This window comes from Phalaenopsis equestris, unplaced genomic scaffold (assembly GCF_001263595.1).
Source record: "Phalaenopsis equestris unplaced genomic scaffold, ASM126359v1 Scaffold000094, whole genome shotgun sequence".
Taxonomy (NCBI): domain Eukaryota; kingdom Viridiplantae; phylum Streptophyta; class Magnoliopsida; order Asparagales; family Orchidaceae; genus Phalaenopsis; species Phalaenopsis equestris.
In genome coordinates this window covers 5,131,382-5,263,469 of record NW_018164536.1, presented here as the reverse complement: position 1 = coordinate 5,263,469, position 132,088 = coordinate 5,131,382, and the positions used below count along the sequence as shown (strand labels likewise).

The 132,088-nt window shown below is 34.3% G+C and overlaps 3 protein-coding genes across 6 annotated transcripts in view; 2 read left to right on the top strand and 1 right to left on the bottom strand.

The window, feature by feature from the left end:
- Positions 1–30,258: 30,258 nt before the first annotated feature.
- LOC110020133 (protein GAMETE EXPRESSED 3) lies at positions 30,259–80,752 on the bottom strand. 2 transcript variants are annotated; one of them, XM_020718122.1, is made up of 11 exons: positions 80,264–80,752; positions 48,087–48,219; positions 34,055–34,236; positions 33,091–33,420; positions 32,440–32,686; positions 32,052–32,333; positions 31,888–31,975; positions 31,663–31,724; positions 31,533–31,592; positions 31,325–31,467; positions 30,259–31,122 (listed from the first exon to the last, which is right to left on the bottom strand). In XM_020718122.1, exons 2-11 carry the CDS (start codon positions 48,184–48,186, stop codon positions 30,550–30,552), a joined length of 2,067 nt encoding a protein of 688 aa, XP_020573781.1. In that variant the 5' UTR covers positions 48,187–48,219; positions 80,264–80,752; the 3' UTR covers positions 30,259–30,549. The 2 variants fall into 2 exon arrangements, with proteins under 2 accessions (XP_020573781.1, XP_020573783.1); XM_020718124.1 differs by having other exon boundaries at positions 31,692–31,724; positions 31,889–31,975.
- Positions 80,753–112,428: 31,676 nt separating this feature from the next.
- LOC110020291 (transcription factor MYB86-like) lies at positions 112,429–114,505 on the top strand. Of its 2 annotated transcripts, XM_020718344.1 has the most exons (3): positions 112,429–112,730; positions 112,806–112,935; positions 113,576–114,505. In XM_020718344.1, the coding sequence occupies exons 1-3, from the start codon at positions 112,601–112,603 to the stop codon at positions 114,273–114,275; spliced, it is 960 nt and encodes a 319-aa protein (XP_020574003.1). In that variant the 5' UTR covers positions 112,429–112,600; the 3' UTR covers positions 114,276–114,505. The 2 variants fall into 2 exon arrangements, with proteins under 2 accessions (XP_020574003.1, XP_020574002.1); XM_020718343.1 differs by having other exon boundaries at positions 112,429–112,935.
- Positions 114,506–127,010: 12,505 nt separating this feature from the next.
- The window catches only part of LOC110020351 (DNA polymerase eta), a 17,845-nt gene continuing 12,767 nt past the window's right edge, over positions 127,011–132,088 (top strand). Inside the window, exons 1-5 of one of the 2 annotated variants that reach the window (XM_020718419.1) lie at positions 127,011–127,172; positions 129,853–129,973; positions 130,052–130,163; positions 130,289–130,456; positions 130,682–130,843. In XM_020718419.1, the coding sequence (XP_020574078.1) occupies positions 127,097–127,172; positions 129,853–129,973; positions 130,052–130,163; positions 130,289–130,456; positions 130,682–130,843 (639 nt within the window). In that variant the 5' untranslated portion in view covers positions 127,011–127,096. Of the gene's footprint in view, positions 127,173–129,852; positions 129,974–130,043; positions 130,164–130,288; positions 130,457–130,681; positions 130,844–132,088 lie in introns of those variants that run through there. The other variant, XM_020718420.1, reaches the window with a different exon arrangement.

Genomic DNA, 132,088 nt, shown 5'->3' with positions numbered 1-132,088 from the left:
TACCTCTTCTAATTTTCTAAGACTAGTCAATAGGAAAGTCCTATGGCTAGACCTAGGCTACTAAAGAAGTTTTCTAGACCTCAACCAAAAGTGAGGTCAACAGAGATAAAGTGGCGAATAAAGGTAATAGTTGGGTGGTAAATGTGGGAGTTTTGGTAGCGTGCATAGGAGTCGGGCTTTTTGTTTTGAGAAAATCCTTGAAGAAATTATTAGGATTGAAGTTGTTTTGAGAAAAAAATTAAAGGAGGCATCAGATGCTGAGGAGATGCTCTGCGCCGCTGAAGACGAGCTCCTAATCGGCCTCTGCGTTGGCTCCCATACCATCTCCTCCTCATCTCTTGATCACAATCTCGCTCGCCGCTTCGATGCCCTCAAATCTCCTAGCCGGACTCCTCAGCCCTCGGAAAAAATTTCTTGAATTGTTGATATCAAGCACTGAAATAATCTCAAAAAGTAGCTCTATGTTATAATTCGGAGGTTAAGTTAATGCTGCTAACTTGACTCCTTTATTTCACTTTCTTGAGAGATGTAGCATCCTTTGTATATCCAAATGTGTAAGCATTTCCAATATCAATTAATATTTATCACTTATTTTTTCTCCAATTTTTATTCTTGTGTTGCACTATTTGCGTTTCATTTCGATTGAATTTTAAAGTTTAACTTCCCTTAAATAACTCATTTGAAATCCTCCTTTTGATGCACCATTTGCGTTTCATTTGAAATCCTCCTTTTGAACTTTATTAGTAAGGTTTAACTTCCCCACGTAAAATTAGCCAAGACCTGAGATTATCTAATTGTTTATTTTTTAACTTAATTTATAATTTAAGCTATCTAAAATTAATAACTTATTATTATAAATATTGTATTTGAATATTCCAACTCACCAGAATTATCATCGGCCTCAAAATTTAATTTTGTGTGCTTTATCGGATTCCTAATCACAAATGATTGTGCATGCAACCAAATATAATAAATCGATGAATTAAAAAAATTTTTGGCTAAAACATTTTCTAACTTCAGACCAATATTACTGTAAAATTCTTCCTTTTCAATTAAAATTATCCATAATTAGAATTCTTTCGAAGGTTAATTGATCAAGTTTCAGAAAAAAATTAAGAAAGAGAAAACTACTAATCCAATCTTTCTACTAAATAATTCTCATTCCTTTTCAACACAGCTAAATTGATGTAAATAAGAAAAATTAAAGATTTGGTATGAGATGCGTACATATAGTTTAGTAAGTTTCAAAAAAAAAAAAAAGTTGATTCATCGAGTTGAAATTCTTAGTTGAATGGGTGAAAGTTGCTCTAAAAAATAGCCCGCATAAAGTGGAATGTTGGACTCATTTGTCTAGCTGTGTCATAATGTATACTAGTTCGCTAGGATGCCAACGCCAATTAAAAACTTTCACATATAAAGAAAGTTTAACCTTATTAGGGATAAACTCATAAATTCTATTATCTCAATTTTAAATCTCTCTCTCTATCTCTCTAAGCAGTTTTCTTTAAATAAATCTTGAGAGATGTCATCATAAAGTCCAAAAAAAGATATTTCAAGAGAAAAAATATATAAATTTGTGGCAAAAAAAAAAAAAAAAAATTTTGGAAAAAAAAAAAAAGGCAAAAAAAAAAAAAAAAAATTTTGGTTGTCTTTTCGATTGAATTTTAAAGTTTAACTTCCCTTAAATAACTTATTACAGCTCATTTGAAATCCTCCATTTGATGCACTATTTGCGTTTCATTTGAGATTATCTAATTGTTTATTTTTAATTTAATTTATAATTTAAGCTATCTAAAATTAATAACTTATTATTATAAATATTGTATTTGAATATTCCAACTCACAAATGATAGTGCACGTAATAAGATATAATAAACCGATGAAGTAAAAAAAAAATTAAGAAAAATAAACAGAAGAATTTTGAAGAAGAATCGAGCTAGATAATGTTTCGTTCACAAAATACAAACACATAATATTTTCTTCGTGACCTCTACAAGAAAGAGTTATGCGCATAAATTTTTTTTTGGCTAAGACATTTTCTAACTGCAGACCAATATCAGTGTAAAATTCTTCCTTCTCAATGAAAATTATCCATAATTAGAATTCTTTCGAAGGTTGATTGATCAAATTTTAGAAAAAATTAAGAAAAAAAAAACTACTAATCCAATCTTTCTACTAAATAATTTTCATTCCTTTTCAACATGGCTAAATTGATATAAATAAAAAAAATTAAAGGTTTGGTATTAGATACGTAATTATAATTTAGTAATTTTCAAAAAAAAAAAAACTTGATCCATCTAGTTGAAATCCTTAGTTGAATGGGCGAAAGTTGCTATAAAAAATAACTCGCATAAAGTAGAATGCTAGACTTATTTTTCTAGATGTGTCATAATATATATTAGTTCGCTAGGATACCAATGTCAATTAAAAACTTTCACATATAAAGAAAGTTTAACCTTATTAGGGATAAACTCATAAATTCTATTATCTCAATTTTATATCTCTCCCTCTATCTCTCTAAGCAGTTTTCTTTAAATAAATCATGAGAGATGTCATCATAAAGTCCAAAAAAAAATATTTCAAGAGAAAAAAAAAATAAATTTGTGGCAAAAAAAAAAAAAAACAAAAGAAATCATTTGTCTAGTTTTTTCAATGGATCACATTTCTCTTCAACTACAATCTTTCAAGCTCAATTTTGCCAAACCTCCCAATTGATGGGCTCCTTGTTAGAAAATCATGCTTGAACTTTATGACACAAACTCTAAAGATACATAATAGCCATGATATTTAAATTCTTGATTTTTATATATCTATAATAAAGTAATACGTACCTGTATTCATGATGATAAAATTTTATCTTAAGAAATTTGATCTTGAAGAGAAAAAGTTTCTCTCTAATCTCTTGAAACTTTCTGTACATTCTGATAGAGTATAATAAAGTAATACGTACCTGTATTCATGATGATAAAATTTTATCTTAAGAAATTTGATCTTGAAGAGAAAGAGTTTCTCTCTAATCTCTTGAAACCTTTTGATCACATTTCTGATAGAAGGAAATGCACGTGGTGTGTTAGGAAGAGAGATGATCCATTCTCTAAATCATGCTCTATTTAACCACCATCCATAAAAAGGGATTACAAACCAATATGATTTATGATAATTTAATAAATTAATTGATTTATTATTATTAAAATCAATGACATAAGTCAGTAACCCTTATTCATTTAAGGGATTACATGAGTTATAAAATTAATATAATAAATTATCAGAAGTTATCACGTAATTTATGAGTTAAGATAATTAATAACTTAATTTATCCTGAGTTACAAAAATAAATATCATAAGTTGTGACTTAAGTTATGAGTTAAGAAAATTAATAACTTAAGTTGTCAAAATAAATGTCATGAGTTGTCATAAGTTATGACATACGTTATAACATAAGTTATGAGTTAAGAAAATAAATAAAAATTAATAATTTAAATTATAAAAATAAATATCATGAGTTGTCATAAGTTATGACATAAGTTATGACATAAGTTATGAAAATAAATAACTTAAGTTATCAAAATAAATATCAAAAGTTGTCATAATTTATGACATAAGTTATGAGTTAAGAAAATAAATAAATTAAGTTATCAAAATAAATCTCATAAGTTATTAAAATAAATGTGAGCCATAAATAAAAATATAACACTCGTCTCTCACACAAATTAACGTTGGTCTACATTCCTAGAAAAGATGAAACATTACTAAAAATTAATGGCGTCAACATCCCTACCAAAAAGCAGGCTCACATCGTTCTTCGCCATGTCCTATTGACAGGAATTGGCGACGGATTGACACAGTATTTGAAAGTAAAGATCGAGTTTGTGCTGACAACGATCTTTGTTTTGAGGTTTGGATCCGTGGAGACAAAAATCTACAAGAGATTTTTTGACGAGTTGCGAGATGACAACTTAAGTGCAAGGAAATTGACATGGCAGAATGAGCAGAGGTAAGTGCAGTTACAAAACAAGGATTTATTATGAGAGAGCCGGTAAAACCAAGGAAGAAGCGATTTTATCCAAGGTTGCTTGTAATAATTGAAGAAGATGAGGCGAAGGAAAAAAAAATAAAGAAGACGAGAAGGAAGAATTTTATGGTTCGGATTATATTAAGGTAAAAATGAATGAACAACGAGATAGTGCGGCGAAGAAAGGTAATAGTTGGGTGGTAAATGGGGGAGCTTTGGTGGCATACATAGGAGTTGGGCTATTTGTTTTGAGGAATTCTTTGATGAAATTAGTAGAATTGAAGTTGCTTTGAGGAAAAAAATATAAGAGGCATCAGATGTGGAGGAGATGCTCTGCGCCGCCAAAGACGAGCTCGTAACGGGCTTCCACGTTCGATGCCCTGAAAGCACGTCGCCTTCATCCTCCAATGGCGATCCAGCCTATTCGAACTCCTCAGCCCTCGGAATCACAATCCAAAGGCTTATAAACTAAAGATCAGATACATGATGATGCCATGAATGATGATCATGAAGACACCGATGTTAAGGAGTTGGAAGCAGGGGTTGAGGAGAAGAAGAAGAGGGATAAGGGTAAAGTGATGCATGGTAAGTGAAAAGTTCGCCAATTGTTTGTTCAAATGCTACTTTCTCCTCTGCATGTATGCTTGTTTCACTTTGAAGGTTTATGATTCAGTTGTCTGCAACGCAACCTAGTGTAGAGTCAGGTCTGCGTATAACTTGTAAGGGAAAAATTTTCTTGAATTGTTGATATAAAACATTGAATTGATTTCGAAAGTAGTTCCATGTTATAATTCGGAAGTTTAGTTAGTGCTGCATACTTATAAAAACAAGTAGTTTATATATTATAATTTGGTTTATTCCTCTATTTCCTTTTTTGAGAGAAGTAGCATCCTTTGTATATGAATATGTGTAAGCATTTCTAATATCAATTAAACATTAATATTTATTTTTCCTTAGTTATTATTCTTTTGTTGCACTATTTATTTTTCATTTGCCATCCAATTTAATTTAGCACATTTTTCAAATTTTTGTTTGTCTTTTAATTGAAATATAAACAGAGCAATCAACAATTTTTTCTTGGAATTATAATATTTGAAAATAGTACAATATATGAAATATGTAAGAACATATTTATACATAATTTTGAGTGTATTGCATCTTATGTTCAAGAAAATTTCATCCCACTTCTCTTCATATGATAGAGAAAAATGTAAGAAAAATAAATTTATAGTTTATGTAAATTTTTAAATTTTTATTTTTATTTTAATTAGAGTTACATTGTTTATTATGCATTGATTATGCTTCAATATAGTCTAGTAATTTTCAAAAAAAAAAAAAAAAAAACTTGATCCATCTAATTAAATATTTAATTGAATGAGCGAAAGTTGCTCAAAAAAATAATCCACATAAAGTGCAACGCTACACCAATTTCTCTAGCCGTGTCATAATGTATACTAGTTTTCTAGGATGTCAATGCCAATTAAAGCTTCCACATATAAAAAAAGTTTCAATTTATAAGGGATAAACTCATAAATTATGTTATCTCAACCTTAAATCTCTCCTTTTATCCCTCTAAGTAGTTTGCTATAAATAAATCATATGGGATGTGATCATGAACTCAAAAAAGAGGATATTTCAAGGGAAAAAAACAAATTAGGGGTAAAAAATAACAAAAGAAATCAATTGTCGAGTTTTCCAAAGGATCACATTTCTCTTCAACTACACTCTTATAGGCTCAATTTTACCAAACCTCTCAATCGAGGAGGTCGTCTCCCACACAAAGTAACGTTGGTGTACATTCCTAGAAAAGATGAAACTTCACTAAAAATTAATGGCGTCAACATCCCTACCAACAAGCAGGCTCGCATCGTTCTTTACCGCGTCAGATCGACAAGAATTGGTGACGAATTAGAGGCAGTGTTTGAAAGTACAAATCGAGTTTGTGCTGACAATGATATTTGCTTTGAGGTTTGGATTCATGAAGAGAAAAAACTACAAGGGATTTTTCGAAGTGGTGCGAGATGACAACTTAAGTACAAGGAAATTGACTTGGCGAAATGGGCAGAGGTAAGTGTCGCTACAAAACAATGATTTATTATGAGAGAGATGGTGAAACTGAGGAGAAAACGATTACATCCAAAGTTACCTGTAATAATTGAAGAAGATGAGGCGAAGGAACAAAAACAAAGAAGACGAGATTGAAAGATTTTATAGTTCGGGTTATGTTAAGAAAAAAAAATGAATGAACAGGGAGATAGAGCGACGAAGAAAGGTAATAGTTGAGTGGTAAATGTGGGGGTTTTTGTGGCATGCATATGTGTTGGAGTCTTTGTTTTGAGGACTGCTTTGAAGAAATTACTAGGATTGAAATTGTTTTGTATATATATATATATATATATATATACATATAGGTTGATTCCTCTATTTCTCTTTTTTTGAGAGAAGTAACTTACTTCGTATCTATGTGAGCATTTCTAAATGATTCCTCTATTTCTCTTTTTTTGAGAGAAGTAATTTACTTCGTATCTATGTAAGCATTTCTAAAATCAATTAATATTTATCATTTTTTTTCCTTTTTTCCTCCAGTTTTTATTCTATTGTTGCATTATTTACTCTTCATCTATCATTCGATTTAATTTAGCACGTCTTTCAAATTATATGATGTGGTGTGATTGAAATATAGACAAAGTAATCGACTATTTTTCTTCGAAATCTAAAGTTTGGAAATATTACAATATATGAAATATGTAAGAACATATTAATATTCCTGTTTATACATAATTTTGTGTGCATTGCATCTTATGTTCAACTAATTCTCATCCACTTCTCTTCCTATGAAAGAGAAAAAAAGATAAAAATAAATTTACAGTATAACTAAATTTTTAAAAAAATATTTTATATTTCAATTAGAGTTAATCTCTTTTAAACGTATTTTTGTGCATTAAATATAAGAAAATTGCTAAAATTCGAAGCATCTTATTTGGGCAAAACAAACTAATTTTCTTAATTATTTTCATAATGCTTTTTTTTCCCACTCATAACTCCAAGGAAATATTTATGTGCTGCATATTGGAAAAGAGAGGGTGAATAATGTAGTTTACTAACTTAAATAATATATATTACAAAGATTTTTAAGGCTATAAGTTGGATAATATTGCGTCACGTTTTAACAAAATTATCTTGGTACTAAGAAAGATGATAATTAAATAAATTTATTTATTTGTGTTTGAAATTAAATTCTAAATTAACATAAACAAACAGATGCTAAATTAGCTGAATATATATGTTCAAAAAGCCAGCAAAAAAATCAGCACTTCCAAAGAGATCAGCACAAAACCAGCAACATAGAGAGAAGCAGGGCAGTCGGACAGTCTCCAAGGATGAAAATTTCCCCCACAGCAGTCGCAACAAACGCAATGAAAGTTCACCAACCAGTCCAGCAATATTAGAAACCTCAAACCCAAGGGGCTCAGCTATCAACAAATACTTCTGAATAGCTTTTGCAGAAAACATTCGTAGATCCATCTCCAAGCAGCAGTAGTCCATCATAAGCAAATATACACAATTGTTAGAGAAAAAAGGTCTCAGTATTTTGCATAAATGCAATCCGTAAACTACATTTAAGAAACAGTAAACAAATATGAAAATGTGTAACATTTTATTATGAAATGACACATATTTATAGACATACGAGTATGAGAATTACAATTATAGATTCACCCCCTAATCATTAGCTTCTAAGGGGACTCCTTGGTAAAGTACATGAAAAATAAAATAAGATATAAAATAAGATTGTTTGACTGATAATATGTTTAGAGATCGTTTAGCCTAGTCGTTCGTAAGTAATCGATCGACGATGGTGCCAATACTCGGTCGAATGCCTTAAGTTATGTCAAAAATCTGGGTTGTCTTCGAATGATCTCCAAATCTTTAGGTTGCTGGCCGATCAGATGATTCCATGTGGGGTCGATTGGTCGATCCTCCGCCAATCGTCCGCTCCTCTTTGATTGTGGCATTTTTGGAGATCGATGTTGTATTATTAGCCGGCCGCTTGATCTTCCAACGATCGTCCTTTGTTTTGGCTGTTGGATTTCTTTAAGATTCATGCCATCGTATTTTGAGTATATATATTTTGTTCCCCGATTTCCCTACTTCTCAAAAACTGTGTAGCATATAAGAACATTTTTATTTATATAAAAATGTAAGTACAAAATTGAATCCAAAATTAATTGTCGAGCGTTTGTTGTTGTTAGAGCTAAATTCATAGACAAACCCTACATAACAATTGTGTGACATAAACTTTAAATGTTCTAAGTTTCTAACATGTATAACATAAATTTTAAAAGGGTTAAGCCTTAAATTCATAGATACATGCGAAATCAGTACATAGTTCGATCCTATACAATTTTGATATGACCACACGCGTGTAATTTTTTTGCTTAAGACTTAACTACAGATAGGAAATTCTACTCCCATTTCTTATGTATTTACATATCTAGCACCTAAACTTGAAGTTATTGCAAACATACAACCTTACATATCCATCAAAAGTTGTACTAAAATGTAAAGTTTAAGTGTTAGATATATAAATACATAGGAATTTAGTGTTATGTATATAAATCTTTTTTAAACAAATATTTTGAGATTCTACATTTAAGCATAGACAACATCCATCATATTTAAACAACAGGGTTTAGGGTTTACCTTAAAAACAAGTGAACATAAAAAACTTTAAAGCCACCAAAGAGGAAGAAAGGAAGAAAGGAAGACTTTCATTACCAACACTTCTATGAAGCGAATCAAATAAGACAACCACAAAAAACAGAGAGACAAAACAAATGAATATAAAATGAAAAAGAAAGAAAAACCAACAATCAAACCACAAAATTACAGGCTGAAAGGATAACTAACCAGAGCTCAGAACTTGTAGGAAAACATTAAAATTTCACTTTAGATTTGAGTATATAAAAATATATTCAAAACTTGTTGAATTTTAATGAAGGTTATGATTCATCGCAGCTCAAAAACCCAATCTCAACAACCAATGAATATGAAGGAAGAAATATAAGCTTATGAACAGATAATTAACCATAAAAAACACCGATTAGCTCAAACAACAAACCAAATGAGAGCAGAAACACCAAAATTCACTATGAAAAATTCAGTCCGACATGAAGAAAGTATATCGAAGGTTACTCAATCCTAGAAAACATCACATTAGCCAAAATATCCACAAAATATACATCACTAAAAGAGAACAACATCTTACTCAAGCCAAAATAAGACCATACCATGATCTATTAATGAATAAATTTGGCTAAAAAGCATAAGTGATCGAAGAATATTTATGGATAAAAGATCATGTCTAAGTGTATACGAAACACAATTAAATGAGAATGATCATTGTGTTAATGATATACTTTATCAAAATGATAGGACTAACAAAAAAAATGTCTATGTTGAACCCTATTTTGTCCATGAATCACACCCAATGAATAGAGCGTAAGATAGAAGGAGAGAGATATGCACGGTAATAAACAATAATCTGATTTGTTGATTAGTCTTTTCTCATAAAATGATTCCCCTATTTATAGATGAGGGGTTGCAATATGTAAAATTAAATGTTTGCCCCCATTTTAATGGGGATTTTACAAATTATTTTATATATTTTACATGTAGGAGCCTACAATTCAGCCATCCTTTGACTCAATAAACCAGAATCAACGGTCCTTGGTTTGGTAAGACATACTCATCCTACTATGCTCAATCGTGGTTTTTGGCTGGCCTTTGATGGACTTCAAGTCAACAAAACTTGGCTTTATTGGTTTGGCTTTACCGATCGACTATTCCAGCATATTGGTCGATTATTGATCTCTTGATAAGAAGCTATTGTTCGTAGAATAATATTGGGCTATCAGATAAAGATTGAATAATCGTAAGTCGATAGATAGCTAATTCCTTGATGAGAGAGTTCATCGAGATGTTCGTGGATTATGTTATCACCAATTCTTGGCCCATGTTAAGGAATCTCAGGGGCACCCATGAAATGGTTGACGATACTTAATCCTTCCCTTGAGCCGGGTTGCAGCGATAAGCAGATCAATGCCTCTGCTCGACTTGAGTGGCCTTAGTACTAAGTTCAGGCAGCCTACATCCAGTCGACCTCCAACTCCAGTTCATAGGGTTTCATCTGGTCAAGCAGGTCCTTTGGTCCCTCGCTAATGGGCCCTCATTAACTACACTTTTCTGTCTTCTAGTCCATTGGATCTTCTCGAGATTCATAATGGCGCATTCCTCTAAGAAATGGAAGGCAATTAAATTGACAGATGAAGTGGGGCTATTTGACTCGCTTCAAGTTCTTTGGTGGGGGAAGAATCGAGCAGAAGATGAAAGTAGGTTAGGCAATCTGATTGTCGACCTGTTAATCCAACCTTCTGTCATGGTCCGTGACTAGCTGAATGAACTGATTGCGTAAGGAGCCATAGGAGTTCAGTTGCCTGATGTACAAGAAGCTGCAGATGCTCTATCACCGACCTGAGGGTGGGTGAGGGAAGCTGCAGATGCTCTATCACCGACCTGAGGGTGGGTGAGGACTTCGAACCCCCCACTGTCACCTTGTGTGAGCAGTTTAGCACTAAAGTGGTATGAGGTGGATCAACTCCTTAGTATGAGGAGACTCAATTTTGCAGGTTAGGTTAAAATTGTCTTCACCTCTGCTTATATTATCTTTTGATGTAGATGAGGTAATACAAAATGATGAATCACCTGTGGTGGGTGTTGGCCAGGGTCCCGTCCAAAGACAGGTTGAGGCAACCTTTGCACCAGCACGAAGTAAGGAGAATATGGTTGACCCATTGAGCAGCTCTTCTGTGACGCACGACAAGGCTACCAACGGATGCAAGATGTCTCCAGAATTGGAGGCTCATTGTGTGGTCGAGATGGATGACACCTTCACTCGGATGGCTAGGATGTAGAGAGAGGAGATACAAAAGCAACGAGATTAGTTGACTGCCCTTTGGGTGAAGCTTACAGATGTTCGTGAGACCTATTCGATGCTCCAAATCCAAACAAAGGTGAACCACGTAGATAGGTTTACGATTGGGAAAGAGGCGTTGTATAAGAGGCTGCTTCGATGAGGACTTGTCTTGGCCGAAGCAGTAGATGAATCACATGCAAATATTTTCTCTCCAAATAAATTTGAAATTTAATATTTTTTAACTAAAATTTCATTTCTATTATTATCTTTCATTTTTAATCTTGTGTTGATGTGATGCGCATGTATAAAATCGAGGCGCAGCTTTCTGACTATTTTGCTCCCTCTATTAGCCTACATATAAGGGTTGAGGGCCGGTTTGGCGTCACGCCCTCTGATTTTATTTTACTTCTTTTATCTCGATTTTTTGCTCCATTTTCCTTCATTTTGATGGCTCCAAATACTCATTTTAGCTTTTCGGGTTTTTCTGAACGACCGATAGGTTGGTTCTGTCAGCAGGGGAGGCGACTCTGATGCAAGATAACTGCAACTTTGGCTCTAACATGCAGGTCTGGGTCATTGGAGAATATGAAGAAGGTGACAATGTTATTCAAAGGGGATCTCTTTGTCTACTGAGATCAATTTAGATGGGATTTGCAGCTGCTATTTTGTGATGAACTACATGCAATTTTCAATCATTACGGAGTCATTCCCACATACATGACACATCACTCCATAGTTGCTATAATGAAATAGATAGTTTATTGTGATCGAATGAGGATCTCGTGGTCATTGGAGCTCTTCACTTATGTGAGTTCATTTAGGGCCGACCCAAACACTTATAATCAATTTAGTTTGTGTCGTAGTTCATTCATTACTGGCCTTGAGGAGGTTCTTGAAATCATTTAAAGCGTCTTTCAATTTATTATGAATTTTTATGCATTTTATTTTACTCATTTGAAGTTAAAGTGCATCCTTGAAATCTTCCATTCGAACTTTATTAAAGCTCATCCACTTAAAATAAAGTTTAGCTTCCCCACGTACAATTAGCTAAGACCTGACATTATTTAATTGTTTAATTTTCAAATTAATTTATAATTTAAGTCATCAAAAATTAATAACTTATTATTATAAATAATGTATTTGATTATTCCAACTCACCAGAATTGTCATCGGTCTCAAAATTTAATTTGGTGGGTTTCATGAGATTCCTAGTCACAAATGATAGTGCACCTAATAAGATATAATAAATCGATGAATTATATATATATATATATATATAGTAAGGGTTTGGTATTAGATATGTAAATACTTGAAAGTTTTATGATAAACATGTAAATCTTCCTTATTTTAGTAATTTAAAAAAAAAACAAAATAAAAATAAGAATAAAGCTTGAACTTTCTAGTTAAAATTTTGAATTGAATGGACCAAACTTACTCCAAAATATAGGCCTCATGAAGTGGAATGCTGGCAAAAGTTATTCTAGTCGTCATTATGTTTACTAGTTTGCTAGGATGTCAATGCTAATTAAAAACTTCCACATATAAAAAAAATTTCAAGTTATTAGGGATAAACTCAAAAGTTCTCTTATCTCAACCTTAAATCTCTCCCTCTATCCCTCTCTAAGCAACTTTCTCTAAATAAATCGTGAGAGATGTTATCATAAACTCCAAAAAAAGGATACTTCAAAAGAAAAAAAACAAATTAGGGGTAAAAAATTGACAAAATAAATAGGTTATCGAGTTTTCGGGTGAATCAAATTTTTCTTCAACTACAATCTTTTAGGTTCAATTTAGCCAAACCTCCAAATCAACGAGCTCGTCTCCCACACAAAGTAACTTTGGTCTACATTCCTATAAACGATGAAACTTCACTGAAAATTAATGACGTCAACATTTTTACCAAAAAGCAGGCTCGCATCGTTCTTCGCCGCGTCCGATCGACAAGAGTTGGTGACGAATTAGCGGCAATGTTTGAAAGTACATATCAAGTTTGTGTTTGCAACAATCTTTGCTTTGAGGTTTGGATCCGTGGAGAGAAAAAGCTCTAAGGGATTTTTTGACGAGGTGCGAGATGACAACTTAAGTGCAAGGAAATTGATATGGTGGAATGGGCTGAGGTAAGTGTAGTTACAAAGCAAGGATTATTATGAGAGAGCCGAGCCGGTAAAACCGAGGAGGAAGCGATTTTATCCAAAGTTGTCTATAATAATTGAGGAAGATGAGACAGAGGAAATAAATAAAGAAGAAGATAAGCAAAAATTTTAAGGTTCGGGTCATGTTAAGGAAAAAAATGAATGAACAAGGAGATAGAACGGTAAAGAAAGGCAATAGTTGGCTGGTAAATGTGGGAGCTTTGGTGGCGTGCATAGGAGTTGGGCTATTTCTTTTTAGGAATTCCTTAAAGAAATTTATAGAATTGAAGTTGTTTTGAGAAAAAAGTTATATATATATATATATATATATATATAGTATATATATATATAATTAGGTTGACTCATCTTTTTCTCTTTTTTGGGAGAAGTAACACTCTGTATATCCATATATTTAAGCATTTCTAATATCAATTAATATTTATCATTTATTTTTTTATCCAGTTATAATTCTATTTTTGCCCTACTTACTTTTCATTTCTCTTCCAATTTAATTTAACACGCCTTTCAAATTTTCGGTTGTTGTCTTATTGAAATATAGACAAAACAATCAGTTATTTTTGCTCGGAGTTATAATGTTTGGAAATAGTACAATATATGACATATGTAAGAACATATTTATACATAATTTTTGAATGCATTACATCTTATGTTCAAAAAATTCTCATCCCACTTATCTTCATATCATAGAGACAAAATAAGAAAAATAGATTTATAGTTTAACTAAATTTTTAAAAATTTGTTTTATATTTTAATTAGAGATAATCTCTTTTAAATATGCCTTTTGCCAATAAAATTAAGAAAATTGCTAAAATTAAATAAATTTATTTGTGCTTGAAATTAAATTCTAAAATAACATAAGATATATAAATAAAATACTTTAAGCTGATTTTTACTCATCATAATTGATGATTTAACAATATCATTATATTATGATTATCTCTTAACCCAAATCATTAAGTCCAAGCCACAACATACAATGCTTGTTTAAATATTTGACTAAGATCATGCAACAAATTTCTACACGACCGTTGATATAAAGCAGCTTCTTGTTGGTTGTTGAGTCCAACCGGTAGCGGCGCGGGTGCAACCATCGGCACCAACTTTCATCATTTCCTTTCGCAACTTTTTTACAATTATAAATCCACAATCTCCTTCTCCTACATCCAGTGCGTGGAGCAACACTCATGCCGACGCCGCGAGCGAGGCCGGAGCCCGCGCTGTGGACGCCAACGGCGACGCCTGCGAGGCCGCTTCTGCCATTTGCGACGGCTTTAGGACACCGCGATTACTATGCTCAGCGGCAGGCGTTTCTTCGGAGCTACACGCTGTCGGCGAGGGAGTCACTCGGCCGGCGGCTGCGGCGGCGGTGGATGGAGGTGGTGGAAAGGCGCTCTGGAGCGCTGTTGGGTGGGTGCTGCATGTGCTATCCGTGAGGAAGAGGGAGATTATAAGCGCGTTTAGGTGGCGGATGTCTGGTCACGTTGCGCTGAACAGAGACAAGAGAAATCCTGCCTGAGATTTCTCGTGCTCCTGTGGAGTCTAAGGATTCGTTTGGAGCAGCTTCTACTTATTTAGATAATTTTTTTATCTGAAAACGTGGGCCGTGAGGTTCAACCCGTGTTTTATATTTAGTGTAAAAAATCAACTGTATTTTCAGATAAGCTGTTCAAACGTATTTTCCAAACGATGAAGACACATTTTCAAAATGCTCAGAATTTATAAAAAAATAATAAATATAGTCTTATATTTATATTTTTATAAATTCTGAGATTAAAATAATCTTATTGAATTAGTGGAAGCTATTTTGGCACTAGTTTAATGTATAAAGGTTATGAACGTAAATATCAATATATAAATAATTGGTGAAGTAATTTTTGTTGATTAAGGGTCTGTTTGAGGCAGCTGTAACATATTGAATAATCGCTGATAAGCTGATTAAAAATAATCAACTGATAAGCTAGGTGCGGTGGATATTACAAATTTTTATTTTTTTAGAAAAGTCAGACTACTGCCAGGAAGCTGTCACCGCACCTAGATAGGTCGGGTGTGAAAATGCTGTTTTCTGTGTTTTCAAAACACATAAGCTGTCAAAACGCAGTTTACCCAAACAGGTTAGGTGTGTTTTCAAAACATCACCGCACCAAATAAACTGTCCCAAACAGACCCTAAGTTAACTTTTCATTAAGATAACCAATTTAGTCATACATATGTCATATTTTATTATTTTCTACTGGGCTGTTAGATTTTGCAATATATATTAATGCCGATGCATTAATTAGGGGATTTGGTATGGAAGTGTATGTACTTTATAAATATATATAGGTTGAATATTTAATACTGATTACTCCTGAAAAACGAAGATAAAATAACTCTTAGAAGAATCGGAGTTTTTCTATAAGAAAAGATTATGGGGATTTTGTCAAGGTTTTGATCAGCCGGCTCTGCTCGAGGTTTGTTGGCCGGATCTATGTGCTTATATGACGGTATGTTTGTTGTAGAATCAAAGATGTTTGTTTTGTCCTATGCACTTTTGCAGGAAAAATTATTCCATACTGACCGTCCATCAATTTTTTTTTTAAATAAATAAAAATGGGGCTCACCAAAATACATATTTGCCCTGAAGAACGATGTAGATCGGGCAGCTTATGCATTTCTGCGTGAAATACATGTTTGCCCTGATGAACAATGTAGATCGAGCAGCGTATGCATTTTTGCATACGTTGTCCGTCTCTCTAGTCCATCTCGCCTAAAGACTCTTTAGTTTTGTATATATTTTGATTGCTATTAAGTTAATCAGATCAATTCATTTTAAAACAAATATTTATTTGGATATATAAATATAAATAAGTTAAATTTTTTGAAGTAATATGTTTGTATATGTTGAATCCCATGTTATTCTTGTATGACTCCCTGACAATTGAGCCAGTAAAATAAGAGGGAATGTGAGTTATAGAAAGAGTGAAACAGAAGAAAAATGATTGTATTAACTCTTCTAATAATTGTCGGATGGGAGAAGAAAAAAACCCCCCTCCAATATTAACTATCACTTCTTACATAGGGGTAAATTTGCAATATAATTTATGAAAGCTATACTTTAGAAAAAAAAAAAAAAAAGAACGACCAGTTGCTATTATACAAGCCTCCAACCATCCTTAATGTGCCTAACAATTCAAATATCACCTCCTTAAGGCTAACTGTGTCAGAGGAAATTTGGGTCTTATACCATGGATGCCAACCAACAGGCTGGGGTACGCGACACTGTAAGCTATACATATATATATATATATATAGGGATTTTTTATTGTTTGGATCCGTCATTGGCTACTAGGGCATATAAATTAGATTATCTCTTGTATCTTTTGTTTTGTTGATGTCGTCTTTTGCCACTTAGAATTCTATTATGTACTTTCAGTTGTCATATATGTTGTTTAATCGCTCTATTTGGCCATGAGCGAGTTCTCTAGAATAGATGTTATGGGGAAGTTATTAAAAGAGAATATTCTTGTGAAGGCTATTTTTCTATAGGAATGCATGTGAACGAATATAGGGGCGGAATGCGGGTGACTGAATACTAGCAGTCAAATGTAGGGGGCCAAGCACAAGGGGTTCAAATATAGGGGGCAGAATGTTGGGTGTTGAGCATAGGTGGTCAATTGTTGGTTCTTGATTCGGGAGATTTTGGTTAGACTTTTTTGATTTACTTATTCTCTTATCTCTTTGAAAAAAAACAAAGAAAATAATAAAAGAGTGATAAATATGAAATTATATAGTGCTCATTTTTATAAAATAAGTGCATATTCTATGGTCAAAAGAATGAATCTATTTGATGTGATATTTTATCAAAATACAAGTCCAGACTATCCAAGTAATGTAGAGTGGTATTTTCTTTATGTGCTAGCTATTCATGTGGTCGGAGGATCTTAGCTAAAGGGAATCATCTTGGAGACACTTTGGCTATACTAACGGGATTCTATCCTTGAGGCATTCTGGCTCATATTTAGGGAGCAGTCTCACATAATACTAGCTCATATTTCTTATTGTAAATAATTTTTTTTCTTTTTATGCAACATATTGATTGTTCCCTCATGATATAACAAGATTACAAAAGAATTCAGGTGGTTTCATTAAATTTGAACTATCCTTCACTTGGGGTCCATAGCTCTCATATATAAAGCAATCAACATAATTTTTCAATTTTACTTTGGCCGACCTCTAGTTGTATTCAATCCTTAGGTTAAGTGACTTCATCCTTTATTTGACTAAGTTGTATTTTGAAAAGGGTTTTCCAAAGTCATCCCTAGCATTCAACTATTGAGCAGAGTAGGGTCAAAAAACTTTAGAAGATTTTTTTTTTTACTCTTAGAAAACTTGCTCATAAGGGGCAAGTTCCCCCAAGTGCCATTGACAAGCTCATTTTATATAACTAGTGATGTATGCATTACTCTTTATATACACATTTAAGAGGTCAACAAAAGTACAAATGAAAAGAAATAAAACGAACATAAGAAAGAGTGCTCAAGAGATTTTCCTCATCGTCCAAGGTTTTCTTATTGCTTAACTCCATTCCATTCCTCTTCTCTTGGACAAATTGTTTCCCTGAAGAAGTTTTTGGAAGAACTCTTTTCAAAAAGAAATTTTTTTGGATGAATTTAGGTGGTTGACTGAAGGGGTTGAATGCAGGTGATCGAATGAGAGTACTCGAATGCATGAGGTCAAAAGAAGGGGGCCACATTTAGGGGGCCAAATGCAAGTGATCAAATAAGGGGCCAGATGCAGATGATTGAGGGTCCGTTTGGCGTTGTGGATTAGCTGTGGGGCGTTTTCAAAACGTCGACATAGGTGTTTGTTTTCTTCGTCTTCACTGCGTTGCAGGATAAGCTGATTTTCTTTTGTATTACACGCCCCCCGCGAGTTTATCCTCGTGTCCCACATTCAGAGAAAATTGTTTACGACTCTACCCTCCCTTGTTTGCACGCCCTGTGTTATTCACGGTGTTATTCGAGGTGCTATTAGTGGTGTTATTCAAAGAATTATCAGCGTGGCCGCGCGTCCGTTGATTCTCGGTGTTATTTGTGGTAGTTTTCAGGCATTATTGTGGTGTCATTCACGGTATTATTGGCGCCTTTTGTCAGTCGTTTATTCACAGTATTCTTGCAGTGTTCTTTGACATATTATTCAAGTGTTATTCGTGCGGTTTATAAAAAACATTAATTTTAAATTAATGAATGTTAAATCTTAACTTATAAACATACTTAAAATGTATATAATATTAAGAATTTAATAATATAGTTTTAATACATTTATATATAACTTAATTTATTTAATATTGTGTTAATTTATATACAATAACAATTAATTTTAAAGTTATACATATATTGTAGTTAATTTAAAATATATAAATGTTAAAGATAAAGTTAAAATTATAATGATTAAATTAATGTTTATAATTAGTGTTTTTATATTTATTCTGTTAACTTAAACAAAATTAAAATTATACATTTAGAATTTATAAATAAAATATTTCAACATAATACACTAATAGTTATAGATATATAGTTAAAACAATTGTATATTTATTTGGAAATTATTTAATAAGTATTATCTAAATTTTATAACATGTTTATGTATTAATTTAGTATAATAAATAATTTAACAAAAAATTATTATAATAATGTTAACTAAATAACATTATAAATATAGTTAAATTATATCTTAAAATAAATTAAATTTAAGATATAGTTATAGTATAAAATACACTTAATTTATAATAATACATATATAATTGTAATGATTTAATATTTATAACTAATTAACATATATTTACTATACAATAAAATTTAATAAATACAATTATTAAATTATTAATAATACTAATATTCAATAACTATTTAGTACTAAATCTATAAATAAAACATAATAGTTATACTATATTTGTATTTATAACTTCCTAAACTATTAATTATAAAGTAGTTTAAAATTTATATATAAAAATAATTTATGTATTATTAATATTAAGTTTAAATTTGTACTATTATAACAAATATTGAGTACACTAAAAAATTAATAACAAATATTAGCAAATTTATTATTGTTATGACTGTTCTGTCGTAAACAATATTACTACACAGGGGCAGAATGTTCATTTATCCAGAAGTAACTATGAATTAGTTGTTTCCAAATGCACAAACCAAATAGATAATCAATTTATCCAGACCAGCTCCTGATCAACAGCTTATTTGAATCGATGCTTATCAACATATTATCAATAATATGCAGCAGCCCTAAACAGACCCTGAATGAAGAAGGCCCAATGTAGGGGGTTTAATGAACGTGTTTGGTTATTATCCTAAATGAGTTCTTATGCACATATATTGTGAGTTACCTATTTATTACTTAGTTTTGCTACTTGTTTAAGTCTTCTCATTTGTGACTTGATTCATACTCATGGCACCTTCAAGGGTGTTGAATCTGGCTTTACCCTTGAATTGCACCCAAATTACATCAGAAAAGCTGGAAACCACAATAGTTGCTACCATCTTCACAGATCCCCTCCCACGGGGCTTCTCCAGTCACCGATCTGGTATCCCAATCTCTCCAGCTTCATAACGAGCCCCAAGCTACTCCTTGAAAGGATAACACTCCTCAAGGAAATGCCCCAATTGTTTATGATAAGGTTAGTAATTTGGCTCTATCGTCTTCTCCACCTCGTGAGGTCTCCTCGACGGCGGGAGCTGCATCCAATGCTTAAGTTGGTTCTTGCGCATCTTCCGAAGACAATCATTCCTAAAAAAATATGCCTTGGATTTCTTCTGCTCAAGAGACTGGGATTTTCACTTTTGAGAAGGCGGGCAAGCTTACTCGATAGACATGACAGACTTTTTCTGCTTCCTATGGGATATCAAACGAGCTACACTCTCTTCTTTCCTCGAAGGACCCACAATGGGCTTTTTGCCTTTGACTTTCTCAGTATTTTTACAGGCCAATGCGTCTGTTGTATCATGCAGACTAGCTGACTTTTCAATCAAAGCCTCAAAAGTCTTGATCGAACTCATCTTCAATAAGACCGAAATAAGGCCTTTTATCTTACCCATGAGGAATGCGACTCCATGTTGTTCCTGCAACTGTGGCTCACACTGAAAACTCAAATTGCACCACTGAATAACAAACTCTAACAAGGGCTCAGTAGGACCATATTGATCTAACAATAAATCACTCATAGCGACTTGGTGGTGCGCTCCTACAAAGCATTTCACAAACGTGTCCTCCAATTAAGTGAAGGTCTTGAACGAGTCATTGAGCAGATCGACATACCATTCAAAAGCAAACTTTGCTAAATTGGTAACAAAGAGAAGGAGCAGAAGTGCATCATTGTTGTCGATATTATAACAAAGTGCTCTGAACTGGACTATGTGTTGGCGAGGATTTTCAAAGCCCTTAAACCTTTTGAACAATGGGTTAAAAAATCCTGGAGGGTATGAAATATATTCATATGCCTCATTATAAGTCTATTCTATCGCACTGAGCTGCCAATGCAGATTTAACCTTGACATTGATCAGGGGCTATAGGTGCAAGTCAGACGGGATGAACTAATGTTGAGCAACATCAAAGAAAGTGACATGAATATGTCGGGAAGGTGTTAGAGGCATGATAAGAGTGGTAAGGTGTGCATCACTCTGAGTATGGGGAGAAACAACGTCGAACCCTACCCTCCTGCCTTGCAACGCCGGTATCTTGGCAACAAGGAGGGCAATCTAAGCCTACAAATGAGCAATCATATCATCTTTTCTCCGATCCCCTTAATTAACCACGAGGCCACCATGGACTTCAATAATCTCATTATGGTCATCCTCTACAAAATTAGGGGCTTGGACCTCAATATTCAAGCTCTATGCTTGAGTGGTCATGGTCATGACCCGATTGGTGGCCATCTCAAAATCATGGAGTTCCTCACCGAGGAGATCATCCTCCTCAAGAAAATCCTCCAGAAAAACTGAGAGGTCTCCAAATAAATTGTCTAGAATATCAGAAGAGTCCCTGGATAAGTTATCCTTAAGATCGTTCTCAGGTTCTACTATTGGGCCAACCCATAATGGCTCTGAGACACAATATATTGGAGGGATGACCCCTTCCAGGATTGACTCAAGAGCCTCCACAATCGGAGCTAGAGCCTCAACATAAGAGAAGGTGGGGACCTTTCGGACCCATTGCCCCTAGGTCGGTCGGGATGATATCCCTCCCTCAAATACTTGTTTTGATACAAGTAATGGGAACGTGTTTTGGAACTCCCTGCATCAATAATAAAAGTTTTGGCTCTGCCTTTAATTAAAGAAGAAGACGAAGAGAAAACATAAGCAATAACATTTCTCTTTTTATTCATATTAAAAATAGGTACATCAGATGCAGGCCACGCTGTTACAACAGTGGGCCTAACAATAGCAGGAACAAACTACGACACATTGGAATTGAGCTCTACACAGGAGGTTCCTAACAACTTCCCAGCAGGCTCAACTGCCTGCACAAAGGAGGGTGAACATCCCAGCTGAGCAGTGGGAGATGCTACAGTGGCTTTGTGTGGGGGAAGTGGAGAAGCTCTCTTACGACCAGCTCGGATGTCTCAGAGATCGAGCGAGGAACTTTTTTTCAGAAATGGACCCTTTTCCCCTCAGAGAGGAGACAAGCCCCACAATTGTTTTATAAAGAAGGCTTGTGGTAGCATTATCAATCTGAACAACATGCCTAAGGTAGTCTGCACTAGCACAAGGAGGGGGAGCCCTCCTATCAATCCTAATGGGGATGTAATCCTCACAACCAAAGAGTACAACAAAAGGACTCTCATCCAGAGGAATCTGAGACTTTGCCCGAATCTGAATTAAAACAACAAGAGTAGAAACTTGCTCTTGATCTTTTAGCAACCTGTTTTGAGTCCTCCAGGCCCTCTTGCCCAACTTAAAAGTAGGATCAACCTCAGAAGGTTTTAGGACAATACAGTCTGGGACCACAACACGAGAAATGACAACAGTAGTAATGTTGTCAGAAGAATGACCAGCTAGAGACAGGGAGATCTGCGAAAACACTAATGTAATATTCTTATGATTATAGACCCAATTATTTATGCAATATTCTCTACAAAATTATTTCCAATAAAATTAAACTTTTGATGTATGATATTATTCATGATGCTCAAGCTCGGTTTATGTCTAATAAGAATGCTACAGAAAACAATATTCTTAATACCTTCAACACTTCCAACTCTACATTCTATTATAAAATTGACACTAAAAAAGCATTTGACACAATCAATAAAAATTTTTGGATGTAGTAGAAAGACTTCCACGCTTATTTCATTTCCCAAACAAAAGCTTGCATATCTAATCTTAACTTCTTTATTTACATCAATTGAGCTCTTGACCACTATTTTCCATGTCTTATCGATCTCAAAAAGGGTCCTTGCTCTCTTGTGTATCACCATGAATGAGTTTTCTAGCCTAATTGAACATTATATTGCTAGTGGTGACTATATTGTTCTTCCCCTTGGGCATAGTCCTACAATCTCCCACTTTTTGTATGATGATGATGTCATTATTTTTGGAAAAACAATCCACAACAATATCTCTTGCCTCAAGGGCATTTTTAATAAATTTTATGCAGCTTACAATCTAGTATTTAATTTGACCAAAAGTATTGTGACCTTTTCCAAAAAAATCTTCATAACTCTTTGGATATTCAGTAATATTCTTGGATTTTGTGGCTCTTTCCTAAATTTTACTTCGAATTTTTTATTTTAGTTCATGGAAGTAAACTTTTCTCTTACCAACCTTTGATTGATAACATTAGAAACATCTTGACTGGTTGGAAAGCCAAAAACCTCTTTCTAGCTGAGAGATATCAATTTATCAAATTCTCCATTTGGGATTTAATTTATATTAGGTTAGGGATATATTATTACCCAAAGATTGCATTAAGATGACCCCTTTTTAGTGTTCTAAATTTCTTTTACATGATTCTACTACTAATAAAAAAAATGCATAGTATTTCTTGAGACACTGTTTACAAACCTAGACATCATGGGGGTTTAGGCCTTAGATCCATTCAAACCTTTTCCCTTGGTTTTATGATCAAGCTTACTCTCAAATTGCAAATGATAATTATTATATTACTAGATGGCTTAAAGGTACCAATATCTCTCTTTGAAATTTCCAAGGCAATCTAGTATATTCATCTTAAGAAATTATCAAAAAAAATGTTATGGATAACAAAAACATATTCTCCTTTTCATTTGAAGATGATAATAACATTAGTTTCCTTTAGGATCCATGGATCAATGATAAGAGTCTTAGAGATTTGTTTGAACGTCAGAGACTTAGGGTCTACTTGGGGTGGCGACCACTCTTTAATAAGGTGGTTGTAAAATTTTGGTGGAAAAAATGACTTCTCTGTTTTTTATATATATATATATATATATATATATATATATTAAAAATCAAACAACTTTCTTATAGAAGCACACTTTAACAAGTCAAGATGAAAAAAAGTAACTTCATGACATTGAAATTTCTAGAATGCATCAAGGAAGTAGTTTACCAATTAGATTTGTGATAGCAGTCTGAAATGTAGATTACTGATCCTTCTAATTAGAGGTATATTATTTAGCTCAGAACTCACAAGTTATCCTTGGCCTTAATGACATTTTAACCCACAACTGTTCATACAACCTGCTATGGAGGAACCATGATAATCCATCAATTAAAATTATATGTGAATCCCTTCGTCAAAATTTTCTTACTCTTAACTGAGAATTTATTATTTGGCATATAATTTATTCTCTCAAATATTCCATGTAATCTTGGTTTAGTAGTTCACAGTGTATTAAAGTTGCATATCTCCTTACTCCTAAAAATGTTCTTATTTTGCCCCTGTTTTCTTTATCGTACTGAGAATGAGTCATTAAATCATATTTTCTTTAACTATTCTTTCTCGAATGCTATTCTAAAAGGGTGATTACCTTGGGCATCTATCTTTTTTTTTTATCCCAACATTACTTAAAATTTTGGGGCATATTTTTGCAATGGGAGCTATCTCTAAAACTAGGAAAAGTTTCTACCTACTCACCTTGCATTGCATTATTTACTTTATTTGGAAGAAACGAAATGGTAAAAGATTTCGTGTGCAAATTAAAAACATTCCTTCAATTGTTTATGGCATTAGAAGAGCAATTAGAGAAGAATTCTATGAATAGAAAAAAAAAAGATTGGGTTGTCATTGCTAATCAATATTTTAGAGGTGTTTCTACATTCGATTGCATCTCATTTCGTGTTGCAACCTAGTCTTCCTCGATTAATTTCTCCTACTATCTTCATAATCACAATATGGTTTGGCATATATGGTTGTAGGGTGTTTACTCACTATTTTTTTTATTAAGACTTTGATACATCTTACAGCTTATATTTGAAAGAGAATGATTTATTAATCAAAACATTTACTCCCTTGATCTTGACATCTACTTTTGGACTAAACATGAAAGCTACTTAGTAGGTGACAATGGCAATGATGAATTCTAAAGTTAGGAACAACTTATTTGGCTATATTGTTATTGGATTGCAAGTTACTTGAGGATATTCTTTGTTGCTGAGATATTCCACAACGCTCCCAGCATAAGAATATAATTCTATTTTGCTCTTTTTTTTTTGGTCCACTTAGCAAAAGTTGAACCAATGATGGCTCCTAGGATCTTTTTGTACAAATATTTTGTTTCTCTTTTGCCCTACTGAGCCTTTATAGTTTTATAATTTGATTCTTATTAGTAGAATATCATAATATTAATATGCATATTTCTGTATTAACTGCTTTGATTTGCTTTTATTTACTTTCTTTTTTCCCTTTATTCTGTTTTGATTTCTTTCCTTACTAGTAAATCTTGTAATTGGTGTTTATACCCCTCTTTACATTAATAAACATTACATTGGGCTCTATTCTAACATGGTATCAAAGCCATGACCCTAACCTAGTTGTAAGGCTCTCCTTTTAGCCTGCTAGGTTTGGTTCCAGCCACCAGAAATTCTGCTCTCCTTACAGTTGGCTAGGTATGTTCTCCTCTAATCAAGTTGGCCAAGTTTTTGCCTCCAAGTTCTTGAGCAACTACCCTGAGGTTCCTAAGCAACCTGATCAAATTTGGCTTGGTTCTTGCCTCTAAAGAAGGACCCGTCTTTAGTTTCAGTTTTTCCCAGCTGCCCAGATCATCCCTATCTAGGTCTGGTCAACCTCCCACTTGACCAATGCCTCTCCAAAATATGTGATCTAATCGTTGGAACCTTCTTCCAGCCGACCAAAAGATCTCTTCCAGCATAACTCCCTTCCCGAGGCCATATACCTTCCCTCCAACAGTCGGAACCTTACGATGTCTTAATAAGCTATCATCTCGTTTGGCTCAATCGAAACCATGACAGACTCCTCCAACATTAAGCCATCATGAGGTGTTCTTGATTCCACCGAAGGATCAATTCCAACTTTCATTGCTCTGTAGAACAGAGGACATGAAAATAGCATGAACTTCTTGATCCCAACTCATAAGCTAAACAACGGTAACTTTCTCTAAAGGTCTCACTCTGTATATTTGTTTAATAAAAGTGTGAGAAATTCGGCCATCTCACTCGTATGATTCATGAACCTCCAAAGACTGGCTCAGCGTATAAAGTTTGTGAAGTGGGGAATTTCATGGTCATGTCATGTTGATCAACACCATGGAGACTTTGATTGGCCGATCATATATGTTCCTTCCTTTCACTTGTATCCTCTAGATGACAGTCTGTGATACCTACTCTGATATAGGGAATTCCAACAAACTCTATGAGGAGTCTAAGAAAATCCGTGAGGCAAAACAAGGATCCATGATAGTGACTTAGTACTATAATGATCTAGTTGCATTATGGATGGAATGCGACATATATTATGACTATATTTAGGAATCTCAGACCAACCTGCTTCTTTTTCAAAAAATTGAAGAAAAGGACTGCATGTTCAACATTATGGCAGGCCTTAACAAAAACCTCGATAAAGTCTGAGGCCATAGCCTGGACCCTCTTTGTTTTATCTGTGCTGGTTTCACTGAGATTTGTTGTGAAGAGAGTCGGAGACTTGTCATGTTTGGTACTTCCACTATGTCTGTCAAAACATGCGTCTTGGTCTTTAATAGTGCTCAACGCAAGGCTGGTAACCCCACTCATGATTTCTGTCACAAACCCAACCACACTAGTGATAAGTGTTGGAAGCTCCACTGGAAATATGCATCCAAACCTTCGGCCAAATCTTCCGCCACTAAGAGTCTCGTTATGACATATGGATTCAACATGGTACAACCTATCTAGAGAAATATAGAATCCTCAAAAACTCGTAAAATTCAAATGGGTCACTTAATAAAACTACTTGGATCTAGTCCGCTCTCTTCCAGCTCATCGACCTCCCACGCTTATCAAGATATCAATCCTATGACACTCATTTCTTTTATCCCTTGTAGTCCATGGATCATTGATTCAGGTGTCACTGACCACATGACTAGAAGCTCTCAAGCCTTCTCAGTATAGTATCCTTACTCAGGGAAAGATATTATTAAATTGTCGATGGGTCTCAAAGTTCCATCACTGGTAAATGATCTGTTGTTTTAACTGTAGGTCTAACTCTAGAATCTGTGTTACATATATTTCTGTTGAAGTGTAACATTTTATTTATTAGTAAGTTAACATATGACATTAACTGTATTGCTCATTTTTCTTCTGATGTCTATATCTTTTAGGATCGTCGTTCAGGGAAGATAATTAGAACTGCTAAGCGAGTAGGCAGACTCTACTTCTTTCAAGAGAAAAGCACAGAGAACAAAGACCCTCCACCCAGCAGTTGCAGTTTATCTCAGTCCACTGAAATTCTTATTATGTTATTATATTGTTGTTTGGGTCATCCTAGCTTATGACATCTAAAATAATTGTATCCATTGATTTTTACTAATTAAAATCCTTCTAATTTTAAATGTGAAACATGTCAGTCAGCTAAACAACATCGTGTTTCATATCCACCCCACAATTGCACACCTTTTGTTTTTTCTTTCTTATTCACAGTGACTTATGGGGATCATCTCGCACTCCTAGCTACACCTATAAATAGTGATTCCTTACTTTGATTGATGGCTACACTCAGATGACGTGGGTCAATATTTTAAATGATAACTTTGAAGCTATTGTTGCTTTCAAAAGCTTATACACCTTCATTTTCACCCAATTCAAAACTCTTATTCAAGTTCTTCGGACTGACAATAGTATTGAATTTTTTAACTTTATATTAAGAGAATTCTTGATAAGTAAGGACATTCTCCATCATAGCTCGTGCACCAAAACTCCTAAAAAAATGGGGTATCTAGAGGAAAAAATGGCATCTCCTCGACATTACTCGCTCCATTATGTCTCACTCTAATGTCGTGAAATATTTATGGAATGTGTTATCCTTACTGTCACATATCTCATCAATAAAGTTCCCTTAAAGATTCATAACTTCCATACCCCTATAATCGTCTTGAGATCGTGCTTTCTTAACAATAGGGTCTTCTCCACTTTAGATCCCAAAATTTTGAATGCACAACCTTTATTTGAAGCATGACCCCAACTCGGAGTAAACTTAATCTCAAGTCCATAAAATATGTTTTTCTCAGATACTCTGCCACTCAAAAGGGGTATCAATGTCTTGACCCTACCACAAATAAGGTCTATGTGAGTGTTAATGTCCCCTTTTTTTAAAGTATTCCTAATTTTTTAACTCGACCTCCAGTGAGGGTGAGCTAGAGTTCATAGACACTATTTCGTACCCTACTCCTGAGGATGTTACCCCACCATCACCTACTATTAAGGAACCCTCTGTTTCTTTGGTTCCACCCACTTTTCCTACAATTAAGGAGCCATTTGTCCCTCTTGTTCCATTAGCACATCCTCCGACTCTCTTTGCCTACACTCAACACACTCGTTCTAATGCACTTTGGAGCTCGTTAACCCCTTGTTGAACATTGAATCCCCTATAGACAACATCCCCAACACAGCCTCACTCCAAATGAGGAAGTTAGTTCCTCCAGTTAGGTACACAATCAAACATGCTCTCTATCTCATGACAAACTATGTCTCTCTCAGCAAATTGTCGCCAACCTACAAAGCATTTGCTACGGTCCTGAGCAATCATCAGCTTCCATCTACCATTGAGGCTCTCTTAGCAAACCCAACCTGGAAAGCCGTCATCATGGAGGAGATGAATGCCCTTCAGTGGAACCATACTTGGGATATTTTTAATCTTCCCTCAGGGCAAGAAAGCAGTGCGATGTCGATAGATTTTTAGCATCAAGTTTAAATACGATGGATCCTTTGACCTCAACAAGGTACGATTGGTCGTTAAATGGTATTCACAAACCTACGAAGTTCACTATGAAGAGAAATTTTCTTTAGTTGCTAAAAAAACACAATTCGGGTCGTCTTGTCCCTTGCAGTGAATATGAATTGACCCTTATTCCAGCTTGATATCAAGAATGCGTTCCTAAATGACCATCTTACAAAAGAGGTGTACATGACTCTTCCTCCAAACTTTGCATCGTAGGGGCAATTATGTAGACTGTGAAAAACCCTCTATGGATTAAACAAGCCATCACGGGCATGGTTCGAGAAATTCACGAAGGTGATGGTGGTTCATGGATTCACTCAGACTCAATCGAACCACACTTTCTTCCGACATTCCTCCAAGGACTAGGTGGCTATCCTTATCGTTCATGTTGATGATATTGTTCTCACAAGTAATAATCTACGAGCATTGGAGTCTCTGAAAGACATTCTTATTGCTTCCTTTGAAATTAAGGACTTGGGATCTCTCTGCTACTTCGTAGGCATGGAAGCTTGGTCAACTCAGGGTATTTGCCTCTAGCGAAAATAAGTTATTGACCTTTTGACAGAGAAAAATCTTCTTCTGTCCAAATCAGTAGTTGTCCCGATGGACACTAATGAAAAACTTCTTGATGTTCCCAATGCAGTTCCTGTAAACAAGGTATCCACCAGATTCTCCACTTTTTAAAAGATACACTGGCCTCAGGTTTGTTTTTTTCCCCACCAAGCTATCCACCAGATTCTTTACTTTTTAAAAGGTACGTCGACCTCAGGTTTGTTTTTTTCCCAACACACCTCCCATTCTATTGCAGTTTACACAGACGCGGATTGGGTTGAGTTCGTCCATGATCGATGATCTACCTCGGGGTACTGCTCATTTGTGTGGGGAAACTTAGTCATGTTTAAAAGGAAGAAACAGTCTATAGTTCCTCGGAGCAGTGCGAAAGCCGAATTTCAATCTATAACCCTGAGAATTTATGAATATCTCTGGTTATGCACCATGCTTCGAGAATTACGTATGATAGTCTCGCTTCTCTACAATTGTTCTATGATAGAAAGGTTGTTATTAGCATTCCTCAAAACCCGGTTGAGCAAGTTTGCATCAAGCATGTCGAGGTTGACCGTCACTTCATTAAGGCAAAACTCGAGTCTGGGGAAATGTATGTTTCATTTGTGTCATCTAGTGGTCAGCTGGCAGATTTTCTCATAAAGAACCTTACTCAACTAATGTTCGATGATTTTAGATTCAAGTAAAATATGACTAACATCTATGCTTCAACTTGAAGGACACAATTATAATATAAATATATTAATATGCATATTTATGTATTAATTGCTTCTATTTGCTTTCCTTTTTCCCTTTATTCTATTTTTATTTCTTTCCTTACTAGTAGATCCTGTAATGTGTATTTATACCACTCTTTGCATCAATAAACCTTACGTTGGGATCTATTCTAACACTTATCAATGGAAATATTGGAACTGACCCTTAAATTTCCCAAAAAAAAAAAATCATCCTTAATTTATTGCCTAGGTCGAGGGCAAAAAAGTCCTTAGATAATCAATGACAGGAATTGGCTGCCTTGTGAGACAGCCATGGACCATCAAAAGACTGATCTTGTATGAGAGCTTGGAAAATATATTCTCACCAGACCCGAACATAAAATAATATAGCAACATTTAAACCAACAAAATAATAATAATAACGAACCCATCTTTTTACAGACTTGACCACTTCATTCAAAAAACAAAAAACATACATATGAAAATTTCTATCACCGCTTGTGAACTTTTCTATATTGCTTGAACTGTCACAGTACATGTGCACATTCAAGGGCTAGACTTAGCACGATCATAATACTTCTTTTTCACTTGGGATAAAATTTAGCACCACAACATATTCTAGTAACAGATTTAACTGTAAAACGCAGGTAAATAATAAAATTTTAAACTGAAGTTAGAACACATACCAGATAAAATAAAAATAAGAATAGTGAATGCTTCCCATTTTAGTTAGTTGAAGATAGCGTCTTCTTTAGCCACAATTTCCTCCTTGCCAAGCCCTCACTTCCCCATCCATCAATCCAATGCTTAGAAATCATAGGATTCATGGAAAACCTTGTGCTAGACGTAGATGAAGCCGATCCCTCCCCACTTTCATTTTCAGAATCCAAATTACTTGTGGAGGAAGAACTTGCAACAACAACAGCTTTGCCCTTCTCCTCTTGTTCAGTTTCTCGCCAGCTCAACCTACTTCCTCTTCCACTGCTATCATCACTGTCGCTTCCACTTTCAGTTGAACTCAGTGTGTTAAACATAGTTACACTCTCTTTCGTTGTGCTGTGGAATGAATGGCTCTTCTCCTTGCCATCACATAATGGCAAAATGGATCCTTGGCGCGAAATGACATTGTCCCGGCCCAAGCTATAAGAGGATGATAGCTTTCGTTCAATTCCTTCCTTTGCCTTAACCATCTCTCCCAATTGCTCCAGGGTTTGATGGACATCGATGTCTTCCACCGCCCTTTGCTCTATCTTCGAGATCATCCTTCCAAGTGTTCTCCGTTTATGGTGTAAAGATCTCTGAAATTCAAGCCAAAATTCAAAGAAGGGATTTTGGATCTCAACAAAGTCCTCTTGAAACGCTCGGCGAAGAAAGAAACTAAGGAAATGTTAATTACAGCCATTTGATGTAAAAGTTCAATGAAAATAACAGTTATATAATGATTCAAACAGTGAGTCCAGAAATCTAAGCTATGCTGAAATGTTCGATCCTTGAACTTACTCTTTTGTCAAGGAACCTCACAAGGCCATGATCTTGCAGCTTTTTCTTCCTCCAAAATATGAAGCAGAAGCGGACAGAGAAAGCTAGCAGCACTAAGACAGCAAGCTGAAAGAAGATGAAAGGCAGGATTGCTTCCTCATTGCCTGGGACAATGGTGAAGTTAGTTTTCGACTAAACCATTTAAAGAATATGCTGCACTCTCATTTACCTATGTAAATCTTATCAAACTTGGGCTTTGATTGTGCGCACATCCAAGCAATTTTCTGGTCTGGTGAAAAGTTAAAGGTGTCGTAAATAAAATGAACATAAATAAAAAAGAAATGTAGAGTGTGAGTTACTGAATGCGTTAATGATCACAGAATTATACTCATGGTGTGGCATGGCAAAGACTTGCCCGTTCCTGCATCAAAGACGATTAATAATTATTCAATTTCTGTCAAATATGAGTTTGAAATGCCCTATTTTACGTATCAATTAACATTTTTAGAATTTTAAAAGAGAAAAGGGTTGGCTATTGAATAAATCTAGAAGCTTAAATTAAAGGGAAAAGATGTAAAACTCAACTTGAAGAAGATAGGAAAGCAAGAAAGATCCTCTCATCCACTGTAAAATAGCGTAAATCACTACTGGAGAGTAAATTAGTCAGTTCGCCTGAAAACCAATGCAGATAAGATGGTATCAAATTCACACAAATATAATAAGAAAATAAAAGTAGCAGCAACGTTACGATAATTTCCAGTCCAATAAACAGTTCCTGTCGCCGGAATCAAATTTGTAAGCACAAGGCCCGTTGGATTCATTGCCGAAATGTAGGTATAGTTTCCAATATCATGGTTTGACTTTGCTGTCACCTTTGTTTGCAGTACATAGATAGCAAATCCTGAGCAATCTAGAACTGGACTAGCTTGGATGACTGAACCTATTGCAGTTGCCTTAAGAAGCTTCTTAACTTCACCAGTAGGTGAGAAGGAATACAAATAACCATCCAGTGAACCAATAGATAGCCAACCTTACAAGTTATTTGGATAAAAATTCAGAAATTTTTGACTTTTTAAATAAAACCAAATCAATAAGATCATAAATTTCACTTTTGAAAATACTCAATGGTTAGTTACCATTTGAATCCACCACTGGCAAGCTCTGTTCTGTACTCAGAGGGCCAAAACTCCATTGCCATGAAATATCTCCAGTGTAAACATCAAGTGCAATGGCTGAAGCCTTTCTAGGAAATATCACGTAAAGAAGACCATTATTTCCAGGTATAACTGTCATAAACTTGTCAATGGAGCTGAAATCTTGGACCCATCTATAGTGGTGACTCCGCATATATATGGAATAAAGCTGCCCCTCGGTGTTGAAGATCTGCTAGTACACAAGATCGGAACTCGTTCAACCGCATCTGTGATTATAATTACTGAAATACTGGACCCTTAATTTTATGATAGTGGAGAAACATACACACAATATTTGCATTGATTGTGTATTCAAGCAAAAGAACGTAAGTTACAGTGCAAGTTTATGGCTTGTAGAAGATGTAATCATTTAAAATTATGATTCAGGAATCTACTTTATTGCATTACCTGGAAGAATTAAAATAGCAAAAAATTCTATAAAATATGAAATTAACTGTTTCCAGGTATAATTGTCGTTGATTGATTCAAGAGCTTTAAATAGTTTAACTTTGCTTTGACAAGATGAAATGTTCAAAGAATTAATCAAAAAGTAGACATGCTAAAGAAAGAAAATTGAGGCAGAAAGAGACTTACATAGAGGGTTCCCTCGCATTGATCAACAACAGGTGCTGAACTAAAATAACAATCCCTCGAGTTTTCTTTGCAACCGTGACGGTAACCAAACTGATAGAGAACAGGGCCAGCGCTCCACAATAACTCCCCACGAAATGAGAGTGCAAAGAGTCCCCGATTCTTAACAGTCACAAATATACATGCGTACAATATGCTTAATGAAAAACCAATAATCTCTCCTGATCCTCCAATTGTTGAATTTGGCCCAAAAAATACTTCCGATGTCGGCTTTGAGGTGCCAATATTTGAAGGTGTGATCTTCAAAATCCTGTCCTCGGCAATCAAATAGATCTGAACAGAACAGAAATTAATGTAAGTCAGATAATTTTAAACATTGCAATCATGTCAAAATCGCTGCGCCAAACAAATAAAAAGAGGCGTCATAATTTTGATAATTGAAAATATAGCACATATTATTTCAAGTGGATGATGCTCCCACCAATGCAGGGTTAGAGGATGGGTTGACATACATAGCCTTGCACTTACGTGAGAGTATGCTTGATTGTTAAGAGTGTAGCTCCCAATGTTGGATGCAGAGTCATTTTATCCTCACAATTACTCTACATTTTATAAATTAAGGAACTATTTGGTTGAAAGTATTAAAGGTGTCCAATGAAATGAGGATACAAATTTGTTTTTTTTTTCAGGTGCTTGATGTGAAATAAAATGAATGTAAATAACCACTAGAATGAATAATACATTTCATTTGTTTTACTTTGTACTTTTAAAATAAATGCATTTTAAATACATCGAACCAAATAGCCCTCCCCATGCTCTCTAATCTCCATGAGTGACTGTGCAACATTTCTACTATTAATCCTAGAAGCATGGCCAAAAAATTGTATTAGTTTTAAAAAGAGATGGTATGGTATGATATGATAAATGCTCATTCAAAACGCTATTATTAGTGAGCACGAGTAACTACCTTTCCTCTATCATCAATAATGGGAGAAATATCCGCACTTGATGAATAACCCAGAGGAATAATCCAGACAACAGTACCATTGCTGTCAAATAATAATATGTTCTTCCCAGAGCATGCATATATTCTTCCATCATCAGTAAGAAGAGGCTTAGATAGCCTAGCAGCAACCTTGAAACTAGATCCTTCAACCAAAAAAAAAAAAAAAAGGAATATAAATCCATGCATTTTAATAGCGATATAGGAAGATATGAACTTAAATATTCATACAGGAAAAAATGAGTGAAACTTCTGCATACAACAATTAAGAGATTAAGGAAATACAATATTCACTGAAAAGCATAGTGTGAACTAAAAAAATCTCGCATGATGTAAGATTCTTATGTAATTCATAAGATGGAAGAGTTTGATTTTTCTTAGCTTTCAAAAAAAAAATATGCATACAAAATTAACCAGAAAATAGTTTTGAATAATCTCAAGCTATGACACATGCTTGTTGTACTATTGAGTCACCAAGCTTTTAGATGGTTGTGATGAGTAATACCTTCCTTGCTAATTGTTATGATGCCTACGGTTCTTCATTAGAACGCAAAAGCATCGTATGAAGGAGCACCAGAAAGTGCAAAAGAACCATGTTAGATCTAAATATAAGTGTGCGAGCTATTCATACGACACGCGAAAGAGAATGTCCGGTCCATGCATTTTTGCATCACAGTCACTAAAGACACATGGAATGCTAAAAAGTCCTGTCTAGCCCATAGATAATTGTAAGGAATTTTTCTAATTCCTTTCAAAAATAGAGAATCAATCAAATAAATTGAACAAGTTCGTTTTTTATATATTTATGTATATAAAAAAAAAAGCATCAGCATGAATCTTAAATGGATCAAGCAGTTCGAAGGAACACCCCTATTCTCAATTGGAATTTCACACGAAGGATCATTAGGCGGCCAACCAACTCAGCACATTCATTCAAACAATTGATAATCCCATCGAACGTAAACAATCGATGGAATCGGCCGACCGACATAATAGGTCAGAGTTTAGGAAACCGATAGCTAGAAATAAAAATCAAGAGTCTTACCATATATTATATCCAATGGTCACGACTATTCATGAAAGTTGGGTTCATTCAGTTATTTCTATTAGAGAAGTAGTTATATTAACCACCCGAGAATAGGAAAAAGATAAGAAATACCCTCTAATCGATGAGGGAAGGAGAATAATCATGTAATTGTAAACCTAAGACACCTATGATTATAAATAGGGGCTATTTTATGAATATACACACTCGTTTCTCTGAGATTAATATTATCTCGTTGTATCACTTTTCTTTCCAGCTCTATCTCTCCAGGCATGTCTACTCTAAGATAATTTGGGATTTAATATCCTAAAAGATAGTACGGTGAACGTGGACATGCCCGAGAAAAGAAACAGAGCACTACAAGTAGAGACTAGCCGAAGAGAAACTGCTACAATGGAATCTAAGTGGGAATTTATACAATATTAAATTCAGCAACAAATGCAGGAGTTACAGAACCAAACGACTGGCCAATTTAATGCCCTCAATTGCGAGATCAACCGCCTCTCCTCGAAGTGGAGTCTCACGAAACCAACCTCATGGGGTTCAACCTCGAGAGGAATCACCAGTTTCTAACAGTCGGAGAGCAATTCTAGCAACCGAAGAACTAGAAAAGTCCCTATACAAAGATGTTGGGTCTACAATAATGGAGAGGATCCAGCCGGCACAGGATGAAGCATCCCGAGCACCATTCCCAAATGGTCCGTTCTCCCGATAGATTCAAGAAGCCGAGCCACCAATGAAATTCCAACCTCCACAATTGGACTCCTATAAAGGGAAGAGTGATTCGATCGATCACGTGGCTGCATTTGAGTCAGCGATTGGAATGTTGTAGATCAATGACGCTATGAAGTGTTGTTCGTTTCTAACCACATTGAAAGAGACGGCTTTTAATTGGTTCAATAACTATCACCAAAAGTGAAAACTTATTTTACTGAGTTCAAAAAGGTATTTGTGGCCCACTTCGCCAGCGTCTAAAAGCCAAAGAAGAAATCTAGGCTCTACTACAACTCAAGCAGATGAGAACGAAAGCCTTCGTTCTTACATCACCTGCTTTCAAAGTAAATGCTAGAAATACAGGACTTGCAACTAGGGTTGTCAAAAAACTCGTTGTTCGAGAACAACTCGTGTTCGGCTCGTTCTTTAAGTAAACGAGCCGAACACGAACATCTCTTTATTCGCTCGTGTTCGGATCGTTTTAGCTCGAAATAAAAAAATTATATAATTATTTATATAATAATATATTACATATATTATTTATATAATAATATATTATATATATTTATATTTATGTTTAAATCGTAACTTTTCTTGTGATAATGTGGTTATGCGTCTTGTTTTGCATATATTTGATCTAGGTTCGAATCCAACACTCTACATCTATTTTTTCAGTTTAATTTTAACGAGTCAATTTCGAGTCGAACACGAGCAAAACACAAACACACTGTGCACGAGCCGGTTTCGAACACGAACCGATTTCGAACACGAGCAATTTCGAACGAGCCGAACACGAGCCAAGCTTGAGCTCGCTTAAGCTCGACTCGTTTACAGCCCTACTTGCAACCGGTAATCGCACAAACAACTTTGACAAAAAAGGTGAGAGAAGCTCGCTTCAAGTTCGATTTGGGTTTGTGTGAGCCCAAAGCTTTGGTTGAACTATTAGAAATAACCAACAATTATATCGCTGAAGAGGAGTATGTTATTGATTCTTCTGAACCAAAATCAGTAACATCCGATCGTCATTCAAAGAAAAGGGTTGCTCAAGGCAAAAGGTGGAAGGCGAAAGGCAATCAGAGATCTTCTGGTCATTCTAATTATGAGAAGGTTTGGACACCCAAAGATGACCAGAGTGGAGCTAACGATCGGAGAGGTCAGGCTCGATACTCTAACCAAAGACCGCCTCAAAACTATGAGCAGTCACACTTGTACCGAGAGATGCAAGGAATGACTCCCCTTAGAGTCTCAATGGCTTAATTGGTGGAGGGCATCCAGAACAAGAAGTATTTCAAGAAGTCAACACCAATGAGGATCAGAGCTTCCCTCCGGAACCCCAACAAATACTGTAAGTATCATCGGGATCAAGGCCACGATACTGAAGAGCACCGACATCTTACAAATCTAGTGAAAGATTTGATTCCTGCCAGAAAGCTGAAGAAGTTCGTTGTCATGGGAGCACATACTTAACGACAAGGAAAAACACCGATGGAGGAGGTGTTAGACAATCATGTTCGAGCGAATTTCATACACATTGCTGGGATCATTCCTACTATTGGAGGGGGGTATTATCCCATTAGAACAATTTGAAAAGGTTCTAATTGGGGAAGTATTCTCCATAGGCTCCACCCAAAAGCACAGTCATCCACTCATCATCTTTATCGATTCATATTTGCCACCGAAAGGAAGTCTGCATAACGATGTCATCGTTGTCATTGTGTTTATTAACAACAACTAGGTAGGTAGTACTCTTGTCGACAATGGGAGTTCTATCAATATTCTGTTCAAGACGGTGTTCAATAAGATCAAACTAAAACCGACCGGTTGTCTACACCGGCCAATGCACTATTCGGCTTTTCTGGCTAGCGGAAAGAAACCCTGGGCATTATTGCCCTATGTCTCCTAGGGCGAGCAGAAGAAACAATTCAAAAGTACAATACTTTTTGGTGGTTGAATCACCGCTAACATACAATACCATTTTCAGTCAACCATTGCAAAATAGTTATCAAGTGGTAGTTTTGACTTAGCACATAGTCGTCAAATTTCCAGTCGGTGAGACTGTCATCAAGGTACAAAGAAATTTAGAGCAATCCTGAAAAATGTCATCTCCAATAGGTTATCAGCGTGGAGCAGGATCCACTCGATATAGAAATTTGAAGAGAAGGGGGTCTCGATACAAGTGAGACCATCCTGGAGATACCGACATCAACCAAAGACCCCAATAAGTTTTTCCTAATAAGTGGTCGTTTTGATGCAAGATACATGTGCATGTTGATCTAAACTCTTTGCGAACATCAAGACATTTTGCTTGGACAACAGCGGAAACGCCCGGGATACCAATTAATGTGGTGTGCCACCACTTGAGTAACAACTCATCTGCCAAATTGGTGCAGCAGAAAATCTAGTAGCCCGCCAGAACCTTGGCAGGACCAATCGCCAAAGAAGTGACAAAGCTGAAGGTCAGTTACATCAGAGAGGTCTAGCATTCAACTTGGGTCTCCAATGTGGCGATGGTTCAAAAATCAAACGACAAATGGAGAATGGGTGGATTTCAGAAATCTCAACAACGTTTGCTAGAACGACAGCTCGATGTGGCGACCAGTTATTCAGTAATAAGTTTTCTCGATGCATTATCTGGCTACAACCAGATTAAAATCCATCCAGACGATGTCGAAAAAACTTATCTTATTACTTGTGAATGTGTGTTTTGTTTTAATGTAATGTCTTTTGGGCTTAATAATGTTGGAGCTACATAACAGCGACTTATGAATGTAATATTTTCAAATCATAAAGAGAAAAAGGTTGAAGTGTATATTGATGATGTGTTAATTAAAAATCAGCTGAAAGAACAATACATTAATGACTTAAAAGAAAGATTTTCAACTCTTGGAAAATATAAAATGAGATTAAACCCACTAAAATGCACTTTCAGGGCTTCGACCAGAAAGTTCCTCGATTATCTTTTAACCCCCGAATGTATAATATAAAATTTAAAAAAAGAAAAAGCATTGATGGATATTTCATCCCCTCGAAATGCAAAGGAAGTTCAGAACTTGACTGGCCAAATAACTGGACTCTGTCTTTTTATTTTGAAATCGAGCGATAAATGTGCAGCTTTCTTTAGAGCATTAAGGAAAAAAAGCGTTTCAAATGGTTTGATGAATGCGAGCAGGCATTCTAGGGTCTGAAGAAATCTTTGGCATCTTCATCGCTTCTTCAAAAGCCAAAACCGAAAGAAGAACTCAACCTATATTTGGGAGTCGAACTAGAGGCAGTTAGCTTAGTGCTCGTTAGAGAGGAACAAAGGAAGCAATATCTAGTTACTACATAAGCTGAGTCCTTAGAGGCGCTGAAATCAGGTATCCTGTGATAGAAAAACTAACTTTTGCTTTGATTGTTTTGGCTCGCAGGATTCGACATTACTTTCTGATGCACCCGATACGGACCATCCTCTGAAGTTCGTTCTCACACAACTAAAACATTCTGGTCGGCTCCTAAAATGGGTCATGAAACTGAGTTTCACATTTCCTACGTACCTCGGACGACAATCAAAGCACAAGCGATCATTATACTTCCTGGTGGATTTTTCTGAGACAGTCGAATTGAACAAAGGAAACACAAATGACGACCAGGTATGGACCCTACATATTGATGAAGATTCTAAACAATCAAATGCAAGGCTAGGATTGGCTCACAGCAGCCCAATCGAAGAACACCTCTATTGTTCAATTGCATTGGAGTTCAAAGTTACTAAAAACAAAACGGAGTATGAAGCTCTGGTCGCGGGACTGCGCCTAGCATATGAGATAGGTGCTCGAAGTTTTCTTGTGAAATGAGATTCAATATTTGATCGTGAACCAAGTAAATGGAGAATTTGAAGCCAAAGATGAGATGATGGCCAAATATCTCAGTAAAGTGAAACAAGAAATCAAGAAGTATACCAACTTTAGGATCTAGCACATCGGTCGAGAAGAAATTAGGTAGCCAACATTCTATCTAAGCGCATTAGCTTAGGAGGAGTGCCACAACGACTTATCCATTCAGCAATTGAAGAATCTGAGGCTATGAAAGTGAGTACTGAAAGTAACAAAAATGGATGGATCCATATGTCCAATACTTTGGTAAAGGGATATGCTCAAAAGAAATCACAGATCCAAGGCGTAACGTGCATTCCGGCGCTGAAATCAGGTATCCTGTGATAGAAAAACTAACTTTTGTTTTGATTGTTTTGGCTCGCAGGATCCGACATTACTTTCTAATGCACCCGATACGGACCATCCTCTGAAGTTCGTTCTCACACAACTAAAACATTCTGGTCGGCTCCTAAAATGGGTCATGAAACTGAGTTTGACATTTCCTACGTACCTTGGACGACAATCAAAGCACAAGCGATCATTATACTTCCTGTTGGATTTTTTCGAGGCAGTCGAATTGAACGGAGGAAACACAAATGAAGACCAGATATGGACCCTACACATTGATGAAGATTCTAAACAATCAAATGCAAGGCTAGGATTGGCTCACAGCAGCCCAATCGAAGAACACCTCTATTGTTCAATTGCATTGGAGTTCAAAGTTACTAAAAACAAAACGGAGTATGAAGCTCTGGTCGCGGGACTGCGCCTAGCATATGAGATAGGTGCTCGAAGTTTTCTTGTGAAATGAGATTCAATATTGATCGTGAACCAAGTAAATGGAGAATTTGAAGCCAAAGATGAGATGATGGCCAAATATCTCAGTAAAGTGAAACAAGAAATCAAGAAGTATACCAACTTTAGGATCTAGCACATCGGTCGAGAAGAAATTAGGTAGCCAACATTCTATCTAAGCGCATTAGCTTAGGAGGAGTGCCACAACGACTTATCCATTCAGCAATTGAAGAATCTGAGGCTATGAAAGTGAGTACTGAAAGTAACAAAAATGGATGGATCCATATGTCCAATACTTTGGTAAAGGGATATGCTCAGAAGAAATCACAGATCCAAAGCGTAACGCGCATTCCGGAGAATGTGGAGTCATTCAGGAGACAAGACCCTAGTGTATCGTATTCAATGACAATATTACTTTTCGCTCACGCTCTTGAAAGATGCCAAAGAATTCTCAACGACATGCGAACAATGTCAGAAAAATGCTCTTTTGCATTACAAACTCGCTCTCAAGCTCCAACCAATCACCAGTCCCTGGCCATTCGCCACATGGGAATTGAATATTCTTGGGAAATTTCCGCCGTAAAAAAGCCAATTAAACTTTCTACTAGTTGCGGTAGATTATTGTTCTAAATGGGTTGAAGCAAAGCTGCTTACCCGGATCACTGCAGAAGTGGTCCGAAATTTTATCTAGACGGACATCATCAGTTGGTATGATTTACTGCTCGTTATCATTACCGACAACAAAGCACAATTCGCTGGCCCAAAAGTGAAAGATTTTTTGTGCTAGTCAAGGAATCGATCTGAAATTTGCCTCAATTCAACACCCAGGAACCAACCAATAAAATGATTTTGAACCTATTAAAAAAAAATTGAAGGGGCAAAAAGAAATTGAGCGGACCTATTACCATCTGTCCTTTGGGTCATCTGAACAGCACCTTCAACAGCGATCGATCAAACGCCTTTTATGTTGACACATGGAATGGAGGCAGTGTTGTTGGTTGAATACAACCATCATAGCCAGAGAGTTGTCACCGCCTCTGCATTCGACAAAGAAAACCTTGTCGAATGAAGAGAAGCCAATTATGTAAAGATTTTTACTTGCTCTCGATTGGCAGAGGAAACAAACAAACTCAGTCCTTCGACAAGACGAAGTTAAAAGACGTATTGCCCGGTATTTTAACAAACATGTTCGAGAAAAAATCTTTGCCTCTGGAGGTTTAGTTTTGAAGGTCGATTCAACAGCTCGCGGTCAGGCGGTCGACAAACTGGATCAGACTTAGAGTGGACCTTACATCATTAGCCAACAAGCCTCTCATGGAGCTTGCAAATTAAAAACTTAAACCTGACAAGAACTCCTCTGGATGTAGAGTGGAGATGATCTAAAGATTTTTTTTCCTCATAAAAAATTTTTATGTGTCAACATCTTATTGTTCAAAGAAATGTTGTTTCTAAACGTTTGTGAGTTCAAATTTTTAATATAAGATTTAATTTGGATTAATTTTGTATAAATCTATCTGAATAGCACTCGGAAAACATGAGAAGTTTCAACGCTTCGGAGAACTCAGAATGAGCAAACGATTCTCCTGCGGGGCAAGCGAAAGGCTCTCTTACAAGACGAGTGAAAATCTCTCCTACGAGACGAGTTGAAGAATCTCCTACGGGACGAGCGAAAGACTCTCCTACGGGATGAGCGGAAGACTCTCCTACGAGACGAGCAAAATTCTCTCATACAGGACGAGCAAAATTCTCTCCCGGGATGAGCGAAATACCATCCTAATGGATGAACAAAAGATTATCCTAAGAAAATACCGAAAGTCCCTCCTTATAGATAAATAAGTGGTTGACAAAATACATGTGCATAAGAAGCAATGTAAGGAAAATACAATGGGGAATAATTAGATTGGAAGTAAAAAAAAAAAAAAGATGATCTATCCCAAGTGCAGGGGATGAGGCAGTTGTTGAGCCGTCTTCTTCCTTTTTAGATTCTTTTTCTTCTCTCCTTCTCCGGCCTCTTTTATGGGTGTTCCTTTCCTTAAGGTTGGAGTAACTACAAGAGCTATAAATTCCTTCAGATTAGCATATTTTGGGTCAACAAGCCCACGCTCAATAAATTTGTCAGTGGAAAATGTCATGCCTCCACAAAATTGACTAGAAATTTCGACAACATTTTTTTCTTGAGTTATTGACTTTGCTTAGGCCGCTTTTAGCTCCTCATTTTTTTTTCATCGAGAATGCCAACTTTTCCTTAAAATCCAGCTCGTCATTTTTTCTCCCGTCAAGGAAAAGTCAGAGCTGACCCTCGACAAATTTTCTTTCGTCAAGGAGGCCAACTTTTCCTTAAAATCCAGCTTCTCATTTTTTCTCCCGTCAAGGGAAAGTCGGAGCTGACCCTCCACAATTTTCTTGCCCCGCTTCTCTTCTTTCAGTACTCTTTCCTTAGCTTTGGCAAGGGATCATTCAGACTCAGAAAAGGCCAAGGATTAGAGTTGGGCAACTTCCATATCCATCAATTGGTATCGAGCAAAATGTTGTTGGAGCCTCTCATGATCGAGCGTCTTTAGAGCTTCATTAAATCTGCTCAACCACATGACTTCATAGAGCAGCACGGAAACATTATCGACCTCTGGAGTATTATGGAACCAGTCATTTGTTGAGTCGACCATGAAATACGGATGATCGGTACTGATAAAAAATTTTTCAGCCCCATCGTGTGTCAAATGCCGATCAAAAGGCACACATTTTCTTTTCAAAGGAGGTGGAGAATCATAAACTTCCAATGGAGCTTTTCCTTTTTTTTCTCTTCACCAGAGCGACGTGATTTTTTGTTGGCAAGAGGAAGAGGAACTAACTTTGGAGCAGGTTTAGTTTTATTCACGGACGAAAGCTCGGATAGGTCAATAAGAGAGTGGTGGTTGGCTTCAGCCATTGCAGACACATCAAGATATGAGGAGTCAGGAGGATGAAGATCGGTCGATTGCGACGAGGATGGATATGTGTTGGTCAGTGACTGAACGTTTGATTTTCCCACTTCATTTCAAGAAGCCTCGCCTTTAGAAGCACTCAATCTCAGCATAGATGACGTTCAGATTGCCTCAACTGCATCCGTTAGAAAATTTTGAGGGTCTCGTGCAACAGTAGTGGTTTCCCCAGTTGACACATTTTATATCACAACAATCGTTCAAGTTTTAGAGAAAATAAAGTTTGCACCTGTAGTATCTGTGCCAGCTACAACCACCTTCCCCGATTTCTCATTGATTTGCCCCCTCTTGGAAAAGGGCAAGCTTACCTCTCGGTTTTCTCTTGGAGGCTTTCTCCTCCGCTTCCTTCACATGGATAGTCTCTTTGACATCCGAGGTCATCCATTGATCCTCTGTCAACCGGCAAAACTTATTTGATCGAACGATTAGATTCACAATTTTCTGGTTAATGTACTGAGGAATGGACAAAAGCTGCCTCTCGATTTTCTCTCGTCAACAATCAGATGCTTCAAAAGCGTCTTGGTTCTGCTCACTGGCACATCCTGGAGGATGACGCTGATTCCCCAGCCGCTAGAACAAGATCTGACCAAAGACTGCTTTCTCCATTCCTTTATTTTGTTCTCCAATCCCAAAAGTTGGTGTCCTTTACCGGCGGAGAATTGGGAAAAACCATCCTTGAACAAAAAATAGTAGTAAAACAATTCAATCGACCACGGTATGCCCGAATGGTGGCAAAAGACGACAAACGTCAAGATTGCGAGATCAAGTTTGGCACAACTTGAGCAAGAATTACTCTGTATCAATTGAAAACACCCTTAGCTCAGTACAAAGAGGGAGCCTCAGATCACATCGGAATCAGTCTCGGCAGAATACCAAATCGTCTCCAAACCTGCTTGTTACCCAATCAGAACCCCTAAAAGCTCGAAGCTTCACACCCAAAATTCTTTTGGAGCAAGTTGTGTTTTGGATCCATCTTAAATTACCTCCTAGCTTATCGGATCCGAAGTGTTTCCATAAGGTTGCTCCAAAACACGAGGTTATCGGATCAACCTTATGGAAACACTACAACTTGGCACAAGCGGCAACATCGTAAATTACCTCCTAGCTTATCGGATCAACCTGTGGAAACACTTCCTCAATGATCAGAGCAGAATCCGCGGGAGGAGTTGGAAGCCCTTGACCTTTCTCCACTCTAGATACTTTTTCTAATTAATCGGCTTCGGGGCAAGCGGAAGATACAACTTGATCGTTCAAATCGATTGCATGTTCCTTGCATTGTTTCTTCCTAACAACCACCATCTTCTCAGTTTTTTTTTTTGCTCACAAGAAGAGGAAGAGGCTGACGTAGAAGCTGGGATTCTTCGAGCGCCATTAGGAGTGCATCGTCATCAAAATGATCCAAAGCTCTCGTGTCAAACATGATGACATTTGAAACCCAATATCAAAGTGAGGAGGGAAGACACAACTGACCCTATTTATATAGATTTTATGGACACAAAAATCTTGAAAGTAATCAACATGCTTTGATGAAATTTAATTAATTATTTTCTTGTCCTTATTGTAGTTAGCAAGTGCAAGAAAATCGGAGAATTAATATGTATTCAAGAAATGTGTCAACATGAATCTTAAAGGGAGCAAGGCGTCCGAAATACGACTATTATCGATCGAAAGTCCACACAGAGGATCATCAAGCGGTCGGCCAACTCAGCATACTCATCCAAATGATCGATAATCCAATCGAACATAAATGGTCAGTGGAATTGGCCGAGCAACAACATCAGCCGACCGACAAAATCGGTTAGACTTAGTCGACCGATAGTTACAACAAAAAAATCTGGTCTTACTATGCATTATATCCACTGGTCAAAACTGCTCATGAAAGTTACATCCATTCAGTTATCTCTATTAGAGATTAAGTTATAGTAACCATTCGAGAATAGGAAAAAGACAAGAAATAGTCTCTAACATATGAGAGGAGAATAATCATGTAATTGTAAACCTAAGCCACCTATGATTATAAAAAGAGGCTATTTTATGAATAAGAGATTACACATTCGTTTCTTTGAAATTAATATTGTTGTGTTTTCTCACTTTTCTTTTGGACTCTATCTCTCGAAGAGTTTCTACTCTAAGACAGTTTGGGATTTAACATTATGATAAGTTGTTTAGTAATTAATATACTATTCCAAAAAAGTATTCTTAAGAGATTATGGATATAACATTATCATTTCATCAAATTTCAGTTGAATAATGGCTATCCTTGGGAATGTAAGGGCTGCTTGAGAGAAAACGATGGGCCACTGGTAGACAACATTGAATGTATCTCAATTTGATGTTATGAATATACCACATCCTATGCAATGTCGCAAGTGCAAAAGTGGTGATGGATAAAAGTTTTAATGATGGAATTTAAGTGAACAATTTGAAAACGTTCACGCAGCTTGACTGAATGTATCAAAAGCAAAATATTACTAAAAAATGATGAAGTTTCAAAGGGATTGTGGTCTCAAAAAGTTTGGATCTTCATGAATGACATATGTAGAAAAAGGCACCTTGCTACTGCAAAAAGAGACCGTAGGCACTCACAGTGGGCAAACCCAATTTCTACTAGCAACAAAAACTCTGTTGCCACCAAATCAAGATTCATTCCGCATGTGTGGCTTATGGTTTCATAAGAGGGAGAAGTAGCTAGGTCAGACTAGGCAAATCAACTCACTTCAAACCAATAAATTTGGTTGGTTTAAGGCCATTTTAGCCCATCTCAATTGGTTTGAGCAACGACAATTTCTATATGACACAGTGAATCTAGTTTATGGGTTGTCTCATTATTCTGAGTTTGTCCAGTCTCAAAATTCATCCACACCAAACCAAATTGGGCACTAGTTTATTCTTTTAAATTTCCTCATAAAGTAATTCCCATGTCAAAAATTTTGCTTAATCAGATAAGGTATTTACCAACCAACATTTGCTTCTTATTTTTCAGCAGTTTTGCCAATAAGTATAGGAGTATCTTTGCATTGCAGGCAGAAATTTTTTACTCGAGGACAAAAAAAGTTATGGTTCGAGTAACACTTCATCAATAGTAGCCACACCTTAGACATTAACAAGTACATCCCTTAGAGATTAAAGACTTAGTCATTTTTTTAACTAAATTGCAAAAATTAATTGTTCATTAGATTTGCTCGGATTTTATATTTTTAAATAATCAAGGCCCAAAATTAAACCTTGAGTCGAGCAGTAATGAACAACAATCCGAACATGCTAAATTGAGCCAAAATCAGGTTAACAAGACCATAAATTATCTTAGACCTAGAATTGGGTTAAACAATAGGCTCGCCACCCAGGCAACATATTAAGAACACATATCACCTCGTGCTCCTAGGATGGCATCATTAATGAGGCAACACTTGATAGGTGTCTTATCTTAAAGCATGGGATCTAATACCTCATGATGATAACATGAAAATAAAATAATGTAAGAAAAGCATCAAGTGTTGGACAAACAAGCAGGTGCCCTAGGAAACAATTGATCAACTTTACGCATAATTACCAAAGTTCAAGAGAAGTAGTTAATGAATATGAGAGGATAAATTCAACAGAAAGAAGGAAGAGATAAAGAAATTTCAATCTAAAAATTTAGAAGAGAGCATGGATGATGAAAATGTGGAGTTGATAATAATGAATATGGATCTCTAATAAAATCGAAACACAAAAATCAATCAAATAATTTGATTCAAATTTATTTTACTTCCTTTCCATGCTTGAAATTTTGGCTCAAACTGGTTGAATGTCGATCAAGTTAACTCAAAATGAGAATACATGGAATTGTATATAATATGTATATTTATACGGTTTAAGTAAAAATTAAATTCAAATTTAGATAAACTCTGGTTATTTCAACTAAGTCAGCTTGTTGAGTGGAGCTGGAATAAAAAATTTATTTTTAAATCAGCCAAAATCATTTGAACTTCACACATTATTAGCCTTAGTGTGAGGATTAGATTATCCCTAGGCTAACATGTCAGAAGTAGAGATTGTTTAACCATGTTTGCTCATAAAAATCAATTTAGCAAGATTATTGAACTTGGAATGTAATGAAACTTAATATCTCAATTATTTTTCAAAATAATTTAATAGGATGATTAGTATTTTATTCTTTTCCAAGGAATTTATGATAATTATAACAAATAAATAACCAATATAATTATTTTTTATGAGTTCTCCTTTTAACTTAGGTAAATGTCATTGCCGGTGCCTAGCGCTTGGAGTATTTGGCATTCATATTGCTTCAAAGTATAAGGAAAATTTTCAACATTAATTTTTCCACTCTAAGGATTGTGTGTGCATATTTCTAGAGCTAAAATTGCATGAAGTTCTCATGTTTGACTGACCGTAGAAATCCATTCTAATATATAAAAAAATTTAAAAGAACATGGCTAATAGTTTCAGAAAAAAGTTCGATAAGCTTTAAGCTAAGTTAAAAAAAATACAAAACCAACACAATTTAAAAAAATCAACTTTCAAACTAGCCCGTGATATTAATCCAATACCCGATAAGCAATAATTGCCTCACCAAACTACTAAATTAAGGAATATAAAATGGAGGACCATACCACGATAACTACTCAAAAATTTCTTCAAATCCAGAGATTGTGAAAAGGCTCCTGTCATTATCAGTAGCAAGACTAAACATCTGATTGCCATTATGAACATGGAGTAAAGAGAATCACATCACGCCAATTGGGCCTGAAATAAAAATAACAGTGAAATGATAGAATAGCTTGAGTAGATAAATTTCTATAAATTCAATCAATATGATTTTTTTTAATAATAATTATTCATCAAAAATAAAAATTAGAGCATCTAGATCCAATAGCATTTATTAAACTATCCAACAAAATAAAAAAAAACTGAAATAATGCAATAACTCATCTAAGGATAAATGACTATCAAATCAATTAAATAACTTATAAGCTTAGGAGTACTAGGATTAAATAACTTATAACTCATCTAAGAATTAAATAACTTATAAACCCTTGTGAGGCGTGTATTTCTCTAGTCGTCCTCCCTCTTCCTATGTTTTTTTTTATTAAATCATGTAAATATGTCAAACACCTAGATTTATTAAATCTAAGATTTAAGGGAAAACGGTAGGAAAATCAAATTTACTAAATCTGGGATTAAATGTTATCATTCTGGCCATTTGGCATAATTTAAGTTAAATCCAACTTTAGGGATTATTTGGTAGACTACCACCATATCTTTGGATCCATCTTTCACCTATCACTAAGGACCCTTGATCACCAAATTCATCTAAATATCCAAAGAACGTAGCTAACTCCACATTTATCTGTCATCTCTCCTCATCATTGGGAAAATAACACTTTAAACAAAACTTTCTTATATTTGAAATTTCCAAATCTCTTTGAGGGGAAAAAATTTGAGGATTCTCCTCAAGTCATTTCTTGAATATCTTCTAAGAATGTAAAAAAATAAAAAAATAAAAAATAGAATTAGGTGATTAAAAATTTATGAATAAAAGTAACGAGAAAGCGGTAATATAAAATTTATCTTGAATTTAAATAATGAGTTTAGCAATGCAAATGTATTGCTTTTGCTCCACCTATCTTCCAGAATTTTACGAACAATACTCTAGATACTTGAGTCTTCATCATTCTCTTCCTTTCATAATTAAATATTTCTTCTTTCACTTTTCATAACATTATATTTGACACCTCAAAAATCAAATACAACTGTGGCATATTTGTATCTATAGCTCAGCGCATGTGATAAATAAGATCAATAAAATTTTGAATATATTCAATTTTATCCCGCCATAAATCATAAGTATTTTCTCATTCACATATCTTATCTTTCCCACATCATCCTTGCAATAACATGATCTTCTTTCACTAATACCACCATTAGTTGAAGTGTATTTTTAATTTGTTTGAATCTCTTAACATCACAATAAGCAAAGCAAATCTAGTTTCAGCAACAATAATCATATTCAAATCGGAGAAATCATTGAATATAGAAAACCACATGGAATAATTCATTATAATTTTTTTATCAAAATAGCATCTCGAACAATCATTGTGATCCAATGACATTCATTGTATGTGATCTCATTTGCTTCAGTATTTTTTGTTGCACCTATTAGTTAAGGCGATTAAAGAAATGAACAATGCAAAGTGTCCAAAAAAATACATGGATAAATTTGCTCAACAAGCAGATCAACCGCCCTACAAACTGGAGCATTATCAGTAATTACTTAAACAATATTTGAAGGACTAAACATTACTATCACATCTTTAATAAAATTGGAAATGAAGAATTTATCTTTATATCATCCCTCTTAATTTACAGCTTTAATAAACAATGGAGAACTTTTTGATACTATCATAAAATAGATAAATGGCCTTCCTTATGGATCAGCCTAGTTATCACATATTAAATTAACTCCTTTATCTTTCCATTTATCTTTTGTTGATTCAAATAATTTCACAATATTAAATGTCTCTCTCTACAATAACTTTGATTGGGTGGAATATAACCTGCAAGTTTATTATTTCATGCAAAAGTAAAATTATTCTTATATGTAGATTTCTTGCAAGGTTAAAAGGATTTTGAGCGAAACCTTGAGAGGGAGGGACATCAACAAGAGTTTCGAGCAAGAGAGGGAATGGGAGATGGTTTTGTGGCTTCAATTTAATTTTACCTAATTTTTTTAATTATTTAATAACTAATTATCAATTAATATGTTATCAAATTAATCATAATTATATAAAGTTATATATTTATTTAATCATTAATTAGCAAAATAAATTATATATTAAATTTAATCATTTTAATAGATTTTAATAATTATTAATTAATTTAACAAATAACTAATTAGTTATTAATTAATGGATGCACAACTATTACTTAGCATAATTAGTTTAATAAATTATTATTAATAAATAATTAATTTAATAAATATTTAAATATTGATTAGTATAATTATACATAAAAAAAATTTAATCAAACATAATTATATAAAATAATTATATTGCCGTTTGGAAATCATATAATAGTTTATGAGACATGCTTATGAAATGTAGGATTTATGTTTTTGAAAGACATACTTTTAAGACTTCTAACCACCAAAATCCTACTAAAGTTGTCAAGCAGTTTCTCTAGATTTATCATAATTTATTTACTAACATACCAAATAGTTTTCCAGATTTAAGCCCCTCAAGATTTGATAAATTTGAAATTACAGGACTTACTAAATCTTATCTAAACTAAATCTTACCTTGAACCAAACAAACCCTTAAAGTCGTTGCTAAACAGCCCCTAAGGAGAAGAACATAAAAAAGGGCCTTTGCCACAACTAATGCTTAATAAAATGTCTTCTCTATCTTCAAAACAAAATAAGAGCAGACATTCGAAAACAACATAAGAAACAAAAAATAATGAATATCATATATATCCCTCAACAGTCGCCCTTTTTTTGGCCCAAAAAGTCGCAAAATTCCAATCTCAGAGAGAAATTGAATACAAAAACAAACTAGAATAAAAAATTGGAAAGAGAAGTGATATTGTTATGTTAAAGATGAGATTTTTGTTGACCAACTCAAAGGCAAGACCATCGTGTATTTTGGTGCACAAAACAAGAACTAAAACCATCACTGCTACGCCGAGTACGTGTGGCACACGAGTAACGATATTGTCACAAGTTAGATCAATCTCACTCAGGGGTGGAACCGTCTTACGAGGGGGAAGAGAGGAGTGATGGGTGACTGTTTTGTGTAATGCAGCTGATTGGGAAAGAACAAAGGCTTTCAACTTGTACTGCGGCTTCTATTTGTGAGACGAATGATTAAGGGTCTTAGGAGGTGAGATTATAAGGTTATATTAAAATAATTTTTATGAGTTGGACTAGTGGGGGTAACAAACGCAACCTATTATTCTTGAAGATAAGACTCTACTTAAAATAATGCACAAAAAAGAACTCTGCAAATGAAACCTATTAGCTAAAATATAAACAATAAAGTATAAATAAAATAAAAAACAGGCATGATTATTATATTTTAACAATTATAAATATCGCACAAAAATAGTCTATAACTTAAAAAGACAATATTATCAAACACGCAAATAGTTTAATGTTGCATATTATATAACAGAGTTAAAAAATAGATAAATAATAATCAATACATTCAAATGCTAAAACCTTACTTGCATCCATACCATATTTATACATCTAGATATGATTTATTATCATTTGCTTAAAACATTTTATATTTATATATCTATAGATCTATCAAGACACAAAACAAAATGAAGATTTTCAACCAAGAAGAATTCAATGACGGTCAAAGTGTTTCATTCTGTGGACCTATCACCAATCTATTAATAAAATGTATTAATTATATTTATATCCATCATGCATGTAAGAATCAATTCCATGAGTTCTAAAGAATGATCATAGTATATAACAAAGGTTCAATTATCCATATGCTTAAAGTTGGCTACATATCAAATGAGTCTCTGATTTTTATGAGCAAGATTTTTTTTTTTAATTTGTATGAGCAAGAATTATTTCACATTAATTAATGCAGTGCACATAAATATCATAAGAAATTGACATGATAAAGCTAATTAAAGGTCTCATCATATCAATATGAACATGTAAAACAAAAAAAAATGATAATACATATTACACAATATAAGTTAGCAAATAATGAGCCTAAAATAAGTGTTCAAAAAGGAACCCTAAACAGAGAAGGGCATATTTATCCCTTAACAAGTAAATAGTTACATAAAATATGTTGAATAAAATCTTATGAATTGCTCATAACTCCCTAAATTCCATGTCATGAACATAATTTACTGCACCCTTATATTGAAATATTCAAATCAGGCATACTCTTAAGTCATTACGTATCAAAAACTAAATGATGATAGTTTAGAGGTATTGAGAATACAGCATGAGCTTAAGAAATATTAAAGGAAGCTGGAGTTTTCATATGCAATTTCTAGAGAGGAAATACAAAAAGTAGAAGATAATTAAATATGGAAGAAGGTTTAAGATATTACATTGATTCATATAAGAACGACTTCAAGCCAATTATATTGGTTTTCCCATGATACAATCTCATCAATGAATGAAATTGGGATTGAAAAGTTCCCTCTCTTCTAAGTAGCTTTACAAACTTGGGGAATCAATTAATGACATGTGACCACTTACAAAAATAATTCAAGAAAGTGATAGCAGCGCTAAAATGAAATAAAACCTGATATCCCCTATGGATACTTCCTATTCACAGGGAAATCTTCCCGTCATATGGGTTGCCTCTAGTGTTCATGTTGTGGATGTCTATAGCAGCGCAACACCTCTATTTTTGTTTGCAATTCTCATAGTCGTATCAATTCCATCCTATAGTTTTGAAAGTGATCTTGCCCTCAACATCAAAATTAGGATATGCAGAGTGAAGTTCTTCATTAATCCATGTGAAAATTTCTAAAGGTAGGTCATTCCATTGTATGAAAAATAGTCATTGCAAATGACTTGCCATGACTGTGGATGGATTGAAAATGGAAAACTCGGTGATTAAGACAAAAGCATCATGCAATAGCAAATTGCAATGAAATTTGGTGATCCTCATGTGAGGTTTAAGTAATGAGACGTGAAAAAAAGATGCATATAAGGGGAGGATGGAAGATATAACTTATAAACCATCAAGCCAATTTGTTCTAAGATTGGGAATGGTCCAAAGTACTGCTTATTTATCTTATAAGTTTTGTTTTGTGTGTAAGGGGAGTCTGTATGGTTGTAATTTAACAAGAACCGAAGTGCCATTCAGCTCTAAATCACAATGGTGCTTGTCAGTGTAGGATTCATGCTTTCATGGGAATGACAAAGATGATCATGGACAATGACTTAATCACATTGTTTGATCCAGCCATCAACTGTCCAGATGCGACCTACTTATTGGTATATTGGTGAAGGAAGGCAACTGCATAAAATATGAAATGGCAGCAATCAAATGCAAAAGTGGAAAGACATAATATGAATGTACTCAGCCCATGGAAGGAATTTTGTCCAAATGGTGTGGTTGTCCATTGCATAGAAGTGCCAGTGATAGTCAAGGCGGGATTGTTCACCTCAATTTGCCAATCTATTTTGGAATTTGGTGACCATCTCTTTGAACAAGTTTGCCAAAAGTGACACATGAGCATATTGCCTCTGTTGAAGAATATAGTTTGTGGTATTCCATGAAGATGACAAATTTCTATGATGAAAGTTGTGGCCATAGTGCTTGTAGTTAATTGAGACTAATGAGGAAGGGAATGTGCATATTTTGTTAAGAAGCCAACCATAAAAATAATATTAGCCTCCTCATTGGATGGTGGCAGTAGTTGGAGGACGCTGGTCAATGCCAACGGTTGATATTTTGTAACCTGACATTTAGACAACTTCGGATAAATTGATAGACATCTTCAATTTAGTGAAGCTGATGTTTTGTACAAGCCAAATTTTACATCAACCACAATAAAATTAAAGGATTGAAGCAGTTCTAATTTTAATAGGGAAGAAGCAGCTAAAAGCATCCAGCCGTTTGTATATTAGTCCATCTTGAATATGATAATATAGGCAAGTGCTAGGTGGATTCTATTTAACGTCAAAATTCTTATAGCTTAGGAATGGTTGCAATCTCGAACCTCAATTCTTATGAAACTGTTGAAATGAGAGCTATGTTGAATATCAAAAAGCAGGTGGGCAGTGGAATTTGGCTAAATCTCTAGAAGTTGAGATCAACAAGTAGTCCTATCGCGGAGTAATTGTGAGAACTCGAGTGCTGATTGATTGGAGGTTAAGTTATTGTAAATACAATGTCCCGTAGCAACATTAACTATAGTGACTATGGAGAAATTTTAAGTTTCAATTTTGATTTAAGAATCAAAATTTTGATGGGTCGTTTCAGATAATTTTGCCATTTTGATATTTCATTTGCCACTAATTTAATCGGGAGTGTGCGTTTAAATTTAAATTCAAAAAATAAGTAAAAAAATACAAGTAATTTTTTTTTTGAAATATTTTTAAATGAAAATTAAAAATTGAATTACTTGGCACACATATTGAAATCAAATTGAATAGAATAATATACGTATATACATATAAGGTTCCAAAAGAAGTCCCTTGGAGAGTTAAAGAAAAGAAATGTGTTAATACGACTTATATTCAAGTCATTAAAGATATGTATACTAGAGTTGATACTTGTGTTCTAACAAAAGAACAATTGACCAAGTATTTTCCTATTTTTGTTGGATTACATCTTTTTGTTGGATTACATCAGAGAGATTACATCAGAGATCGACTTTAAGCTAATATCTTTTTGCTTTAGTTATAGATGCTCTTACTGGACGTTTACAGAAGAATATACCTTGGTGCATGTTTTTCACTGATGATATCCTTCTTGTGAATAAGACTAGAGAAAGAGTTCAAGAAAAACAAGAATTATGAAGGTCTACATTGGAGCCTAAAGGACTTCATTTGAGTAGATCTACAACTGAAAACATATTATGCAATTTTAGTGTGATTGGCTCTAGTGACAAAGTTATAACTATAGGAGAACAAATCACTAAAAGGTGCGGACGTTAGATATCTCTGGTCTATTGTTCAAAGTGATGGTGATACAGAAGGGGATGCTTTATGGCTCAGAATGTTGGCCTTTAAAAGAGAAGCATGCTTAGGTGGAGGCTTAACACTTAGAGACAAAATGAGAAACAAATCTGAAAGGTTTAATGTAGCTCCAGTGGCAAACAAGATCAAAGAAAGTCATCTTCGATTGTTTGGTTACATTAAACGCCAAGTATCTGATGATCTAGTTAGAAGAGTAGATGTTTTAGATTTGACTTATATTAAGAAATGCAGAGGTATACCTAAAAAAAACTTGGGCATATTGTATAAAAAATGATCTTAATATGACACTCAATAGGACACGATTGAGAAGGATTCATGCAGCCGACCCTGCTTAGTGGGTTAAAGGCTTGTGTGTGTGTGTGTGTGCGCGTGTGTGTGCTTTAAATGAGTTACTTGGATCAAGTTTTAGTCTATTTTTAATGGCACTTTTCCCATCTAAATTTTTAATTTTTAAGCTATTTTTACTCAAATTTTAGAAATTCATTAAACTAAATAAATTTATTTTATCAATGTGTAGGGAAATTATATTTTTATGAGTTTCATGTGCAAGATGAGAAAAAAAAGCAATCACAATCGTCTTAGTTGCATTCATTACACAAAACATATGTAGGTTGAAGCATATGTGAAACCAGTCCTAATGCGTAGGGCTCTAGACCCAATATCTAGGTGTCCAATCCTTGTTTAGGCTCCAGTTTAATAAAATTTAAAAGTTTCGTCTACCATAAGATCATGGTTGGGCAACAACTAAAATTTAAGTTTTTTTGGTGCCACATATTACAAACTTTGGCGAGAAATTTGTAAGCTTTGGGGAGAATGTGGACTCTCCATAATATTTGTTGAGGAGACGTTAAGAAACAAAAATTTTTATCATTGTAGTATGGGGAAGAATCCAAATATAAAAGCTCTCCTCAGTGAAATATGAGGAGAGATCTAGAAACTAAATTACCTCATGGTCGGTGTGGAGAATCTAGATATAAAGACTCTTATTAATGTATACGGAGGAAATTTTAGAGATAAAAGCTCTTCTCAATATAATATAAGCAGAAGTCCAAAAATAATGATCGCCTTTAATGTAGTATAAGAAAACATCAAAAAAAAAGTTTCTCCTCAATAAAGTGTAAACAAAATCTATAGATAAAAATTATCCTCAATGTAGTGTGAGAAGTCTAAAAAAATTTCTCCTTAAGTGTATTACGTGGAGAATTTAAATGTAAAAACTCTTCTCAATGTAGTGTGCAGAGAAGTTTAAAGATAATGATTCTCTTCAATATAGTATGAGGAGAATCCAATGATAAACACACTCCTCATTATAGTTTGAGAAAAAGTCCAAGAGAATATTCTTCTCAATCTGGTGTGAAGAGAAATTCGATAATGTTGACTCTTCTCAATAAAGTTTGAAGAAAAATTCAAAAGATGTTGACTCTCCTTAATGTAGTGTGAAGAAAAATTCAAAGAAAACTCCACAATTTATTTAGAGAAAAAATCCATAAGAAGATTCTAATTAATGTGGTGTGAGGAAAATATAAAGATTGCAAATGTCTTTAATATAATGGGAGGAGAGGTTCAAAGATGAGAAATTCCCTCAATATAGTGTGACGAGACGTCGGAATAAAAATTCTCTTCAATTTAATGTGAGGGGCCATCCAGAAACGAAGATAAAAATTCTTTTAGCATGGTGTGAAGAGACATTCAAAGAAGGGAAAAGGCCAAGGAAAGCTCCTCAATATGGTGAGGTTCATAAAGATAAAATGAATATACTTACAACATGATCTTATGGGATCAAGCAAGTTCAAACATTTGTACAAGATAGTGGAGATGTCAAAAATAAAACATACAACTTGATCGCATGTGTTCAATAAATCTCAATCTATCTTCTCAATATCGCAAAAATGATAAAAGCTTAGACTTGAATCATGCCAAAGGTAAGAATGATAGCTAATCACATATGATGTTTGCAAATGAAAAATTCGATCAAATATAAATAAATGAGAAATGTAGACACCTTAAATTTTAGATGGAACTAGCTTGATAGTGGAATATGTGCCTAAGTCATCCATCCTATAATAAATCCAAAACTATATGCAAACTCATTATATATCATGATATGATATAAACATCAGCAAGTCAAGTGACTAACATGTCATGTATATATCCAACAAGATGAGCCCATACGCTCCATCACTAATTTTACTAGACTTATAAACTATGTTTTTATTTCATATATGTTTAACCTATAAGAGAGTGATGTGTGATCTAAGGTACTAATTGCAAATCCAAGTAATATTAGTCACAAAAATTAACATAGTAATCAACATTAAGCAACAAACCTATCATATGAGTATAAATTCTAATCATTTTTACTTCTATGTTTCACTGTCGTAGGATTACTTACAAAACAACTGTCAACATAATATAACAAAATTATAGGTCTAATCAAGTTAAGACTAGAGTCTCACATATACAGACCTACATTATTATAATCATCATGCAATACTACACAATAAATTGAGTTTTATAATATGTAAAAGAGTACCTTGCCATCTAACCAAAAATATACAGATATATATATAATCAAATTTAGGGAATAATATCAAGTAAATAGAGCTTATTAATTGCCTTAGATGCATATATGTATTATATGGAGATATGACAATGACATGCATTTGAAAACTGCAATTTTATTTTATTACTATATTTCTTATTAAATCAACATTTGATGCATCGTCTTTTTGTGATCGCAAGAAGAAAGATGATAAATTCAATTTTAATTATATGTAATTATTTCAGTATTTCACATCACTGAAATCAAACTTTAAAATTGATTTGGACTATTCAATATTAAATGTATAATTCTTATTTCTTATTCATTATATGTTTTTTTATAGCACTATCATTGCCAAGTACAAGCCCCGAATGTGAAAAATGGAGAGTTGCGTTAAATAGTTGACAGCCAGCATAAAATTTGTCGAAAAATTATGACATGAATTCATTTGATCATTGTGTAAATATTAGGGCGCCCGCTGGAAGCGACACACTGTATGACCTAAATACAGTGAAAAAGTGTGCAAGCATCACTACAACGACGTCCGGGTGTAGTGTCAAATAAGCAAGAGTTTCCACATTACGGACAGAAACGGGTAAAGAAGTTAGTCCATGAAACTAATATTAGGATAGGATCTTGGAATATAGGCACTCTCACTGGTAAATTAATGAAATTAGTTGATATCATGATTCATAGAAAGATAAATATTTTATGTAATGAAGAAACTAAATGTGTTGGAGAAGAGGCTAAGGAGATTGATAACTTAGGTTTTAAAGTTTGGTATTCAGGTAAGAGTCACATTAGAAATGGTGTATGTGTAATTATAGATAAGAGTTTAAAAGATAACGATGTAAAAATTAATAGAATTATGGCCCTTAAGATTATTGTTAATATTAAGATTTTTAATATGATAAGTGTTTATGCTCCTCAAGTAAGCTTAGACATAGGTTCTAAAGATAAATTCTGAAATGACTTAGAAAATTTAATACGATTTATACCTCTTGAAGAAAGAATTTTTATTGGAGGAGAATTAAATGGATATGTTGGTAAAAAGGTGAAAGATTTTAGAAATATTCATGATAGCTACGGTTTTGGAGTGATTAATGAAGAAGGTAGAGTCATATCAGATTTTGTTTTAGCGTATGATTTTGTTATTGCTAATACTTTACTCAAGCAAAGAGATAAGCATATTAGTACTTATAAAAATTGATATATTAAAACACAAATTAATTATTTTCTTATGACAAAAAGAGATCGTCGAGAATGTAAAAATTGTAAGGTCATTCCAAGTGAAGATTTAAGTACTCAACATCGATTATTTGTTCTATATTTCAAGATGAAAAGTTGTAAAATAAAGAATAATAGGGATCATCGTCGTTGAATTAGATTTAAGTACCTAAAAGACGTAAACAAAAATATTTTTATGAGTAAAATTTAAGATTTTGAAATTTGAGATGTTCATGAAGAAGCAAATTATATGTGGGATAAAGTAATAAATACTATTAAACAAGTGACAAAAGATGTAGTTGGAGAATCAAAAAAAAAAGTTTCTGTAAAATAAAATAATTGGTGGTAGTATAATAATGTAAAAGAATAGATAAAATATAAGTTATGTTATAAATATTGGTTTAAATGTAAGAGTTTAGAGAACTGAGAAAAATATCAAACGACCCGTAGGGAGTCTAAGAGAACAATCTGCGACATTAAAAATTCTGTTTTGAGTTATCTTTATAATAGACTAGATAAGAAGGAGAGTGAAAAATATATATATAAACTAACCAAACAAAGAGAAAAGAAAATTATAAATTGAACTACACTAATGTGTATTAAAGATGAAAAGTAAAAATTATTCTTAGAAAAAAATATTCAATACAGATGGGTGAGTTATTTTGATAAAATTTTTAATTAATCTTCTAAAAATACGATCGACCTTAGTGATCTTAATATTGTCAATAACAATAAAATATTTTATTTTTATCTTCGCATTAGTAAAAAAGAAATTGATGAGGCTTTAAAGAAAATAAAGGGTGGAAAGCCTGTAGGAAGAGTGGAAAGTCTGTAGGAAGGGTGGAAAGCCTGTAGGACCTGATGATATCTCAGTTGAAGTATAGAAATATATAGGAGATTTGGAAGTTTCTTGGCTTGCTAAACTCTTTAATATTATTTTAAACACTAAAAAAATGTCAGAGGAGTGGAGGAAGAGGATTTTGGTCCCCTTTTTTAAAAATAAAGAGGATTTGCAAGAGTGTGCAAATTAATGAGGAATTAAGTTGATGTGTCATACTTTAAAATCATGTACTTTTGTGTCATACTTTAAAATCATGGGAGAGGGTAATTGAACATAGGTTAAGACGTATTACAAAGATTTCTCATAATTAATTTGGATTTATCCCGGGCAGATCTACCATGGAAGTTATACATTTATTGAGAGGTTTGATGGAGAAGTTCAAAGATATTGAGGATCTACATATGATTTTTACTAATTTAGAAAAAACTTACGATAAGGTTCAAATAGATATCCTTTTGAGAGTTCTTGTGAAGAAAAATGTTGATATGACTTGTATTCAAGTCATTAAAAATATGTATACTAGAGCAGTTACTTGTGTTCGAACAGGAGGATTGACAAAATATTTTTTATTTCTGCTGGAATATATCAGGGATTAGCTTTAAGCCCATATCCTGTTGCTTTAGTTATAGATGCTCTTGCTAGACATTTACAGGAGGATCTACCTTGGTGTATGATTTTTGCTAATAATATCCTTCTCGTGGATAAAACGAGAGAGAAAGCTCAAGAAAAACTTGAATTATGGAGATCTACATTGGAGTCTAAAGACCTTCGTTTCAGTAGAACTAAAACTAATTACATTGAATGTAATTTTAGTACTAGCAGCTCTAGTAACAAAATATAACTATGGGTGATCAAATTATTAAAAAGGTGTGAATGCTTTAGATATCTCGGGTCTATTGTTCAAAGTGATAGTGATATATATGGGGATGTTATTAGTAGAATTCAAGTTGGTTGATTGAAGTGGAGGAATGCTTCGAGTCTATTGTGTGATAGAAAAGAATGGCTTAGACTGAAAGGAAAATTTTATAAAATGGTGGTGAGACCAAGTGAGACCTGAATGCTCTATGGCGTTGAAAGTTGGCCTTTAAAAGACAAGCATAAAACTAGTTTAAGTGTTGTCAAGATGAGAATGATTAGGTGGATGAGTGGCTTTACACTTAGAGACAAAATGCGAAATGAATATATCCGTGATAGAGTTGGTGTAGCTCCAGTGACGGACAGAATTAGAGAGAGCCGTCTTAGATGTTTTGGTCACATTAAACATCGACCATCTAATTATCTGATTAGGAGAGTAGATGTTTTAGATTCAACTTATGTTAAGAAAGGCAAAGGTATACCTAGGAAAACATGGGCATATTATATAAAAAATGATCTTGATTTATTGGAATTAAATGAAAATATGACACTGTCGGCACTAAAAAGTTGAGGAGTTGCCAGTTGGAAGCTGTCGATCGTCGGAATCGAAATCCCGTCGCCCGCTTCGGACATTTAATTTACATATATATACTTAGAAAAAAAATGAAATCAAACTAATCTTATATCTTTTATAATTTAAATAAAAGAGCACTACACCTGAAGTCATGTATCTATCCCAAAAGATAAACACAAGACTTAAGGGTGAAACTCGATCAAATAAACTAAAAAATATATGACATTTGTTTGGTCTGCGAAACAATTTTATTTATAAGACAGCAAGTTCTCCTATTTAATATGAAAAATTAAATAGAGTTTATATTAAGTTGGGTTCGGAAAAGTTTCCTATAAAGGCAAGCCCTTACATTAATTACATCTTCTATGACCAAAGTCACCTAAGAAAACTCTCGATAGAAATCAGGGGATATTGTCTTCAAGGAATTCAACATGATAGGACTTTTCAACGAGATCGGACAAAGAAGCGTGAAAGGGGAGTGACTCAAATTTAGAACATTTTATGGAATCCAAAGGAAAAGAGACTAGGGGTGTCATAGATCCGGATGAGAAATTTGGTGACATCCCAAGCTATCCTACTGTTTGCTTCAATTTCGAAGAGAAATTATTCAAGTGTTTCATCATGCCAATTTTATTAGTTATGGCTTACATTTATGTGAAACGTTCACACAAATGACCTGAAAGATATGAAGATTTAAGCCGTAACGAACGACAATCTCGAAATCGTAAGACGAGTTAGGACTTATATTGTATAGCATAACCATACAAAGGCCAAAAGATAAGTTGAGGATTTATGTTGCATAAACAAACAACCTCAAAGACCTATGAATTATTATTTAATTCTAAGGAGTGGTTTAACTGGTATAGGCATGTTTTGCTGTTGAAGATGATCGTGCTGCTCGCAATGCTAGTTCCAAGCTCCTCGTCGTAACACCTTCGAGTTCGATGTTAATTTTAAGTGTACATGCAACTGTTGAGTCAACGATCTGCTGTCGAGTATCTCCTATAAAATCAACTATTAGTCTCCTACTCTAAGGTATAGTATGTAAAAGAAACAGTAGCAGGTATAGCAAAGGAAAACAGTAACAGCACAGTATGTATAAGAACAATAAAGCATGCAGTATAAACAAGCAGTAGAATGTACAGTAGAGAAAAACGATAACGTGTGTTGTAAAGTCAAACGCTGTAAATGTAAAACAAAACTGTATATCTAAGTGATCCGCTACTCCTTTTAAGTGTGATTGATGTAGCAGGTATAAGTGTAGCGACGGAATTTAAGAAACGAACTAGCATGCATTGTATAAGTAAAAGTGAGCAACAAGAGAAACACCACTTGTAAAACTCGAGAAGAACGACAAATGACAACTCAAAGAAAGTCATCGAAAACACGGGAAAGTCCCGAAAAAAAAAACCACGAGTGTTTCACCAAAAGTCCCAATAAAATTGCACGAAAAACCCGAAGAGAGAAAACCGCAAACACTCGGGTTGGAGCTAGCCTCAGATTCTATTTATATATATATATACTCAAGGGACGTCGAAGGCTACTATCAGTCACCTGAATGTATAAAGTCCGCCACTTAACTAGAAGGGTGTCCTACTAAACACAACTTAGAAAGGTGCTCCTTAGCCCGATACCGGTAATCGACAAGTGGACAATCGAGTTACAATACATTTAAAATTTATATTTCAGCATGCACATGGATTTCAAGCATACAAAAGGAAGTTGTATTAATTTTGTGATAAAAATACTTTTATAAATATTGTATATGCTTTTATAATGGTTGTTCTTATTAGTTTTGAAAGTTATGATTGTTCACGAGTCCATCACACCGTCAGGCGTAGGACCGCCAACAACTTAAGAAGGTACGGATCCCACATTAGCTTTGTGTCGGTGAATGATATTATCATCTTACAGTTCTTCGGGTCTCTGGATTGGGTCCTGATGTCATAGGATGAAATATCATTTCGCTCTACCACTAGTGTGTCTTTGTCATCACCGTCTTAAGCCCCAAAACAAAAGCGACCTACTTACGACCTTGTTTGATGGTTTCATATATAGCAAACGGCTATATATACGCACTTATGTATCAGACATAAGCATCGAAAATCTAAACCAAGAAGTAAGGAAAACAAACTGAAAAATAAGTAATGAGAAAGAAAGAAAACTAATCCACCTCCAAAACCGATTCAGGAGAGAAGAGTCAAAATGGCAGGAGGGTTGGCCTAAAACATCCGACTGGAGGGACTCTTTCAAACAGATAAAGAGGTGGGGCACACTCCCCCAGGCTAACCATGAAACATCCCCAAAAGACACAAATTAGAAACTTCCAAATCGATCACAAATTTTGCCAAATATCAAAAGATCCTTCCTCTTTTTCTTTTCTCTCCTTTTCTTTTATTGCAATCAATTCGGCCCGCAGAATTGGGCCCCGAAATATTTCCAAAAACCTAACAAATTATTCCTCGAAAGGGGCATTCAAACTCTTTCAGATAATCAAGAATTAAAATATTTCATTTCGCGATCATCAGAACATTCAATTCCAACTCAAGTTCAAAGTTTATAATGAAATATGAATCCAATATCATTTACAAATCCCAAATAGGTGCTCGCGGCCAGGGCGACAAGGAACCACCAAACCAAGGGATCACAACAGAGAAGCTCACGGTCAGGGGCAGCAACACAGGCAAAGCCACCAGCCAACAACACAAAAGGAACCACCACGGGGAGGCTCACGTCCAGGGACATCAAGCAGAAAGCCACCAGCCCGCAACACAAAGAGAGTCACAACAGGTAGATCAAGGCCGGGGGTAGCCAACAAAAAACCACCAGCCCCAGCAACTTCAAAACTCTCGAAGAAATCAACCTCTTAAAGTATTAAAACAGGCTCCAACATGTATTCAAACAAGAACAACAGCCTAAGGAGCAAAACCGAACTTGGCTAGCGGCCAAAACCAAGCCACCATAAGGCCAGCCACCACAAGGCCAAAATCGAGCCACTACAAGGCCAAAACCGCAGCCCGAAATCTCGCCAAAACAAGGCCGAACTGCAGCCCAAAAACTGCAACACTATATGTAGCAAAAATAACTCCAAAAATTCACGAGACTGCAACACAAAATCACAGCAAAGCTACTCTAAAAAAAAATCAGTCCACAAAACACCCCCAAAGTAGCATTTAGAATGGTACCAAGGTCAAAACTGAAGCTAATTCAGCCCACCAAAACTTGTTTTTTTCTTCTTTTTTTTTAAATGTTCCAAATAGCTTGTCAAAATCAGCCCGTATGACCTCAAATTTTCATGAATATAAACATGTGAAAGATCTCCAAAAATATACATATAAACAATGAGATGAATTGCAGCCCTACATCACTTCTTGGGTGTTAGAAATGTAAATACATAAGAGATGGGTGGTATAAATGTAAAGGAGCAAAGCTTGTGTTGGATATATAGACATATAAAGATTGGGTGGAATGTTTGTAAATGCTCCAATAGGTATAGAACAAGTACGGGCTAGCAAAACTCCTAATTAAGATGCCTATCTCAATCCTCATTAAACTGAAACTCAGTCACACATTCCTGCATATGTCTATCCCCAAATCAAAGGACAACATCCGTCAAGAAACAGCAAGGGTTCAAAAAAAAAAAAAAAAAGCAAGAATTAGCAGTAAATCCTTGCCAATGTTAGAAATGGAGGAAACCCAAGGCACTCATACAAATATATAGAGGGATCGATTCAAGGATATATGCAACATTCCCGAATTACCATCTTAAAGCATTCTATACATAAAATTGTGGGACAAAAGCATGTGCTTGACATAAAGAGAACCATCAATTTTAATTCCAGCAAGCAAAGAATAAATCTAGCCATAATTCCGACTCATTTTAACATGACACTTCACTAGCAAGATATCAATATCATCAACTGAGCTCTTTCACAAAAAAAAAACAAATACCATTCAAGAATCGATGCCATGCCTGCAATGCATTTCATAAATTCAAATGAAGAATATTATACTGTACAATTTTGCAACAAGCTCCACAGAAGAAAGGAAACATCAATCTCCTTCAAAATTTTCCATGAGAAGCAGAATCAAACGAAGCATAAATCCCAATAACACTAAAAAAATTTTCAGTCACGGATTCCAACTGCAGATATTTGCTATTAACTCGATACTACCAAGCTCAACAACCAGAACAGTCTTTCAATCTATTGAAGAAGGTGAAGAGAAGTTTTTTTTTTTTTTTTACCTCCAAATGCCTGCTAGAAAAGGGAAGGGAAAAGAAAGCCTCGAGACAGAAATTCAGCGAGAAGTAAACTCCACAAAATTTCAGTAGCACCTCCCCTTCTGAAAATTTCAGCCAACCCCAAATCCCTCCCCAAGAGGAATTTTTATTCGATACGTGTACCGCATGAACTCCTACATGCGGTACAAAATAAAAAATCTCCACGTGAAATTCGCTACCACGTGGATTTTCACCTTAAAAAATGTCAATTTTTTACGCCCGAGCCGACCCGATACTCCTTTTTCCGAAAATTTAATGCATAAGGCCCTTTCACGGTTTTCCTCCACTTTAATTTCGCACTTTAGGGTTTGGAGCTGCCAAAAAGGATTGCTCTGTCGACGAAGAGAACGACAACCACTTCCAGATATGTGCGAGTTTAGCCTCGTTGAGAATATTTTCGACGAAGACAACGAGAATGACATCCAAATCTGAGGTATATCGTAGGTTTAATAAGTTTTATTTTTTAATTTTATGGATACTTCTGCCATTTGTCTGGGTTTATCAAAGGTTTAATAAGTTGATTTAATAGTATTACTTTAGTTTATTATCTGAGGTATAGGTCTAATATATTATTGCTTGTGTTTAATAATTTGTTTCTGTGAGTGTATCGGAGTTTATTTTAGTGGTTTTTATTTTATTCGAAGTTGTCATTGTAACTGTTTATGTTATACTTGCATTTAGGCCGAGGTAATGGTTTATAGTGTAACCACGGTATTATCTTGGCAATATTCTCGTGTAATTTTTGTTAATAAGGAATGTTGGTGTTATTGTGGGGTTATTGTGATATTATTATGATTTTATTGTTGTGTTGTTGTACTGTTGAAGAAAATTTTTACTGCGGCTTTATTGTTTTATTGTTGTGTGATTATGGTGTTATTGTCTTTATTGTCTTTGCGGTATTATCTCTGCGGTATTATCTCTGCAGTATTCTCGTGTTATTTTTTTAACGAGGGATGTTGGTGTTATTATGGGGTTATTGTGGTATTGTTATGGTTTTATTGTTGTGTTATTATACTATTGAAGAAAATTTTATTGATGCGGCTATATGGTTTTATTATCCTGTGATTATGGTGTTATTGTGATTATGGTGTTATTGTATTATCCTGTGATTATGGTGTTATTGTCTTTCCTTTTGGTGTTATTGTGGGGTAATGGTTTATAGTGTTACCGCGGTACTATCTTTGCAGTATTCTCGTGTTATTTTTTTTAAACGATGGATGTTGGTGTTATTGTAGGGTTATTGTGGTATTATTATGATTTTATTATTGTGATATTGTATTGTTGAAGAGAGTTTTATTATTGCGGCATTATGGTTTTATTATCATGTGATTATGTTGTTATTGTCTTTGCTGTTTTAGTAGACGCATTTATTTTACTATTGTCTTATTTGTTTTTCTATAACTTAAATCATTGAATGCAGGAAAGGAAGAAGATGGGCAAACAAGCCAAGTACTGTTCTTTGAACGATTTGACACAAAGTTGTGAGCAATGTAATATTCATTTTAGTTGATGGAAAGTTTCTTGATTTCTCGGAGGCAATGAGATGGAGTTATTTTGTGATTCATATAATCTTGATTGATAAGCAGTCCAAAAATCATTTGCATCAATGATCAAAGGTTAATTGAGAGGAAGTTTTAGGCAGTTCCCACATCTAAAGGTGATTGAGTTATATAATCTGATGTCAACGCTGAAGATGTGATTTGTGTCAAATAAGTCGTAATGGGTTTGCTAAATTGTGGAAACAAAATAAAATGTAATTGTAAGTTTTGATGTTCTGGACTTCTTAAGTCTGATGTGAATGGTGTTCCGTCAGGTGAACCAGTTGGAACACCATTCACATGAGACTTAAGAAGTGCAGAACAACATAATTTGCAATAACATTTTATTCTATTTCCACATTTTAGCTAACCCATTACGACTTACTTGATACAAATCACATCATCACCATTGTCATAAGATTATATAAATCAGTCAATTATTGATGTGCGAACAGCCTGAAATTTCCTCTCAATGAACCTTTGACCATAGATGGGAATGATTTTTCGACTACTTAACAAACAGAGTTGGAGCTAAATCTACATGCCAACGGTCTGGCCTCCTCTTTGCCACATACTATGTATTAAACGGTGGTTATTGTTATATGTATCGTTATGCTTATTCGGCTTGCTGTAATATTGTGGTATTATTAGTGAATTATTCGAGTATTATTTATCTATTATTCATTATATAGTATATTATTTTATTGTAGAATGATTGGTGTATTATTAACTTATCTGTTTATTAACATCGAGGTGATGTATTATTATATTATTAGGGTTGTGTTATGGGATTATTCGAGTCTTATTGTGGTGGTATTAATGTGATTACCTCCGCGGTAAATTTTTTTGTGCCCTGCGGTGTTACTGTGGTTTTATTGTTGTTTTATTATGTTTTAATTTAGTGGAGTATCAGTATGGTTATATTATGGTAACATTTGAGGGTTTTTTGAAATTTTAATATTTTTATATCACGTGGGACCCGGCTGTACTCCCGCCCGATACTTCCCGAATTAATTGAAAGAACAGAATACGAAACGTCTATCGAAAAAGAACTTCGGAAGAAAACCGATAGGCGCACCACCTCTTTTGTCATTCGCCATTTGTTTAGGATTTCGAGTCTTCGTTCGCCGGTCGAAGTACATTCCTAAGTTCACCGCTAGAGTACAGTTGATCAAGATGGAAACCGAGCCTTCTAAGATGGAAATCAAAGAGAACCCGACGACAGTGGAAGGCGGAGGACAGGAAGAGCCATTGGGCCATTGGCAATGGAAACCGAAGATGAGCCTTCAAGAATGCAGTCCAAGAAAAAAAACTGTGATCGTAAGAAGAAGGTTGTTGAAGAGGGTTCCGCAAGGTAATATTTTTTTTCTTGGTTGTTTTTTCTTCTTCTAAATGCAGTTCTTCGAAATGCATTTCTAAATAATACCGTGATAAAATGTAGTTATTTTAAATAGTGATTATTAGGATTTCTTGGTTGTTTTTTCATTTTCTAATACTATGATTCTTCAAGGTAATAGTGATTATTACGGTGATAAAATGTAGTTCCTTTAATAAAAATGTTGTTTTCGTATACAAAACTTGACTTATACTAAATAATAAAGTCAAATAAAACCCTAATAATGTCATAAAGTCAAACAAAAACCGTAATAATCTCAAAAAGTCAAATAATACCGTGAACAATAACCATAATAATTCCGTAATAATACCGTAGTTTTACGTTAATAATATCACCGAAACATAACCACAATATTACCGTAAAAGTACCTTAGTACTACATGAACAATACCATCAAAATATTACCACAATATTACCGTAATAACACAATAATACAACCACACCGGAATAACATCTAATATTTGTTGCATTGTTTTATTTTTTTATAGGTTTGTGAACCCACAATCAATGAGCTGTAGATGTCGACCATCTGTGGTTAGAGAAGTGCTGGTTAAGGTGAGACATTCAATATCCGAGGATACCAGAAACGAGCTCAAGGCAATGAATGTTGTACAGTTTTTTGACCTCCCTTCATATCCGCAAGAGAATATCTTGACACTTCAGATCTTGCAATGTTGGCAGCAAGATAAAATGGTTTTCAAAATTGGAGGAAAAGAGTTGCGGTTGTTGTCCGATGAAGTTGCTCTGCTAACTGGCATGCCAAATAGAGGTGCAGTGTCAAAGTGGAGCAAACGTTCGTCTTGTGGCGTGGATGCCCAGCAGATGAGGAACAATCTTTTGGACTTCGCAAGAGGGGGGTCTTCTGCCCCTTTTGCCAAATTATTTATAAAATTTTTTTTATCTAATCTATTTTTCTGCTCGAGCAATTTTAGTGTACCCGAAGGACTTAACAACTTTGGGGAGAACATAGAGACATTTGCCTCATTTAATTAGTCGGCTGCGCTCTGTGATTTTCTTATAGAGCAAATCAATGCAGTGGCCATCAAATTATTGAGGAACAAGCAGATTGGATACATAAATTGGTTTCTTTATTTGCTTACGGTCAGCATATTGTAGAATCTGAACATCGTTAATGTTTATTAATTATCTTTTATGCTCAATATTATGTATCTTTTATGCAGCTCTGGTTTTTTTAGCATACATCTGTGGTAACGCGTGCTAATGCTGAGGCCAGACCGAAGATGTTGAGATGGCCAACAACTGTTAGCTTGAACTCCTCGCAAATAGATGTGGCCTTTAAGAGGCTGACCAGTGAACAGACAAGTCATTTACACTGTTGTTGAATAACTTATTTTTAGAATAATAATTAAGGTTTTTGTTTCCTGAAATGTCTTGCAGGTCAAAGATAAATTCTTGGACCTACAAGAGGAGGAACAAAATTTCCCGGCCAATCCAGATGAGGGACTTCCTGATATTTCTAAAATTCGTCAACCTGAAATTAGAGTAGAGCCTCCTGTAACATTTGATATGGGGCCAGTTGTTGAAGGGGAGAGTGCCCCAGAGTTTGAAGGGGAGAGTGCCCCAGTACCAATTTTCAATGTAATGAACAAGAACCTCGAAACACTAATTGATCTTATCAAAGGACAGGAGAAATGGTTTAGGGAGTTCCGAGGGACTCTTAATACAATTACTGTTGAAGTTTCGGGTATGCAAAACCAGATGTTGAAACTACAGAATAAAATTGAAAAACATGAAAATGACAGTGCTGATATTGGCATAGTACTAGAAGAAACATATGCCCAGTCCCCCTCATCTCCTATTATAATCCCACATGCTCTACTTCTGTTATAACTCCTCATGTTGATGAGGAATCTTTCCAGCCCCCCTCTCCTCCTGTTGGAATACTATATGATGCTGAGGAACCTGCCCAAGGAACCTGCCAAGCCCCCCACCCAGTTGATTTCAAGCTTATTGCATAGGGTGAAGGGCCGACGCAGACATAGGAAGAAGGTTGTGAGCTCCCCTTTCACACCCTTTAAATATAAGCGAAAGAAAACATCAAAAGTTGCTGAAAAGATTTTATCTGCCGATGAAACAAAGACTGATGACGACAGTACTGGCTCTCTAGAAAAAACACATGTACAAATTTCAGAGATTGTGGAGCAAATACTTGATAATGCCACCTCCGATCAGCCAGTTGCTGCTACTGCTGCCACCCCAGAACTGTCTGATATTGCTGCCACCTCTCCAATAACTGAAACATCTTTGCAGTTAGTAGTATATGTACCTCCCTCTGCTCCTGTAGTGGACGTATCTGGAACATCAGTATTTCTTACCTCATTTGAATTAATTTCTTATATGTAGTTTATTTCAATTGATATTGTTAATTGTTTTGTTTATGTGTAGTCCTCACTGACTGAGAGACACGTAGATTTTCCGGGGCGAGCATTGATATCTGTGAAAATGTAAACAGTAATTGATCAGCGCTTGTCACAATACCCTGTAAAGTAAGTTGCATTCAATTGGTCGTTTCATCACAAGTTTATTAATGTGAGATTATATAGGTATTATTTTTACCCTTCAGAAATGATTTTATTGTCCACCTAAGAGATAGTTCAATCTATATTGATCGGGGTATATATTGATCGATCGGGGTATGATGGATGATGTACTCTGCAATGGATGGATTGGGAATGACCAGATGGATGCATTAGCCCTCATTCTTCATGGGAGAAAGACCCAAACTCAAACATCATTCCGACGATACCTATACGTTTCCTCTTTATACTATGTATAAAATAAAATAATGTTCGTCATAAGATTTTTTATGCAGTCGATGATTATATTAAAGTGTGTCAATTCATGCAGGCATATCGGAAAATGAAAGGTAGTAACAACTTAAGGTTTGTGCGCCACATTACGAAGGAAGCGGTGAAAGATGTTGAGATTATATTATTTCCTATTGTTGAAAACCCGCATTGGATACTGTTGATTGCTGACTTGAAGGAAAAGAAATGGAGAATATATGATTCATTACCTAACAAAATGCATAAAGCAGTATGCGAGCGCGTTGTAAGTCATAAACTACATAATATGTCAATATCATATTAATTTTGTCATTCAATAACATATGTGTCACTCATCTTTCATAAATAACAATATTTGCAGCGGATGCTAAACTATGTTTTAGTACGAGGAAATCTGGATCATGGGGGCTGACAATGGTTAAGAGCGTACCAACTCAAAGTAAGAGCATTGACTGTGCATGTTTATCTGCAAATACTAATACACTGAAATACTTGTTGATACCAACCCAATAGATTGGAGCAAAGAGCTGTGGTGGCAGGATGAAATGGCAAGATTTCAGGGTGAATTGGCATATCAAATCTGCAGATGGACCTCCTCTATTAAAAAAGTTTGAACTGATGTGTGGACTTTATTGTCATAAATTTATTTCCAATCAAACATTCATATGAAATCTGCATTTGGATCTCCTTCATAAAAAACTGCTGCGTGTTTGGTTGTATTGTAAATGGTTGTATTTAATCTTTTGCAGGTTTGGTTGTATAGATTTATCGTTATATTATGGTGATTTATCGCATATTGTTGTAATATATTGTGGTTTTACCTCTGCAGTATTCATATTGTTGTAATATATTGTGGTTTTACCTCTGCAGTATTCATATTGTTATAATATATTGTGGTTTTACCTCTGCGTTGTTTTTATTTAGTGTATTTAGTGGAGTATCATTAGTGGAGTATCAGTATGGTTGTATTTTGGTTTCTTCACGGTCGTGTTAAGGTTTTATTGGAATATGCTGCAGTGGTTGTATTTTTATGGTGTTGTTCAGGTTTTATTCTTATGTCATGTTTCACGAGCGCTGGATGTATTCTGGTTTCTTCACGATCGTGTTCAGGTTTTATTCGTTTAAAGCGTTGGACGAGCGTTGGTTTTATTGGAATATGTAGCGGATGTTGTACTTAGGTATTTTTACGGTGTTGTTCTGGTTTTATTCTTCTGTCGTGTTTCACGAGCGCTGGCTTTATTGGAATATGCTGTCAAAGATTCTAATGAAACCAGGCGGATCGGCAGAAATAAACCTGTCTTACGGAAATCACACTGGTTGTACTTAGATATTTTTACGGTGTTGTTTTAGTTTTATTCTTATGTCGTGTTTCACGAGCGCTGGCTTTATTGGAATATGCCGCCAAAGATTCCAATAAAACCAAGCGGATCGGCAGAAATAAACCTGTCTTAAGGAAACTGCGCTGCGTGTATTTTGGTTTTTTTACGGTCGTGTTATGGTTTTATTCTTATGTCGTGTTTCACGAGCGCTAATTTATTGAAATATGCCGCCAAAGATTCCAATGAAACCAAACGGATCGGCATAAATAAACCTGTCTTAAGGAAACCGCGCTGGTTGTATTTCGGTATTTTTACGGTGTTATTCTGGTTTTATTCTTCTGCCGTGTTTCACGAGCGTTGGCTTTATTGGAATCTGCCGCCAAAGATTTCAATGAAACCAGGCGGATCGGCAGAAATAAATCTGTCTTAAGGAAACCACACTGGTTGTATTTTGGTTTCTTTACGGTCGTGTTATGGTTTTATTCTTATGTCGTGTTTCACGAGCGCTGGTTTTATTGGAATATACCGCCAAAGATTCCAATGAATATTCCAATAAAACCAGACGGATCGGCATAAAAATACCTGTCTTAAGGAAACCGCGCTGGTTGTACTTAGGTATTTTTACGGTGTTGTTCTGGTTTTTTTCTTTTGCCGTGTTTCACGAACGCTGGCTTTATTGGAATATGGCGCCAAAGATTCTAATGAAACTAGGCGGATCGACTGAAATAAACCTGTCTTACGGCAACCGCGCTGGTTGTATTTTGGTTTCTTTACGATCGTGTTCTGGTTTTATTCTTATGTCGTGTTTCACGAGCACTGGTTTTATTGGAATATGCCATCAAAGATTCCAATAGAACCAGACAGATCGGCATAAATAAACATGTCTTAAGGAAACCGCGCTGGTTGTATTTTGGTTTCTTTACGGTCGTGTTCAAATTTTATTCATGGAAATCGTATAACGAGCGTTGGTTTTATAGGAATATGCCGTCATAATAACTCGTAAATAAAAATACTGTAAAACAAATGTCTGTTTCGACCTAAACAACAATAATACAACAATTTTAACAATAAGTTGTTTATATATTATTATGTATGCCCATCAATAAGCTCGTATATGTCCCTCTTTATTGTGTTTGAGAAAATTCATGTACATTGATAATATTAATGAGTAAATGTCAGGAAAGAAGTCTAAATCGAGCAGACAAACATTGGATCCTCCACTTGTCGAGTAGTGAACAATTGTATAAGAGAATTAGCATCCCCTAATTCAATTTGAACTCTTCTCTCTCTTTGTATGAAATTATATGCATCCCGCTTTGTGCAATCAAGATTCTCCACTCTTCCAACCTCAGTTGCGAGGAATTTGAATGCATCACTGGTTCTAATCCCTGATTTTGTCATTGATCTGAGAATATCAGTACTGATATCACACATATTTCTGTCTGTTGGAACGCAGTAGAGGCTTGTCACCGTCCTCCGCCAACGGATGGTTGTGACTTTCTATAAATTTCTTTACCGATCAGTTGTCATCTAAATCAACGAAGTATCGGATCATTGTTGGACAACTAGTCCTTGTGTCCGCTCTTTTGAACCTCACAATGATAGTGTCCTTTAACTCTTTCTTGAAACCAGTCTTACCACAAACAAAGTCCTTTGTCTTCAGTTTCTTTGAATTCGACCAGAAATCACTGTGTTCCTTTCGCACAATAAATTCAATATGGTGTGCATATAAATAATACTGTTTGTATGCTTCATTCTCGTTGTGGACCACTGCATGAAGCAATTTCTCTGCCTCGGGTGACTGTAGATTTAAACATCATTAATACAATGTTACAATACATAAATAACAAAATAATAATACCATAATATAACCCAAATAACACCATGGCATTGACAATATAAAAAGTCGAACAAATGTCGTTAAGAAATATTACTAGCCTCCTAAAAGAAAACCAAGTCAGCAGATCCAATATTACCTTAATAGCACTGTGATACAACCAAAATAACACCAAATCCCCACGTCAGTAACGTTATATTGTGATACTACCAAAATAACACTGTGATACTACCAAATAACACTGTGATACTACCAAAAATACTACCAAAATAACACCAAATCTCCACGATAGTAACGTTACATTATGGTACTACCAAAATAACACTGTGATACTACCAAAATAACATCAAACCCCAACTAATATTATAGCGAACAACCAAAAATGAAAAACAACTGCAAAAACAACAAGTGTATCACCGTGATAATACCTAAGTAACATCAAATCCACACGAAAGTAACGTTACATTGTGATACTACCAAAATAACACTATGATACTATCAAAATAGCACCAATCCAGTTTAACCGCAGGTTCAACCAAGAAACCGGCATTATGATACCACCAAAATAACACTGTGATATTACTAAAATAACATCAAACCCCAACTAATATTCTAACGAACACTAAGAAATAGAAAGCAACTGCAAAAACAACCAGTGTATCATCAGTGTATAGTGTATCACCATGATATTACCTAAATAACACCACATCCCACCCAACCGAAACTTAGCGTTGAACCTCATCTAAAAATAGAGCAAACTTCATTAACAATAAAATTATTCTTTAAAACCTAGAACTGCATTTAAACAAGTCCTCAACGTACCTGCCGATGTCCTTCTGTCGCATCTAAACTCTGCTCAATCTCATTATTCTCGAAAATATTCTGAGATTTCATCTCATTATTATGTTTCTCACAAGTATTTTGAGATTCCACCAACATTTCTTCGTCAAAAATTATTTTCATCGAACCAGCTACAGCGAACACGAGGCAAAAAATGAGAATATACCGAATCTCTAAACCCTAAAGTAGACAAAATGCCACTTTTTTTCAATTGGCAGGAATCGAAAATGACAAAAAGGTATTTTTTTGGGCAGGATTCGGGTCGGGAGGGCAAAATATGACATTTTTTAAGGTGAAATCCCACGTGGTATCGAATTCCACGTGACGATTTTTTATTCGGTACCGCACGTAGTAGTTCATGCAGTACACGTACCGAATAAAAATTCCCCCAAGAAAGGCTTATATAGCCAAGAAAGGAGGAGAAAGCCTACCTACACTTACCTGTGGTGAACCGAAGTCGAGGGAAGCGGGAAAAAAGGCGACAAATGCTGCAAAGAGGAGCAGGATAGGGTTCGGCGACAGGATCGCGATCTGTTGCGTGCAACAGGGTAATGGCGAGCGGGAGAGGGTCGCGGCTCGAGGAGGGCAGAGGATCAGGAGTATCGCAGAAGATAGGATCGCGTATGGGGTTGGGCTGCGCGCTAGCGGGATGGAGAGGATCTATCGGGCGTGCAAACGGGATGGGGGAGGAGGCGTGAGATGGGGCGTGCAAAAGACTTAGGGATTTTGGGATTTATGGATTTAAAGATTAAAGAAGAAAAGAAAAAAAAAGATTTTTTTTTAATATTTATTATTCAAAATTCACAATTCATGTGTGCATGAAACCACATCAAAATGGGTGTTCTCCCTAGGTAAAGTCGGCTCTCCGGACGCGCCGACACAGACCGTTTCGTCATCCAGGTTAATCTGGGAGCGTGTCGAATTCAATTTCCGTCAAAATTTTGGTTTGAGCTCAATTGATTGATCAAGGTCAATATTGTGTAGATGATTGTGTAGATGATTGTCACAAGAGGTTTAGAAAAGACTTGGAGTGATTTTGAATTGATTTGAAGGGTCCATTTGAGAGATTTTGGGCATTTGATCAATTTGGGTATGTTCGGTTAGACTTGGGTTTAGGTTGGGCTAAAGTTGAATTAAGTCCAAATTGATGGTTGAAAATGGTCTAGGGGAATGTCATGAAGTGTTCTCAATATTAATTGGGTGTCAATTTTGGGGTTTGGATATTTAATTTGGTGAAATTTGGGCACATGACTGAATTGGAGCAAAATTTGGGTTTTTGGATTTTGGTTGAAATTGAGCTAAAAGTATGGGTTAATTGGGTTGAGATTTCGTTTGAATTGAGTTTGATCATGATGAATTTGAGTTTAGAATTGAAATTAGGGAAAATTAGGATCAAAATTGAGTTAAATTGAAGAGTCCAAATAGGTTTTGGGGACAAAAGGCTGAGTTGGGTATTTTGGTGAAATTGAGGTGCCAACCACCCATTTTGAGTTATGGACCAATGAAATTTCTATTTGGGTCCTCTATGTACTGGTCTTATCTAAACCCTAGCCTAGGGCTAGTGAGTCTAGGAGACAATCTACATGAGTGCCCCAAAGGATCAAGGGATGAAAGTCAACAAGTTTGGGTTTAGGATTGTGAGTGAAAGTGAGTAAAATTAAGAGTGTGCAAGTGAGTGAACTAGCTCCAAACCAGTACCCAGGGTCAACCTTAAGGCCAAGTAGTTCTAAGGGGATGCCTCTTGAGCTCCCCCATATTGACCCCACCTACTAAGTGTTGGAGTTTAAGAGCAATATGTGGAATTTCAAGTTGAGCAAAGAAGAGTTTAGAGTTTCTAATAGTGAGGATTCCTTTTCTAGTTTTCTAGGAATAGTCAACAGGAAAGTCCTATGGCTAGAACCTAGGTCACTAAAGAGGAAACTAGACCTCAACCAAAAGTGAAGTCAACAGACACTAAATAGGATGCAATGGAGAAAAAAATTCATGTGGTTGACCCCACTTAGTGAGATAAAGGTTTTGTTGTTGTTGTTGTATTATATGTTTCTTCTCTTTTTTTAATGCATAAAAAAATAATTCTCTTGAATAATTAATATAAATTTTCAAATAAAATAATTATATCATTGTTTACATTATGTATTCATATGTGTGCATGAGTGCTTGTGTGCATCCGTGTGAGCGCTCGAACGCGTAATGCTTTGCTTAGAAATAAATTGAAGAATCTCAAGGGGAAATGCGCTCAACCTGATCAGAAAAAAAAAAGTGTGTGCACTATAAATGGAATACATGCATTTTGAAAATTCCAATGTTTGGTTGAAAGAAGAACAAATCTAATATGAAATTGAATGCATTTAGAATTCACTCTCCGGTTCAACTTTTATGCATTCGGAATTCCTTTGATTTGGAAGATTTTCAAATACATACTTCTGTAAAATATTGGCCCATCGCCAACACTAGCTGTGACCTCTGTATGTAAATATCGAATTCACTCTCTGGTTGAGAAATGTTTCACATTCGATGTTTTACATAAAATATCGAATGCTTTTTTTTTTTTTTTGAACTTAAAGATTACAGTATCAGTAATTTAATTATGTCAGATTCATGATCTCATCGTACTACATTTAGAGATCATGATTGATTGAATAGAAACATACATAGACCATCATGAATGTAACAAGAAGCCCACGCTTGGGTGGAGATCATGATTCTAGCAAAACTCATGCAATAAATAGTGTGTTCATGGTTAGATGAGTGTAAGCAAATAAAAATTATAAATAAAACGACATCCAAAACAAAATAAAGATTATGATCAGGATAAGTCAAACCTGATCAATCAAAGGTCGTGACTGCGTATAATGCTTGTGATTGACAAGTCGAACTAATGTGTGTATCAAATCAAATCTATAAAAGAATTTAAGGTTGATTTGCCTAATGTAAGTTTGGTAAATGTACATAAGTCAATGTGACAAAGACATTAAATGATATGAATAACATGATGGAATCATATGCAATAATATATGCAAATCACATTAATGCCTTGTCAATAAGTAAAAAATATTATATAACATGCACATCACAAATGACTTTGTATATATTGCAAAACAAATATACCAGCCAACAAATATGGAACCGTACATATGATTTGTTTTAATACGCATGATGATCATACTTGGTTTTGATGCACTTTAAACGTTTAATCCATAAATTCCAGAACAAACATACCAGCCAACAAATATGGAACCGTACATATGAACTTCAACATGATCACATTGGTTTATAAGGCTTTAGAAATGCAAGCTCAAGCAAAGAAATTGTTAAGTTTCATATTAGGAAATGATTACTTTCTTTTGCAAAAATTTTAGCCCTTGATGCCTTCAATCTACCCAATTAAGTGCCCATTTGGGACAGCTTTCTAGTTGTTTTGCTTTTCAGGCTGCCATTGCAGCTCTGTTTAGGGAACTGTTTTTTGTTATTTTCTAGAAATTTCTGTGGTAGAAAATTTTTTTTTAACCTAACCTGTTAAAGTATGGTGGTTGCCAACAAAATTTATGATCAGACTTTTTGAAATTAAAATATATTTGTAATAGTCACCACAACTTTTTGAACAATAATTTTTTCTACAGTAGTTTCACAACTGCTTATTCAAACCGCTGCAGCCGTCCCAAACGGATTTTAAATTTAAGGAAAATTTAGCAAAGCAAAACCCAATACACTATGTTCTCCTATAGGGGGATTTAGAATATTAGGTTTTCATGGAAATATTCTAATATGAGTAAGAATGAAGAGATGGTTTATGCAAAAGCAATTCTAAGTGAAAAAAGCATATGGAAAGAAGATACGACTATAAACATTTTGTATAAATTCATGACTAAAATTACCAAAATAAACTCATGAAATTTGTCATAATTTACACGAGTAATTCATTTGGATGCATTTGATCATTTAACATGTGCAATCCAACGTGAATGATTCTCAAAACCCATATAAGCATTCCCTCAAACAAATGGCATGCAACATGAGGGAACACAACAAAATTTCTGAACAAAATATCTTACAATGTAAAATAAACATGAGCACACTATAAATCAAAGTGGGTGATCGACGCATAGCGGTCAATGGAATTCAAGGAATCGGGTGATCGACCTCAGACGGCTAATCAACCCGAAGCAGGTGATCGACGCGTGATGGTCGATCGAGCCGAAAGGATCGGTTGATCGGCCAGGGACGGCTGATCAAACCCAAAGCGTCGACCGATCATGTCGGGGCAGTCTATCGAACCCAAAGAAGGTCATCGACGTATGACGGTAGACCGAACCCAAAGGATCGGGTGATCGTCCCAGGACGGCCAATCAAACCCAAAGCTTCAGTAGATCATGTCGGTGTGATCGATCGACCTGAAGTGCTCACGCAATCACACATATGATATGCTACATGATCTATATGCAAAAAAGTCACAAGCTAGCACACATGCAATGCAACTGAAAATGATCGACGACACGTCGAACTTGTCCTAACAATCTCACGTAGGTACCTAGAGTTGAAGCTCTTGGATCCGTTGTATAGCCGTCTCCGACTTTGGCTTGAAAATGTGGAGTACTTCGCCCTCCGATTTTCTAGTAGGGGAAGTCCTTCACCATCCGTGGGGCGGACTAAATATAAATTTTTTTCGTCCTACGAACTTCCACTATCTTGTAGGATAAACTAGCTACAAAGTTTTTCCCATCTTTTAAGACTGAACTCTCCCAATCCTCCAAGGAAGGTTGGAAGCACCAAAGCCGTAGGAAATTTGAGATTTTGGCTTGGTTAGTTATGGGTCTAAGGCTCACAAGGGAAAACTCTCGAACTCATTAGGAGCATCCAACAAAAGCTTCCTAACTTAGAGCTACCACTAAACAATCAACAGTCAATCCAAGGGAGTGTTACCGTGCATACTAGCATTGACCGACCCACTCAACCTGTGTGAGTGACCGGACCCACAACGTCTAGCGTAAACTAACCTAAGGCCGACTAGGAAAGAAAACGCAGAGTGTTTTGAGATTCTCACCACCGCGGAAAATGCTCGTTGTCCGGCGAAGTCGGGGAAGAAGCTCTCCTCGAAAGGAGAGAGCATGCCCACGTTTTTCACGTTATGATGCCGTCGGTGTCCTTCGACTGTGAGGCGCTCCGGCGAGCCTTCCGGCCGAAACGAAATGAAAGCCGGCTAGAAGGGTTTCGGGCCAAAAGGCGCGGCGACGAGGTAAAGGAGATTCACGTCGGGGACTTCGCCCGAAGGAAGCTTGGCCGGCACGAGAGGAAACCGACAGCCGAGGGCTTCAGTCGCGAGCAACCGAGGGAGGCCGGCGGGATGTCGCCGGCGAGAGCGGAAGGCCGTGCGAAAAATTGACAGAGGCGGGGGAGAGATCAAATGCTAGCGTGAAAACCCTCGGATAGGAGCTACGGCACGGACGGGGACACAGGCGGTAGAGCATTTGCCGGCGAGGAGCGCCAGCCGGCGAGTTCGGGCGCGACAGAAGGAAGTTGGCGGTCTCGTTAAAAGGCGCGATCAGTGAGGGAGCGGGTGTGCGTGTGTTTATAAAGGTTTTATTATTATTATTATTATTATTATTATTATTATTATTATTATTATTATTATTATTATTATTATTATTATTATTATTATTCCTCCATATATGTCTTGCTAGCTTGTGGGCAAAATCACAGCCAAATAAATATCATTTATTGTCAAAATTGATCTTCAGGACACGCTCGCATCTTCCATTTAGTCATCTGGGGTCATTTAAATAAATTTGTCGATGATTAAGCCAACTTAAATATAATTTGTGTGTGGCGATAAATGAGGTATGTCGGTCGGATCGAAGCCGTCTGACAAGCAAAATATAGATTGGTCTTCGCCTAAGCAACGAATAAAGTCTAGCAGAATGATCATGGTTGTGTGCCCCTTAACACGCGCCGAAGAATCTCAAATGGATGTCTCGAGCTATGGGAAACAACATGTGTGAAGCAAGGTATCATAGTACTCAAGTGGAAATCACACACACATATGATATCAAAAGTGATGCCAACAGGTTACTCCACTCAGATGACATTAGATATACGGACAAAATGTAAATTAGACATATCATAATATTTTTTTTATGAAAGTTATGTTGCTTGAATTTATCATAAATAACCACTCCATTTCACGTTGTTTTTCAGTTTTTTTTATTAATGATCTCAAAATAAAACTTAATATTTTTCAGTATAAATTTTGGAAAGGGAATGATTGATATTAAAAGCATGAAGATTATTTCATGCAAAATCATGACAAATAGTGATATAAAACTAGAAGGATTAGCCAACATATATACAAAGCACTAGATCCTTCAAAAGGATTGAATTCATCTGTAAATTTTTTTAAATAAAATATTGTGCACATATAAAAGGATTGATACGTATGATCGAACTGCTTCTAATCTTCTCAATCAAATAAATGTGCTACCACTCAAAAGATTTTATTGAGTCTACCAAATATTACGTTATGCAATCTTCTCTATTATATTCAACCTTTTAAGCCTTGGAGTCACTAGTAACGGGGAACTTATACTATTTATCTCTGCATCGACCCCTTCAATTTTTATTTGGCTTGAGCAGGTGTGTACTCACCATGTATTATGATAATTCTCAATCACAAGTGGAAGGCAGCTCTAGCCCAACTTAATTCCTTTTCAAAAATGTTTGGTGGCCTCTCACTAGTGACAATGATAGACTGCTATATGGTCATTGCTGAAGTAAATTTACTTGTGACATTTGGAGGCCATTTTGTTGCATATATTAGTTTTGTTAAGTAAATTGAATGCAAGTTTTGACATTTAAGATGTTTGGTTGAAAGAAATCTAAGTGTGGAGTAATTTTTGTTAGATACTTAGAATCCCAATTAAAGTCACTTTTAGTGCATTCAGAATTCAACCGATATGAAAGAATTCCAACTACGCCGCATGCATGAAACTTCATCATCACCCGCCATTGCTTACTCACCATTGCCAAGTTATCATTGGTCTCTGGCCTTTAAGAGTTAGCATGAAAAACTCATCTCCCCTTCTATTTCTTTCCATTGATTGGATTTAAGTTATAGCTACAAGTTTTTAAATTGATGCTTCTATATTTATTTTAATTATTATATAAAAATCTAATCATACATATAGATATCTAATTTGCTTAATTCTTTCTAAAAATTATTTTAATTACACATTATGCGACTATTATAAGTTTGCATAACTATTTTACCAAAGTATGAGTGAACCTTTTTAATCATGCATACATGATACAACATATATTTATTAATAAAAATACTATATCAAGAAAGATCAAAAATGTGATTAAAAATATTAACTTTTATATATATTTTTTTTATTATAAATAAAAATTTGTATTTAATCATATGTGAATTGATGATTATTTAGTTGTTAATTTCTTTTCTTAATTTTTTTACTACATTTAATGTAATGACTAAAATGTATTAACATTAAAGTGTTATGCACCAATTTTGTGATATGTTATAGTTCCCATCATTTGTGGGTTGTCAGATCAAGGAAATCAAAGTCGTAGTCTTATTGAAGGAACAAAATAAAGCAAAACATATAAGGAGGAAGCAGTTCTTCCTTTAATTTTCTCTCATTTATTTCTTCTTCCTCTTTCTATGGGTCATAAAGACTGGAGACACAACATATTTGAATTTCCAGTATGAAATTTTTGCAAAAAAAAAAAGAAGAAGAAATTAAATCAAGTTGGGAGACATTTTGAATCTTCTACATTTGATTTAATTTTTATTATATTTTTTATTAAAAAATCATAACTTTTCATGTGCTTGGTTTCATAGTTTGATATTCTTTCACTAGATCCACAACACTGTTTTGAGTTAAAGTTATATTTTGGTTCATATTTTATGATTATTTCCATCTTAAGACATTTGTAAATTGCCAAATTCATTTACATTTCTTGATAATAAATTACAGTAAACACTGTCATATTATGAAACTCCTTTAGTGATTAAAAATCGACAATTTGCTTTCCATTTGATATTCTTAAGATCCATTATTTGTTGCTATTTGCCCAATACTCATCTCTAGTACTTCTCTTTATGGTTAAATGAAATTTTGGGTATAGAATTTGTAAATTAATGATATATCATATATATTTAATTATGATTATCTTAGTTTATGAATATTTTTATTTGTATTAAATGATGTCTATTATAATTTACAATCAATGTGTCATTAGATACCAAGTATTATTTTATTTTGATTCACATTTTATTTGTCTACTATTTCAATTTCAATATTTATTTTGATTCTACCTGGCTTGAATATTCTTTGTTGTAATAGCGCTTTGACTTGCTTTTTGATCTCTTCATATTTTAGCATCAAGTTTTTATACAACTTGTTGTAATATTATTCGTTCATTTAGGTGTTGTACTTTTGTAACACTCTCCGGGGTTTCAAAACTTAGAGAATCGTAATATTATTTTTAGGGTTAGATTTGATTCTTTGGTCGACCAAGTGAATCCCAAGAACTTATCCTAAGTGACCTTGAAGCTGTTTTTAGTTTGATTAATCTACATGTAAAATCCAAATAAAAATCATAGATACATTATGTTATTTTGAATTATTTGGTTAGCATATTAGCAACATTGACCACCATGATGTATCCTGTGAGATTCTTGAAGATCTTATTCATAAATTGTTGGTAAGTAAGTGGTATTGGTGTTCTTCAATCTAGAAGCATGACACAATAATATAGTTTTTTATTATTTTAGAATGAGTACTCTTCGTCTTGTATGAGTTTCATCTAAATGTATTAAAATCAGAGGAATGTGCATTTACAAAGCTACACATTTTATGCTCGAAAGCAATCTTGTCTAGCTTATTTTATATGAGAAGAAAAATTGTATTATTGAGAGGCTTTATATTTATCGTTATAATCAATAGATATTCTTCATGCCTAATAGCTTTTTCAACCATGGTGATGTTTATCAACCAAAGAGAGAAATGCACTTCATGAATAAACTCATCCTAACTTTTTTTATTTCTATTAAGCGTCATGAAGCAAAATTTTCATTTTTTGATGGTTGAGTTAGATATGTCATCAACAATTTCCCATCATCCGACACGAATCTCCAGATAGGGCATAGATCTGGAGGCAACCCTTTTGAACATGAAACATTCCAACTTTGATAAAAAGTCATCCAAAAGTTTGATTTCAACAAACTTATAGTCAAACTGACCAACTAAACAAGACGAAGCCAACCGTGCCAAAAGCAATCCAATCTGAGTCAAATCAAGCTTAGATCAATTCATTAAACCACCTTTGAAAGCTTTTCCTGGCATATTTGGAAGGTAAAACAGATGATGAATTTGATTAGTTTATGGTTAAATTAAGCGTCTCAATAATACGAATCCAACAAGCCTATAATCGCTCAATTCCAACATCGTTAAGACACTCAAATGTCCATCAACGTCTTTTGATCGAAGAAAACTCTTTGAGCAGTCCTATCAAAGTGGTTCATATTCCTTCAGTAATTGCAATTGAGACTCTATAAATAAATCCCCTCATGAGGAGGAAAAGAGAGAGCTGAAAGCTTGCAGAAGATTAAAGCTTAGAGAATGAGCTGAAGTTCAACATCTCCTCATTGCCAATTGTCGTTGAACATTAGTCACCGACCATTGTTGACAGCCACTTGCCGACTATCGTCAATTACCATCAGCCGCTACTGGACCATCATCTACTTACCGATGTTGTAACTTAAGAGATTATGTAACCCTTTTCTACCTATGGAACAAGAGGTTGTAACTGCAATAACCAAGTTATAGTGGATTTCTTTAACTGAGTCGGGTATTGTAGTGTTTTCATGTAAAAACTTATAGTTTCTCTATTAGTTATCTTATTTCATCTGAGTGTGTGTTGAATTCTCGTGCAACGCTAACATGATAAACTATTAATCTACTATCGTGGATAATCTAGCAAGCATCAGAGATTGAATGTTGTATCTATCTTGAGTGTGATTTTGTCTAGATTATTGTTGAGAATATCAACAGGGCTCTAGAAAAGATGTCTTAATTATTATAGAGTGAGCTCATGCACTCCCATTTTTTAACATTTTGATAGTGGATACTAAAATTTTATTTTTTGTGAAGCGACCAAATCATCAAAAAGAGAGATCGCCTTGATCATGGTCTTAAAAATTAGGTTGAACTAGCCACTTCAATTTATTTAGTTGTGAACCTTTCTTCTAGCTAGTTCATTTTAATTTTAAAAATGCTCGTAGATAGAACTAGTTAGAATAGATAAGAATCAACGAAAAAACCAGAGAATTAGTGAACCAGTAACATTATTGAAGAACCATCTCTTTTAATATTAATCAACTTATGGCCTTTCAATTTTAATTAGATGGCTAAAGAAGATTAAGATTAGAATTTAAAAAATAATTAAAAATACATTATCTCAAAATTTTGATCTAGAATTATATTCAAAGAGTAAAGTGCTCTTATTTAAAATATTATACAATGAATCAGTGAAAATAACATTGTTGTATCACTAATACATAATTTAAATCATATTAAAATAATGTTAAATTTTTTTTTCCTAGTTTGGCTTTAACTCTCATTGAACTTTCAAACTTGAGACAACTTCTTCCTTTGCTTTAGTGTATGGACCAATTTTCGAAATCATGCTTTGCTTGGTGTCATCATTTCAATGCTTAAATTTTATCAATGCTAAAGGCCACAAATGGATACGATTAAGTTTTGTTTATAACAACATGATCGCACTATATATTTATATCCTCCATCCAAGTCAATCCATGCTCGTGTTGATAACTTCACAATTCTGTATGAAATGGAGACAATATCATTGCATACTAACTAAATGAGCCACCCAATTCTGAGAGAGTCATCTATCATGAAAATTCTTTGAGTTTTATCGAACCCATTATCAGATGGAAATTTTCATCTAACAAGGCCTATTGTGAGCAACTCATTTATAAAATAAATAAACCGTAAGCGAGCCATAATCAAGTCTTAAGCTTTATTTGAGCAGCTTGTTTGAAAAAATGAGTTGTATCAAACATTGTTTGTTGGGCATAAAATAAACATTTAATTGATGTTATTCATGAATGAGCTTTAATCGAGCTTTTTAATAAGCTTGTTCATGAGTTTTAAATGATGTTGTTCATAAACATAAATGAATTGATTAACAAGATGTCCAAACTTATTCGTTGAGTATGGATTGAAGTATTCATGCCCATTCAATCAGTTAAATCAAAGGATTGTGAAATAGAGCTGAGTTATGAGTAGTTTATCAGACAGTCGATTCATTTGTAGCCCTAGTTGTGATAATATTTTTCTTAAATAGTAGCAATCATTTTTTTATTGTTTTAATTTCATCAATTATTTTATGGATATATTGCTATTGTTTTGTGATTGTCCCCTCTCCTATTAGGCATTAGGTTGGTCTTAAATAAATTAAGGTACACACACCAATCATAGTCATAATTTCCCTTGTGTTTTCATGCATGACTGTTGAAAGCGTTACTATCAAATCTAATTTTCATAGTTTAAATTAAGCGGTTGTAGCCACTTTTCATCTTAATTAGTCATTGAAATGTTTATTTGAGAGTATTGAGGGGCATATAATTCTATTTGACCTCATATTGGTAATGTGGCATCCAATGAGGGAGATTCTGATTTCTCTTATGCTTATATTTTTTTATATGTTGATTGAACAACGCGCTCTTGAGATCTATTATGCTTGCTCTAAAGTTGTTTGACTTACTTCCACAAGTATTTAATGGCCTTATAGAACATAATATGGGTTTTAATATCATGGATGTGATTGATAAAAGAGTAAATTGTTTCATAGTACTTAGGATATACTTATCGAATTTAGTAGGCCTATAAAGACAATTTTTGAATTATTTGTTTTCAGAGGCTCTTAGTTTGGCAACACAAGGTTATGGTAGTCCATAATGACTCCTTAAATTGTAATGAACTATTTAAAAATATTCTATTGAGTTTGACGAAGATGTGGAAGTGGAAGAGAGTAGATTTATGAATTGGAACTTGAAGGGTTATAAATCAAAGGCCTTTTGAATGTGAAGAAAAAGATCTATGGTGTTGAATGTGCTCATAGTTGTTAGATGACTAATCATGGGAGTCTACATTAGATGATTTAACTTATCAAAATGTGGTGTTGGAGATTAACATTAGATGGCTTATCCTTAAAATATGACATGAATGAAGCTAATTTATTTTTGCTAATGGTAATTCCTCCCGGACAAATGTTTGAGTCTAATTTAGGGTTGTAATGAATCAATCAAATTGATGAACAACTTGAATTCAACCCTTTAATACCTGATCAAGTTTGGTCCAACTTGTTTGTTTACATAAACAAATTCCTTTGTTGTTTAACTGACAAATTTTTAAATGCTCATATCATATTTGAATAAAAAATTGATTATCAAAAACTAATTTAATTATATATTAAAGGTGAAAATTTATGAGATTGCAATAAGCAATCAGGGTTATAAAAAAGCTCTTTGTTTTTAAATTGATTGTGTTTTGCTCATGTTTGATTTGTTTGTTAGGCATGCAAGTCGAACGTAAAAAAATATTTTAAACTTGATTTACAAATGTGCCAAACATAAATAATTTTTTGGTTGATCTTATTCGACTCATTTTTTTTCTCAAATTAAATAAAAAAAAATATTTTTATATTAATTTTTATGATGTATTTTAAAAAATATGAAATTTTATAAAATTGTTTGTGCTAATTTGGCATTGAATATGAGTTGAATCGATATGAGTTGACACGAACGAATAACCTTAAATTGGGTTGAGCACGTACTTGCTATTCTTGAGCCATACATTAGCCTAGTTTGAATAGAGGTGTCAAAAGCTGATCAGACATGCAAATTCAAGTTGAACTCGACTTGAAAAATTTGGGTTATGATTTACCCAAATAATTTTCAAATTTAGTGAATGTTAGGTGCCTAATCCATCTCATCTTTTCAGTCGAGTTGGGGTTGAATCGCCAACCCATAATAGACTCAAAATTGACCTTATAACCAAAAATTGATCGAACTACTAACTTGAGATTGTCTCGAAATCAACCCAAATCGAACTCAAATAGTTATATATCTCATGTTAAACATGTTTTATACAAGTCGAGTTCGATTTAGAGGCTTAAAGATGGGCTTGGGTGGGTTGGATTTTCTGACCCATTTAATTTTTGGACTGTTTTTAGATCAGACAATTTTGATTTAGATAAATTTCAGGATAGACTCAAACTTGTCCAACAAATCATATTTGACACCCTTACTTTCTAATAAAAAAAAATTTAAATGAACCGAACAAAAACAAATATTAGACTTGATCAAACTCGGCTTGTTTTCATGCCCTTGGATCAATGAAATTGAAATTGCCATTCTTATAATGAGCACCCAAATATAGGAAAAATATTTTTTTAAAAAAAAGAAAAAAAATAGTTGAAATTATTTTGGTGCAAGAAAGTGCTTTTAGAAAGCTCCTTGGTTAATATCTCTAGTATTTAAACCAAGTATTTCTACTCTAGCAGGTATCTTCATTATGATATACTCTCATGATTGCATAAAGATGACCCAAGTAATCTTTAGATAAAAATTGACAAAAAAATGTGATATTATGAGAATAAAGTGGTCATGTTCAAATAGTTAGCAGTAGCTTTCACCATTAAAAAGGTCATAATCTTAAAATTATTTGATTTATTTGGTGCATGTGATTCATGCATGTATTATGAAAGGAGTATTATCCATAGCTAAATTCATAATCAATAATCTTAAGAGTCTAGAGACCTCTAATGATTGAGATTAAAGAATTGATAGACTTTGGTGCATGTTGAGATTTCCTTATATGCATTCTGTCATTTGCAGCAATGATTTGGATTCCTATAAATTTTAGCTCTGCGGTCTAATTAAAGAATATATTTAGTCTTAAAAATACAATTGAATAAGTCATTTTCAATTCTAGCAATCTTTTAATCTCAAGCATTAGAGGTCTCTCAGACCCTTCAAGATTAATGATCATGAATTTAGCTATGTATAATACTCCTTTCATAATACATGCATGAATCACATGCACCAAATAGATCAAGTTTCGCGATTACAATAATGTAGCTTAAAATTATTTTAACTTATTAATAATTATAACTTAGAATAAATACTAAAAAATTCAAATATATATGGTTGAATTTGGCCATCCTCCATCCTCTCATCCCTTGTACCTCTATAAATTCTTTTAGGTGAACTAAATGCCCAAAATTACTACGAGGCCACTCGGTCAATCACACAAATATATGTGTCGATCAAGTAATATATGAAATAAGAGTTCATGTATCTATCCCACGAGGAAAGTGTCAAAATATCTCTAACAAGAGAAGTACTGATTTACTAAACAGTTAAGCTTAGTTTGAAGGTTCAATTTGTAAATATGAAAAGTTCTAAAATCCTAATGCAGAAAGAAAAAAAAAAATAAACCAACATTTGAAAATTTTCAGATATAAAATGTTCACACTTTTGTAACATAGGTTTGATGCTTTCTCGATATTTTCTTATGAATCCCCCATTATTGTTGACAACCAGGAACATGTCCTCCTTATCCTATGTCAAGGTGATAAGAAGAGTTTGAAATCATATTAAAGTTAAGTAAACGTAATTATTCATTGTTTCCCCCCAGTAATCCTCTAGCCCCTCATCTAGGCTGCAATTTTCTAAATGACAATTTGTCTATTCTAATAGGTTCTTAAGTATTAATCTACTTGTTCTTCTAGGTTAAGGTTAGAAGTCCAAGATCACATAAGATTTTAACTTTCTATCATGTCCAATTAGAAATAAATTAAATACAGAAAGTTAACACATTAACATATAAATTCATGCCCAAAAATAAGACATCTAAGGAACAAAATCAATAGTAGAAAATACCAGAAAATCATATGTCTTAAATCACAACAGTATGAAAATAAGATTAACTACAATGAATGAGATAAGAAAGCATGAAAGCTTTTATTCTTGACATAAAAATGAATACAATGCAAGAGTTATAGAAAACTCACACCTGAGAAAATCAATCCTTGCAACACGCTGTGATCCTCTCATTTCAATACAAGCTATCCGAAGATCTTCTCTCATACAATTGCACTCAAACTCTCATGAATCTTTCCTGCATCTAAAAAACTCAGAGAAACAAACCGTATAAATCTTTCCATAGGAGAGCAATTGGAGAAAATCTTAGGGTTGACTAGACTCTCATTTGACCTCAAGAAAAAACAACCTCCAACATCCCAAGAGTGCCTTTAATGATGACAAAATAACATTATACACTAGGTACTTAATTAGGGCTCCAAATTATGTATTAAACCCTTCCAAGGAATAAAATCACTCACGATCAGTGAATTATTGGACTACCACAAATATTAATTGTGAGACTGTCATGCATACATAAAACTAAAAATGGACAGCAATTATGGACTCTGAAATTTAAAATTCCTTTTTAAAAGTTAAAAAAATAATTATAAATAAATAAATAATTTTTACCTCATTTAGGGTCTATTTAATAAAATTTGCTAAAATATAGTCTACTAATCAAACCGCTACCAATCCTAATCAAAACATCGCCAGATCTTCAATTTCCAATCATTATTAGCTGGCTTAACCAAGTTTATATGCATATTCTTAAACGAATAAAGACATGGCTACATGATACTAACGTGACTAAATAAATATGATTACCAAACATATACTACAAGATTTTGACCAAATGAAAGCACATTATTTCATATTTAGTGTATATAAGACACCACCATTAGTTAATAACAGCTTAATTATGAAGATGACAAGTAAGCGTGAGCTAGAATACTTTCCAGCTCTGAAGATATCACTTGTCATGTACCTGAGCTGGACCCCTTCCTCTCCTTTCTCCTCTTTAACTTGTATGAATGAGCAAAGAAATATATGATTAGTCTATATATAAGAGAGACTGAACGGGCATCTGATTTTTTGTAAGTTGTAAGTCTCCTCTGGTTTGGGGTTCTATTCCTCCCGAGTGTAGGGTGTGGTACTCGAATTATAGATGCATGAGGGATGACCGAGGCTCGTATTGTAGTCTCTGGCCGTTCCTTTTCCAAAAAAAAAAAAAAAGAGAGAGCTTAGTGATTAGCAACACTCTTATAAAATTTATTTAATAAACAAGAAGGAAGACTTGTTCAAGTTTTCAAGCACGAAACTTATCTGATGAATTTTTTTACTCGATTTGGCCACATACTAAGTCTAAATTATAGAGTGGTCATTATGATGAAGAGAGAAAGGGGAATGTAGGTTTTGCACGCAAGACCCTGAGAATAGTTTAATTATAAATTATTTAAGGTATTATAAACTGCCGGGGCTTGAAGTTTTTCACATTTGTGGGTAGAGAAGCAACTCTTGTAAATAAACATTTGTTGGTTTTTTCTAAATATTTAAAAAATATATTTAACTTATTCTAATTTACTGGTTGGGTATATATATATATATATATAAACCTATTCATGGGATTTTGCTGCCTGCACGAAGATGTTAGGGATATCTGTTTCTTGAAGCTATTAATTTGGGACTACTTGAGATTTTTCTGTTACTTTGTTTTCACTTTAAAGAAGAATGGTCTGGAAGCTCACATCATATTAGATACAGGACTTGAGTGCTCACATTTTACTGGGCTCACTAATTCATTAGTTACTGTTTGGACTCCTTTTATGGCTGCGGGTGCTCTATAGTTAATTGAATTACTTTACCTGTTTTACTTTTGGTTCTTATTGGCAAGTAGCTTATGTCAGATTTTCTCATGGACTGTGAGTCACTGCTTGGCTGCCCACTGTTTCTATTGTTATTTTATTTGGCTTCGAGGGTTAATCAGCTGGAAGGATTGGTTGGCTATTGTGTTTGGTTTGGCTGCACATTTTCATAAAATGTGGACTCTGCATCTTTGATTTACTTACTCTCGGATTACCTTTTGTAACTTTGGGTGTACACTTATGTTGGTATACTTTTTTTTGTTTCTTTTACATGTACTTTCTTGTTTTTTTGGGTGGAGTTGTAATATGGATACGGGTTTATATATATATATATATATATATAAAGAGAGAGAGAGAGAGAGAGAGAGAGAGAGAGAGAGGGAATGCTTGAATGATTATGACTGTTGCATGTTAGAATATTCTTAATGGTAGAAAAATCTTAAATCTTAGCTCGATATAATTTTTATAACACAGATAGATACAAATACAAGAGGATCAGATCTTTTTAATATATGAAAAAAATTGAAAAGAGTAAAATCATGGGTTATGAGCTAATCAAAATAATCCACTGGGAAATTAGAAGTGCGGAAGTTCACTATTCTTTTGAATTGATGAAGATGAGATTACAAAATTTAACAATCACAACTAAATGGCAGTAGTTTGGATACAACGGTGATAATTGGGTTATAACAATCATAGTTGATGGCTTGGAGAGGGTTTCTTGAGGGAGCTTTTGGGAGATATCTTTCTCATTCTTCTTCGAAATTATGGAGAAACCTTATAATAAAACTTACTCATCTTCAAATTTATTGAGAAATCAAATGAGTTGTATGCTTTTTGGTGGTTGATATGGAGCTCGACAAACAAAGGGTTTGGGGGTTGAGAGAGAATTAGAGGGATGTTGTTGGATTTGGGACTAAAGAAGCATTCATGATTTATGATGTCGGAAAATGACTCACTTATGTTCGACGAGGGTTTGGTGTATGGTATTGCTGATGACCATTTTGCTATTGACTGATATGTAGTTTTCTTTTAATAATTTGTATATCTTATGATTATGATATTTAGTGTATTTATTCCTTCATCGTTATTTAATTTTGGTCTATGTTGCTGTGACTATCCTAATAATATTGGCACTAAAAAAGGGTGCAAAAAGAGAGTCTTCATATTGCACCCAGATACATTTATGCATATATGAAAATAAATAATATATATATATATATATATATATATATATTAAGTTGAGCTCGAACGAGTAGGTCGAAGCTCAAAATAAAGATTTAAATTTGACTCAAACTAAAGCTAAATTAAAGCTCACTCTAAATTTTTTAATTATACACAAAAAGGGTGGTATTTAGAAACATCGCTTCCCATATGTGCTAGCTATATCCGTAGGAATCGAATCCGAGTCAGAGGAGACTTACGATTGAATATATATATATATATATATATATGGAAATTCCTTATGATCTATCCAAATGTAAATTAGATCAAGTTTAAAGAAATGATTTCAATGATTTTCACATGCTCCATGTCAATAGCTTTCATTACCAACCGTATAATATGCAAAAAAAAACCAAAGAAAGATAAGTTCATAAATATGTAAACATATGCTTCCTTTTTTTTCTTTTATGAAACATTCATTGATTTTGACCAATCAAAATTTAAATAATTGTGTTAATTTTAAGATTCAAATATAGTTATCAGACCTATTTCCATATAAAATATGAGGGTTGTAAATTTCACATGTCAACATTTTATTTGGTTGGAAATTCCATTTGGCTAATGCGATTCGAAGGAAATAATTTCAGATGTTCAAAGTGAATATGCCATATGTTATTTATCTATTTATATCATAACTCGGATTAAAATATAATAAGATTCGGTCAACTTTGAAGAATTAATGAATCATTTATTCTACGCAAAATTCAACGGCATAGTCCTCGTTGTGCAACGCCTTCTTTCTTGGTGAAAGTTCTGTCAGCTCCCAAGTCTTATTCTCTGGCAATGAATCCATATTTTTCGGTCGCTTTTCCAGTAACGAAAGATAAAGTTTCTTCTCATAGAGGTAGTTCTCTATCTGCATCCTCTAATAATCAAAATCTATGTTATTAAACTTCTCGATCCCTGATGGCATCACTTCGTCTTCGTTCATCTCTTTCCCTCAGATTCGAACCTGAGCATAAAACACTTTTTGCGTCCAAAAAATATGCATAATAATGTGTATTTTGTTATTACATTTGAAAATTCGGGTGTTGCATATGTAAATATATGAGAATTGTGGCATGCATGTGAAACTAAAGAGTTGAGATGGTGGAATGCAAATTGTTCATCAGAGAATTATAGCATTTTATTGTGCACATTCTATATGAAAGCAAATTTATGAGTAGATCAAAAGAAATATGGTGACATACTTTTTTATTAGATTTCTATTAAGATACCTCCAATAATGATGATTTTTGTAAAGAGTAATTAGACGATGGAAATTAATTTACCACCACAATACCAAGCTATCAAGACCGCAATTCGGACACAAATCCAACCATTATCGTTGGATAATTTCTACTCTCTTTGGTGTAGTGTAGAAATTAAGGAGGCTATAGATAATAAATTGAGACACTTCCCATTACCACAATTGCTCTTCAAGCCTCCAAAAGAAACAAAAACACCTATACTAGAGGTCGCGGATGAGGTCCACCTTCTCATACATACAGGGGATGAGGGGATTGCAGAAACAACCGATCAACAGTAACATGTCTGATCTGCAACAAAGTTGGCCATTTCACCATCACATGTTGGCACTGTACCAATTTAGACTACGTAGCTTCATCAAATCAGACTCCCCATGCTTCAAATTCAAATTGGATCCTCAATTTAGACACGTTCACACACATATTATCAGATCTTCATCACCTCGAAACAGTTGCACCAACTCATGGATCCAAACAAATTACTGTGGGTAGCATGTACTTGTTCATCGGGCAATGAGATCTTACCTACGCCTATCCGTAAGCTCAACTTAACTCAAATTTGGTGTGCTTACTCTAGATCTCATAACTTCCTTTCAGTTTAAAAGCTAATAAAAGAAACCAAAGTGTCATTTCCCTTTTATGCCACTAGGTCTATCATTTTTTATCCACAGACACACAAGCCTCTACTTTGGGGGTCTCAATACTAAGGGTCTCTATCCTCTCTATTCCACTCCCCTAACGACATCAACTCATCTAGCTCTTCACATTTCCCTCCTTCCCCCTAAAACATGGCACCAAAGCCTTGATCACCAACATCAAGATGTTCTCTAGTGTATTAGTAAAATACATCTTACTTTAGGCATTTCTTCTACTATATTACCATGTAATAGTCGCAATGTTAGTAGCAATTATAGACAACTGTTTTTTCATGCCTAACATAAGTATAATTGATTTCAACTTATACTCTTTGATCTATGGGGTCCTTCCCTTTTTATATCTCATCGAGGTTTTTGCTACCGTGTTATTTTCATTTGTGACTACTCAAAATTTTGTTAGGTTCTTCCTCTTGTTGAAAAATTTGAGGTGGTCACTAAATACATCACATTTATCAATATGATTAAAATCAATTCAAGACCATTATCACTTACTTATGGTCTGATGGTGGAGGGGAATTGGTGGATGCTAACCTTGCAAAATTCTTAAATGATAATGACATTACTCAATAGTGATATGTTTATACACTTCATAATAAAATGGGGTTGCAAAATGCAAACATCATCATCTAATTGAAATGGCCCGAGCCCTCCTCTCTGAAGCATCTTACATATCAGTTTTGGGTCGACACCCTGCTTATATTTGCCTATCCAATTAACTAAATCCCCTCTTTGAACACCTCAATGTGTTTTCATATGAACTCTTATATAAGAACAAACCCGCCTAGACCCATCTCCAAACATTTGGTTGTTCATGTTACTCATGGATGAAGCTACAAGCTACTCATAAATTGGCTTCAAGATCAACATGCTACAAATTTTTGGGATACTCACTCAATCACAAAGGCTACAAGTGTCTTTATCGAAATTTGGGTAAGATATTTATCTTCGATATGTTATTTTTGCTGAAAAATCGTATCCATTTTCTACTCCACAAAGTCATTCTCCTACATGAACCATCAGCACTATAAATCCATTACTTCTCATGCCCGCTCCTTCTCAATCCTCCCCTTGAACTAAGTTGTATAGCCCCTATGTCTATGCCTTATCCTACTCATCTAATACATGAGCAAACTGAACCACTTCAGATTTCTATTTCCCATCATGGACACCAACCAACTAATAAACCACCCATTTCCTCATCTCCTACTTCCCATGTGATACCTACATCCCATCCAGTGCTGACAAGGGTCAAAAAAGAAATTTGAAAACATGTCTAATGCCTTAATCTATCTCATCAACTTAGACTGCTTCTTGAACCCACGTGTTACTCCCAAGCCTTGAAGTATTTACCCTAGAGGCAAGCCAAGAACGAGGAATTTCTTGCCTTAGAAGCCCAAGCCACTTGGGAATTGTTACCACTAATGGCTAACTAACCACTCTTGTATTATCGGTGGGCTTACTACACCAAATTTAACTTTGATAGCTCGGTGGCCTGATAAAAGCCTTGATTGGTAGCTTAAGGATAAAATAAGAGGTAAGGATCAAATATCATGAAATGTTCAGTTCGGTTGCAAAACTGCCTAAGCTTTGAAAGTTATTCACTATCACATTTTAGAAACAATGGTCTATATTTTAGTTTGATATATCAAATGTATCTCTCCATGGTGTTTTAGATGAAATAATTTTTTGGAACAATCTATTGGAATTATTGACACCTAACTTTTGTCACATGTGTGTTTACTCAAAATGATTATCTTTGACCTTAAGCAATTTCCTCACCATTATTTCAACCTTTTTCATGAACTTGCGATTTGAATACAGCAATGACAATCCATCTTTGCTTATGTCCAAACAACCTATTCATAGCACTCATGCTCCCTTATATGTTAATGATATACTAATAACTGATACATTTGAATCTATCATTGTAGAGCGAAAAAACAAACTTTATTCATTATTTCAGATTGAAGATTTTGGATAGGTATCTAAATATTTCAGCATCAATATCAATTGTATTATATTATTCCTTTATCTTGTTCAACAAAGGTACCTTTAATATCTTCTACAAATAGCTGGCATGCAGGGATGCAAGGCGGTGTCTAATACATTCGGCCACCAAGGTGGCTGGCCGGCCAGTGAGGGGTCACCATCCCACTGAGGGAGGTTAGAGCATCGTTTTGGTGAAGTCAATTGGGGTTGGCCATGTGTAAAGACATGGGATTAAAATAGTATGGGAAAAGGGCTATTTTGGGTTAATTTGGGTCAATTCATGGTTTGGGGCTGGGTTCACCCTTCAAGGTTGGTTTGGATGTTGAGGGAAATCAGGAGGTTCATCTTTATTAGCATGGTGAGGTCTCTATCCAAAGAGATTTGGCTAAACATGGGTTAGAGTGATCATGGGAGGGGTTAAAAGAAACTTAAGGATATTTGAAAGTTTTTTAGTCTCTTTCCAATAATAGCTTGATGATGTGGCATGACTTTTATGGCTTGCCTATGGCTTGGAAGTGGCTCCATGCTTGTCCTTGACTTGGTCAACTCATGAGGAGGGATTTTTGAATTTATGAAATATTTTGGAGTTTGGCATGATGCTTGATTTGGAATGATTTGATTTTGGATTTAGGACTTTAGGAATGATTCTAATCAAATGAAAGATGGAAAGAAATAATTGTCATATGGGCTTTGGACTTGGGCTTTTGGAATTAAGTGTAGTGGGCTTTGGGGTTTTAAAAAGGAAATTGAATTTGGGCTAATTGAATGCTGATTTTGGTGTAGGAATATGTCATGAGGGATTTGGCATAATTTCAAGTGATTTTGAGTTGAATTGGTGGGCCAATTTGGTGGATTTAGGCATATGGTCAAAATTGGGCCTTTTTGGATTTGAATAAAATTGGGCTTGAATTTTGTTTATAATAGAATAGGGGATGTTGAATTTTGGTTTGGAATTAAAATTGGGCAAGATTGGGGTCAATTGGGCTAAGATTGGGGTTAATTTGGGGACATTTGGGCTCTTAAGGGCAAATTGCAACTTTTGGTCAAATTGGGTAAAATTGGTAAAATATGGTCAAATTGGTGATCAAAAATTGAAATTGGGAATATTTGGGATGATTTTGAAATTTTTGGGAATTTTTGGAATTTTTAGGCCATGAAGGGCATTTTGGTAATTTTGGGCAATTTTGGGGGTATTTTGGGAATTTGGTCATTTTTATGAATTTTGGTCAATTTAGGTAGTGGTGGGGGGTTTGAGATGATTTTTGGGCAAATTTGGGTATTTTGGGTAATTTTGGGATTTTTGGCAAAGATGGGGTTGTAGGGGTATTTTGGTCATTTGGTGGTTTTGGGCCAAAATGGGCCAACAAGCCATGAAGCCATATCAAACCAATAGGAGCCATGCGAGGACTCATTTTGGATGCTCAATATGTTGATTCTAACTCTCTTAGCCAAACACTAGGGGTACAGGGTCATCCATATGAGCTTTCCCAAAAAGAGTCGGGAAACCAAATTAAGGGATCTTAAGGTTTGGGGTAAGTTAAAAAGTGTAGTGTGTGCAAGTTAGCCCCACCAAAACTAGGTCACCCAGGGTTAGTCCTAAGGTCTGACCATCCTATGGGGGACTCCCCTTGAGTTCCTCCATACTGACCCACCTACTAGGTGCTAGAGGTTAGGACCAACATGTGAAATTTCAAGTTGAGCAAAGAAGAGTTTGAGAATTTCTAATGGTGAGGGTTCCCTTTCTAGTCCTCTAATAATAGTCAATAGGAAAGTCTTATCGCTAGACTCTAGGCTACTAAAGAGGAAAAACTAGACCTCATCCAAAAATGAGGTCAACAACAAGTTATACATTCTATCAAAGATGTAATTCGGAGCAAGTACAACCACCCGTACTTATCCTGAAGGGAGATCCCGATGACAATTCATGATATGTGGTTTTGGAATTTAAGGTAAACCGCAAACATAATAATTACAATTATGTTATTTTTATGAATCTAATAATGGTCCCACACCCCCCAGGATGAGATGCACATCCATAGGAACTTTAAGCACAAGGCGAGTGATCATCTGTGTGACATGAGTGGTTATATACGTCGAACACGTGAGTACCCCTTATGGTTGGGTGAGAATATGTTTGTCGCACTGCTTAAAGCCTAGGACTCTCCTGAGTAGCAGAGGAAGAGGGAGCGAGATGAATCGCCACTCCGACTACAAGGGGATGAGGGTCTTGAAGCACGCCGGTGGAGTGCTATCACATACGGGGTTTAAGAGCAGGTTGGTAAGACTATTTTTTGCATTAAATCTTATTTTGTATTAAATGTATGCTAACTATTCCATTCCACTTACAAATATTGAAGAAGGGATGAGAGCCAACTGATGCAGAGTTACACAAGCAAACCCATATGAGGCAGTCAAATCAATCATGGGTGGACAACAGATCGCAGAAGACCCAGGTAATACACAAGATTAATGATTATAAATTTCAAATAACTATCAAAATTTATTTAGTCTCTCACTTTCATTAGTCATATCTTTCGTAAGAGGCTTCCATAGGCTCAAGGAAAGCCGATCTCAGCAGTCGGGCTATGGTTTGGTCACATCTTGTGATCCTTCTGAGCACGAACTCTAGAGGGGGGCTGTCGGTGGGAAGACAATGGGCAAGGTCAACAGGTTGGGTCCCATGTGTGGCCTATGATACCTGACCGGCCTCTAGCACATCCGATGCAACCACTTCCACTTCACAAGAGGAGGTGATTCGTCATCAGGTTGCTGCCCAGATAGTTGCCCTGAGATCGAAGATGAGAGCATAGATCAAAGCAGTTCTGTGTTCTAAATTGCAGAAAGGGAAGGAGCCAATGCAGGCTGAGGTGGGAATGATGGATGTGGAGAGGACCCAGGAGGATGAAGTGGATTAGTAGGGGTGTAAACGAACCGAGCACGAATGAACAAGACTTGTGTTTGTGTTCGGTTCGTTTGAAATTTAGTTTGTTTGAAATAAGCTCGTGTTTGAAATTGTTCATGAAGTCACTGTTCGTGTTCGTTTCTTAACGAACAAGTCAAACACAAGCCGAACAAGAGCAGTTCGTGAATGACGAGCCAATTTGACATCCCTAATATGAATATATATAAATAATATATTATATTAATTATATAACTTATATTATATAAATATATAATATCTATACAAGTATATTACTAATATAGTATAGTATTATATTATTATTATTAATTTTTTATATATAATTATTTTAAATTATTTTATATTTCTAACAATAACAATTCGAACACAAACGAACGCATCACTGTTTGTTTTTTGTTTGTTTAACTAACTGAACCAAAAAAATTTGTTCACGTTCGTCTCGTTCACTTGTCGAATGAATTGAACATGAACTCATTGACAAACCGAACACGAATTGTTCGCGAACAACGAGCTTTTTTGACAGCCCTATGGATGAGTAGGGGGTTATTTTTTTATTTGTTTGTGTAGTAAACAATTTATTGTTGGCGAACATTATTTTTAATATGTAGCTATACATTTTTTTGGATTTAATTCAATAATTTTTCTTTTATCTTTGTATATGATTTATGTATTAATTAGTCGGTTACTTTGTTGTGTTGTATTTTAATTGCACTTTTACGATTGCAAGTGTGTAGATTGTAGCGTTGAAAGGGAACTTTATTTATTTTTTTTTTTTATGGTACAGCTTTTTGACGGCTTTTTAATGGTTTTAGAACCGTTTGATTATATGCCAACGGTTTTCCGATGATTTATTGAAGAAGCGACGTCCGAACAAAGTGTTGCATTTTTACTGTGGACAAAACTTTCAGTAAATTCCCACGATTAATAGACAGTTGAGTGTCATTTTACCGACAAAATCGTGACATTTTTTTGACGGTAGTGTAATACTTTTCCTACGAATACTTGCGCCGCTTATATAACTGATAGTTAAGCTATAATTAAATGTCATATTTTTGGATCTAGAGCTACGGTTATTGCACGTCGGATACCCATCAGTTAAGATAAATCGTTGCTAAATTTATCGACAAACATTTTTACCACGTCAACTTTGTCATCGCTAAACCGTAGATAAATATATTACCTACAATTTGTCTATTATTACCGACAATATTTGATCATCCGTAATAAACTAATTTTCTGTAGTGGCATAATGTCGACAAATCCAACAAGCAGACCACACCTACAGTGCCAACTATCTGGACTCCTTGCAAAGACGACCGATCACAACTAGTCGGCCGACCAACAATACTTTGACAGAAGCAATCGCTACGCGACCGGTCGCCTCAGTCTATCGAACTCAAATATGTCGACCAACTGATAGCTATCGTATTCCGTTGAAATTTTAATGCAAATCTAGTATTAAATCAACACATTAATTACATTAAGAGCAGTTTTCATAATCATTCCCTTCTTTTTTGTAATCTTATAAATAGGTCTATATAAATAGGGAGCCAGAAGATGAATAAAGGGACGGCTTCCCCGTCTTCTCTACTCAAAATTCTCTAAATGCTCTACTCTCTCTCTCTCTCATTCTCTCGGCTCTAACTCTTGAGACGTGCGGTCATTCTCATTTAACTGATCATATTAGATCCACTAATAAGCATTGCTCATGCACGTCCTTAATTTTGAAATATATAACATGCATGGGATAAAATGCATACGCAACGTACTCAATAGTCAGTAACTTCTGAAAATGAAATATGATTAATTACAGTTTCTGTCACTCTCTCCTCCAATAAAGACATGGTAACAATATAATGTGAGAGGAAATTAACACCATCATAATCGATAGATTTAAGATTGAATAATTAAATTTCTGCAAATATCATAAATATAAAATCCAATATTCAAAAGCAATAAATCAAAGTGTTGTGATGAAGCAAGCCTTATCCTAGTGTTTTATACATCTACATCTATCCTTAGATCACTCCTTTTTTATTTATTAGACCACTTGAAACTTATTATTTACGAATCAACCTTCCTCTTTCATCTTATTTTAGAATTCCCACTCAATTATCAAAATTCATCGTAAAACCCCAACTCCTATTTTTCGCTTTTATCAAATTCTTAATAATTTAATTATGACACGTATAAATACATTGATTTGATAGTTAAAAAAAACACCAGTATTTAGATCTCCATGTAATTAATTCTCAAAAAATTAAGAGTACCGTACAGTTGTTTGTACTAACTAAAAGATTTGTCTTCATCCATGTCACTTTTATTAAATAATATATATATGAAAAAATTGGAAGAAAACTTGATTAAGATTAAAATTATACAATAAAAAGGCTTAAAATATATATTAAATCTTAAACAGTAATTAACATACATAAATGAAAAATAAAATTCATTGAAGAGGGGAGAATGTTTGCGTACGTAAGACGTACGCAGAGTTAAGTACATATTAGGTTATTTGAAGGGTACATGTAGGTTACACTTATGTTACAGGAAGAATTACAAGGGGTATAACCTAAGTGTAACCTACATGTACCCTCCGAATAACCTAATATGTACGTAACTCTGCGTACGTCTTACGTACGCCTTAAAGAGGACGTGAATTGTAAAGAGAAGGCTACTGACATTGATTTACGAAGCTATCACATTTATGAATAAGAAATATTCAGTAACTGTTGAATTAAAAAAAACGAAAATAAATAAATAAAAAAAAAAGGCCTCGTAGAGAATAAACAGAAAAGTTAAAAAAAAAGAAAAAAAGAAAAGCTCCAATCATTTCATGGAACGTTGACACCAAGAAACAGACATGGAGAAGAAAAGGTTGAGTGAAGAAAGGAGAGAAATTTTTTATGTTTATTTTATCAAGAGATGAAGACATATGAAAGAATAATATTAAAAAAAAAATTTAATTTAAAGAAACCTAAATAGTACCTAGTAAGCTAGCCATTCAATTCTGCAGAAGTTTCTGCAATGGAAGAAATATTTACGTACGTCCGCGTTATATTCCTGCAACCAACCTATATTTTCAAGTAAGTTCCGCGTTTCTGGTTTTATATATTTGTAGGTTATAGTTTATGTTACAGGGCGGTTACAGAGGGTATAACGCAGATATAACCCCCAAATACCCTCTGAATAACCTTCCCGACATACGCAGCGTTGCGTACGTCTTACGTATGTAAATTTTTCTCCTCCAACGAGGGGAAGAACATATACAAAAAGAAAGAAATGCATTAAAAATTCTTATACATTTACGTATCAAATGCCTTAATTTTTACATTTATATCTCACTAGTCCTTCATATTACATAAAAAATATCATTATAGGATATATATCTAATATATCAAACTTATTTATATCAACTAAGAAAATATGGTTGTACGTCACAAATATTTTGTTTTTTTGGCTATGGTTTGGGTGCTTTGTTATTATATAATGAAAGTATGATGTGCCATGCAAGATAAATTTAGATGCAAGAAAAGATTAAGTGTTGGAATGCCAGAGCATGATTGCACCAAACATCCTCTCTAAGGACTATTATTGGCTTTCAAGGAAGGTAAGATAACACTTTATTTTAGGAAGATTTACAAGAAAAAGAATAGGGATCGATGAAGGAATATATATAAGCAATGAAGCAATAATTTCTTTTATTTTTATTCTCTTAATTTTCAGGCTAAATGTATGCTTTATAATTGAATTATGATGCATTTGAAATACTTAAAAAAGAAAAAAATTGGTGCATGCATGCAGCTACTATGACACTGAGAGTGATGATATTCTTCAAATTTTTTTCTTAAAAATATTTACCAGGCGGCTAATGAGGCAAGGCAATAACAATCCGGAGAGACTGGTATTGAAATTCAGAATAAATAATGCGGAATAAATTGATGCGGAATAAATTGGAATACTTGATTATTTCATTGATATGAACGAGAGTATAAATAACTCTTACAAGAATACTATAATATAAAAAAATATTTCCTAATCCAAGAAAATAATGATAAAATAGAAAAGGAAATATCTCCTTATATTAAGAAAATAATTTATTCCTCAGAATTTCTTATAGGAAGAAATTATTTCCTATTATAATTCTTAACAAGTAGCTATAGGCTAGATGGGCATTAGCTTAAAGGCTTATATTGCTTTGACAAACTATTATTTTCTATTTATACATATGTCAATACATAAGAAATGAGTGGTTTGTATGTAAATCTTCCTTGTAGTAAATATATTCTACTTAAATTATTTGTACATATCATATTGTATAATTGGTTATAATATTCTGTTTTCCCTTTTTTTTTTATAGTTAGGAGGTCAGATAAAAGGTGAGGTGGACAGAGTGAGCTCTTCTTTTAGTCTGCCAACGAAAATGACCTTTAAATATGTGGTATGAGTTGTATGACAAATGCCAAGTTGGCCAATAATTTTATTTTGTCAATATTTTCTTGATAAACTTAACTTCAATAATCTTAAATGATATATATAAATTTATATTCTGAGTACTTTTTTTTTCCTAAATTTCATAGTTTTTAGGAGGGTGAAGATTTGAAGCACAACTGAAATTAATTATTTAAATTTTGCGGCTGATTAATGTTAGCAGGAGCCCGATCCTTGCTTCCGCCTGCTCCCGCGCAGGCGTGAGGCGACTTCGCGCGTCGCTTTGCTAGTTTCGCGAATCTGTGCATTCCCGTGACCCTATTCCCGATCGTGAAAGGCCCTGCGGTTTCGCGAACTGCTTCTGCATCCAGGTTCGCGAAACGACGTCGCCCCCCGTCTTCTTTAAATTGCAAACAGAAAGGGAAGAAAATGTAGAGTCACGATTTTTGGTGTTCTTCTTCGGGCTTCCTCGAGATAGAGGAAGGTTTCCTCGGAGTAGAGGAAGGAAAGCAGTAGCTTCCTTACAACAGAAGGAAAAAGAAAGAAGAAAGAGTAAGAAGAAAAAGTTTGTTCTCCTTTGGCTTCTTCTCGATGGCTTGTGGTAGAAGAGAAATTGGGTTTGTTTCCCTTGTAAGTTTGTCTTCTTCTGTGTATCTCGGTGTAGAGAGAGAAAAATAAAGAGAGAAGAAGAGAGAACAACGAAGTGAGAGAATCCTCTTGTAAGCTGAGACGATCGACCGGTATAAATTCCTCAAGTAGTAAAATTCTCTGCAACTCCGTGGACATAAGCAATTTAATACTGTTAATACTGTATGTTATAATAAGAAGATGCTTCTGATTCTTTGTGTACTAGCATCTCCTACTTAACAGAAATATTTTCTTAGATTAAATTTGGTTGTCGTTATAAATAATATATAAACTTCCTATTTATAAGTATCAATCTCATTTATCTAACATTATCACGCAAACAAATGCGTCAAATGACTTAGTTGTATAATCAGTTATCATGGAATATTAGCCATATGTAGGCCATATTTAATTATTTTAGATTAAAGCTACGTATGCATGCAAGTTTTAATTAATTATATGAAAACTAAATACAAATTAATTTATGTTATGCGGCAAGAGATTAATGCGCACCAATGGTTTTCAGTTTGATTGTTGTGTACTCCAGCACCGACACAACTGCTTATATATATATATATATGTACCATTTGCATGCATGCAATGCCATTAATCTTAAATGGCAAGCCTTAGCAATTACAAAAATATGGTTTAGTGATTAATTATAATAATATATATTTATGGGTTTAATTATGTGTATAATATATTTACAAATCTAGCAATTAACTGCTTCGAATCATAAAGATATTTTATACATCTCTAAGATTATTTAAGAAAAAATGTGATTGTTTTTTTTTATGTTATTAGATTTTTGAGTGTTTGGTGATGGCATGCACAACTTTGTGACATAGATATATAAATAAAAATTTTTGGAGTGATATGTTCATCAATTTTTAGAATGTAGGGCTCTGTATTATTTGTGAGTTCATATAACTACGTAACCACCTTTTATTTAGGAAGGGGGCATAAGAGAAGTTGATAGATGGCTTGATAGGGCATGTCTTTCTCATGCTATATTTTTGTAGGTTCCCCGGGTTGTCGAAAATGGTTCAAAGCAATGATCTCTGCTTCCCCCATAATGAGTGAAAGAGAGGTAGACAGAGAGAGAGAGAGAGATTAAAAGAGGGAGGGGGAGAGAGAGAGAGAGAGAGAGAGTAAAACCTATTAAGCCCCTGAAAGGCATATCTCTCGAGAGCCCCTCTGGCCTTCTTTTATACATGAGAGAAAATAAATGTAAAATTATATTTTATACGGTATTGTGTCTTTTAATGGCATTTGGATGAAAAGATTACGATGCGGGCGTTAGATGACGATGCCATAAATAAGAATTGACACATATCCTTGTGTGTAATGATGTTCTTCCCAAGTGGTTTGTCTCGGGTTAGCTCGACCAATTCGAAAGATGGGCTCAGCTCGACCACTTCGGCAAGTGAGCTCAATTCTGCTGACCTTAGTTTTTGATCAACCCTTTTCCTTGATGTACACCCAATCTCACCGGGACATAGAACTTCCCTCTGTTGAAATATAAACTTGATTTTAGTTGTTTAAATAAAGCCCAATAAGAAGCTTATTCTAGAATATGTGGTAGGTATGAAACTATTGTGTAAAAGGTGTGGTAGGTATGGAATTATTGTGTGGTAGGTATGGAATTATTTGTAACTATTAGATTAGAATTGTAGTGACACAATCCTAGCCATTAATTTATGAGGTGCCACTAGTATAAATAGGGGTGGAGTCTTTGAGTTTGTATCAAACCAAGTAAAGGTGATAGATAGAAGTGAAGCTTCTTTCATAAATTTTTTAATTTTTGACAAATCCTAAAAGCTTCTTCATTCCATCGCCCTCCTAATGTCACTAGATGACTGAATCAAACTTAGATAAGTTATAACTTGAGTTAACCCTAATTTAACCTAAAGTTAAAATCTAAGTAAATAGAAATTGAAATCAACCAAACCAAAATAGAACCAACATGACCAACTTTACCTTATCCCTAAAATTGACCTATAATTTAAATTTATTTCCAAACACACACCGAAATTATCATTTTCTCTAAAGATTTTTGTAGAGCTTGAAAAATTATTATGAAAGTTGCATAATGTTTATTATCACATATAAATATCATGCAAATAAGTTTGACGATTATATGATATAATTTTATGTAAAACTTTTGAGTACAAGTTCTTATATGTATGAAAAGGGTTTCTAGCACTTCAAAATTTTAATTTTCTTCACAGATCAATCTAGCGATCAAAATTTCCTTTTATAAGTTACATGATGTTCAACATTATATATGAGAATCATGCATATTAGTTTGATGATGATCACACACCATTTTCATTTAAAAATATCTTTTTTAGGTTTTATGCATGAAAAAAATTCATACATAAATTTTATTTATTTATTTATACAAAAAAAGTTATTTATTTATACATAAATTAAATATTATTATGAAAGTTGCATAATTTTTTTATTTATTTATCATACTAACATAATCGTTGTAATTTTTTAGAACAATTCTCATGATGCCCTGAGTACAAGGCACACAACCAGCGCAACTTCGAGCGCAAGGGCAGCAATCACCTAAGGGACATGTTCACCGATATTCAAGAAATCACAACATTATCTTTAGTGGCTTGGAACGAATGTTCTTGCCACACCCGCAGTACCAGAAGAAGAGGGAGCAGACAAAGCAGAAAAACACATTTAGTTTGAGTTTTGTATTGATGTGAGTGTTGGAAAAATATTAGGAATGAAAAGTCACAACTGCCATATTTTCTACAAGATTTGATAAAAAACACATTTAGTTATTTGTGAAGTGAAGTGTGTTCTTAAGGAAAGTATTTGCAGCTTGTTTGGAACTTGATGGCATAAGTCAGTTGGAAGAAAACGTTCCTGTTACACTTTGCAAGCTCGAGATAATATTTTTGTCTAGTTTTTTCCACTGGGTAGAGCATCTGCTTATACATTTACCCCACAAGGCATTAATTGGAGGTTCGATATAATACCACTAGATGTATCTTTTTGAGATGCAATTACTTTGAGACTAGGTAGTTCATCACTCATTTATAAAGAAAATTGTTAATATGTGCTAAGCAACATTTATTTTTTAGATTTTTGAATAAATTGAAAAGAACTGTGAAGGATAAGGTCAGCCAGAAGGATTAATATGTGAAGCATATTTACTACAGGAGGAAACGACATTCTACTCCTATCATTTTGTGGAAGAAGAATCCACAAAAGATTTATTTGGCTTGGTACCACCATCGACCATTTCTATTTTCCAGCAATTATATGAATCATCAAGGAGGTGCATATCACATTACTTTAATGATAAAAAACGAGCAGCGACACTTTATATTCTTCTCAATTGCGATGAAGTACAACTCTTTATTGAGCAAGACAATTTTTTAATAATTTTTCACTCATTCATCTAAAAAATTTCTTGATTAGCTATTTCAACGATATTTCAATGTATGAACACTTTACTCATAGATTTGTTAAATTTAATTGAGGACGATGACACTAGCATAGAGATTGAGAATAGCTTCCCCAAGTGGTTTATAATGCATGGGAGTTAAAAATTGACATATTCATTTCTTATGTGACACAAGGCTTTTCATTGAAATAGGATTTCTTATGTATATATTGATTGAAGAAATGGAGTGACAGATTAGTGGTTGATAGATCTTGTTTGGGTACCTATATATAAAGTAAAAATATGGCAAATTTACGTTGTAAATGGGTAAATGTATCATATAAGATCTGGGTCTGAAGGAAAAAATGTTTTTTTAATTCCAGCATTAATGTTAAAGCAAACGATAAATCATGTGATAAGATATCATTGGATTATGAAAGAAGTTGGTGAACTATCATACCCAAGCTCTATGGAGAAAATGTATTCTTATTCAAATGTATGTGGCTTGATCTTGTTTCTAATCGTGGAACAAGGCAAACCAACTATACAATATCGCAAATATGAAAGTGAATAGAATGTATACTAAATTTGATCCTTCCATTCTAGCCCGAAAGGCAAGTTAGGTTTACTATCTTCGATATCCACATAGAGTAAGAGATATAATTGTCTGGGCGGTTGTCATTTCAAGTAAACCAAGAGCCATTATTAATATTTAGAATAACATTGAACATGCTTATCAAGAATCTGAATGACAGGTTTTTTTTTCACTCTTGATGCAATTGATGAAGAGCTCAATCTAAAGGTTACTACCAAAGAGTATGAAAAAATTAACTTCAGTGATAGTACTACTTTGGTGATGTATTTGAAGAAGAGATCATAACTACATCCTCCAGTCACTCTTCAAATGATGTTGAGTAAAATGAGTAAGTTACTTTCAATATTAGATTATTGTTGTATTCATTGAATTTCAAATTTCAGTTTATTGCGTATTTTTATGTTTTTGGTTTTAGTAGTTTTACCTTACACATTACAGTTTTGTGATTCATGTTTATAATAATGTACTATTTTATTTTAAGTTTATTACATAGTATGTTGTTATGTGCTATGAATTTAAAAAATTGCTTAGTGTTCTATGAATATCTGACACACACACGCACAAGTAAAAAAAAAAGATAGAAAATACAACAAGAATTTATACGTGAAAAGCTCAAAAGAGAAAAAATTCTTAGTATGACCCAGTTGAAATAATTGTTGTATATTGATGTATGTTAAAAGGTTTTACGGACCCTTAAATGGCCAGAAGCAATATTACATAAATGTTTTGAGAATTTTATTAGGGAAGTAGTAAAAAATATTGGAGAATTTGTGATAACATGGTTGTTGTGAAGGAAAGCTGACTATAGGGGTCCTGTGTTAGAGTATCTACCGCCAATGTCTTCGATAGCAGCGTCAAAACCATAGTGGCTGAGAAGCGATGACGATGGTCCAGCAGTGGCCACGCAATAGTGGTTCAATGGTGTTGGCGGCTCGACGATGGTAACCATGCAGTGGTGGTCCAACCATGGCAACGAATGGTCTGCAGTGGTCGGGAAGTGGTGATGGTGGTCCTGTTGTAACAATAAATCGATGGTGGTGGTAGGGTATCAATGGTCCTACAGTGACGATAAATGATCGACATTAGCTGGAAAGTAGTGGCGATCTTCCAGTGATGGTTGTGGCGATGGCTCAGCGGTGACCAGGTAGCGATGGTCTGGCTGAGACCAGGTAGCAGTGGTATGATCGTGGTAGAGCTCAAGAGCCCTAAAAAACTTATAGCTCCTTCAGATTGCTCCTCAAGGTCCAGGCTCCCTTTTATGAGGGGACTGGGGATCTATAATTTTAAGATTTTGCGACGTGCATCTTCTATAAATATTATATGAATCTGAACCCCTCCATCGAATAACCTGGAGCTATCCCTTAGATTGGATAATGTTAAATGAGTATTTGAGTATCTTAATGATGTTTGAATTGAGTGAGCTTGGGCTTATTACATTTGCTCGATGGGTCTCTTGATTTGATTATAAGCTTGTTAGATTTGAAATTTATTTGACCATTCAATCGCCCATCCAAAGTCCCCAATTGCAATAAAACGATTTGATATAGGCCTGATCAGACTCAGATCGAACTAATTTTAGCTTCCTTAGGCTTGTCTTATCATGATAGCTAGTTTGACTCTAAGTTTATTGGAATCAGGGCCCTGGATGATCTTGAATTTGAATTATGAAAGTTTATGATTCAAATTTTCCGAGATTCGTGCAAGATTAAAATAATTTTCTAAGAACACATCACTGATATTTGATTACACAATCTTATTTTTAGCCAAACCATTGATTAACTTGTACCACTAAAAATATCTAACACAAAACATAACTCTTTGCTCATATTTACCTTGACAACTTAATTAACAGAAGCTTGCATTGTAGTCACATTTTTTTCTTAAGCGACAATAAACATTGGAAGGGTATGGTTATTGCAAATGTGTTTAAAATGTAAAAAAATAATTAATTTAATGAGGGGACTCTCTTTATCAATCTAAAAATTAAGGATCGCATTTTATAATAAAAGAAACTAAAAATTATAATATTAGTCCAAGAAAGTGGATAAAATGTTGCTTTTACATCTTTTTGAAGAAAACGATCCTAAGAAATTGATATATTGCCACATTTTTCTAAGAAGAAAAATTATAAAAAAAAGTTATTTTCATAAAAGATGTAAAAAAAAAGTAAAGTTGATTGGACAACATAGACAACATAGATAATTTTTTCATAAAAACACCACTTAACTGTTTGGTTTGAGCGTTTTTGAAAACGCAACCTGCCGCGTTTGGATTTTTTACACTAAACGCAAGCCGCGGGTCGACCCCCGCAGTCTACCCGCTGACCGCGTTTCAGGATAAGCTGTTTATCCTGAAACGCACGAGCTGCCCCAAGCAAACCCTAAAGCTTTCGGTGGTTTTAAGGTGGTAGAAATGTAAAATTGTAAGTTTGGATGGCCAATTCATTATATTCAAACTTTTGGATGATTAATATGTAAAAATCCTTTTTTTTTTCCTTAGGAAATTCCAAAAGCTTACACCATAGATTGAAATGAATCATTATTGAAACAAATTAAGCCATTGTATGAAGAAGTGAAGCATCAATCAATCACAACAACTCATAGGAGATATAACTTCATAGAAGTTCTAAGAAAAGCCATGAAAAATTATGTTTAGCAATAATTTTTTTTTATCTTAATATGACTTAAAATAACCCTAAATTACAATTGTGAATTTGTCATGCTTTTTGTCAAATTATAAACAATCACATTTCTTCAAAAAATAAAATAAAATAAAAGTCCAAAAAAGTTGATAAAATGTTGCTTTTTCTTTTTTCCTTTAAATTTCCAAATATGATCACGCGTATCTTAGGCAAGTGTGAGTATAACTCAACTTGTGAGATCATAAAACATATTTTTAATAATCTTAATAATAATTTAATTAATTAAAAAAGGTGATTTTGATTAATTAGACCATGTATGTATATAATTTCTCTTAATAATATAGTTTTATCCATAAAATATAATCTCTATATCTACGGCATTCAATGGCAATTCCCACCAAAGAAATTCATCATTATTGCGACTCATTAACCGGCTACACTAAAGACAATGCCTTGTGCTGACAGGAGTTTGTGTGTGACTGACTAATCGTATGACCGGTTACAACAACTGTCAAATGTGACTAATACTAATCAAAAACTATTAAAAATTCAACATTTACTAGTATTAAAACACACATGATTATAAAATAATATTTAATCACCTCATATTTGTACAATCCAAGACGTTTCTTGCAACTTATTCAACTTCTCTCATAAGAAAATTAGGGTTACATTATGAAGACTCGTAATCCATTCATTCGTGTATGCATGGAGTGCTTCTATAAGCATGTATGAGTTCTAGGATTTGAGTAAGATCTATATTTAATGCAAAGGAGAGGTTGGAAGGAGGAGTGGGAGAGCAAATTGAGATGGGGCATCACTGCTGCAGCAGGCAGAAGGTGAAGAGAGGTTTGTGGTCTCCTGAGGAAGATGAGAAGCTTGTTAGATATATCACTACACATGGCCATGGATGCTGGAGTGCAGTCCCCAAACAAGCTGGTTCTTTCTTTCTCTCTCTAGATCTATGTGTATTTTTTTCTGGATCTTTGTTCTTATTCTTGCTTGGAATATTAGGGTTGCAAAGGTGTGGGAAGAGCTGCAGGTTGAGATGGATAAACTATCTCAGACCAGATCTCAAGAGGGGGTCCTTCACAGAACATGAGGAGAGAGTTATAATAGATGTTCATAGAATTCTTGGGAACAGGTGAACAAAACCCTAGCTTGGTTCATGATAAGCTTTGTTGGGCTTATTTTTTATTTTGTATTTTCTTGGAGAAATTTTGTTATGAAAATATGCTTGAGGAAGGAGCTCTTTTCTATTTATTTTATAGCCAAGCAATTTATTTAAAAGGGAGCTTAGTTAAAGAAGCTAGGTTTATGATTCATATTTTGAACTCCTTATAGAATTTCATATAGAGAAATGAGTTGATGCATGCATGTCATTAATTTTACATTGGGATGATTGTCATGAGCTTCATCAAGGGAAGCTTTTTATAAATATGTTCTTCTTAAAAGAAAGTGTTCTTTGCTTATGGGCTTGATATAGATATTGTGCTGCAATCATTACATGTATCATGATTTAACACACAATGCAATGTAAATTCACAGGCCAGAAAAAATTCTTATGCAAAATTATAAGAAAAATGCCCGGCTTATGAATTTTTCCTGTGATTTTTATTCCTGATGACATGAACTTCAACAAGGAAGCACAAACAACATGACATTCATGCAATTCTATATGAAAAATGTATAAAGCATTTTTTTATAAGAGAATATTGATCTCCATAATATGATAAAGAAACCTTATGATCTGATCAAAATTTTCATTTACCTTAACTTTTCAGGTGGGCACAAATAGCAAAGCATTTACCAGGAAGAACTGATAATGAGGTGAAAAACTTTTGGAACTCATGCATCAAAAAGAAACTCATTGCTCAGGGCTTAGATCCAAAGACTCATAACCTAATCCCTAACACAAGGCCTCCCTATATCAACAACACATCAAACATTTCTCACTTCCCACAAAACACATGCACGCCCTTCACCATTAGCTCCAACATAAAGGAAATGGATTCAAGGAAGATGATGGCCCCACTACAAACCTCTTCAAATCCCCTTCCATTGCATGACTCCATGCCCACCTCCACCTTCCAATACCAAGACCCTAATCTCATGATGAGCTTCAAGGAACATATTTCTCATGAATACAACATTAGCACATCTTCCTCCTCCCTTGATCATGCAAACATCATGCAAATATCTCCTAATGAGCCAGACTTCATGGACGATCATTGCTGCATTTGGGCCAGCAGTAATCCTCTTGAGGAGGCAATATTGGCTGATGAAGGGAAGCAAAATGGTGAAAGACAAGGGCAGCAAGGAGAAGTGTTGCAGTGCATGGGGGATAAGGGGGATCAGTTTAATGAGGCATTAATTAATGGGGATCCAAGCTTCGATCTTGAGCTCATGGAATCTGAATTGATGCCTTGTGGTTCAGTGTTTTGTGGTGATAACTCCATAGAGCAACTGCAATGGGAATGCTAGTTTGCTCCGTTTTATATGTTATATGCTCATCTCCATCATGCAAAATTCATTTTCTTCAGAAAATTTGCTTAAATTATTATTAGGTTTAATGAGGGAAGATTGAACTGGTAATGGCAGTTCAGATTGAATAAAGTTTCATGTCGGAGATATTGTCTAGGTTTCTGCTACAAGGTGGACCTATGATACATATAATCTTATGTTGCATGCATATATAATTTCTAAGGAAGACATGGTGGAACTTTACCTTCAGTTTCTTTGCTCGTTCAATTGCTAAATTTCAATTTTTTTTTTTTTATTTTGCACGTCATGATTATATAATGTCAGCATTAAACATGATTGTGAATCATTTAATCTTCTTCTCCACCATGGATTTTAGTTTATTTGAAACTTTTGACCTGACTTTTTTTTTTTTTTTTAGCCGATTTGATGTTTGTTTTCTTATGAACTTAAGTTGACTTGCAATTACAGAAAAATATCTAAATCAATGCAAACAATATATTTTAGAATTGATATTACTTGCCATTTCTTGCTAGTAAAGTTTATGTCCTCAATTTAAATTTACATATTGATTTTTTTATTATTTCAATTTTATGATATTGATTTTTTTTAACGTTAAACCTTTAGGGTCTGTTAGGTCGACCGCGGGGGTCGACTCGCGACATGCGTTTAGTGTAAAAACCCAAACGCAGTTTCGTATAAACTAGTCAAACGCGCGAACCAAACGGTACGGCCGCCCACACTTATAAGCTGCCCCAAACGGACCCTTAATTAGAGTCTTTACTGTTTCTTGAATTGCGTGTCATGAATAGAAATAGTGCAGCTTTTATAGTAAAAGAAATGTTTTTTTTTTCAGAAAAACTTCATGCATATATATATATATATGAGAATTTGTGATAACATGGAGAGAGAGAGAGAGAGAGAGAGAGAGAGAGGTATGCGTTTATATATTGGCTGATTATTAATAATGTTGCACGCTTTCTGTTCACCGACAAGGCTTTTTATGGTTGTCCAAGTTTAGTCGAAAATTAGCTGGTGATGAAGTTTAGTGTTTGGAAATGGATGATTACCAATTGAATTTTCAGTGGTGATTGTTGAATTTCATATGGTGAGGTGATGGGTTGAAATGATAACTTACGGGTTTAAAAATCTTGACCGATCATGGGAAGCTAAAGAATGTCTATGTGGATAGAGTGGTTAGGTTAGACCAACTTAGTGATTCTCTTTGGGCAAAAATTATCTAGTACGCTAGATCATCATAACTACCATTTGAATAACCCAAAATGGTTTTTACAAACTTGCATTATGAGACGGAAGACAAGGTGGTTGTCATTATGGTATAAAAGGAGTTTTATTTTATGTTGATATTCGGGTAGTGGGTGAGGGGAAATTATGGAAAAAAAAAAGATAACCTATAGGGTTGATTGTTGTACTTGCAAAGGGCAATGTTAAAGGTGGGATATAGTGTAGGGTTGTAAGAGATATTGTGCATAGAAAGGAGGCCAAATGATGACTCTAACATGATTATTGTCTGATATTTATAGAGAGCCATGGAGGCTAGATGCCATTTAATGGTGCTATAAATATTAAATATAGTTAAAAGCAAATGAGCTCATGATCTACTTAAGCGAATGAAGCTAGCAAACATTGATCATAATTTGAGTGAACACATGTTGTCAGTGGGATCTATAGATTTAATATCAAATTCCATTAGGGAAAAAAAAGGATGAAGAAGTTTAATAGAAGGTTGGAGAAGAAGATTAAACATAGAAGAATCAATATGTGGAACTAAAGTATCATAACCATCAAGTTTTTCTTAGACTATAACCCATTTTAAAGACAAGCGAATCCTAATGTAATAACTTCATTTTCTAAGATTAAATATCCTAAGAGATAGCATTTGTTAGCCAAAAAAAACCATATGATGTTGCACAATTAAATAAAAAAATGTTATAAGAAAATATTTAAAGATCAGGTTATGCCACATAATTATTTTTGGACAACCATTTAAAAAAAAAATTGCATTGTTGTTAATTAAAATATTCACAATGCTACACATAAATTTAATGACTTAGGATTATGTAATATTATCACATAAATAAAATAAATTTAAAACGCAAGACTTTAACTTAAAAGTTGAGAAGAGAAAATTCTCAAGCATAATTTATATAAAATGTTGTTGCTAGTGCAAATCAATGATTATAAATGGTTATCTTTTCTTATAACTAAGGAATACAATAATATATTATTTTAGGCTAGAATTATGAGCAATTTCACTATATTGTAATGATCTAATCTAAAGTGACTACTATACTAACGTATATTTTGTTGAGTTTGAATTCATGGCATGAGGATATTATGAGATTCAATTTGTTTATTAACATTAAATTTATATCATCTCATATATTAGGCTTATTAACTATCTAGGATCTAATTAAAATAACTTTTTAGCCTATTTACACTGTATATATAGCCACTAATAAATCATAAGAGTAAAATAAATTCAAAAGTAAGAAACAAAAATTTCAATTATAAATTATATTATTTATATCCAATAAATTATTTACAATGATCACAACATATCATTAGTTTATATAATCAAAACACAATCTCTTAGCAATCGTTTTTTTTTTTAGTATATAGCATATTTTTTAAATGAAATTATACATGTATAATATTGTAAATAATAAACCAAGTAGGTTACATAAAAATATTCATTTAACTCAATGCACAAAAGAAGGATCATATAGATGTACATTATTTGCAAGGGTAAAATTATTTTACAATATGTATATTACTAAGGACACAACTTCCATAATGATGATTTATGCATATATCATATAACATACTTTAACATAATGCAAAAAATTTAATTCATATTTTGTTTAGTGAGAAAGCTTATGAACATAGAATTATGGAAACTAAGGAATAGTACGTTAATATTAATACATGATACCAAGACAAGCCAATAATCAATTCTAGTTACATGGCCTTTCAAACAATTAATAAAATCATAATAAAATACTTCAATCTATTAGTCTAATAAAGATAAGGTATTTTTGGCCAGCCAAAAAGTCAACTTTGAAATGACAACTAAATAGAGAATATAAGATTTATAATGATTTTATGTAATTTATAAAACCAGTTTGTTGTTTTACCTTTTGTAATACACTATGTTTAATAAGTATGATACTATAAGAACCTTTAAAATTTTATAGAAGAAAGTATGAGAATGTCAATATATTGTAGAGTTGCAATAAAATCAAATGAGTATTTTGTCAATTTAAGAGCCAAAAAACACCCTAGTATTTTACTTAACAAGTGCACATTGCCAATATCTTACATGTTTAAGGTCAAGGGACAAGATAATGCAAAAGGAGAGCTATGTGCAAGAGTGTTTGGCATATGGTGCATTCGATGTAAGGGGTGTATAACATGATTGAATCACATGTTTTAAAGTAATTTAACAAAAAAATATATGTAAAAGGATAACTTCGGTGCTGTTGCGTAATAATGATCTATGGGTACCATCATTCAGATTCGTAAGAGAATTTACTAAACACGTGATAGACTGAAAAATGTTATAAATAGGTTGTTATTTAAAAAATAAAAAAAAGGTACACGATTCATTTATGAGGGGTGAAGATTGGAGACATGACTCAACATTTGGAGAATAATCCCACCTTAAAGGGTGTGGTGGAATCTAAAGGATTTGAGAATATCATAGGGTATTCTCAGGAAATTATAAACATACTAAATATGCAATATTTCTATTATCTTCATAAGAGCCTTCAATAATTACGTTATAATACCCAACTTCTTCTGTGGGTCATTTCTTTACCAAATTATTGCATATGCTTAGTCGAGACCATCCCATGAAATAAGATTTAAATTCAATCCATGCAAACATTCTAGATGACAAGCATGGGCTACTGATTAGCATTTAATGTTAGTGTTTATCATTCCTTGGAGTGTATCAAGCATTTACGGTTATCAAGCACCTACATTAGCAATCTTTAGTACTGAATATTGGTAGATATCAATTAGTATTCATTAAAATCTGTTATTATTGTCATTCTTTTGATAAAAAGGGAAATCAAGTGAGTTTAAAGCCTGGTGTTTAATGCTAATGGTCGATATACATATTAGACAACCGTCTTTAACAGACATAGGACATTATTCGTTGGAAGACAATCCAGATAGTCATCATCCCTCTAATCGAAGCATAGATTAAGCAACTAAGAAGATTAGCTTTACACATCAACAATTCAAAAATGTTACTTACTATGGGATAAAAAATATTGGCACATATTATGTATTAATCATTATACTATATTGACTTGACTATTCTCTTAATATGAGGAGAAAATGACCAACCACACAGTTAACATCAAACATTGATAATAAGCAGATGCTAAACATTAAACTTTGATAGACATCAAATGTTTATAGTTGCTGTTCCCTTTCGACTGCAATCTACCAAAGTGATATTTTGAATTAGATGATTCAAATCATATTCCCCTACTTCTTCCTATAAATAACTATCCAATTGGTGATAGAGATGATACCTAGGATTAGTTTAGGGGCATTTACATGCATACCACCCATTTTTTAGGTATTTACATATCTAACAACCAAACTCTACTTGCTTACATTTGTACCACTCAAATCTTTTCTATCGGTGGGCAGACTTAAGCAATGACCAATTGTCCAAACTCCTTATTCAAAATTTTCTAATCTCACCCTCAATATCCTAACCTTTATGATAAGAGAGAACCTTGCCCACCCTAAATTTTGTAATTTATAAAATAGGAAAGGGGCTTTTTACAAATTTTCCTATGCAAATTTTTAGTGGACAATTTGGGTAAGTCATTAATGGCGTTTTGACAGTTTGTCCCATGTAGCAAAATAGAATTACCAAAAAAATTATATAGATATGCAATCATGCATGATTTTAATAATTGGAGAGTGAAATTTAATATATAATAAATACTTATATATACATATATAAATTAATCATATATTCGAGCTCAAAAAGTGTCTTCATGTTCGGCTCGTTTGTTTAACGAGCCGAAAACGAGCTGTTCACGAACAAAGGGGCTTTTTAATCACCCTAATCATGTAGCGATAAGACAATAAGAGTTTGAGCAAAATTTAAAAATTATTATTTATATTAAAACATCATTTGAATCTAATTTAATAATTTTTATTTTATTTTATTAATCAATATTTTAATTGATTATAAATTTTTGTAGCCTTGTATTCAATTAGATTTTTTTTTAAAATACTATTTAATATATATATAAACTTGATGAGTGGTATTTCGAGCATATATAAAATGTTTTTTAATATATTTTAAGTATATTTAACATTTTATATTTTAGGGCTTTTACATACAAAGGATTCAAAACTTTCATATTTATCTATTTAATACTAAAATTTTCATAAATACAAACATCATATCAAAAGTAACATTCATTATCACATGCTAATAGTCAAATTCTTCTTTTCATCCAATAAAACTGGGTGTGAGATAGGTAAATTTGGGTGCTATGCATGTAATTTTCCCTAATGTTTTTTTAAATGTGCTGGCTCACAAGCTAACAAGTCAAATTGAGCTAGCCTGAGCTTGGCTTATTAGCACATCGAGCCCAATTCACGAACCATTTATTAAGCCAAGTTTTAGCTGACTCACGAGTCGACTTGACTCATTCACATCCCTATCCAGATTTGCGAACCAATTATATATATCTCTTTGATGAGTAGTATTTTCTTAAAAAAATTAATTGACTACAAGGCTACAAAGATTTATAATCAATTAAAAGTATTAATGAAGAAAATAGAATAAAAATTATTAACTTAGATTCAAATAATGTTTTAAATCTTGCCCCAATTCTTAACATCTTATGGCTACTTGATTAGGGTTGTCAAAACGACTCTTTGTTCGTGAAGGCTCGTGTTCGGCTCGTTAAGCGAACGCGCTGAACACAAACATACTTTTTAAGCTCGAAATATAAACGAGTTCGGCTTGTTTACACTCCTATCTATATGTATGCATCTATACATAGAGAAAGAGAGTTAATGATGGAATAGGCAAATAATCAATTAATTATGGTAATGAAAACTTATAGTGGCAGTAAGCGTTAAGTTGGGCTGAAATAATCGCTCAATCAATAAATCTTTGCACAGGTTTAGAGTAAAGCGCAAGTTTTTTATATTCCTATAACTGTTCCAAGTAACTCTAGAACGTGATGATGCACAAGTTATGACATCCTTAAGACTAGTTTTATATATATATAGTTTTATAACAGGAGACGAAATGACAATTTTGGCCCGCTGACATACATGGTTCGAACCCGGGTTAAGTCACGTGGCACCCCGTTATTGGACACCTGATGCAAATTTGCATCAAGTGTCCTGATACGATAATTTTTCCTAAAGGGGTACTAGCAGACCTTATGAATCTAAGAAGTCAATTTTTTTCTCGAGCACGGTTGTTGCGTGCCAGTCATTGAGTTGACTTGCCGGATTGACCTTTCGAACTCGCTCGATGAGTACCTGCCGAACTTATAGGATAAGCACCCCTCGACACATATCAATTGCTAGATATTTGGCACTGAGAAGGAGAGGACATAAGTTTATGTCTAATTATGGTCATCTGAAATCCACAGAGAATGTCGATAGAGATTGTATTATACTAAAAATAGATGACCATATATAAATAAAACTGATCTCCTACCTCTGGGGAAGGATTTTCCTTCCTCACTTTGCATCATCTGGCTGATTCAGGCTCTTTGCAAAGCCACTGTGCAACCCATCCCCTTCAGCTTCTTTCTCGAATCTAATCCAGATTGTGTGAGACCATGAATGACTTGAAATCTAATGTCTTAAAAGGATTCAACAAATCCAATATTCTTTTATTAGAACACTGCTAATATAAATTGAAAGATTTACATACATACCACTTAATTCCTATGTATTTACATATTTAACACCTAAACTTCAATTTTTTACATGCACAACAACTTATCTATGCAAGGAAAAAATATATCTAATTTTTTTTTAATATTAAAATTCATGACAAACCTCAGCGTAGCATAGCAAGGGCAGCACTGCACCATCTAACCACAGTAGGCCTCTTCAGTCTACTTTATATACTGTATTCACTTTACACAAGTGTAAGCTGGGATTGGAAATCATTCTTCCTTCTTGCATTACTCCTTGCTCAGGCAGCCATCCAACTTTTCATGGCATCAGAGCTCCAGCTAGCCCACAGCACTCATAGACGATTCAGCCAAATCTGACCTCAACAAGGCACTCACATCCATTAAAATGGAGGAGCATGCTATTCCTCTCTGGCTAAAGTTCATCATATCCAACATAAAATCAGTCCGCCGACAACTAGAACTCGTGAAAATCACAAATCAAGGGAACTATTTCAAGACCTTCCAACCCCTCCCCCGCAGCCTCAGGTGCGACCCAAACACGCTTGCTCTCAAGACGTGGACACTGATTGATCAAACCTCGCTACGACCATCCTTTCCACCATTTCTAGCTCCATTATGCTCTATGTGATCAATTTAGACAGCCGATGTAAGATCTGGCTACTCCTGGAAAGACGTCTACAAGCCACTAGTCACTCAAGAGTAATTCAGCTCAAAAACGAGCTACACAATGTCTCAATGGGAAATCAAACAATGTCTGAATATCTCACTCAAATCAAAGTGTTGGTTGACAGCATCTCTGCCTTCGGATCATCTGCCGACATCGAAGACATTATATTATATACCCTCAAAGGCCTTCCCCCTGCATATCAAGCCTTCAAGGCAACAATAAGAACCTCGCTTTCTCCCCTTAGTTTGGAAGACCTCTGCTCTCTACTTCACTGCGAAGAAAGTAGTCTCTCCTTCGATAACTCAACACATTCGCAACCATCAGATATCCATTCTGTTCTCTACTCCCAATGCAGTCGTGGTCGTAGTGGCTTTAGAGGACGAGGATGACAACACATCCGTCAGACTGATGAACCAACCCAAAAATAGCCCAAATTAGAGAGCAACGAAATCTGTCAAATCTACATTAAGAAGTGTTACACTACCTCATACTAAATCTCAGTTATCAACCTAAAATCTCTACTCCTAAAGCAATGTTTACAGCCTCCTCCACCGACCAAGCATGGTACTTGGACACTGACACATCAAATCATCTATCGACGACTATACCAACCTTCAACAACCCAACTCCTATCATGGGCAGGAACAAATCTCTGTTGGAAAGGGTAACTTTGCTCCCATCCAAAACCAAGGCCAAGGTTTACCTCCCACACCCACTTGTAAGCTACCTCTCTCAAATCTTTTACATACTCCACATATTTCACACAGTCTCATATCTATCTATCAATTAGCCCGTGATAATAACTACACTATTCTTCTTAATTCATCTGACTGCCAAATCAAGAGCTGGACCTCCCAACACATTCTCTTACAAGGACGCTGCTGCGATGGCCTCTGTCTGATCCATCTACCTCCTCCCAAGCAATCAATGATCTCAATATCCAAGACAGTTGAGTTGTAGCTTCAATGACTTGACCACGTCAACAACAACACTATCTTCCTTATCTCTAAACAAAATCCTAGTCTATGTATACCCAAGAAACCTACTATTTATCACTCGCGCATTTTAGCAATACATCACAAAATATGTATTTCTTCTTCTTGTAATCATCATAATCATCCTTTTGAGTTAATTCACTCTGATGTATGAGGACCTTCCCTAACCATGTCAATTTAAGGATACACATATTATGTTCTTTTTATCGAAGATGCTACTCGCTATACATGGTTGTATCCTCTAATTAACAAATCAGACACTCTTTTTGCTTTATTAAATTCAAACAACATGTGGAAGAACATTTTGAAGCCAAAATAAAATTTCTACGCTCTGCAGCGGAGGTAAAATTAACAGCGCTCAACTTAATCATCTATTAACATCAAATGACATCACACACCAACTCTCTTAAAACTGATATAGTGTCTAAAATTATTTCTTATTTGCAAGAGAGACACTCCCATGCTCTATAAATAGAGCCCCACTCCATGAAGGAAGGGGGATTGAAGCTGAGGATGAATGAGGGAGACCTGGAGCAAGAGTTGGATCTAGAGAAGGAGTTGAATTCCAGTGTTATTATGAACTAAAGATCTAACAAACATTTTCTGCTCCCACAGCTATTGACCATCATCAACCATTACTCTCTGGCCACAATTAACCACTGTCAATCGCCTCTGCTTGTTGGTATCAATGAATCATAATGTGTAATAATGTATCCCGAAGACGGTGTAATGATACGCTCTGAATATGAAGTAATAACACACCTCAAAGACAGTGTAATGACTCACCCTAAAGACAGTATAATGATGCTCCTTAAAGCGGTAGAATGCTACATCTTAGAGACGATATAATGATGCACTCCTAAGATGCTGTATGGATGCACCCAAAAATGGTGTAACGATTCATCCCAAATATGTTGTAACAAAACATCTTAAATACAGTATAATGATGCACCCTGAAGATGGTGTAACTCCGCACAATAAATGCTTGCCACCACCACACTTAGAACACAGTGTCCTTTTCTAAAATTTTAATGTTATATCCTCATAGCTATAGCTTATGATCTATGTGTTTCTCTGCAATTGCAACCACTTAATATGATATTACTGGCCAATTGATGCAACCGCAATTCCCTACTATGACCTATGCAACCAATTATGATCTAAATGACTTACAATTCACCCAATACCCAACTCTAATCTTTTTGGCCTACTAACTTATTATAGTTTCCCACTACAACTACTGTGACCAACTACGACCTAGCTCCTGCATTTACAGCTTATATATGTTATTACAACTCTCTACTATGGCCTATGACACCAACTATTGTCCACGTGACTCACAAATCACGTAGCTTCCAACTTCGAGCTCTATGACTTATGGACGTTATTGGATCTCCACTATGTCTTATTTTACCAACTATGATTTACGTGGTTCATAGCTTACATAACTCCCAACTCAGATCTCTATGACCTGCAAACATTATTACAGTTTTTTGCTACAACCAACATGACAAACTACAACATATGTGTCTCGCAGTTTACACAGCTCCTATCTTCGGCTTCTATGACCAATATACGTTATTGCAAATCCAGGTTGTAACCTATGTGACCAATTATGACCTACATAACTCACGACTTATGAAATCCTAACTTTGGCCTCTACGATCTACAAACATTATTATAGCTCTCCGCTACGACCAATCTGATCAACTATGACCTATTTAGCTCACAACTCATACAACTCCTAACTTTGGCCTCAACGCCTTATAAATGCTATCACGGCTCCCTACTATGGTTGTTGTGACCAACCGATGCTCTTAAAGTTACCGATTATCATCTATATGACTAACCGCTATCATGACTTTTGATTATGACCTTTATGATAAACTTGCGCTACAACCACTATCTACAACATTCATGACAGACTATTGCCTCCATAACAATCAACTACGACCGTCGCAGTCTGCTATCACCATTATCGTTAAGAACTATAGTCAGATTACAATTATTATCAATGAATGACTATTTTACATCTACTATGATCAACTTTGTAACTCTATATTTCCCAATCCAGGAGAAGCGTGACATGTGTACTTGTAATTAGATAATGAATTATTTAAGTGTGACAGGTCTCGTAAATTTTTCCCATTTTAGATTTTTTCATTCAAAAACTCAAGATGCCACTTCCTGCTTACTTCTCTTTTATCTATATGTGTTGAATCTTCGTTCAACACTAATGTACTATATTATTACTCTTCAAACACAAATCTTCCGAAACACAACACTTATGATAAGAATCAACAACTTTGTCCATCTCATCAAAATTTTAATCGATTATAGAAAATAGTGGAATTTTTAAAAACTTTACTTATCATTATGAGATTATTCAAAATGAAAAGTGGCCCTCAAATGATACATTTAAGAATACTTCTCAGGGACATCATATCCCATAAGTAAATTTGACTTATTATGAGATATTTTCCTTAAAGTTTTTTTTCTTAAATATTTCTTCTCATTGATACAAGAGACTATCCACCCTTATAATGATTTTATTTGTTGAGGCACACATTATTGTTGATAGAACCATACCATTGTCAAAAAAGAAGATCACATAAACTTAAAATCAATAAAAGAACTAAAAATAAGAAAATGATTGACATCCCCAATGAGAAAGGATGAGTAGTTAAAAGTTTAGATGCATCACTTCCACCAAATTCAATAATCTCGATGATAGCACAATCCACCGAATTATATCCCTTTAAGCACATGCAAAACTAGCCTTCTAACGGAGTTCTAGAATAGTAAACATTTCAGTCATTAAAATACATTAAAATATCTCAATATAAATAAGTATATGCCAATTAAGATATTACCAATCTCAATATTCAAGATGACATTTGATAGAAATATATCTTCATTTGAAGAAAGAAAAATTGAATGCCTAATTGATTAAAGACATTTAGGCCCTCATTTATGTAAGAAATTTATAAGTCACCCTATTACATCTTTAAAACATTCATGAGATTAAAATTAAAAAAGTTAGTGATATTATTATAGAAATTCACCATAAACTATCTATTTCTATATAAAGAAACAAATATTGAAGATCTAAAAAGAGTGTTTATATAAAAAAAAAAATTAAATAATGTAATAAAAAGTAAAATGAATAAAAATATCTTTTATAATAAAAATTTATATAAAAATAATAATAAAATTTTTTACATATTTTTATCTTTGCAGAGTTAAATAGTTTTAATCACTAAAAAATTTCTATATAAATATTCTCTAAAAAATTTTAATTATATATATATATATACACATATATATATGCACCACATAATTTCTTTGTAATTAAATATCTAAATCCTAAAATTTGATTTTTATACTTGTACCACTTTATTTGTGTTTGAAAAATTGTATTTTATTTTTTAAAGTAAATAATAATAATATTTTTATGTGATATAAAAGATTAAAATTTTTGAAGTATAAAAATTAAATTTTAAATATTAAAGAGATAAATAAAGAAGAATTATATACTTAGTATGCAAATGCCCATAAATATTACCAAGTCGTGTTATAGTTACCCAGTGATGGGTAGTCAGAGAAGGAAGGTGTGACTCCAGACTGGAAAAAATATTACATCAGTACTACGCACGTAGAAATACCGTGCGTAGCCAATAAAATCACGCCACGCACGATAGAGAAAAAAAACGGCACAGTAACACGGGGAATATTACCTCTCGTGTTATTCATGTGTTATTGCGTGTTATTCATGTGTTATTGATGTGTTATTGTGTTATTATAACACCAAAAATATTCTCAGGATATAATAATACATGAATAACACACAATAACACTTGAATAAACACAATAACACTTGAATAACACACAATAACACTTGAATAACACAGGGAATATTCCCGACAGAGAAAAAACGGCGCAGTAACACGGAGAATATTCTTTTACGTGTTATTCATGTGTTATTGTGTGTTATTCATGTGTTATTGATGTGTTATTTTGTTATTATAATACCAAGAATATTCCTAATACACAATAATAATACACAATAACACATGAATAATAAAGCCAAGGGGTGTCTTTGGCTGCGTAGTACCGATGTAATATTTTTTCTCCAGACTGAGCATTCAGCGCAGCGAGCAGTATACGAGAGTCGGAAGAGGAGGAGAAATTAGAAAAGCAGGAAATCGAGCGAAAATGCCGATCCCTCGACCAGATCTGCAAGGAGACCGCGTCATTGCCCACGTCGACATGGATTGCTTCTATGTCCAAGGTCTCTCGTTATTATTATTTTTATTTTCAATTTTTTTTCTTTTTCAGTTTTTTTTTGCCCTGTATGTGAGCTTTTTTTATTTAATATGCAATTTCAATCTATGGCGGGGGACATGATCAGGTCATATGAGTAAACCTTGTGTTTTTCAGAATTTATGAGGTTTCTTTGTTTTTACGATGAAGCGCTTCTAGGTTATTTTGGTTTTAGAAGATAGTTTCTGCTTAGCATTTAGCAGATACTCTGGTTTCTGATTCTATCATGTTTGAATTACTTATATTTAGGCGCATGCCCATTATACAAGATGCAGTTTTGCTCGTTGGTTGGTTTAGTGTCTTACAATTCAGTATTACAGTAAATTTCTACACTCCCAAGATTAGAATTATGTTTGTTTTAAATGAAGTTTAGCTTTTAAAATATTTCTTGAAAGTGGCTTTAAACCTCCCAAATATGTCCCAAGAGTTATAACAGCCCAACAATGTTGTTTATGTATCAATATGCTTGTGCTTTGTCATAGATTTGACTCAGTAGTTAATTTCTTAATAACTTGTATTCGGGCAATAGTTCGACTTGGATCAAGTGATTCATGTGGTTTGTTCATCTTGTATGTATTATCCAACTTCTGCCATTATTGAACAAAGTTCAAGGGGTGGTGTGGGTGGTTGGGGGGCGGTTGTTCGGTATGATGGATCCATGTGTTTGAATGAACTCTAGATGTATTATACTTGATGAGCCTTTGTTTATGATTATCGTTTTGGGAAGCTTTTGCATTGGGAGACTGCTAAAGCACATTGGATTGTTGGGTTTAGCTCCATTTCTATTAATTGAGAAATATGTTGATTTTGAGATATTGAGGGTTTGTTTGGGGCGGTTGCATTTTTTTAAAAATGATTATAAAACTATGGTGCAGAAAATCACTTCTTATAAATTTGCATGGGAATTATAAATATATATATTTTCAAAAAATTAGATAGCATCTTTCTGACAACCACCTCACTTTAACATGTCAAGTTAAAAAAAAAATAGTTTCCCATCACAAAAATTTCTATAAAACAACAAGAAAGAAGTTCTTTAAAAGGAGCTGTGGTGGTAGTCTAAAACGCAAAACAGACAGAAAGTTATCCCAAACAGACTCTAAGTGGTTGATACTCACTCATAGGTTCAAGCTTTTGGGTTAAAAATTTGTTTGACTATTGATGTTCCAAACCTAATTTTAGTTCATTTTTAGTTCACTCAGCAATGAATGAGATGTAAAGATCCTCCCATAAAAACTTTCACTGGTGCTTATAAATAGTAAGCGTTCAATTACAAGAAATGTGTTCTCTCCTTCTTGATTTACTAATTATAGGATTTTAGCTCATACGGATTGAAATGAAGAGTCCAAGTCACACGCGCGCGCGCGCCCACTCCCCCCAACACACACACACACAGAGAGAGAGAGAGAGAGAGAGAGAGAGAGAGAGAGAGAGAGATGAAGTTACTCTTATATACCCTGCACCTTACTTGATTGACTCAAGCAGACACTCTACTAAATGACCCTCTTTCTTTTTTGTTATCAACTTCAATACGTTATAATTTCATATCATCACTCTTAGCTGCTCATTTTTCATCTAGTTTGTATATGGAATAATTTCATGAGCAAGATTTGGCTTCAGCATTTTAAAATTTAGTGCGGTGAGTGTAGATCAAACACAACACCGTTAGATTCAAATTGATCAAACTCAATTTGAATCGTGAGATCATAAGCCATGGATAGGCATAAATTAAAATGAAAATGACACATAAGGCATATGGCTAGAAAGTAGATAATACTACGGTGAATGAAGAAAGATAAAAGAGGTTTTCTAACTAGAGTGAGCCCACATAGGCCAATTTTATGGTATCATGAAAGTAAGAGCCCCACTTTCATTTCTCTCGGTGTTACTAGATTCTTGTGATTCAAAATGTGTAGATCCAATTTCTAGAATGAGTAGCAAATCTCAACCAACAAGCAGCCCTTTTTCACCTGCCCTCTTATAATATGAACTCATAGAAGCTTTTTAGGAGGGCAGACTGTTATCTGATAATGCATCACACAACAATTGCCTTTCAACTATCATATAACCATGTGGTATACCATCGCAGTTCTTGCCAATTACTTGTAACCTTCTTTTCAATCTGCAGTTCAATGGAACGTTTATTTGCATTAGCAGTCTCATGTTTTCTTGTTTTTTAACTTCACTGTAAGTGGCATATATTACTCTCGTATAGGTTGCTATTGGAATAAACTATCATCTATTGACTATCCTGTATCTTGTATGGTGCAGTACTTTCTGAACTTTAAAAATATTATGGGAAATTTACATACATAGCGCACAATTCTTATCTATTTTCTCACACCTAAAATTTTATATTTAAATACATATGGTGCTTTAAACCTATACGTCAAAAGATAGATTTCACTTTTAAAAAGTGGCAATAGTTCTAGTTTTGATGTGATATTAAAGATTTGAGTGTTATACATTTAAATATGAAAGTTTTGATGTGGGCTAGGTAAATACATAATAATTGTGAGCTATGTTTGTAAACGCCCCAAATATTATTCCATAGCTTGGCAGAAATTAACTATATAATTAGTCTATTTGGTATATTTGCCGATTGCAGATCATGTTTCTTAAGCTGAAATATATATTTTTGCATGCAGTGGAGCAAAGAAAGCAGCCCAAATTAAGGGGCTTGCCCACTGCTGTAGTGCAGTATAATGATTGGAAAGGAGGGGCTTTGATTGCTGTAAGCTATGAAGCTCGAAAATTTGGGGTGAAACGGTGAGCTTGTTCTACTTTGTGATTACTGCGATTCGTTGTTGACATCTAACTTGTTGTGTGGAAATTCAAGAACCTCAGTTCGATGCGAGGAGCTGAGGCTGAAATGGTTTGCCCTGGTATACAGTTGGTTCAGGTTCCCGTTGCACGTGGTAAAGCCGACCTGAATGGGTATCGAAGTGCTGGTTCTGAGGTATTGAATCATTTGAAGTTTATTTTTAAATGAGAATTTAAGTGTCACATAAAAGGGGCTGCGGATTTCTGGAGATTTTAATTCTCTAATTTCAAACTACTTTATGTTGATGTAATAAATTACAGGTAGTCTCAATACTGTCAACGAAAGGAAGGTGTGAGCGTGCATCGATCGATGAGGTTTATCTTGACTTGACTGATGCCGCAGAATCAATGCTATCTGAAGCTCCTCTTGAGGAACTAGAAAACTTTGATGAAGAGGCCCTGAAATCACATGTTCTTGGTCTGAGAGGGGTTAGACATATTCTAAAGATGGTTTTGAGATAATGTTGCTGCTCAAAATAATCTGCTTAAAATCTAACAAAACGTTATTATTTGGGAAATCTGGAAGTATTTGATTCTATTTTGTCATGATTATTTCTCTTTTGTTTGTGACATCATTTTCTTAAACTATTGTTTAGTAGCCATACTTAACTTCCATTCTTACAGAATCTGATCCTGATATTTTGATTCCTTCAGGATGAAGATCTGGAAAAGAATGTCCGAGAGTGGTTTTTTGGAAGTGATGCCATCTATCAGGATAAATTATTAGCTTGTGGAGCCATTATAGTTGCACAATTACGTGATAAAGTTCTGAAGGAAACAGAGTTCACATGTTCTGCTGGGATTGCTCACAACAAGGTATATTGCGTTAAACTAAGAAGCTTATCAATAACTTTCCTTGGCTCTTATCATGCATCTAAATATGTTTTTTTAGGAACTTAATTCAATTTTAGTCCTAGTCGATGAAGCAACCTAAGGTTGGATTTGGTTTATCTAGATTGATATTGCTTCTAGTGACAAATGCTTTGGCTTATCAATGTTTAGCTAAACTAAATTGCCACTGCATATCACACCTTTGGTTTTGAAGGCAATACATTCTAGCAACACTGGATGCTATAAAGAGATTAATTTAACTTTTGATATAAGCCTTAAAAGTGATGATCAGTTAAATCAGTTTTGTACTCACAAGGGAAAAGTTACATCTACAAGTAATGCTATGCATAACAAACAAAAAATAAGAAGAAGAAATTTTCTTGCATCAATGGAACCTAAGTAATAGCTCAATAGGAAAACAAAACTGGCAACTAGTAAAGGAGGAGTTTGGAAAAAGGTTCATGAGCAAAGTCTACCTAAACTAAAATAGAAGTAAAAGTATAAACTACAAAATAATCTTAAATACCAATTGCAGCACTATTGCTGAGAAATTACTCGTGCAATAATGATCTACTTAACAACTTAGTAACACCTTTTATTAGAAAAATTTTCAACAAATGAGCTTGATAATTCAAACCCAAGAAGTAACTCTAATTAAGTGATTATTTTTAGTAATTATTATGAACTCTAAAGTATTCAGAATACACTATAAGTTAAAATCATATATTTGAAATACTTTTTCAATGTCTTGTTGAGTGTAAAGTCTAACAAGAATGGTTGACGGCAGCAACCGACGACATTGGTGGTGGTGACAATAACAAAGAGGTGGAAGGCCGTCAACGGTGGCTGATGATGGTGGTGGCTGGTGGCATCTAGCAGGTGGCAACAAGAACTTGTAATTTTTGGAAATTGGTAAAACCAACCTATTTGGAGTACACCTAAAATGAATTGAGGATGAGTTCCAAATTCCTCAAAATATTACTTTGAATTTATGTTTTCTTCAAACCAAATTCCAACATTTTGAAATCTTTGCATGCAATATTTTATACTTAAAACTCTTCAAACCAAGCAATCTTTATAGCTTAAACAACAATGCATTGGGAGCATGTTGTGTAAATAAATAAAAGTAGCATGGGTTGTCCTGTAACAATAGTATAGTGAGTGTCATTAATCATTTAGTTGGAGTAATATTGCATGGCATTAGTGAAAGAGTATCATCTTTTAATAGTA

What these genes read in the sequence shown, in the direction of transcription:
- LOC110020133 (XM_020718122.1), bottom strand. Translation starts at nt 48,186, where the DNA reads ATGTTCATAATGGCAATCAGATGTTTAGTCTTGCTACTGATAATGACA. An exon ending in TGTGATCATTAACGCATTCA is followed by an intron (nt 31,593 to 31,662) that starts GTAACTCACACT and finishes ACTTTTCACCAG; the next exon opens with ACCAGAAAATTGCTTGGATG. An exon ending in TGAGGTTCCTTGACAAAAGA is followed by an intron (nt 31,123 to 31,324) that starts GTAAGTTCAAGG and finishes CTTGAATTTCAG; the next exon opens with AGATCTTTACACCATAAACG.
- LOC110020291 (XM_020718343.1), top strand. Translation starts at nt 112,601, where the DNA reads ATGGGGCATCACTGCTGCAGCAGGCAGAAGGTGAAGAGAGGTTTGTGG. An exon ending in CATAGAATTCTTGGGAACAG is followed by an intron (nt 112,936 to 113,575) that starts GTGAACAAAACC and finishes TTAACTTTTCAG; the next exon opens with GTGGGCACAAATAGCAAAGC.